We start from the raw sequence: 115182 nt of genomic DNA, 5'->3' as shown, positions 1-115182 counted from the left end.
ACACAGCTCAACTGCTCTGCTGACCGGCTTTGTCAGACAACATCATGTGAGCCATAAAGTACTGTCAGTGGGTGTGGCACAAATTGATAATCGCATCATCTTTGCGAGACAGTAAGGCAGGAATAATCAGCACTTTGCCGTCAGCCTTCTCTTCACTGCCTTCTCTTCACAAAAGGCAAAAGCGATGTTGGACTGTAATGAATATTTGGACCGTTGTTAATAATTGATAAAAATGTTCCACCCACTTAAGATGCTAATAGTTTCCGGCAGAAGCTGCAAAGCACACTCAGAAGCCAGATTCTAGCTTCTTGCACAGATGTTTGCTAAAAAAATACAGTAAACTGAAATAAAAATACGATAAATCTGTACATGTTTTCAGTTCTGAAGCTCCCTTCTTGGCCAGGAGTGACTGAAATATTTTGAAGAATTTTTTACATATAGTGAATTGTCACATCCTCTCAAGATGATTATCTTATATTCATACGTTCATAAGTGCTTTCAATATCCCAGGAGACTCACGAGATCAATATAAGTTGAACCATTAACAGCTTGAGTGCTCGTTACATTTTGCTCATGAAATGGACACTGATAACTTCAACATTTTACAGGTTCTGAAATGACACTAATGCTGATTGTGGTTTGGTAGCTATCAACACTGTAACAGTCATAAATCTTATAACTGTAAAAGCTGATGCTTAATGCCTCTGAATCATCTATGTGATTAGCTCTTCAGATTCATTTTTCAAAATGAAATCTGAAAGTTATCACAAGAGTCTGACGATTACTCATCAACTTCATCCAACTATGATCATGAATCCTTGCCTGCGTGAAATGAATGGCATTAGTCTACCAAACAAAGATAAAGTACAGTAAGGCGTTGGCTCGTAATAATGCAGCTGTAGTATTTGAGAAATTATTATTAATTATAATAATTATTAAGCAATAACAAAAAAATATCAAAATAAGAAAATACTTACTGTTAATTCTATAGTAAAGAAATAAACACTTAGGTGTGCTTTTACTTTCATATAAGACTTCGCAACTCAAAAATGTACTTTATGAAAGAAAAACTCTAAGTGAGAGACAGTTTAATTAATCTGACTTTATGAAACAGTTTTTTCATTTATTCATATCAGGGAGATGGAGGCAGTTTTTGACATTAAATTTTGAACAAGTGTAGATTCATATGTTTCAACTACAGCTAAATCCTGTGAATCACTGCATATTCAAAATGGTCAGACTAGGCTAGGCAAAGTTAGACAGGTGGACTCATGCCTACGTAGAATATGCAAAATAAAATACCCCTTTTTATTGATTCAATAAGAAGCATGTGGGAAAATAAAGTAAATTCATCATGGTGTCAGTTATAGCCTTTTGTTCTCGGTGCAAGTCTAGTTTGCCAGTTTAAGATTTGTGTTACATTCATGCTACAGACATCAGCCTCTATACCTGTGGTGCCCTTTGACCTAGAGACATATAAGACCGGCCGTCTCTAACCCCTCTGTGCCTGGTGCTCTCCTCATTGGTCATTAGAAAAATACTGTGGACTTAGTAGAGCTTATTCAAGATAATGCAGACTAAACTCTGAGCAGAAAAAAATATTAACAATATAAAGAAAAAGAAAATATTATTTCACACAAGTTCTATGATCTCTGCATTGGTTTCCTGTGAATGAAAGAATCTGTGCATATCACAGTATATTATGTATATTATACACATTTAGTGTTTGAACCAGTAAATCACTTCAAACCTCAGGGAACGTAAGCACTTTGCATAAGTAAACAAGACATAAACTGTGCCTGCATATTATGAAGAGACAAATGAAGCACACAACTGGTGACAGGCTCAAGCCCAGAACAATGTGGAAAATAAATGATAAAGCTCAGGGTCATTTTAACTGGAATAAAAACAATAAACAAATGACAAAAAGGTAAAAATCGTAAGCAAAGCCAACTTGTGGGCAGTTAGGCTCACTCCAGGAGAATACCTTTCCCAAAATCTCTGACCCCGCTCTCACATTCAACTAAAAAATAAGAAATAGTGATTAAAACAGGAAATTACATATATAAAATAATATAATGGTTTTTTTTATATAGCATGATAAAATAAATGAATATTTTAGGCAAACTTGAGGTACATGTAATCTTTATTCTTTTGGCTTTTCATTGAAATGGGTTATAGCAGTGTCTTGCATGCAGTTTATTTATACACTACCAGCATTATGCATAATAATGATGGGAGATGTTAAATTTTATGTAATAAAAACATTCTTTCATTATGCATAAAGTATAGTGTAAGTATTGAAAGTTTCAATTACATGCAAAGTATACTACTATGAAAGGAATTATACTCTTATTACATGGAACAGATGTAGTTGTGACAGTTTCGGGTGGATGTCATGGGAAGAACTGACAAAAATAACACAACTAACTGCCACTATAAAATGTAAACAGAAGTAGGAAAAGCCAAGGGTACATGAGATGTGTGATGCCATGTCCTTGAGACTGTCATTCAGAATATTCCGAGCCATTTTTCATCCAATTTATATATTTATCATGATAAAGATTGAGAGGTAAACTGTGTAAAAACAGTTTACAAAGCACACAAAAGCATAAAGGATCACTTACCAGTCACAATTTCAAAATAAAAATATGCAGTTCAATTCAGAATAAAAACAGCTTAGACAGCATAATCATAAAACATCACCAGTAGTCAAACACAGGTTTTTCTTCTAAGAAGAATTACCATCCATATAACAGATTTCATACACATTTACATTTTCACCTCACAGTTCCTGCTGGGTATATATCCCTGTCTGCCTGAATACAGCAGAACACGGTGAATATATTTGGTTTTATATCACAGGTTATAAATAGTAATAATGTTCCATAAATTTCATAATTTCATAATCCTTATAGAATACACACTGAGGTTCATCATCAAAAACAACTAAGAAAGAAAACAGTCAAAATAAAGAAAAGGTAGACACATGGAGGAAACCTGTATTTGGAGAAGTCAGAAGTTTTAAGAGATGCTGCTGTCCTACAAATAGACAATATTGCAGATGATCTCCTCAGAGCAAACTGTAAGAGGTTTGTGGTAAAGCGAGGTAATGTATAACAGGATCAGTAATGTGTGCAAACAACATAGGCTTTTTCTTAAATTTCCAGCTTTGCAAAACAAACCCTCAGTTGAGGATTCTGTCTTTAGCACAGTTTCATGATAAAATTCATACATAATTAGCAATATTATAATGGTACATACATTGCAAATAGCAGGCTGAGATGAAGTGCATGAATGATTTTGATGATTCAGCAAAACTGAATGTGCAAAGTAGTTCTGCCAAGTGTTACCGCTCTGCCACTGATACTAAAACATACTTGACGTACTCAGCTGGATTTGTTTGGACTTTTAGGCAAAGGTATTCTTTCTGTAATGTGTAAAAAACCATGCAAACTATACCAAGCCATGCCATGACTGTATAGTTTGAATCATGAAACATGGTGGACAGGGAGAGAGCCTGATGAAAATAGTACACTCTAGCATGCATAATCATGGAGAAACATTCATGCAGGTCTACCTTTATTGTAACTGCAGCAACTCTTACACTGTCTCTTGGCTTTGTCAAGTATTCTAATTGCTATCAGTTAGCAAGACTAGCCTTAAAACAATGTTGCTCATTGTAAAGATTACCCCTGAAGGAACAACCCCTTTGAAGAGTAAAAAAAAGTGTATAAAAAGTCAATTAACCAAACTACGAATTCTTAAAGTAATAACATTAAAACAGTTTTTTCTGCTTGAAAAATAAGTCAGTAAAGTAATACAATAGACAGTGATATAACAATAATTCAAGACACTGGATAGCAGATCTAGCTGCAATAAAAGTTAAAGCATTAACTAATGTGTCTTTCAGAACACTTTGAGAAATGATGCCCATCATCACAAACAGTCAAAAGTCATCCTTGCTCCTGAACACAGCCACAAATGGTCCCACTACAGTCTGAATGAGCAACCTTTCCACTTAGGCACCAACCTTTAGACTCAAGTAAGCATGGTCAGCTTGGCATAGATATCCATACTAAGGCAGGGAGTCCAGTGGATGACTTAATCACTTTTAAAGGTTGTAAACATTTTGTCATTAATTACAATGTCTTTGATGCATTACCAAGATTCTTTTTATATATTTTGCTCTCTGACATCTTTCCCCACAATCTCCTTTTCGCTTTTGTCTTTTTCATATTTGTTTTTTCCATTTGTGGTCACACTGTTACATGATGGCTGAGAGGCAGTTGAAGGTGCTGTTCCAATGTTATCAGCGCTATAATTTTTTTTGAGTTTGTCTGTGACAACAACCTCCTTGACAATGAGTGTTTCATTATTTTGAATGTTATCATTGGATGTGTCAGAGGGTTTACTGACAGAAATTTTCCTTTTATACTTTCTGAATGCTCTCTGGATGACAATGGCTGATGTGTCCTCCTGTTTGCGGCGGAGAGTGGTAGTGATGGGCTCGTAGGACACTTTGGAAGGATTGGAAGCCATGAAGCGCTCCTCCATCTGCCCCCTTAGGATGTCCATCTCCCCACCCTCGCCTAAAACACGTTTTGTGAATGCAAATAGGATGTCCAGGCAGTGAATGCGTTCACCACTCACCATGGGTAGATCCATGGAGATCAGTTCGAGCCTGTTAGGCTTGCCTATGCGTAACGGTGGATCCAGAGCATCTGCAAATTCTGGCAGCTTATGGTACTCCATGAACTGTGTTGCATGAGGATCAAACCTTTCCCAGACCTCATAAAACATTTCAAAATCATCCTCACTTAGGGGGTCCGCACTCTCCTCAGTGGCCACACTGAAGTTTTCCAGGATGACTGCAATGTACATATTCACTACAATCAGGAAACAGATGATGATGTAGCTCACAAAAAAAGCAATTCCCACAGGAGGATTTCCACAGTCTCCTGTGACAGAACTGCCAGGATGCTCCGTGTTAGCACTACAATCATCTTCATGTCTGTTGAGAATGGGAGCTAGTAGGCCATCCCACCCAGCTGAGGTGGTGATCTGGAACAAACAGATCATGCTGTTGCCAAATGTCTCAAAATTGAAAAGGTCATCAATACCTGCTTCCTTCTTGACATAAGCAAAGTTTGACATGCCAAATATGGCATAGATAAACATCACCAAGAAGAGCAGGAGACCAATGTTGAACAAGGCAGGAAGTGACATCATCAAGGCAAACAAGAGTGTGCGAATTCCTTTGGCACTTTTAATAAGGCGGAGGACACGGCCAATCCGAGCCAATCGGATGACTCTGAACAAGGTTGGCGAAACAAAATACTTCTCTATCAGGTCTGAGAGAAACATACCTAAGGACAGGAAGCAGAACACATTAAACAAACAACATACAAAACATGTATACTGAGAAAATTAATGATTATGTATGTAGATATCTGGCGAGTGAAAAGAGATGAGTCATACCAATGATTGACAGAATGAGTACGATGAAATCAAATACATTCCAACCATTTGTGAAATAGTAATGGCGAAGAGAGATCATCTTCAACAAACACTCTCCAGTGAAGATGACAATGAATACTATATTAATCCGGTTGAGAATTTTGTCCTTTTCCTTTGACTGGTCAGCAGTTTCCACCATCATGGTTACCATATTAAGCCATATTAGAACCATAATTACAATATCGAATGCTTGTTTTGTGGTGAAGTCAAAGATGTATCCTTGGATCTTGTTCTGAAACAGACACAAGGCAGAGAAACAAAACTTAATTTTAGGTGCTATGAAATTACCATGGAGATTAGATGCAGTCATGAATAAAGCTACATACTGATGGTCGAGGAATAGGTTTTTGTGGTTTCTTTGAGCCCAGTTTTTTCATGGCATTGTAGTACTTCTTCTGTTCTTCAGTCATGAAGATGTCTTGACCCCCAAAGTAAAGAGGGAATGTGAGACATGTTAAATTACAGCAAAGGTGATACGGAGTTACTGCAGAAAGAGAAATTGAAAGTAAAGCTTTTGAAAATTGCATTTCCATCAGCGTACCAAGTAAAATATCAAATTTTCTTCAGAAAGCAGATCTGATACTTATCTTTTTCTTTTGCTGATTGAAGTTGTCTATGATGACACCAATAAAGAGATTGAGTGTGAAGAAGGCTCCAAATATGATGAAAACAACAAAATACAGGTACATCTTCAGGTTGATCTCATAATCAGGTTGCTCTTCTAGCTATAATAGAGACAGAAAGTGGAGATAATAGTATCTTAAAGTTAAGATTTAATAGTAAGACAAATTCGTTACTTTGATAAGGAGCTGGAGGTACAATGCAGTCTGTCTCCTGCAACGCTTCATCTAACAACTCACTGTGGCTGCTACTTCTTGTTCAATTACTCCCTCACAAAAATTAAAAATGACCCACTGCAAAAAAAGGCTGAAAATGACAGTTGACTTGTTTTGTGGATGCATTTTGCAGTAGGAAAGGTTTGGTGTGCAATAACTTAATACAGCTTTGATACAGCATTAAAAACAAATAAGATTAAATAAAAAACACAAAACGATGCAAAATGTCTAGTTATATGTTGCTGTTCCGTTATATGTTTTTTAAATTTTGTATGGACATCTCCATCCCGGAAAGGAAAAAGCTCTGTTGGTACTCCTCATGAAGACTAATGACAGTGCTTTGCATTCAGTATTGGCAGGTTTAATTTGCCCTCTGCTGTACAACACTGAAAGACAATACACCTCTTTGTTTTTCTTGTTGTGATTTAACTTTAATGTGGGATGGAAACTTAATGTCACAATTCACTTAAAAGACAAGAAGCTAGGTATCTTGTCATATAACAACATATAAAAACGTCTATTGTATTTAATTTCAAATCTTTGTTTGATTTTTTTTTATATAGGCTTTTTACATCTTCTTTGAACTGTACAGATATTTACAGAATCTAAATACACTGAATGGCCTATACTGAAAAAATTACAAGCATAAATAGTAATAGCAAGTTAGTTGTTTGATTTAATGAAAATTACAACTTGTAACAGAACTTAAGTATTGTGATATTAAGAGGCACAATCTATAAAAGAGATTATAAAATGTAACAAACAGGATGGGCAATACATGAAAATAGGATTACCTTATTTGGAGAGTCCACAGCAGCATACATGATGTCCATCCAGCCCTTGAATGTAGCCTGTATAGACATGCACAATATAAAAAAAATATATTGTACTAGCCCTTTGATCTTTCCATCATTGCCTATATTCCACCCATACAGCAAATAAAACATTACCAAACTTAAAATTGCACACATCATGCAATTATTTAACACTCACAAATGATTCAGTTACGTACCACTTGCAGCAGTGCAAGGTAACCCACACCAACATTGTCAAAGTTTATTTTGACGTTCTTCCAGCGAGCAACCTCCTTGCCAAAGGCCAAACACTCTGTCTTGTTTTTCACCTCCGATGGAAGGAAACGCTTTTCTGTGGTTCTGTTGACACAATGGTAGTACTTCCCTGCAAATAAGTTGACTCCCATGATGCTGAAGATGAGCCAGAATATGAGACATACCAGCAGCACATTGAAGATGGAGGGAATGGCTCCCAGCAGGGCATTGACAACCACCTGCACATCGACACACAAACAAGACCCATTTGTACAGCAGGCAGAGACCTCAGAATGTACAACTGAAGCACAACACTGTATACTCTGCTAATGGTAGGAATAGGAAAACACAAGAGTGAATATTTCAGTGCCAACATACACATCAGCATGAGCTCATCACAGTTATGTTCAAGACCAAAGCACTGATACAATGATAACTGCATGGTAAAGGTGGGAAAAGAATTAGGAGAGGAGGCAGGAGATCAATCAAATAAAGTATACTGTGTATCTTAAAGTGGCTTTAATGGGTTACATCTAAATTTTAGAGAAACATTGAAACAAAACACCTTGTAGAGGCAGGAGGATGCCACAAATTTGCTTACTGTACACAGAAACATAAATAAAACACGACGAAATCATGTTAAAGAACCCAGCAAACAATATCAAAAAACAATGAAATTATAGCCGAAACGAATGTGGCGCTACTGACGCACGTGAGAAACTGTTCATGCAAATGAGGGAATTCACTGGCTACCACGTGAGGAAAGACCAGCATCATAACTGTGCTGTAAATCTAGACCACCACAATTTGAAAGCAACTAATCAATATGTTACATTGATTTCAGCAGCCGACAACCCTCCCCTTTCACTTACATAAGTTATCAACCCCAGTTTAGACCATGCTTGCATTGCACAGCAAAATATTGTAATGTTATGAGACGTAACAAAAATATTATTTTATTTTTGTTACAGCAGACATGGCACCACTTAAAGGACATTCTGGGAAATACGCTTATTTGCGTTCTTCCTGAGAGTAAGAGAGGCAGAGCGATACCACTCTCATGTCTGTCTGTTAAAGATGAAGCTGGAGCCAGGAGATCGTTACTTTGGACACTTGCTAATCCTCATCATTTTGTTTCATCACTGACAGCTGTAGAGAAGCACAATGGTAATTTTTGCATCTATACAATAAGGAGCATTGCATTGTGGGATTTTTAGCCGAAAGGAGTGTACATGTCATAGACACTACTTTCTTTGTTCTATTGTGGAATTCTTGAGGGCACTATATAGTGAGTATAGTTTCATACTCAGAACTTGGAAACTCAAATAAAATGGCGGACAATAAATATAGTGCACTACATAGTAAATAGAGAGTGATTTAGGACATAGCCAACTACTGGGAGTAGTGACTCCCTGGAGTCTTATCTTCACCATGAGGGGTCCAGACAAACAATAGAGGCTAGAGGAATTCCCTGCTTACTGCCATGAAATAGTCAGGCACATAACTCCCCATAAAACCGCAATATGTTATAATATAATAGAGATATAACGTGTTAATTAGCAGACTAGCTGGTTTACCCTTCTACCACTCCTTATGCTAAACTGTCTACTGGCTGTAGCTTCATATTTAATGGACAAATATGAGAGTAGCATCAATCTTCTCAGCTAACTCTTTGCAGGAAAGCGAATAAGCACATTCCCCAAAATGTCAATGTATTCCTTTAATCTAAATCCTGCATCACTGGTGTATAATTAGAGATAATTATAAGTATAATTAAAGTGATGTAATCAACTTTATCATTTAAATAAGTTTTGAGTTGACCCTCAGGACAAATAACAGTTGGAGAATGAGGATTAGGAAAGGAGAGGAATGCTTAATTTACATGCAAAAAAATGATGGGGTATATGCTGCTCCTCAGCAGAGTGAGACTTCAGAGTGCCTGTGCTCTGTAGCAGTGCAGTGAGCTGGCGACAGACAGAGCACCGTGACTCTGAGTGGGTGGGTAAATCCAATGACGCTTACCCTCATGCCCTCAAAACGTGACAAGGCTCTCAGGGGCCTCAAAGCTCGCAGGGTTCTCAGAGACTTGATGGCACCAAGTTCAGAAAATCCCATGGCGTTGGCTACCATACTGACCAGTGAGACCTAGAACAAATACACACACAGATGTCGAAAGTAGAAGAGACACATTACACTCAATTTAAAGGATGAATTGTCAAATACTAAAGCATGGACTCTATTTTATTAAGTAAAAAACACCCAAGAATTAAAAATTGTTTACGAACATGAGAGTATGTGTGTTTCTGTGTGAGTGAAGGCGTTTCAACCTACATCGACAATGAGGAAGTCCAGCCAGCACCAGGCATTTGTGAAGTACTTGGCAAATCCATATGCCACCCACTTCAATAACATCTCCAGAATGAAGATGTAGGTGAAGATTTTGTCCGCAAACTCCAACACTGTCTTAATGGTCTTCCTCTTCTCAATGTAGATGTCTTCAAATGCCTGGATGTGAAGAAAATTACAATGAGTAATTCATTGTGAATCTGAATACAAATTTCAGTGATGCCAAACGTGCATGGAAAGAAATTGTCACTGCTAATGTTTTAGAAAGATTTGAGGAGTACCCTGCAGTGACCTTACGTTGCACAGATTGAGAAAATTTCTAACAAACTTTGTACCAAACCATAGCAGTGAGAAAAGACTATTAAAGGTGAGACTGCACTTCCTCAATAACATTAAATGAAACACAGTTGTCTGAGAATCTGCTGCCTGCCGAGAGATTCCAGATGCAATACGTAAATACACGACAGCAGCCAAGTCAGGTGTTCAAAGAAACTTTATCGACATTTTACTTCCTGCAGAGACTTACCAGTGCTCCACTGCTAAGCAGGATCATGAAGATGATGAAGCTCTCAAACCAGTTGTGCTCCACTATCCGGTAACAGGTCTTTCTCAGCGTCCACCACATCTTCCACCAGCCAACGTCTACATTTACCTGACAGCACTGGAACTTTTGCACACATACTGAGCAGAGACAAAGGGGATTGTGATTTAGTTGTGTAATATGCAATATCAGATCAACACCAAGGCTGTAGTAGCAGGCTCAGTGGTGGCAGTGGTTGTAGCAGTATTCACCATCAGGAAAGCAGGCATCAGGATACATAGATTCTTCTAGTTCAAAGTCAATAGACTCTCCTCCCTCCCCAGCTGGAATACCATCCACTGTGCTGCCTTCAGAGGTGCTGAGCTGCCCATCGTCATCTACAATCTGCAGAGGAAGCAGGGTAAAACTAGTCTTCGATGAGCAAACATAATATTACCATTAAAAATGTAAGCGGCTGACATGCTGGGAACCTTTCTTTCCACACAATTCATGCACCCCGTATCTCACCATAGTGTAGTTAATTTTTACAAAAATAGTCAGAAAATACCAAGACACTTGTACAAGATGTGTGTAATTGGTATCTTTTAACTGAAACAGATGTCTGCTGCCTGTCTGGTTTAAGGTTGTGGGTGAGAAGGACTTCACAAGAATCGTTGACATGCATCTAGTTCAAGATTTAATCAAATGTATGAAGGCTTAATTAAAGAAAATGCACAAATCAGTATTTGCTGTAACTAAGATTTAAAAACTCTCAGGATTAAATGTCAACATGAAAACACGTGCATGTCGTCTTTCTGCAGAACAAACATTGGGGTACCCTCATTGGCTTGACAGCAGGAGAGCAGCTGAGTGCTCTTAATCACAGAAGGCAATAAGAAGTCTACATTACACTTATCGGCTCTATTTTATGTGGGAGAGGAAACCTGACTCTCACAGACATGATATTATAATAAAGGTAAAGGTGACACTAACTCAACACATTTTACATTTTTTAAATTATACAGTTGCTGTTATTTATTTAGATAAACCAGAGTACAAAGATAGAAACGTACTGCATTTATCTTTTTAACTGCCAAATATTTTTTAGTCAGATTGAGACACACAGTATAGACACAGTACTTGTTCGTTGCAGCCAGTCTTATGATATATATCTTGTTGTGCTTTGGCTTTCTGCAGGGTGTGTCTGCTAATAGCTGGCAGATGAGAACAGCCTGAACGCCTTCCTAGAGAATGCTGGAGCACTGGGCTGTCCTGGGACCAGCAAATGGTGCAGGGAATGATGTAAGCATGTTACTGCGATATACTGTGAGCACTAATGTCAATGTGCTTGTATTGCCACTACATCCATTAATTTTCTGTCCTAAGTGCTACGTGTCAAATTTGAGCAAAATGAAGAGTAAACTGTGGAAATTTAATATCTTGTTAAGTTTGAATTGATGAAAATCACAAAAAATAACAAATGTGTTGTCATCATCCCAATGTGAATGTTAGATTTAAATAATATATGTATAATAATAATCTCCTTCGCGGGCAATGCATCATTGTAGTTAGATATATTTGATGTCACAATGCAAAATCCATTAAAAAATTTGACCTAGTTTTAAACTCAAATTAAATCAAATTAAGAAAAACTGCATGCAAACAGATGAGTGATCTGCCAAAACGGTTACTGGATGGTTAATGTAAATGAGGCAGACAATCTTTTACATGAGTCTAACATACTGTATATTGTTAAGTGTTCTCACAAGTCTCTTAAAACTTTGAGGGCATCTGTAAAGCAGCAGCAAGCAAGCCGTACATTGCTTACAGATCTTCATATAAAATATTGGCTGTGGGAAAAATGATTTATAGTTGAGACAACATTAAAAAAAAATCACAAAGTAAATAAAGAAGTTAGCAACAACAACACTGCAACAAAATATACATAGACAGTCAGTGTATTGCTTTTTTTTCTTTCACAATTTGAGATCTTCTCCAATGCAAAGCAAACAGCTCCCTTAAGAGGAGGACTCAACTCACCAGCACTTAGACTTAAATGGTGCATAATATAATCTGCACACTGGTATTTTCCTCTCCTCTCCTTATTACCTCTCCTCATTAAAAGGTCATGATATATGGGATCTTTAAGGGAAATGTGACATCGCATGCTCATACCTTGTTGCCATGGCTAAGTGCTTCAAAGTGACCACTGTGATGGGACATCCTACTTCCCTCAACAATAAATGTGTTTGCGAAGAACCACAATCAAGTCATCCATCACACATTGTAAACATTAGTCTGCTTGTGATGTGGCTGGTGAGACTTCGAGCATTATCTCTAACAGTAAAAGCAACTTGAATAATCAGACCAAGAGGATCCTTACCACATGGCATCCTGCTGGATCAGATGAAGCACTGCTGAAGTCCTCCGTGTTGAGGTTTTCAAAGTCAGACTCTCCCACAGCAATCGGAACAGTGACAGTCAGACTAGGATTGTTGATGAAAGACATTATAGAATCATCACTCTTGCTGCTGACTATGTACTTGTCTCCATTTTTGTCCACTCCAGTCACATCCCCGTTGCCATTCTTAGTAAAGTCTTTGATGGTATGGTTGGGGACACCATTCGGCCCTAAAGGTTTGTGGACCTCATCCATGGATTTGTCATCACCCTTCCCTTTCTTCTTACCCCTGAGACAGACACTGCTGCAGCTACTTCGAAGCAGGGACTTAACAAAGGCAATGCCTTTGTGTATCCTTCCAATGGCAAGTGTCAAATTGTTCATCTCACTGTCATCATCTGTTGCTGCCAGGTTGTCTGCACTGAATGAACTCAGCAGCAGGGCCAGGAACAGGTTCAGCACCTAGTAGATAATGACATTATTTAGCATGAGACTATGTTATCTTTTAGCTATTGTACTTTATGATAAGAACAAAACATGTAGTTATAAAACTGCATCGTGGATGGTTATTCTTTACATCAACCAGCATCATCATCTAAAAAGTGTGATGAGTTGGACTCATGAATTGACAATAAGAGATGATAATGTACCACAAGGTTTCCAATAACCATGACCATCATGTAGACAATGATGCACATGGTCGTCCCAGCCACCTCCATGCAGTCCCACATGGTCTCTATCCACTCTCCACAAAGCACTCGGAAAACAATGAGGAATGAATGGAAGAAGTCACTCATGTGCCAACGGGGTAGAGTGCAGTCAGCAGAGATTTTACACACACAGTCCTTGTAGCTTTTTCCAAACAGTTGCATTCCCACCACAGCAAAGATGAAGACGATAATGGCCAGCACCAGGGTCAGGTTGCCCAAAGCCCCCACTGAATTACCAATTATTTTGATCAATGTATTAAGAGTGGGCCACGATTTAGCCAACTTGAATACCCTCAGCTGTAAAAAGAAAAGAAAAACAAGTCATTCCACATGTTTCTGCACTCAAAATTCCCCTGATCAATGACTTGCTAATGACACATTTATATTTAGACTTACCAATCTGAATGATCTCAGAACAGACATGCCAACCACATTTTCCAAACAAAGCTCCATCAAGCTTAAACTGACAATTATTCCATCAAAAATATTCCACCCCTCCTGAAAGTAATAGTATGGGTCCATTGCAATGATCTTGAGGACCATTTCAGCAGTGAAGATGCCTGTGAATACCTTTATAAAAAACCAAAATACTGACCATTAATAAAGATGACACTTATTTTGGAAAAACATTTTCAATACGCCACACCCTACAGTCCACTCACCTGATTGCCCACAGCCAGCATAGTGGAGAAACTCTTGCTCATTTCATGATGCTCCATGGCCATAAACAATGTGTTGAGTACAATGCAGATGGTGATGGTTAGGTCCACGAATGGGTCCATCACAATTAGTTTAACCACCTTCTTGATCTTCAGCCATGTTGGACAACATTCCCAGATGAGGTAGGTGTGGGCAAAATTGTACCAGCAAGGAGGACACTTCTGCCTTGACTCTTCGAGCTCTGATGCACCAGTTGATGGCAAAATGAAAATAAATATTTTTTACGTACAAGTAAAATTTATCTTTTCAGTATCCGCAGTTTAATCAAGATAGGATACACATGCCATGGTACAGAATACCTACCCTCCATTGTGCTTGTTATGACACTCGCGATACTATGGGCTCTCTGTCTGGCCTCTGGGCCATCAAGGAAGTCCATGAACTCCTGGTTTGCTCCTCCACCGGCCTGTCTGTACTCTGTGTCAGTGGTGTCAGCCTGGAAATAGAAAGATTTGTTACAGATGCAACTGTGTTACAGAAAATAACATAACACATTACCATGGATGTACAGTAGCTACAAACATGAATTAAAGTGTCAGTAGTTTGTGTTAGTAGCACAGTGCGAAGCTGCAAAAATTACACTGCATATTTCTATACAAGGTTGACTCCAATAAGAATATCTTAATGTAAAGCCATGTATGATAACTTGGCACAATAATGGCACCCAGGTCAGATGGTTAGAAGCTGCAGTTATGTTTGCCAATCATAGTGGATCGGGAAACAAAAGTGTAATGGTAAGAATTAATGTTCTAAAATGTAATGGCTAAATTCACGGTACAACTACCAAATCACTGATGTTAGAGCTTCTCTGAATACACCACCACAAAGAGTTTTCAGAATAGCCCCTGCTTGCAATTGCATCAGCACACAACAATAATGTATCTTCGGAACAATTAAACAAGTAAACACAGCTAACTGTTCACTGCATAACCTACTGAAATGAATGGAACCCAACGGCTGCATGGAACACCGAAATCAATTTAAAACATTTTCCAAGGTTTGGGAAATGATCAGCAGTAATGTCAAGTATCACTTATGTGATAATGACCAAGAAATGACCTGAAATATACACAGTGTGAGTCAGACAGGAAAAAGACAAAGAGAAAAAAAGGAATTAGAAAGAGAACCAAGGCTAAAATAGAGTTGTAGGCAAATTAAATAGGACTATCTGGACTCGACAACCCTTTCTTACGTTGTCTCCGGTGGAGGCCATATCTACCATCACTTTAGGCAGAAGGAGCCCCACAGGTGACGATGGGAGAGAGTTCCCACCCACCAGAGACACAACCCCATTGCAGTCTACAGAGCTGTGCTTGACCCCATTGGGTGGAAGCAGGAGATGCGACAAGAAGCTGCAATGGCTCTGACTGCTGCTGCGTCGATCAAACCTCCGGGGAAGAAATAAAGAGCCCCTCCGACTCAGGTTGTCCTCAAAAATACTGTTCTCATCATCAGCAAACTCATTCTCTGAGCCCACGTCCTGTGCTTGGCTTCGGAAACTGAAAAGGCTGGCCCTGCTGTTCCGTCTGGATGAGAACAGGTGTCCACGAAAACTCAGAACGGACTAGGAAAGAAAGATATTCCTCAGTGGATACATGGTACATGCTGATTGTAAAGAAGAAAGAATTGCGATGGCAATGATTGACTGTGCAAATGAAAAAAAGTGATTTCTGCGGTAAGGTGAAGAAAAAAAGATGCAAGATGATGATGATGATGATGATGATGATGATGAGCATTGTAAGGAAACTGCAAAATTAAAAATACATGTTGGTGATGACTGAGAATGGTAAAGATGATGATCATGATGAGGAAAAAGATAATGATGATCATCATCATCATACTGATGATAAGCATCGTAAGAAGGAAAATTGTAAAAATTAAAAATGCATCCTGATGATGATTGACAATGACAAGAATATATTAAGTTGATGAAGACAAAGAAGAAGATGAGAATTACGTTGATGATGATGACAATGATGATACTGATGATAACGATGAAAAGAAAAAATTTGCCATTGTGATAGCAGTCAAAGAAACATTGCATAAGCTTAATTGCATGACATGGGAGTAATCGCAAAATTTGTTAGCAACTCATGAAGGAGGAGGAAAATGAGCAAAAGTGCATAGTGAATAATGGAACACATACTGCACTGAATACTGTTTTCGCAGATAAATCATACTGCAATCGTAACGAACCTGATGTGCGGATGAGCATTTCATGTCATAGTTGAGCAGGTTTGCATCCACAGAGAAGCGGCAGCGAGCCTTCTTTAAACTGTCCTGCGAGTCCGATTTAGGAAACTCCGATTTAGCTCCTTTGCCCCCTTCCTCCTTTCTTTTTCTTCGTCTGTTGCGTCTCTCTTTGGCACTTTTAGAGCTGAACTTGGAGGTATCAGAGGAGCTCTCAGTGCCACTAACTTTGTCACCTACCTCCCCGGTTTCAGCAGCAGCTGCAGTTGCTGCTGCCTAGAAGAGGAAAGAGAAGACAATGGGGGTAAATGGGTGGAATAAATCTGTGTGATTCTTATTTTGTTTAGTTTTTTTCTGACACTGTGTCGGAGGTATGTTCAAGTGCATAGCTGTGTTCATGGAGAGATTGGGGTTCTGTTTCAAGCTTAGGAGCACTTTGGCTTTATGAGAACCAAAGACATTCAAGATCATGCACACAACATAGAACACCCTGAATAAGTTTACATTTTTATACTAATACCTTGTTTATGATTGGTCTCTTGGAAATTCCCATTAGAAAAACTGGGATTCAGTATTCTGATTTCTGTCTGCTATCTGTACAGGTGTGTCTCTGACTGATGTAGCAAGCCAAAATTAGCAGCTAAAGCTTCCATAGTCAGGAAGCAATGGTTTTTGTTCCTTCGGTCTAAAAATAGCTTTAGGGGGTGGTAGCTTGGTTGGGAGTGAGCAACAAAATGCCAAGGTCTCAGGTCTGTAGGGGATGCTGACTCATAACTACAGTATGTACTGCAATGCAAGTCAGGTGGCAAAATTTCAAGAAACATTATTGTACTGCTAAAAAATCAAGACAAAAGAGTTGGCTCCGATTCTAGAACCACAGAAGCTGGTGGTGAAATCCTATTTGTCGAGTATACAAGGACATATATTATATAACCATGTAAAATCATATATAATCAAAGAGTCATTTAAAATATACTCATTATCATACAGGTAGAGGCAACTACCACAGATACAGTACATTTGCTAGGAAAAACATTGGAGCACATCTAACATATCTTTTCTTAGTCTGTAGGCTTTGAATGGGCTGAAAAGAGTATGATATTCATGAAAGGATTTCTTTTCCAATTTCAGCATAAGCCATCTAATTTCTGGTACTGTACAATGAAATGAGTAAATAAGATGTTATTGTGTGAAATGATGACATATACAGTATGAGGATGGATGGCCGTGCACCTGAGCATCCTCTTGCTGCCGTCTCAGCTGCTCCAGCATGGCCTGAAACTCCTCCTCCTTCTCCTTAGCCTCCTTAATGGTGGCCTGGCTTTGCTCTTCATAGGCCATAGCTACTACAGCCAAGATCAGGTTGACCAGGTAGAAGGAACCAAGGAATATCACTAGCACAAAAAACAACATGTAGGGCTTCCCAGCAGCCCGCAATGTCTGGAAGGAACACACACAATATTCTGGTCTAAGAACTCATGCAGACTATTTATAATCACCAGTGCTATCTTGTTTACATTTATACTTATTCGATAGACTTACCTAATATACTCATTATTTTTCCTTTTATTTTACCTTTTTATCCTGTCTTATTTCCATTTTATTTTCTCGCAATTCTGTAAAACATTTGGTAAACTGTCTGCTTTTATAAGAGTGCTGTATGCTGTAAATTAAGTGTATGATTGATTATTATGATGCTGTGGCTGAGGTTACGTAATTGCCCCTGTAACTCCACTTATTTGTCTGTGGCCAATATATTTTGAAAAATAATGGCCAGATTCACATTCACAATAGCTCATTCACATTCTCAAGAGTAACAAACCTACATGAAATTCAATAACATCAAATTAATCAATTTAAATGCTTTGTGATTTGCCTTTTTTCAACCGTGAGGCCAATTTGTCTGCTGAGTTTGCTGTGCAAATTCATACGTCATGCTAGAGTCACCCTCAGGTCAAACTATTGTCTCATTTACCCAGTACAATACTGTCTGTGAATGTTACTAACTCGTGAGATAATTGAATCAGGATGTAGGTATTAATGCATAATGTGAACTGTTTTCCTGTTGTTGCTGCGGTAATCAAACCCACTGTTGATTTCTTTTATACGTAATAGCAATACAAACAGGGTTTACATTTATTTATTCAAGGACTGTCAAATTTGGTTTTGAATATGGCTGTCTATCAAAATTTTAATAAAAGGATCAAAAAATATAAACCATCACCGTTCCACATCATGACCAAAAGATACTGACACAAAAGAGAGCTTGTTGATAGTCCCAAAGAGGTAATGTTACCCAATTACACACGGTGCTGAACAGATTTTCTCATGGGAGCTTTGTTTGCTTTACTTGTTGATATTACAAATTTGAGCACTGGCCTATTCATTGGACATCTATTTGCCTTTTTAGGTCCATTCACATTGTGTTTGCCTGAGTCATAATAGGACTCATCATTATTCCTCCTTTAGAGCTTTATTTGAACAGTATGATCACAATACTCCCTTTAATTCCAATATTGTAATTTGAGAATGTGTTGTCTTTGACAGAGCCCCTCCTTAACACAGCAAGCATGGTCTTTTTATGTATTTTGATAACCACACAGTAAAGGTACAGCACCCTGAACCATGCATGAGGTCAAACATTTCATGACTTTGCCACCAAACACCTTTTTCACTGAGCAACCAAAAAAACACGGAAGAATCTTAATGGCACTTATGGTTAAGTAATTAGCTTCATCCAAAACACAGCTACACAGGAAAATCTAGATTAAATTAATTTGTTGAACAATTTAACAAAGCTGTTAAAATACCAGGGCTTGAAACTTCCATGGGCTCTCAAGTGCTTTTCAGCATTTCAGTGTTAGCCTTTTCACACTGGTTGCTTATTGTGACTCCTTTAAGTTGACTTAAAATGACTGACAAAATACATAACACTAGAAAATTCATTACTCCTGCTCAATATGTATTTTTATCCACTAACAGCCCTGTATGGATACCTTTAAACATTGGGTGGAAATATCTCGACTGGATATAAATTTGTTGTATTTATGTTATTAAAAAAGAGCATTATCTGTTCTTGTTGAGGTAAAATTCAAAGGTTTCTTTGACCTGTGGAGTTCTCCAGATTACACAACTAGGCCATTAACTCTTCTCTCTTCAAGCTGCCACTAGATCCCATTATATGTAGACAGCATTTTCATTTTTATGCAGATGATACCTTCCTCAATCTTGTTAATACCCAGCGACAACATTTTGAGTATCTAATTAAATCAGATTCCATCCTTATCGGTGTGGACACTTCTAGTGGGTCTCTATGAATCCAAATGCTGCAGCCAGATTTCTCAACACATTTTTAGCGATTTTATGAATTTCTTTGACCTGTTGTTATATTTCATGGGATTTGACTGTTAACTGTTAATGAATTATATTTCTTTTTATTTTATGTAAAGCATTTCTTAATTGATATTCGTGTATCAACTGAAAATTGTTAATACGTGTGTTTATATGTATTATATGCCTAGTAAAGTTCTTTTGGTCTTCCTAATTCCACTGCCTACCTGCTGGTAAAGGTTTTCCCAGTAATCCTGTGTCATCAGTCTAAACAGAGAAAGGAAGGCCCAACCAAATGAGTCAAAGCTGGTGTAATCATAGTCTGGGTTCCTTCCCACTCTGAGGCAAGTGAACCCCTCCGGACACTGCCTGCAAAAAAACAGACAGTCCGCGAAGTTCTGAAGGAATCACACTTCTGCCTATTCACACTGTACGATAATGTGTTTCATGCCAAAACAGATGCATCATAAAAGCATTATATTAATTCTATATTATGTCCAGTCTTCTAAAAGTTGGGGAATAAACTTACCCAGCTTCACTGCTGTTTCCACAAAGCAATGGATCCCGTTTGTCTGGAAGGTAATAATAATTACCTGGGGGGAAGAGAAGAAAATCAGAGTTTTGCTTTTTTCTTCCAAGCAGGATCAACTTGTGACCAAATCAAAGCACAACAGAGGAAAATCCTATACTCACTCTTATTGAGTTGGTAGGCAGTCCAGTTGAAGAAGTTCTCCTGGTCTGTCACATTATATGTGTCATTTGTTGGCATCCGTACACACTTTTGCTTTAAATGGCCCATAAACAGCTGTAACCCTATAAGGGCAAATACGCTTAAGCAGAAGACGGTGAGGATCATCACATCGGAAAGCTTCTTCACTGACTGGAACAACGCACCAACGATGGTCTTCAGGCCTGCCAGTTATAGTATCACTTGTTAAACTAAGTAGTCATCTTCAAGACGTTGCTAACTTACAGTAACAATACAAAAAAATCCTATTGAGCTCTACCTATAAAGTAACAAATTCATTCTTTAATTTTCTTTGACTATCATCTACAGAACAAGCCACTAGAGGAAGAAGTTTCAAAATTATGCTGTTTTAATAGCAAACACTAGAAATACTAGGAAAAAAATAAGTCTTTCGCCACCCCCTTTAAATAACATTTTGTTCTCAATTTTCTGACAACATGGGTGCTGTTTGTTAGTCAAAACTCATTGTAGCAATCAGACAGAGGAAAGTAACATAGGAAATTAGGATCATGCATATCTGTGATGATGCACATGCAACAATTAATGGGACGCACCCTCACCACAAATTAAATTACATTATGCCTTCACTAACAACACCCAAAGAAGAGCAAATGGCAGTCAAATTAGTCTGCTCAGAAACATCAGTGCAAAAAAAGAGCAGGTTTTTCAAAAGACAAATGCAAATGGCACAGATCTCGCAGAACGTTAAATCTTCAGTTTTGCTGCTTAAGAATGGAGGAGGAGGGGAGGCTGAGGTGCAGCGTGCAAGAGGCCCACTAACATGCACTCGCTCTGACTGCTTACCTGGGATAACTGAAATAGCTTTGAAAGCTCTCAGCACTCTGAATGTGCGCAGAGCTGAAAAATTGCCTAGGCATAAAAAATCTGTCAGATACCTGCGGGGAAACTTAAAATTAATATGGCATATTGACTATTGACAACAATACGTATAACATGGATTGAAGCCAAACATCCTACAGTAGATAGATAAACTACATGATTACATTTTGGTACATACAGTATCAGGTGAAGCAACAGTATGAACTAAGGCATGTTCATGAAGGTAAAATGATAATGAGGCCAGTGTGATAAGCAGTAAGATATGAACCAGGTCCCATGTGATACAAGCTTAAAGGATAAGATTGGTGATATTCTATATTAATGTTAAGCGCATTACCAACGGTGAATTGATCATAACAAGTACTGCCTGATATAGCTTATTCCTTTGTGCCGTAGACCTCCAATGTTGTCCAAACACTGTTAAAAAAACACCGGTGAGCCAAACTTTTATGCTGAGTGATTCGTTCCTTTATTACCAAGAACATGAGCTCTGTATTTTGAGTCAATCCCACATACAGTACACCTTCCTGCCACCGTAGATACTCACTCCAAATGGTAATCTGTGGCCGAAAATAGTGGCTAACAAACGCACATTTTTTGAAATGTTTGCTAAAGACTTCACTGCTCAGCGGTTTTAGAAAATTATTTTTGCCTTTTTTTTTTTAAAAAAAGAAGAAGCTGTTTTTAAGATTCACATCATCAGTAGAAACCAACGGGCTTTTGGACAGACAGGGTAGGGAAACTGGAAAATACTGAGAGATATTTTTAATGTATCATTAGTTTGGGATTTGTTGACTGTAAGAAAAATAAAGAATAACACCAGCCTCATCCTTTAGGACCTAAAAAATATATTTTGAACTAAATAATAGTTAGTATTGCAGATGTGTAAAACACAAAACTTGTTGGTTGCCAGCTTGTACACCTTGAATACAAGCTCTTTACTTTGGAACCTTCGAAGTAAAGAACAGCTGTTCAAGAATTATTTTTATTGATTTAAAAGTACTTACGCCATAACAATGACAGAGAAATCCAGCCAGTTCCAGGGATCTCTTAGAAATGTGAACTTTCCTATACAGAACCCTCGGGCTAAAATTTTAACAAGGGATTCAAAGGTATAGATTGCAGTAAATGTGTACCTGTTGAAAAAGACACATCTGTTATTCCACATGGCATCTACACTGTGTGTGATATATTTGTGATACAGTATGTATAGGCCATTCAATGTGCAATTCATGGAAAACTTACTCTACATTCTTTGCCCAGTCAGGCTGTCGAGACAGTGTCATAAACACACAGTTGGTGAGGATAGTGCACATGATCACCATGCTGAACAATTTTCAGGCAGTTGTCAAGGATGTCACTTATTTCACTGTGAAATTAACATCTTTTTGTGTATAATTTATTATATCTTAAACAAAGTAGCAATGTAGACAATTCACCCTTGGCTTATGTTGACAAACAGCAATCGAGTATCAGTTAGAAACCACAGATTTAGTGTGGGCTCAACATAAACATCATTAATGCTTATCAGATTAATATCTTGATGAAAGGATATGAGTGTACCAAAATCTTAATTGATATTCTTCTAAGAAGGTTGAAGGGGCTCAAGAGGTACAAGGCAGGAGTGGCATTGAAGCGGAAGATGAACTTTCCTTTGTTTAATACTATGAAAGTCTGAGAGAAGAATAGAGATATGTATAAAATACATATTAGACTTCCTTGCAACATCTCATTATAGTTAACAAAAATAGAAAATGATGGTATCATATGGTTACTTACAACTGCTGATCAAAAAAAAAAACTTTAACCCTGTGGTCTACAGTAAACATTTCAGTGTACAAATCACACATTTTGTATATTGCAGATGTACCTCATATAAATCCATTCTTTTTTACTTGCCTCGTTTTCCTGTCATCTAAGATTCAAAGCCTCTGGCTAGATGACAAAACTGCAATAACAACAGCTGCGTGCAGTGCTAGATGAACATCGGCACAACACTACACCAGCCTTTAGGAGTATTGAACCACATATAATGTATGAATGCAGTTAGGATAAAATCAAAATAGACATATGAAAGTTAATTTTCTGAAACAATAGTCCAATACTTAGGTCTTGTGATGACAACAGAGCAAACTCCATTTGTTGAGGTAGGGTTTTTTTTTTTTTTGTCAAACTCAAACTACTCTTTATCACGGTGAGACAAGATAAAAATTTGAATCCTAAATCTTCTGTGTTCGAGGTTTCCATCCAATCTTTATACTTAATGCTCAAGTTTGAAATCGAGTAAACCTACTTTCTGATTACAGTAGTAGGGATCCAGGTCTTCCAGCGGTGTCGACACCATGCCTTTAGGAATGTCCCCATACAGAAGAGGGAGTGATTTGCCTGCCTCCAGGTCACGACTGGGCTTGAGCTCATTCTCCTCATTGCGCTTTTTCTTCTCACCCTTGGGTTTCTTGGCGTTCTCCTCAGCAATCCGTCCCTCAATAGCTTTGAGGGACTCACGACTGAAGGGTCGGAAGCTGTCTGGACCTGGTTGTACAAGCAGCTGTGCCATCTTTTCATCCTGCACCTTCAAAGTGAACAGCTAATCTCCAACATGAGAAAGGCCTGAGGGGTCAGAATAAACAAGGCGCTGTGATTAAAGGTTGACAACTGTTTAAAAAGTTGAGTTGTATCATCCTTGTTCCGACATGAAAAATTATTCAGCTGAAAAATGTAACTGAAGGATTAATGTGTAATGATTAACCTCTGGATAATCATCTGTATTTCTGGCGACAAATTCCTAATGACAAACTACATGAACTGCTGCTAATGGAAGAGAGGAAGGTGGGTGCGTTACAGTTCTTTGGTCAGAGATCGTCATCTCAGGAAGTAGCAGGCTATAATGAGCCTAGAGATGGCTGTCATACACATAAATTCCTGCCAGCTGTGGTAAAATTAGATCTAATTATCTGCTCTTCTGTAGATAAAATTAAGCTTTGACATGACAATGATCAATTCCAGGTAGGATTCTTGCCCCTCTCCTCCATCCCTCAAAATGAAAAGAGTCCACTTTTCCTTCAGAGCCTGAGACAGAGCGCTGGGAGGAAAAGATCCATCCTACTAATAGGCCTGACTGGTATGATGTGTTAGCCAGACCTATGCAGTATTAAATATGAATGCACTACAGACTGCATGGCATCTCGCTGGGTGCCCTGCCACAAGAGCTTTTGCCTGATCTGAATGTAATAGTGTAATAGAATACTTCCACGCTTTGTGCTGTGATGCAAGAAATCAATCACAAACACACTGATCAATCAACTGCCCTCAGCGGTGAGTTGTACATGCTTGTGATGTAATTGTAGCAACAAAGGGATGTCCAACTACCGGAAAAAAGTTCCGAGTTTTAATATAGGTCTACCCACATGGTTACATATCTACTAGAACATTTGGTTTACACTGAAACAAAGCAAAACCTTATGAAAACAATAGAGATACAGTAGAGTTGAATAGAGACACGGAAGATGAAACATAGCAGGTAGTTGCTGATTTTCAATGGAAGTGAATGTGGTATTGGACAAAATACTATCAAGTTCATGAAGACACGTCTCCAATCGATGGCAGTAACATTGCCTGTGGTTGTATTAGTCATCTTATCTAAACATCTCATCTTCATGTTTGTTGTAGTCAGCGTCACTATGGACAAGTACTTATAGACCTGGTATCAGCCCTTTGTTTAAGACCAGAGTGGCTGGCCTGTTCTTAGTACACACTTTTAATTTAATGTACTGTATCTGTGTCTATCAGAGAATATGCCAACACAGCTCCTGCTCTTACACAAACACTCTGCAGCAATGAGAAATGTGCTTTCTAACATTATTTTCTACACAATGAATGTGAACCATTTATATTTAGACGATTCCATATCCAGTCACATTTCACACAAAAATACTGGCTTTGATTTGGTTTTAGTCAGGGATGGAGTATGTCTCAAGTATGCTCACTTCTCCATGTTGATGTTGTTCAGGGCGCACCTACTCTGCTGTGCTGTGGCCTTTATAAGTGAAACGCAAAAATAAACGTGATACGTGTACATACCATCATAGTTTAGAGTAAAAAGTGTAGCCCTTTGTTACAATGCACCAAATATTGTTTACATAATGTATGGTTCAGTAGGTTCTGAAGCCCATATATTTCTACTGCATGAAATGCATCGATAAAGTGCCCCTGATAAGCAATGATCTTGAGAAAAGTGTAAAAGACAACAGTCACTCCGTATAGCAATAACTGTAGCCTATAACTATTTAGAGGAATACAATATAGTCTTGGTTAAAAGGAAAAAAATAATCAATTGAGGAACAAAATTGGAACAACAGTAAGAAAAACTTCTTAACTGTCTGAAAACTTTATGAAAACATAAAATAAAACAAACCTTAATTTAATGTTCACCCGACAAGGTCAACGTGCAGTGACTAACCTTTAAAGAGGTATGCATCATTGTGTCAATCTGTTTCCCAACTTACACACAACTTGAGATATGAACTGTCACTTTCAAGCTTCAAATAGGCCCACTTCAATTTATCTGCAACCTGTCGGCATCATGACCTTGTGCTGACTAACCTAAAATGGATACATTTGTTTCCACCAACTCTCACTGGAACAGAATGTCATCACATTACTTTGGTATTTGCTCTTCACAACACATTTAACTGTGTCCTGCCGATGCGCTTGAAGCGAAGACTGACCTTGGCATCAGGCCACCCGATTCACCTCCAAGTATATAAAACACTCACGTGTCAAAGAGAAGATCTTCTTGAATATTTACTGTACATCACTCATTTGTGATGACATTTGTGATGGACTTCTCAAAATCATTTTCTGACTTTTTATGGACCAAAAAAACTAACTGATTGCTCAGAAAATAATCAACAGATTGATAATGATAATTGATAATGAAATCCTGAGCTGCAGCCATCATTAGTTACACTTGTTAATTTTGGTTTTCATGTTACAGTTAAGGATAAAAGTTTTTTGAGATCTTGAATATGAGTGCAAGGTAAGGCATGATGTTTCTTCAGAAGCGTCTTGCCTCTGCTGTCAGAAATGTATCCATTTTGAAATGAAACTGATAACGGTGAGCTAGCTACAAACTGTAACCCAGTCTATGAGCAACAAACATGGTAAAATAAAGACGATTAGACATTCACAAAGGTCAACGAAAGAGACAACGAAAGAGACAAGCGATCCTGTATAATGTCACAGAAAAAATAACATCTATGTATTTTCCAATTGATCCGTCACAGGTACTGTTCTTCAGTTGACCAGTGCGACAGGGAGTGTTGGAAAGAGGGTTAACAGATACGTTTACATTTCAAATGTGTCTCAACACAATACACAGATTCCCATATGAATATTGAAAAATTATTGGCAATGTAATCATTTCTCTTCTCTATACAGGCTCGTGAAAAGATCCCCAGTCCTTGCTCTGTGTCCAAAAGCCTTCTAAAGTTCAGCAAGCGCTAATATGAGGATTCATCCTGTCTGAGGTAGTCAAATCAAGTTGGCGTCTTCCACAGCTGTAGCCTCCGCATAAGCAAGGGATCTCTTCAGGACCAGTACGGACAGGAGGACAACAACTGCAGCGACCAATACCTTTTTATCCAAGCCCGTGTGTATGGCCTATGAGTATTTTTCTAAGACAGACTTGAAAAAGCGTGAATCTATCCTTTAATTTGGACTGTTGTACTCATATAAAAGTTTTGAAAATTCTTGTTAGCTTGAGGTTGTTTTCTCTAAGATATACAGTAAGGGTGCAGACTTCTGTACAGTCTACCATAGCTCAGTTCTCTTCGACCCCCAGCCTTTATGTTGACTAGCCCAGCAGGCCAACAACTGAGCCAATACAATAAAACAATAAAAACTAGAATGATAAAAGCCTGATTACTGATTAGCAGAATGACATCCATTAATCATTAGGACTGAAATAACTTGTTCTTTCGACTTAAACATACCTGTACGAAGAGTGATCACACCTCAGTATTTGTCGGGTCCTGAGGGACCTACACAGCAGCACCCCTGAAGTGCTCACAACTAATGCTTGCTGCTGCCTCGTACAGACCACAGGATCAGGATTTGATCTTGCTCATTCAGGGCGTTGGCGAAATAGCTGATGTCTTTTTTTTTTTTTTCTTACAAGCTGCCGGGCTGCAATGTGTGTGTACAGTCTGGATAGAAAGCACACACCAACAGGATGATCTCTAATTGTAAGCAATCTAATAATGATGTTGACAATCATGCAAGCAGGAAGCTGTCTAAGATGGAGTGTGGGCCAATAATTGCTGCCATACCCATTAACTTCTATAATATGTTGTAGCTCATGATTTGCACATTAGTCTTTGCCCATATGAACTAAAAGAGATCAATCACCTTTTTCCGTACAGATCTTCCACAACTGTTACTATCATTAAACATTACATTCAACAAATGCTATATCATATTGTCAACTGTGAAACCCCTCAGGCACAGTTCTTTAAATATAAGGACATTAAACACTTTGATAAAAGATGATAGATAGATAGATAAATTCTTAAGCAAAAGTACTACTGTTTTTTTTTTTCCTCAGCTACAGACTTCCATAAATCTTTTACAGAAATAAACTTTTTAGTAATTTTCAGGCCAATTTCGGTTGAGAAAAAGCACTCGGATACAACTTTAACACATTCTCTTCAACTCACCATCAGTTTTCCATCCTCGACGAGGGAACGATACTCGCCACAATACCGTGGATGAACTTCAGTGTGGATAGAGTGTTGTTAAAAATAAACCCCGCCGTCCGTGTATGATGTTTGACGCCAGTCAAAGCGCAGGACCGGTCATTTCCACGATTTCAATAGCAAAAGCCCTGAGAGCGAAAGAGAGAGGGAGAGAGGGAGAGAGAGAGGGAGAGAGTTTCATCCGCCCCTCCGCTCGGTAGAGTCAGAGAACTGTGCTGGTGCGCTTCCGGATGTTCAAGGGTACCAAGTGAGGGCAGGGATGCCGGAGTGGCTGCTCAGATTCTGTTGTGGTGGACATTATCGTAATTGTCTGAATGTTTGCAGTCTGGCATGTATCATCAACTAAAAGCTAAAGCCACAACGAAGAATCAGACTGAGTTCCGAACCCCCCCTGTGTGTGTGTGTGTGTGTGTGTGTGTGAGTGGATGGGGTAAGTGGCACAGTTTTTTTTTTTTTTTAGGAGCCTATAGTTATTATTAAACGTCGAATTAAGTATTCAGTCATCAACTGCCTGAAGCGCCAACACTCAGTCAGAAGAAAAAACATTTCGAAACACATCAAACTGCAGCGTGAGCAGATCGTGTAGGTATGTTTGCAATACAACCTTTATGTTTTGCATATGGATAATAATACGTTTTGTAAACTTGTGGGGGGTGGGGGGGCACCCTGTGAGCCGGGACATTTGCTGTGACTCTAACGCCACCTGGTGGATACAGACAGCAATGTGAGAGAAATTTACAAAGTGTCACAGAGTCTCCAGAATGCAAAAAACGCGCCTGCCAGAAATGTATAGTTGGAATAGTTTTATTTACAAGTTTCAGTGACTACAAAAATGCATTTCAAATATATATATATATATATATATATATGTATAAAACTATTTTTAAAAAGAGAGATAGATTAGTAATTGTAAATAGGCCATAACAATAATCTAACCTGCGATGAAGACCAAATAATAAAAGATATATCAATAAATAAGTAGAAGGAACAAATTAAAAGCAATATTAACATATTTTACACCTTCTAGGCTACATTATGTGTGTTATAAAGTATTTATTAAATTCTTATATACAACTTTTAAATGATAACCAGAGGAGTTAAAGTAAAGTGTTACCCTCAATAACGCTTTAAACACCCCCATAATAAATGAAGCAGTGTTTCAGAAATGAACAATTCACATCAATACTCAAGACATCGTCATGGAATAACGTGTGTCTAGTGTATTTTTTTTTTACATGTTTATGTGTAGAAAAGTAGTCTTACAAAAGTATTAAAATATCTTTTTGATGACATATTTGTGATTTTACTTTGGTGGCCCCTGTTTTCTCTGCAACGTGAACGTTTACTATTTTAAGAAAAACAAAAGGAAGCTCTGACCCAAATCTATACAATTTCACAAAACATTTCACAGTTCTCAGTGTGAAAAACTGCTCTCTTTTTTTCTCCTTGCTGTGAAAGGTATCTCCAGCTCCTTCCTTATTCTTTAATCGTTTACATGCCTGCACAGAAGGGGTCTTTTCAACAGTTAGCTCTACAGAATAATCCTTTAATAAATCCTTTAATTCCACATTTTCTTGCATGCGTCCGTACATATTTTGGAATCAAGTGTCCAAGTGCGACCGATCTTTCAGAGGTTAGTTGAATCAACGCCTGTGTGATACAGGGTTAAAATTATAGGCTGCACGGTTCAGAAAGTCAGTATTTGTTACACCACTGCTGATTTTCCATGGCATCACAACGTAGAGACGTTTCACCGAACGGGGGCGCTGTTGAGATTTTTCAAATGGCTTTCGTTGCGATAAATTGGCAGACTTCTATTTTGTTTCAGCCACACTGCAGATATGTGAGAGTTAAACACTGAAGAGACAAGGGGGAACCGAGTCACCGACCCGCAAATGCTCAAAATGGCTCAGCAGGTAAAAATCGAAAGCGATGCTGCCGTTGTAGAATTTGCATAACAGAGTGATGGTTGTTTTCTTTGTTATTACTCTGCATCTTTTTTTTTTTTTTTTTATCTTATTTTCCAGCTAAACAGTGAAGAAGGAACCACATTAATTCCTCCACAAAAAGTTGCCGTAGAACCAAGAAATTCAATGATGTCTGCGTCTTTCAATTTTATCAATTCCATCATAGGATCAGGAATCATAGGTAAATGTTCACTTCATAATTCAAAGAGCCGACATTGTATTGCCTAACAAAACATTAATAAATGCAATTATAGGCAGAAGATTGTATGTATGACAAACTGTTGTGAATTTCAAGCTCTTCATTCTGAGATGATTCAGTTAAATAATCAGTTGTAGTTGGTCATTTTTGTGCAACAAGGAGAAGCTTTCATACCATTCGAGCCCTGCAGTGATAAACCCTCCGCATCATATGACTAGCGCCTGTTGCCCCCCCCTTCCCCTTAACTCCTTCATCCTCAAAAATTGTCCAGATGCACACTTTGCTTAACATTTCTCTGCCAGCAGCACGGGATTGCTTCAGGCACTTAATTGAAATTCTTTTGTGTGTGTGTGTGTGTGTGTGTGTGTGTGTGTGTGTGTGTGTGTTTTGCATGACAATTAAAAAAAAAAAATGTGGTAAACGTCTGATTTTGCTGTAAAAATTGTTACAATGCCTTTGGGTTAAAAACTATATCTAGTGTGCAAATTAATGAAAAACAATTATTCCGTACAGTACCTGGCAAACATACCCCTTCAGACTTCTTTAGTTCCATGCAGTTATAATGTAAAGTTATTGTGTCAGTTTGTTCTAAATATGTCTTACAGTGTTACTTTCTACAGTGTAATCTGTGCAGAATGAATCCTAATACTGTGTCTTCAGCTGATTTCTTCATTTACCTCAGCATTGCCCCAGAGCTCACAGATCATTAAACTCAGCTATTTTGTTTACCAAGTCTTACTGGATTTATTGCATTTATTTATTGCATCACGAAGATACTGAGAGTGGTACACATTTACTTTATATTTCATGTGAAACTGAAACATGTAACCACAAAGCTGATGTGCCTATCAGTTTTGGAAAGAATGGAATAATTATTAAAGATGGCGTTTAAGTATGTTTAAAATACGGAGCTCACTATGATAAAATCTTTTTGCACAGTCTACCAAGAATGGAAAGTGAGCATCTTTTTTAATAGCGCGAATTTGTGTTAATTGTGTGTTAATTTTCTGCTGTGTAAATGCTGCTCTCTTAATGTTTTTGATTTCCCCTCTACATTCCTCAGATGTAGCTATACACTTTGTTTACACTATTTTTTAATTTTTTTTTTTTTTAAACCAGGTTTACCATATGCATTGAACCAGGCAGGGCTCCCCTTTGGCCTCCTGCTTTTGATAGTTGTTGCGTTCATCGCAGGTGGGTATATTGAAGGTGTTATTATTAAAATGGAAGCATGAATTTTCCATATAAAAAAATCAATAACATTATGTTTGCATTTCATGGCAGACTACTCAATCATCTTATTAATTAAGGGAGGCAACATGTCAGGGACAAACAGTTACCAATCACTCGTGCGAACCACATTTGGTTTCCCTGGGTTCCTGGTTTTATCTGGACTGCAGTTCCTTTATCCTTTCATTGGTAAGTTGTTTAAAGAATGTAAGTAGCTCAACCCAAAGTTAAATATAATATCATGTTATATAGCAGCATGTTGTGTCTAATTGCCAATGTGACGTGAAAGGTAATTTTTTTCAATTTTCTTTGTTCCATTCTTGCCATTGCTGTTCAATGTCTTTTGACTTTTAATTCAGTCTAAAAATTGCAGCGGATTAATATGAATAATAGAATAATGCTTCACCTCTGTTTTCTTCCTCAGCTATGATCAGCTACAACATCACAATTGGTGACACACTAACCAAAGTATTTCAGAGAATACCAGGAGGTATGCTTCATATTGTTTATTCTACCTAAGATAAGATTAAAATGACACGACGTGATCAATAAAGTGCTTTATATATAACATGGGGTGCAAATCCGAATGTTTCAAATGTTTAATTCATATGTTGTGATGTCTTGTGTTTGCAGTTGGTCCAGATCACATACTTGCAGAGCGTCACTTTGTGATCTTGCTGTCAACCCTTGCACTTACATTGCCTCTCTCACTTTATCGAAACATAGAGAAACTTGGGAAGGTAAGACTGATTATAAGACATTTGTCAGTGTAATTTGGTGATTTCAAAGCTTCATGTAAAACATCCATATGTGTTACCAGGTGTCCTTCGTGTCAATGGTGCTGACACTTACCATCCTCATCACTGTAATCATCAGAGCAGCTACCTTTGGACCCCAAATGTATGATTCTGCAATTTGCTAATCCATAGTGATTTTGATTTAAATTTTCCTGTGTGGGAACCATGGGGTGCCTTTTTTCCAGTGAAAACCCGCTTAAATGCTATTATAGAAACATGCTCATGTTTTTTCTGTGTTCCTTGATGAGTGAATATGAATATCACTCTCTAGCCTCCCTACAGAGGATGCATGGGCGTTTGCAAAGTGGAATGCAGTTCAGGCAGTTGGTGTAATGTCTTTTGGTGAGTTTGTCTGGATGATGCTGATGATTGAGATGCCTAGAATATTTTAAGCTGTATTTTTTGGCAAAAAGAAGCTATGTGTTTCCAAAATGTCGGTACCACAGACAACCATACAAGCCAAGAAGACTGCTATATAAACTTTGGTAATAGAAAACTAATTGTGTAAATCAAGACAGATTGTCCACATGCTCCGGAAAACAGGACAAAAGAAGTATCTACTCAACTGGGAATGGAGGTCAAGTACATCAAGGTCTATCTCCTATAACCCATGCTACAGGCCCAGCACCAAAGGGCTAACAGACAAAGTACCTGGTGATGAAAGTTAAACATCTAGCAAGCTTAATACATTTTTTCGGGAATTGGTGGAGACTGAAACAGAGCTAAGACCTGTGAATACTGGACTTATGTTCGTTAGTAGGCCAAAAACACAATTGAAATAGGATAATAACATTGCTCTATGTCTGCTAGATTTTTAAGTAGGTGATTGTTTGCTAACATGTTAGCCATGGCAACTTTATTTAAGTGGGAAAATGTCAGGACTGTGCATCTATCAGCTTTTTCTTGAGTTTTTCTGCCCGGTGGTGGCCACAAAGCAATGAGTGCAGTTTTAATTTAATGTCATTAAATCGATCCTATCAAAGAGCCAAAGCCCACAGCTTCAGTGTACTGTATTGGTTAGTCAGCATAAGACATGCAATACAGCCTGACTGTAAGGAGATCAAGGCTATTAATTTATTCAGAAGACAGTCTAAATATTGGTATGCCCTTGGTAAATCACTGCACGACATCTCAAACAATGGCTGTTGTGATCACCATCTTATTGAGACTCGGCCCATCAGTGCACCCTGAGAGCAGAGAGCTGCGTCTTCTCCAGTCCACCAGGGCCTTTACACACATTGTGGGGAATACTTTGGCCCTGAATCAAGTGCGTTGATGATAATAACTACTACTGCTACAAAGGAGGCCATTTAGATGGGGATGTGCATGCTCTCAGGAAAAAATACTGTGCTTTTTTGCCTGAAGGAAGACAGGGACAGTTGGCAGCCTCTCAATCCCATATCAAATGGATACAGTATGCTCAATTTACCATCAAATCCAAAGTCGTAAAATGCTTCAAGCTATGGTGTTTTCATCTAAATGGATTAATATTTTTAAATGTTTACTCTATGATAGTTAAACTCTGATGTCCTGGCCCTGTGTGTCCCTTTAGCCTTTATATGCCACCACAACAGCTTTCTTATCTATGGTTCCCTGGAGCAGCCCACACTAGCTAACTGGTCTCGGGTCACCCACGTCTCCGTCTTTTCTGCGCTAATAATCAGTGCTGCATTTGCTGTTGCTGGCTATACCACCTTCACTGGCTACACACAAGGTAACAATACAAAATGTACAGTAGACACCAGTATGACAGATATTGAGCCACATGCTTTTTATTTATTTTTAATACAACAAATGTATTTCAATTTCAAATTTCCTCTTTTCAGGGGACGTATTTGAGAACTACTGCAGAAACGATAACCTGGCAACATTTGGTCGCTTCTGTTTTGGCCTCAGCATAATAACCACATTTCCACTGGAGTGTTTTGTTACGCGAGAGGTATGTTATACTCTCTCAACCTTAGACTTTAACAGTTAAATGTTAACATATGCACGGGAAAGTGGTATTTAGACGGTCTGAACTAGAGATGGGCTTTGTTAACAAACTGAACATAAAGAAAGCGTGGCACTTTTCACCCAGTTGCTCCCGCAGAGCTGCAGCAGTGTCAGCTTAGAGGCTCGTTACTTGGTCCGCCTCAGGAATATGTGTGTCACCCTTTTCTCAGCTTGCAAATACAATGCTAATTAGTTGCAGAAAATGCATAAATTTAAATAGATGCACAACAGGAGCAATTCATTTTCATATGATTGTTTATCCTCTCAGGTGGTAACCAACGTAATTTGCAGTCGGGATCTTTCAAAAGCTGAACATGTGGCCATAACCTCGCTCATAGTGGCAGTTTGCACATCCATATCTTTGGCCTATGACTGCCTCGGAGTTGTTTTGGAGCTAAATGTAAGTGAAAACCTACTCAGCCAGTCTGTGTCTATTTTCATGTGTTCGTTTATCTATGTTAATTGTTTGTTTTATCTTACTGGTATTTCCTTCTATCATCCAGGGTGTTCTGAGTGCTACACCTCTGATCTTCATCATCCCGTCAGCGTGCTTCCTCAAACTCTCCACTGGCCACTGGTTCCACGGTGAAAACTTGATACCCACCATCTTGATAATAATGGGCTTATTTGTCATGATCACTGGGTTGACCATGACCGGCCTTTACCCTCAAGACTGTTCACACGGTACGGAGATGTACTACTGTGCAGATGCCAATGTCTCTGGCACTGTACCACCTGCATGAAACGATCGTCCACCAAATAATCATTTACAACACACCTTCCACTGCATAGCCAAAATTCTGTGGACACCCCTGTCCACACACTTTTAGGTAGATTTGATCTTTTTTATGGTTTGGGCTTGGCTAGTTAGTTACGATGAGGGGAAATCTTAATTCTACAGATTACAGTGATATTTTAGATAATATTGTGCTTCCAACATTGTGGCAGCAGTTTGGGGAAAGTCCTGTGCTTTATCATAAAGAAATGATTTGCCCTGTTTGGTGTGGAAGAACTGGGGACGCCTGCACAGACCCCTGGCGTCCACCCCATCAAACACCTTTGTGATGGACCGAAAATGTCAACCGTGAGCCAGACCCTACTGCCCAACATCAGTTCCCGAACACACCAATAATCTTGCGTCTAAAGCCAACTTCCAAAATGTTGTGGCGAGTCTTCCCAGGAGAACCACATTAATGCCGTAGGGTTTTGGAATGAGATACTCAAAAATCCCATATGGGTGTATTGTTGAGATCCTCACATGCTTTTGGACATATATTGTACGTGGAAATGTTTATATTGGGGTTTTTCTTTTGGGAATTAATCGTCTGTGTTAATTTTTAATATCCTGGATTATTTGTATCACACGGGGGGGCGGGTCGTGTCCATGTCCAGCCACACGATGTCACTGTAAACGCATAAACCATTTATTAAAAGGCGGGTCAAAACAACAACGCTGGTGTTCCGTTGTTACAGTTTATTTCACGAAAAATGAGCGAACCTACTTGTGTTGTTTTTCAAGACATGGTTGTGTTAGGTTGTGGCCCTGTGTGTTCCTGCAACGATGTAAACCTGGACACGATACCGTTATGCCCAATGCCTCATCAGGATCCTGGAGGGAAGGTAAACGAGATGTGAGAGACGCCCCACTTTCACAGCTCGGTGTTGCGATGCAGCGTCCTGGATGTACAGAGAAAAGTTGGCAGAGTTGTGTGCGGTGTCAGGGGGGGGAGAAATGATTTAGATACGTGCGATTGCATCGTTTGAAAAGAGAGATTAGACTGCAACGGGCCACGTTTGGGGCGCAAAAATACGGAATTTGAGCGGAACTGTGGATCATTTATCCAAACAAAAGCTGTGTGTAGTAGTCTACAACTAACGTTACCTTTTTGAAGACTGATGGAAGTTGACAACTGCTTCGGAAACCCGCTGCATTCATGGTAAGATGTGATTATTAAATACTTTTAATCTTAAACCATATTGATAGTGACCAGAAGGGAAAAAAAAACTTGACTGAAAAACCGATGACCTCATGTGGGAATCGCCCATATTTCAGTATTTGCGCGTTTTCATCACTTGGAAGCAGCAGGTTAGACCAGCCTTTACAACACCTAGTATGTAAACTGCTACTAAAATGAATTGTGCTTTTTGTTTGCATTTGACTACTCCGAAGGCTTTTGTTAAACCATTGAGTTTAGTCATGGATGAACACGGATCCCAGCCCCATCCAAGGAGCTCAGGTCTGAGGTATGTAACTGTCATTTGGATTACCAGCTGTCATTACTGTGAATTTTATTTGTCAGTGTTAGAGAGAAATCAGGCAGATTCTAATGGGGCCATGTGTATCCAGGTGCCTTTTTACTGTTAGAAATATTGATCATAGTTTAGCTATAACTGAGCCAAATCTCCATGGCCCTGACAGAATTGTTTGGAAAATGAAATTATAAAACAGATCAAGTATGAAAAATAGAAAGAAAGGCCTGGAAATGTAAGTGTTTGCTTTTATCATTGTGCACAAATATAATGTCACCAAAATCAGGTTCTTCCGCCGGTGAGTGGCTGACAACAACAATTGGAAGCAGGGAACCAGCTGTTTTCTGACCAAACTGGGCATGAGCATAATGCCACCTTTGTAAAAAAAAAATGCATCTTCAACTAACATTCCTTTCGCTCAGTACATCTCAGCGAAGTCACAGTTTTTGCAGACGTTTCGAACTTTGAACTCTCGTCATTTCCTGCTCTCAGAGTCTTACGGAGAAGTTGCCTTGACCATATGTAGAGGTCATGGGAAGTATTTTGCAGGCAAAACATTCTACCTTCTTTGTCTGTTGTGAGCCTGATGATCTTTTTTTCTTGTGAAAATCATGCATTCCCTGGGCTTGAAACTGATATTCTATAAAATAAGTGTTTGTCATGTCCATTAGTCGGGGGAAATCACAATAAAAAAGAGCTGTGAGTATATGACATGATGGAATTTCCCATCAGCTTTGGTTCAGGGACCAAGAGATGACGTCAGCTGCTTGTCTTCCAGTGGTTGGAATCATTAAAAAAGGGGAGCGAGTTTCCACAGCTTTTTTTTTTTTTTTAACAGAGTCACTGCTCACTCCTTTGGCATTCAGAGGAGATCTGCCGAGGTCTTGAGATTTAAATTAGAGGTGAGAATTGGAACATATGATAGTTTCCAATTCAGTATTCCATGAAAGCTAAGTTTCCAGTCCTCGCCTTCATTCTGTAATTTCCCTTTTGTAAAAATAGCATTTAGGCACATCATATACAGTTTACAAAAAAAAAAAAAAAAAAAATTCACCCTCTTGGTGTTACTTGTATTCATATTTCATAAGTATGTAATCTGGGAGCACTGCCACACTCCCTGGCAATGGGGAGCAGCAGACTACCTAAATCTCTCCGTGGTTTGACTGTTTTTTGGAAAAGTAAACCACACTCTTCCATAAGCTGCTCGGGTGTGGGTGAAGGCACATGTGCTGTGTCTTATTTGTGGCTTCTTATATTTGGAGCCAATAGACCAGCTGTCTCTCACTTTTTCAGTTGCAGTCATATGTGAAGATTTCATATGACCCCCCCAAGCTACGCTACATTTGTTATCCAAATACTCTGCCAGAATCACTGGGCTGGCTGTTCTTCAAGCGCTGATGTTGCTAGTATACTAACACACACATATATTATATTATTTAACATAGTCTTAACAACATTACTGAACATTGTTTCTTTCTTGTTTTATTTTTCGGGGTCAGTTCAAAACTCATCTCAAGAAACCTTTTAATGTAATCATTAGAATCACCAACCTTTTAGAAGCTTAACCATCCAGCAAGATACATTTTATTTTCTTTCTTTGTAACTTGTTTATGTTCAAGACGCATAATCATTTGTTCCTATCTACTCTAACAGTGCACTGCTTGGAGCTTGGAGCCCCGCTAATTGGACACACCTTAAACCATGATCTCACATGGCTGGCTTTCCTCAGGGCACAATGTGGAATTAGTTAAGGTATTGTGAATCCCCACAGCTGTTTAACAACGTGCAGGCAGTCCAAGGGCACAGCTGCTCACTTGAGTCTACAGATGAAACTCATGGGAAGATTGACTGGTCAAACTGAGATAGTTGAAGAAGATGGGCATGTGGAGTGGAAACACAGTGACCAAAGACAAGATAGACAAATCAAAGGGCCTTGAGTGGACTTAAGAATATTAGAGTATTTTCTCCTTGACATTATGCTCAGAGGCAAAAAGGCTGTCTTCATTCAGGAAAATATACAATTCGGTCTAAAGCATCCTGCCCTCCGAAAGCCCACACATATCCTCTGTGGTCAAAAAGCAAGATAAAGGATGTCATTCAAAGATATCCACCCACTAGAATTAGTAAAGCAAGAGGAAAATCAGCATTAAGGCCCAGCCAGCTTGCCCTGCTAATGAACTGCTGTGTCTTTGAATACTGGGATGTTTCATCTCATGGACCCTTTCTGCCTCACAGGGCTAAAACAGACAAAATGACCAACCACCAGGGAACAGGGAAGAATGGGTTGTCTTTGTTACCACACAGAAGCCAACGCATTGACCGTAAATACCATTGAATATTTGTCACTGGGCAGTTATGAGCATTATGAAACATAGTTAGTTGGTCATTATATCTAATTTTTCTTGTTATCTCCAAAGTAGACATTATGATTATGTATTTATATAATAGTAATGTTGTCCACAGCAACCTGTTTCAATAGATTTGCTGCACAGATCCTGCCTGTATACTGGCTAAATAGACTGGAAGTCTTGGGCCCTCTTTGTGTCTGTTATGCACTCAGCCAGGGCATAACAGTTGGATGCCTCCCACTCTCAGCCTGTGTAACATGACCTAACATGAATAAGTCCTTTGTGTGCTCTCAATAGGAACTTTTATGTATCTCCAAAAACATTCAAATGTTTTATGTGACAAAGGAACAAATTGCCTTGATTTGCATGACCTTCACTATCAGTGTTTGTCTTGTTTAGATGAGATACTATATGTGCAGAAAAGGCCTAGCCAGCCATGTCTGGCTTCGGTTGAGTTTACTACAAGTCTGTTTAACAAGACCTTGACAAGCTGTCTAACAATTATCCAGCCAATGAAAAATCATGACGCCAAGCTTAAACCAATATTAGGACAATAAATAGTAGATATAAAATGGGAAATTGCACACCTTGAGAAGGTTCTCTCAATGGCACTACATCAGTGCACATGTTCATATTGTTGTATCCACCCAGATGTTTGTGCACATGGGTATTACAGCACTGGTCCCTGTGGTGAATTTAGCATAATGTCAGATGGTAATGAACTGATATAGTGAACTTTCATCATCATCTCCTAACATACAGTGTAGCAAGATTATTAACCACGGCATGACACAAAATCAAACACCGGCCAGCAGTTTCAGTGTGCACATTCACGCTGACCTCAAGCATTAGAAATTGAACGAAGAAGAGCAACTTTGCATTAAAGATCGGGTCACCTTGTTTTTGTTCCAGCTGTATTTCATTATGTATCATGCCTCTAAGGTGCTCCTTTTGGTGGAAACGTAAGAATCTAGTTAATGCCATACAGAGGAAAAGAAATGCATAAAATCGTTTACTGCTAAATATAAGTCATGAATATGCCACTCGTTTTTTTTTCAGAGAGAAAGTTGAAGGAAAGGTGCAAAAGCGCCTCTTCTGACCATGACATTGACAGATCAGGACTGCGCTGTGTTGTTCTTGCCTTGAGATTGCATGTGAGAAATGGGTGTAACCCTAGTGACATTAAGATAAAATGTGGAGTCTTCTTTTTGTACTCCAGATCTCAAGCATTGTGCAACACTCAATATTCTATTTACACTAGTAGTTATGAAAGAAGACACTGAATGCGCCTGTTTTAATGTAGAATCACTGTGTGCACACTCACTTTAGAAACCTCAGTTCATGTGATCTGCATGAAGGGAGAGCATGCTGGTGTGCCTTTGAAAGATGCCCTGCCGTAGACAATGCTGCATTGTTTGAGATGAAAGAACACAGTTTGATAGTTATAATTATGACTCAAGGGGGAGCTTTCTCTCTCAAGTTATGTTATCTAAATTTTGGTCTCACTTAAAAAAGGCACGCATTTGGTCAAATCACCAGGGGTTTTTCTGGACATGTTATTCAAACTATGCAGGAGTATTATGGGTATGTGGAAAAGAGTGCCTGCAAACCGAAACAGCTTCTGCCAAGTTTACTTTCTTGACAGGTTTATTAAATTCAAAGTAGTTTATTTTTGCAAAAACAGAGACTGAAACACACATTGTGTTCTTTCCTTTGTGTCACACTTTTTTCTTTTTTCTTTGCAGAACCAGGGTTTGTTGTGCAGCAATGTTTAGAGAAGAAATATTTGAGCTGCTCTGAGATAAGGTGAGGGTAATGTACCATGGCAGACCCCAGTTCACAGACTAGAATGACATGGGGCATTGTATAGGGAACTAAGAGATCACCTCATATAATCTTAAACCTTACTGGCGGGAAGACATAACTGGCCTGCTAGTTTACTCTGGCTCTGCTGTAAAATTAGGCACTTTATAACATATAGTGCAAGAGTGAGCACCACAGGGAGCAGTGACAGTGATTGAAAATGAGGCAGATGATGAAAAACCGATATTACATCCTGCATTGAAAAGCTAATAATGTCACAAGATTGGTCCTTTAAATATTTAACAGAATTCTACATAATGCTGTTAAGGACGCCCAGAGAGATTGAGTTTAACCAGGCATGTGCTGGAAAATGCTGTGGGAAAAAGTTTTTGTTTTGCCTGCAATAATAAACAATACACATAGGAAGTGGGAAGTTCTCATAGGGTCCCTTTGCTCTTTTTATACTTAATCTCTTTCTATCCCACACTGCTTAAGATAATGATAATGGCCTTTCCAGACCCTCTTTAAAAAGAGTTTACTCTGAGTGACCTCTCACCAAGTTACCAGCTGTGGCTCAGGGGATCCCCTCCCCCCCCTCCACATCCGTGTAACTCCTTAGCTCCACCCCTCCAGCCCCTCCTACACACACTAACATCTCCAGTGACCACTTAACCTCCTTATCATCTGATGGTAGATGGTGCTGGTGTTTGTAGAATGGGACGCACATTCTTAAGTGAAAGTGTAGGGCTGCTGATAAAGGCCCGGTAGTCAGCACTTATTTCGTAATGGAAAGTCAAATTTATTGCATCCGTACCAGACAGTGTACAGTTTGCTAAACAAAGCCATAGCTTTTAAATGGCATCAAACACTTAAGTCAGATCTATAGAAACAATACCCATTATGTAGGTTATAGGGTTCAGGACAATAACTATGAGACTTTATTGATTCAATGTAATGCTTTGTAATATAGGAAGGTCACAAAAGGCTACTAATGTTGGTCGAAGCCAAGGTGACAGCCTCCTGCTTATGGTTGCAAAGTCTGTTGCAGTCATTTTTGTGTAGATCAGAGAAGGGAATCAGCGATAAAGCAGTTTATGCAGTGAATAATCAAAGTTTAAAATAAACTTATATATATATATATATATATATATGCATTTAAAATAAGTCTGTCATTCCACAGCCCATCACAGAATGATACATGTCCCCATTTTAGACTGAATGCTTTTTTGAATTTAATCTGATGATGATGAAAACATCAGAAAAACCTCCAAAGGCAGTGCTTTCCCTGGCTGTACCTTTTAAGTACAAGGTGCTGAAAACCTCTTTTGACAGCTTTTATTAATAATTGTACTTGTCTGCTTTCATGAATATCTGTGTTGACTTTAGTATTTTATTATTCACCTTGAGAGTTTTACGTCTGCATTCTTGAGGTTAAGAAAATTAGGAAAAATAATGAGAACATCGTAATCCAAACGTGAGGCTCGTCGGTGTTCACGCGGAGGAACTGCATTCTGTTAGGAAATGATGTGTTTCATGCCTTTGCTTGTCAGAAACACTTTCATTGTTGTAATGCTCAAACGACAAGATTTCTAACATGATTTTGGAGTGAGTCAGTTCTGCAGAAGTAAGGTGTGGTTTCGAAAAGCTGGCGGTGTTTTTCATAATGAAAAGCAAACACAGGAGAAGAACCTGATTAAATTAGGGAGTGGAGAGGATTCCAAGACTCTGAGAAGACGATAATGGAGATAAGAGTAAGTCTAACTCTCCTTTTACTCTAATAATCACATCATCACAAGCATGAACAGAATTAAGCCTCATTCATGATTAAAACTCATGATAATTCCGGCTGTTTACTCTAGTCTTTATCCGAGGTACCATTGTGAGTCCACATGCTGCAGTGTGTGCCAGTGCACTGTTGCTCCACTGGCCCCACCCACAGGTTCTTGTCCGCACAGGGAGGCAAAGCTGCTTACCTTTCTGCTCATGACCGCGGGGGGAGTGCTACTGACACACTGTGCGCCGGAGCTTTCAGAGACGCGGTGAGGGGGGCCGACGGGATTTGGTTAGAGGAGACAGATTTCTGATGTCACAGCTTGGGCGTGGCATTAAGGTGGGCCTTATCGAGCTATACTGATAAAGTTTAGTCTGTCTAAATACTCATGGGAGATGCACAGCAGAATGGAAATAATTTGAGCGGAGACAACCTTAGACAAAGTGGTAAGAGTATGGAATGAAATGTTGGCAAAGTGAGAGGAAAAGCAGGTCTGTCACACCTGCTCTCCAAATTTCTGGTTCTCATTGTTATGTCTATAGTATTATCTTTACAGCACAGCTGTGCTGTCACTGACTTCCTCTGAGAGTGCTGTACAGGACCTTGAATTATGTTGTTCTATTTTTTTTTGTCATTCAGACTGTCAACTGTCTTTGTGTTTTGACTTTAAGAGGAGGGTGTGTTGGACTTGTTGCAGTCTGGCATGTTTGAGCCTGTACATTTGACTGTACAGCTTGCTAGTAAACTACTGCTGGTAGAGTTCTGGGAGTGTTTTGGTCATTGGAGGATTGAATTGTTGTTCTTGTTTCTTAAAATAATTGGGGTTTGAAAGTGTGACTGAGCAAAAGGACCCTTTTTGAAAACTTGTTTGTTTCTTTGTACATGAACCCAACATGTACACGAATTCCCCAAGGGGCTATCCTGCTACTCATTTTTGCTAATCCTTGACCTTCTCAGAACCTCAAAGGAAAGTTACATTTCTCCCAGGGCTTTGGTATAGTTTCTTCTCTGGGCTGCTCCCACTTGATCATTGTTACATTTGATCCAGGATTTGCCTGAAGGGAATTTAATTTATTGGTTGGAAAAAAACAAATAGAAGTGACTGAAATGTTTCTGGTAAAACTCATGCCAGCTGGAAAAGTGTAATGAGTAATGGAATCTTGAATATTCCTTTGTTCAGCTGGTTGATTCCTGCTGATATTACAATTTTTTCATTTTTGATTACTTATTAGAAATGGCTGACATGTATTTCCTTCATTCTCCAAGCTTTCTCTCTCTCTCTCTCTCTCCCCCCTCTCTTTCTTTGTCATTCTGTCTTTTTTCACACATACGCGCAGAAATATTTGAAGTGTTTTTACACATAAGCAGCATCTGGCAGCATCTGGACTTGCTGGCCTTTTGTTTTCCTTCATCATTTTGAGGTTTGTCAGTAGGGATTTAGCTAAAGCCTAATCAAGCATATTGAACTTTTGAAGGCTTATGGCCTTTTCCTGCCCGTCTCAAGTTATGTAGCACATTGTTGTCAGGTGTGAGGCACAACGGCAGACATCTGTTTTAACTGTTGCACATATTCAAATCACAAATCGAAGGCTGGCTGCAGTTAAACCAATCATAGCAGACCATCATAGCACGCATGATATATTAATTATAAGGGATATTTGAGTCCATTTGTTTGCACTACTGAAGTTCACAAGAGTATTGTATGATGAAACAGCACCAAATAGCACAATGACAACAGGCCTGTTATTTCCTGGTACACTGTGATCAGGTCTGTCAGGCATGTCCTCTGGTATTGAATGGGCTTGTTTGTGAGTGTCAGACCTCCCAGGGAAACCCTGTGAATGAAGCATCAGCACAGTCAAGCTTCAACACGTCTCCTCTCATTCAGCAACACATCCTGGGCTTCTGAAAAAAACACAGGCCTGGACGGCAAAAACAAACCAGCCTGTGTGTCCGTGTCTGTCACCAGCTCGAGGTGTCTTGATAAAATCACTGATGACACAGCTGTATAAACTGGACTGACCCTGAACCTGAGGCATGGGTATTGTGTATTTTTTTCCAAGCTAATTTATTGATTGTTTTTAATCGGGGCATTCACAGTCAAAATTCACATGGTACGTTTTTTTTTCCATTGAAAATCACATAAGAACCGTATTAATTAAGTAAATCTACTTACAAGTCCCAGTTTTAGACCATTTTTAAATTGTGTGCTAAAAGAAAGTTTAGACACAGTGCTAAAGGATTATAATCCCATTGCCAAATAAACAGCCAGAGCCATGAAATCAGGACTTTGTACCCAATAGAGACCACAGTGTAAATGTCTGTTTTAGCTAGTCTGTGTATTGACATTTGTGCAGGGAATTCATGGCATTCATGGTCATATTGCGGGTTCCACACTATCAGTGTCTGGTCTGTATATTATTATTTATCTAACACTCCCTTCCTTACTTTTCTGCACCCTTCTAAACTGTCCAGTTTGGGTTGAGAAGGGTTACTTTTCAACACATCAATTTTCTCCACAAGACATAAACATCTAAAGTACCGCAGCTGGCCCTTAGAGGTGGCAGTGTTACAATTACAGTGGTACAGTTACATCCCATACTACTGTATGATAGTGCTGGATAAAATTAGCAACATACTGACAGTTTAGCGTTTTTTAGAATGTTCAAACTCAGGGTGGAACTACAACCCTTCTCTGCATCTGTACACTCTGCAGATGTCACGTAAAATCAGCCTGCTTCATTATGCAGTTCCATATGGAGTGGAAATGTTGTGTGGCAGTCTCTTATGTTGAATCATTTGGGGACGTATTTACACAGCAGATATCATGGCAATACTGCCATGGGTGAGTTTGGGGCCATTGAGATTAAAAACAGAGCCAATAATTAGAGATTGCAAGATTACATACAGAGAAAAAACACAAACAGATGCAGATTTGAGGCTCAGCTTGTCCAAGCTGTGACACGCATTTGAATATCAGTTTGGAAACATGGATGGTGGCCAATTTGAATTTCAGATTTGTGCAAATATAGAGAAAATTTATTTGCAAAAAATGTCAGTCTGAATACACCTCTGGGGAGCATGAGCATGTTAAGTAAGTTTTATGGTGATTTATAGATTTTTGACTACACCTGCAAGACACTGGACTGCATTGATTTTTCAGGCCAAAATCCAAACAATTAGAGATCAAAATGGTTTAAAGACATTTTTTAATCTAATCTATTCAGTCGATTGGTGATCCTTGGCGAATCCCTTTGTTGCATGTTAGCTATTCTTTTCTCTAACTGAGGAACTACAGTCTTTAATAAATGAAAATGGATGGCTAAATAAAAAAACTGGCCAAAACGTTGAATAGAGATACATCAATACTACATCAGTATTGATATATACTACCTTCAGCAGTCCAGCACCTAACTGGGACAGGTTTTGCTAGGTTTATTCAGCCAGATAGAGGTATTTACTCATAGCTTCAGTCATCCAGATGTCACATCTTCGTTGATCGATTTTCAGCCTTTGGAAGACGGATGAATTCCAAATCAAGCTGACAGAACACACAGAGCCCTGAAAATGGATATATCAAGAAAACCTGACCTATAACGTAGTTATGGCTAACGTGTCAGCTGACTTCTTGGAGTTTTATGCCACATGATGTTCAGTCCATTACTCAATTCTAACATGAGTTTGTTTGAACTCTAAATTCACTTTTTCTCCAGCAACTCTTGTTTGTCTTCAGCAGCTGGTTGCTAACCTTATCTGCTATCTCATTGGCAGTAGGTTTATTTTATCTTGTGCAGTAATACACTCTGTGATGTCCTAATATACACAATAATGGGTGACACCTCTTCGTGTATTCTAATTTACTTAAAGGATTCCTTTGTGATAGGTCAGTCAGTCTAACTTCTTGTTTTGCAGCAAACATCTCGAAAATTGTACTGATCTGACCCACCACACCTTATTGCTGTTCACAGTCTCTCAGGCATCATGAAGCTAGGACTATTATTATCTCCACCAAGGAGGTTATTTTTTCCACGGTGTCTGTTAGTTGGTTTTTTTGTCAGCAGGATTACGCAAAACGTATAGAACCGATTTACACCGAACTTGGTGGAGGGATGGGGCATTGGCCAGGGAAGAACCCATTACATTTTGGGGCAGATCCTGATAATTTACTATGAATTTGAATTTTTTTCCATAAAGTCTGGTCTATGTTGTTTGACATCACACTTATACATTACAAAAGTCTTTGTTGCATTTCTTAAGTTTTATTGGTACAATCCGATTTAGTAAATCTCTAGTTTGAAACTAGCTGGTCACTAAGAAGTTAGGAAGGACTTTGCACACAATCTAATTTAATTGGATTTAGGAATAGCTGGTGATACCCTATCCTGGGATTCCCAAGTGTAATGAGGTCTGTAGTTGGAACCTCTTGTGTGGTTCTCTTAGCATCTGTTCCTTTCAGTTTATTTTTCAAGAAAGATTGAAGCTTGTTACTGTCACACACACCCCAGACCTGAATCAACAAAAATAGACAGTTCACAACTCATGGCAGTATTTCGGTTTGCTGGTTACTGTCTGCACTAGATCATGTGGTTTCATTTATCCCAGCTACTGGTAGCTCAAGCATGAACAGATAAACAAGTGTATTTCTGCTGTGTCCCTCTGCTTACTGCTTGTTTGTTTTGCTGTTGCTGCCTCAGCTCTTCTTGCAATTTCTCAAATTATTGAGTATCCTCCTCTGTACTGCCTGTAGTCTGGCTGACCTCTGATCAGCTAAAACAGTAGTTGTTTGAGAAATAGCAGACAATAATGCAAGAAAAAAAAAAATCTGAAATTTATAGATATGACTGATGTTGTGTTTGACATTGTTAAACAGTGAACTGAGTGATGGAAGTTTTGTTAGTGACTATCACTTGTTCCCTTTTTTTGTTCATTTTAAAAGAGAAGTAATGAGTCTTACTGGAGAATTTTAGTAACAAATACAAGATGGCAGACAAATTCAGTCTGTTGTTAATAGTGAATAATTTCAGACAGATCCTGAGCCTTGGAGGTCGAAGCTAGCTGTAGTTACCTTAGGAATAACATGCTATAGCTACCAGATTCTGTGGGTACAGCTGGTTTGCTAAACACTCACTTCTTTCAAACCCCACAGAATTAGAAGATGTATGTGTGAGCTTTTCCTTTCAAACTTGTAGGCCTCAATGTCATCCCTTTGATTTTTCACAGCACACCCTGATGCAGAATGATTTATGAACATGGTATGTAGCAACTAGTCCACATGACAGGGACATGAATAATGTCTAGACTGGCAAAGTTCCCCTTCAAGACCAGAAAAAGTCACCATTAAAGTTGTATCAGGATACTTTGATAATGAGTTTCCTTTCCTGGTAGTATACAGTAGCCTATCACAATCATATTGGTAGTATAGTATATTTCCCAGCTCCAATTAATTAATTATTGGCATAAGGTGGTTCCAGTTTAGACATTTGTGTTAAAATGTGTAACTGATCTGATCTAGGCAGAATGCCTCCTCTTTGAAAATACCATTTCAACAACCATGACTCAGACAACAATGTACATTGTACATTGTGGCTTGTGGGATTGTGCTGACGTAATTTTTCCTTTTATAACGTATGATATACAGTATTGAAAATACTCTATACTGACCTCATGATGAGAATACAGTCTCTACAGACTATGGTACCTTTGAATGAAAATTATGTGTGTGTGTGTGTGTGTGTGTGTGTGTGTGTGTGTGTGTTGTCATAGTCATTGTGTTTAAGGACAGCCGCCCCCATAGCAAGACTAATAATCCTTCGCTAGACGTGCCTCATTGGAGCTTGCGACCTTGCATTGCTCGGATTCCTCTGTTTGAATAAGCAGTGCCCCCACGTGAGACTTTGCAGGCTATAATTCAGGGGAATGGGTCTGCAAAACCTTTTTTTTTTTTTTTTCTCTTCTCTATGTATACGCTGAATAAATGGAGGGACACTTGAATGTTTCTAAAGTTATGGATACCTTGGCTCACTGAACCACTTGATTGGAATTACAGTACAATAATGTGACGTTGACTGAGTTGATGTGATCTTGTGTTTACTTTGTTTTGTTTTTTTTAACATCTACAGCTTTTCATATCAAGTGAGTGGTAACACAAAACAATATGGGTTACAGCTAATCTTTAAACATTATAATGATGACCCCATTCAAATCAATGACAATCATGACAGCAGGTTTTATTATTACGTGAAATAGAATTATTGGAAATAGAATGCATAACACATTTATCACGTATTACTGTCTAACAGGTGACCGCTGATAGAAAATCTTGGGACATCACTGGCAGAGTACATAAAAAGTATTGGCCTACGATCTTTTTTTTTTTTGTTGCATACCTGGTCAGTCTGTAACTCTCACATGACTGCTACTGCTCTCCCACACTTTATTGACACAGTTTCCAGGAATGTCAAGCCTAGACAAACACTCAAAAGTGCACAAGTACAAAACTGAAATGTGTTATTCATAGAAAAAACAAAAAATCCTAGCTGGACGAAGTAATGTTCAGTAATGCATGGGGTTTTGTCGCTACATAAAAAGGAATATATATACACTTCACTGTAAAACCATTTTCACCACAACTTACACTTACAGTGTCTACACTTACTGAAACTGAAGTCTCTATCTTGCGTCTTATTATCCGTCTTTCTCACGTCTGTCAATTCACAGCCTTCCGGCTCAATGAGTATATCTGTCCTCTTGGTTGTCTTGTGACTTGTTTGCAAAGTGGACTTGAGCTCTTTCATGTAATAGCTTCACTGCTTCCTAAAACCTGAGGGGGGAAAAAAAGGATTCCTCTTCATGCTGTCTGGTGTACTTTGATTTTCAATGAGGTTATTATTGTCTGAGACAGCAGAAACCATTTTAATGTTTTTCTTGTTGAAAATAAACACACATACATAAAGTGTTCATTTGTTGCATTAAAGCAATGGTAGGACTTTTTACAAATGCTGAAGCAACTGATTATAATTTACACTTTGTTGTCCAAATACAGGGTGTCGACCAAAAGCAAGGCACCATCCCCGCCAGCACTAAAGAAGCTGGATTCCCCAGGTTTCTCTCAGTGGTACCCAGGAAACCCTCATTTAACCATGGACCACAAAGAGAACCTTATGGATAAAGACCTCTCTCTCGTCGTGGTTTTGCCTGGTGGAATAGAAAAGATGACCACAGTCCATGGCAGGTACAGTTAGATCACTGAATCTAAATCAGTATTTCACAATCACGATGTGTGCAGTTTAAATGCATATAGTTGCAACACTACATCATGTGACTGATTTCAGAATAAGTCATCACATTAAATTCAGTTCCAGTCAGATTGAGTTAGATAGGTGGAGTCTCTGAATATGTGGTTTTAGTTAATATGTATACATAGAGCAAAATGGATTGCATGACTTTATTTTTGTTCTTTCATCAAATGATGAGTAAGATTTAATCAAATTTTGTATTCTCAAACTCAAACTCTAACGGATTTTCTCATGTCTGGATGCTACATTGCAATAAAGACACATTCGAATCCTTCTTTTAAAGACTTGAATTGGGACTGCAGCAAAAAGTTGTGTAGAACAAAGTCTGCATGTCCTTCTGCGAGTTTACTTACTCACACAGCTCGGTCTTTCCATCAACAGAGTTTACTTAAGATATCATTATCTTTCTCACAATGCACACAGTTTACAAACATGCTTTCATAGGTATCTTTTGCAACTTGGCTTCTTGGGAAATGACTGAGACCAGTCCAATATAAAAGGATTAAGCACTGAATTCTTCACCTTCTTTTCTCCCTCTAAACCTGTTCTAAGTGCCTGCACAATGGAATAATGCTTTATTTTGAGGATTAAGTTTAAGGCATTACGTTTTTAAGTGTATTATCAGTGTCAGGAAAGATTCATGCTGCTACTGCTGGTACTGTATCTTACTGTAAATTTGCTTTGTAATGTCTCCACACATTCTGCACAGTTTCTTTACATTTAAAAATTTTTTTAAGATGAATGAATATACCAGACTATGAAATCAGCAGTCTTTTCTTCAAAGCAACCTTCAGACTATTCTCAAATCAAAGGACAGAGTGAAGTGACAAGCCAGAAAATTTTCATGCCAATTTTCAAATCATATGTCAAATCATTTGTATATTTTTTTGATTTCAAAATTGCTTTGATCGGAGTTCTATAATATGCATTGTGTAACTGGCACTTAACCAAATTTCACTCTACGTCTTCCCTCTTACGTCCAACAAATACATTTTTTTCCTCCATATCTTTCAGCAAACCCCTAATGGATCTATTAGTGACACTTTGTGCAAAGTATCACCTGAACCCATCGAGCCACACCTTAGAACTGGTCACCGCCAACAGGAACAACATCAAGCTCAAGCCCAACGCTCTCATAGGAACTTTAGATGCAGAGAAGATTATACTTAAACCTAAAGGGGAAGATAAAAATAAGAAGACAAGTCCTCAGATGCCTGAGGTATGTTAAACACATTAGACACCCTGCTGGCAACTTACAGTAAACACCACTTTTTTGCTGTTTATGTTGAGTAAAAAGATTTTTTATCAATGTTACATCTTGTATTCTCCAGGCAACTGTTCGGATGGTGATAAACTACAAAAAGACCCAGAAAACTATACTACGAGTCAGTCCCCGAGTTCCATTGGCTGAACTCTTACCAGCAATATGTGAGAAATGTGAATTTGACATTGAGACTACAGTTCTATTGAGAGATGTTCAATCACTGTCCCCTTTGGACTTGTCAGGTTCTCTTAATGATTATGCAATAAGGGAGGTTTATGCAAGAGACACAAAAGGTAAATACCAATGTATTACTACATTACATACTGTACTGCATCAGCTCACTTGTCGTGTGTTATTGTTGTATATACCACTTGTTCTGTGCTAAATCTCATGCCTGTCGGTTCTGCAGGACAACCTGCTTCTCCAGCGTGTCCAGCCTCACCAACTCCTGCTGGTAGTTCTGCTTGTAAACTGTACCATTGATATTAATAGACCTGTGATATTTCTATAATGATGACTAATGATATCTTAAAATGTTTTTTTTTTTTTTTTTCCAGGGACAGTCACGCCGGGCAAAGATAAAAATCAGAAGGAGAAGGAAAACAAAGGCCTCTTCAGCATGTTCAGAAAAAGCAAGAAAAACTCTGAGCAGGTAATGCAGTATTTTTTGATGCACTGCCTATGCAAAGATACAGCTTTATTAGAAAGTAACTTTAAACAGTCAGAGGGAGGTTTGTTTACTTTGGTTTGTCATTGGTTGACGTGCACTGTGTTGTTTGGGAACAGTCCTCTTATCATTTTCTGATTGGATGTTTGTTCTTTTAAAGGCAACGACAGCCAGCGCCCCAGCTTCTCCAGTGCTTGTGAGCAAGCCTAGACCACTCAGCATGGCCCTACCTAGCACAAATTTTCCTCCGCTCGGCTCCCCCACGATCCCCACCGATGCACCAAAGAAGAGACGTGCACCCCAACCCCCAATCCTTGTGTCTCAGAGCTGCTCCTTGGACCTCAGCACTCACAGGAGACTCAACTCTGAACCTAACCCCCAATTGGAAAGTGACCAGGTGAGTGGACTTAATATTACGACAGAAGCTCTTACATATCAGCATAGCTTTGAACACTTGGCTGTAATGGTAGAATGACAGTCGTAAGATTTCAATGTTTAGGTGCATTGAGTATGTAACCTCATTAAATCTTGTTATGCAGATGGCTGGTTTAAGTCGTGGGTCCTCGGCAGAGTCTTCATTGAAAAGAACCAAACGCAAGGCTCCCCCACCTCCAACATCCCCTAGTGCTGTTGTCCAAGAAATGGTTCCTCTAGATGAAAATTTGCAAGGTATGTCTTTGTTTACATTTGTGTCTGTTTATCAGTGTTTTCATGTAAGAGCTTTCATTATCACTCACGCAGCGGGTTGTTTGGTCATTTTTTTTAATCTAACAAATCTAAATTATTTCACTGCTGAGTTGAATATAAAATATTGCCTGAAGTGTGATGTTTTGTCATGTGTTCTTTGGCCTCAAAGACAAAGACAGGGCTTTTTAAACTTTGCAGCCTGAGTCTAGACTTTTTTATGTGATTTGACTCTTGTGCCTCCTAGTGGTCGTTATGGAACAGTGCTTCATTTTAAAGCACTTACTATAGCCCTGTAAGGAGACATGGTCATTGTGGTGGTGAGAGCGTGGAAATTGTCAATCTAAATAGGTTTTATGTTTAACTCTATAGGTTCTTCTTCACCTGTGAATAAGAATTTGTGCTACACTGGTCCTGCCAGCATGTTCTCTTTTCATTCATTTAGTGCTCTAGCACTTAAGCTTTGGTCAAAAACCAGGAAAAACTTTAGTTTTTCTGGTCTCTGATTACTCTCTACTTTTTTTATCTACATGCGTTGACATACTTGAGACAGGCTTTATGGTGTATTGTCTCTTCTTTTTTCAATATATAGACTGACTTTATCTAATTAAAATCAAGTCTTGCTTATTCAGATATCTGTGAAATGTCTAAAACTCCAAAACCACAATCAATTATAAAGTTGTCTCAGACGTTTGGACCCCACTGTATGTTCAAAACATACAGTTTCTGAGAGGCTTGTTTTTGCTGTATCCCAAAATACTGTGGGTCTGAATTCTGTTTAGTTTTCTTTGGTTGAGTATAATTAACTTGCTTTGAAAAACTTTCCTGTGATTGTGTAGACACATCTGACCCTCACTGTATTGCCCTGTGACGGAAACTCCACCCATCCTGTATACAGAGCAATTTAAGCAAAAACTATGAATATTTAGGAATATTTTTAACTCAGGTTTGATAAACATCTTATTCAATTGATTTTATTTTTTGTATTGCTAAAGTGATAAATATGATCTAGTGCACTTACACCCTTAAACTGAGTTGTATCTGGGTTTTTTTTTAATGGGTCAGTACAAAATAATGGAAAAAAAAAAGTTCTGGTGATGTTGTCTAGCCATTGTAGCCATTCAAATAGTTTTGGTTTTATTTTCTGAGGTTGTGAGATCTCTACCGCCAACCTAAAACAACAGAGGTGACTGGAAGGTTGTTTGTGGTGCTCACAGCATTACATTCCATAGCGCCTGTTTTTCCATAGCGCCTGTTTTTTTTTTCTGTTTTTTTTCTCATTAATACAAAATACAACAGCAAGATCTGGATTGTTTTCTTTACCCGTTTATACTTGTACTATGTTGTTTCATCAGAAACTAGAGAAGTATCTACCCGACCTCATTAGTAGAAAGTGTAGTCATAGACATTTTACAACTCCTGTCTCCGTGCATACTCCACCGTTTCTGTCCTCCCATTGATTTTTCAAACACTGAGTTCACAGAGAAAGATTACTTCCTCCGCTGTTTCCCTAACAGCCCCGTGCAGCTCAGTAGATATAGAGATCAGAGGCTGAGAGCAGTGAGTTTTGTTTAAGTAGCCTTGAAATTCCTTTTGCTCTCTGCTCCTCTGTGATGCATTTCCTTGAAGTACTAAATTAAGAACCAGACAAGAGGGAATGAGATGCAAAGGATTATGAAGGTGAATTCATTCATCAGAAGAACCTTTTTTAGTTGGAATAGGTGTATGTGTAAAACCATGAGATAAATATGCTGGATGCTTAGTTTTTCATACTTAAGGTTGGAAAATATCACAATAAAACAAAACAAATATAATAACTTAAAACAGTTTTTCAATTTTTGCCAATTGAGAAAAAGATTTCATAACATTTTCAAAAATCACATTAACAATTGTTTATACATGACAGTCAATACATGCCCTTGCCAAAAGAGATTAATGTGATGTGGGATACTCCACTGATCATTTAGCAACACTTCCCTCATAATGCAACTTTCGTTACAGTAAATTAGAGTAATTTTTGACTGACTGCCTCTATGATGATGTTTTTAAAGGGGGTGCAGCTGCTAACACACTGGAGGAGATTATGGAGCAGGAGGAGACAACTCCTTCTGTAATGTCTGCAGCTACTAGTGACACCCAGGGAGAGGACAGCAGCCTCAGCATGTCAGCCGATGTTTCATTACATTCCCCGTCCCCAGATACTGAGATACTGAGCGCAATGTCAATGGAGGGCAGTGGGGAAGATCGGTCTTGTGATCTGTCCTCAGATGGCAAGTACGAACTCTAGTGAGACTAATCAAGGCTGAGCCATGTTTTTCCTTTAGCAGTAGCAATACTTTTAATTCTTTATGTTTGCATGATTTTTACAGTCAACTGCAGAGCACAGTGAATGATTCTGCAACTCTCAGTGATGAGAGGACAACTGTTGGCACAGACTCATCTGAACTGGCAGATACAGGTGGGTTTGCTTTTGGATTAAAGTGGTATCTTCATACCCATTCTGCAGATATGTTGCAAAGATGCCTACTAGTATATGCTTTAAACTTAGCCTTAGCGTGCTAAGTCAGTGTCTTTTAGCTTCTCAAATAAAGTCAATGCACTTGTCTCACATGAAAAATGCTTTTGGTCCTGTATAGATGGTGGTCGGCGTCAAGTTGAAAATGTAAGCCAACAGCCAATCTGTGAAGGGTCTACAACTGAAGGTGTTGAAGGTGATTGCATTACTGTACCCAGCAGCCTCCCTCAGCCTGTAATAGAGGATGCAGAAGCACAGGCCTCTGTTCAGGCAAACACTGAAACCCTTTCGGAGAGGATTGACAGATTGGAGAGCCCAGTGGCCCTCAGCACATCACATCCCACTGGAGAGGATGCACAAGTGCAAACAGATTTCACACAACTCCCTGTGCCTCCACAACAAGACATGGACAAAGTTCTCTCTGCAGCTAATGCATCTGCCTTTGAATCAGCAGGGAAGAAAGATATCGCCATCTTGATGGACGAGCTGGACCCACCTGACCTCGAAAAACAAGCCTTATCCCACACCTCAGACACCTCATCATGCCAAGACTCAACACCAAGTGCCCCTACCACAACAAAGGCTCCATGTATTTATGCTACAGACTCTGAGCCAAAGGCCAAGCCTTCCAATGAGCTGACAAGGGACTATATCCCCAAGGTGGGGATGACAACGTACACTATTGTGCCTCAGAAATCTCTAGAGAAACTAAGATATTTTGAAGTTGCTCTGACACTGGAGACGCCTCCTGTAGCTCCAGAAGAGGGACTTAATATTGGTTCTCTTCAGCTGGAGGAGAGCACAGCATCAAGGGGACAGATGGAGGTCTCAAAGGAAAACAGAGAGCTGCACTCTACCATATCCAGGGAAGACTTACTGACTAGCACTGCTACTACCCAAGACACTGTTAATGGAAGTATACCTGAATCTACTTATTCCTCATCACCAACATGTTTATTTAAAGCAGATGACAAGATGTCATCCTCTGCTAATAGGGCATCTCAAGCAGGTTCAAAAGCAGAGGTCAAGGAGACGAAAATTCCACCCGCAACTAAACCTAAGCCTGGTTCTTTCCGCTTGGCACAGCACAAAAAAACACCTGGGTATTATGTAACTTCGGCAGCAGAGAAGAGTCTTGGTGCCAGTTCTGGCTCTGGCCAGAGGGAGGCTCACGGAAGTGCAGAGAGAGCAATGTTACCACCCCCTCCTCTTCCGACTCCTGTGCAGTGTCAAGAGGAGACGACAGAGGCCACTAATGTCCAGCTGAGCCCCAAAGGGGGTGACAAGAATGTAGCCATCATGCAAATGACTAGGCAAAGCAGTTTGCCATGTAAAGAGCCGAGTGTGGGGTTAAGCTTGGAAAAATTAAGAAGCTTTGCAGCCCCTAGGCCCTATTCTCCTGCAACCCCATCCCTCTTTGCCCAGGCAGTGTCCTCTGCTGTGAAAAGGACCCAGTCCTTATCCTGTGGTCCAAAGTCACCTCACTCGCCTGTTTCACCACCGTTCCCTCCAAAAACAAGTCGCCTACCAGTCTTAGAGTCAAAAGGATTGTCTAAGCTCAAGGTGAGTGCTGATTAGAATAGAGTACTTTAAGCATTCAATTTTCTAAATAAAGAGGAAAGCAGCTAAGGACTGTTTTCTACTAATGAGACCACTGTATCTGGTCATAGCTTTTTTAATACTTTAAACAATGATAATACACTGATATATTAATGCTTGAGTAGAAGAGCATTCTACTCTGCTGATTAAAAGCAATTTTTTGGTTAAAAAAAAAAAAAAAGAGCTAAATAGAAGTGGACACGAGGGTCTATTATCTCACTACTGCCTAGTTTGTTTGAAACTAAAACCACTTTTGCAACTGCTCTGGTGCTGCTTTTTGGTGCTGTCTCAGCCACTTACACTGTGACCACTGGTGAGTTATTGACTATCATGAACATTATTCAGTCTCTGAAGTAGCAAAATACTTTGTAATAGTTCCTGTGACTTAATGAATTTGAATCATCCCAGGATTAAATATAAACAGACTTCTCCCGAGGTCAGCCTATTCCCAAGTAATTTGAAAGGTAATAGCATTGGGCTTTCAGTGGTTTTACCTTTTTGAATTTTTATTTTGTTAAGTTCATTTGAAATTAAGGATGAAGAAGGTTATGGTGCATCAATTTGTCTTTTAGTAATTTATAGAGTATTTCAGAGAATAATAAAAGAGAAACAGGGTGAGAGGTGGCAGTTCCTCCAGACGAAGAGGAGATGAGGAGCACCGTCCGCTGACAACAAATAACTGAAAAATAATTCAACCACTTTTCTTATTTTTAATTATTTCTGCACAGTATTCCACACAGAATAGACTGAGTGGTTAAGGCTGTATACCTCATAGCCGATTGCTATCTGAGCTTTAGGGACAGTCAGAAGAACCGTCACAGTTGTGACTGTAGACGACATTATAATCCACAATTCTGTGTAGGAAAAAAATACAGAATTCAATTTTCTAGTATGTCTTCTTAAATTGTGGTAAACATATGACGTTGCCTGTCACACCTAGTATTCATTGTATATTTTTAGGTCATGAAAAAAGAGAACAAAATTAGTTAACTATTTTGTTAGGCTTTCAAGATTTTGGGGTTTTTTATCAATTACCATGCTCATATATTATTAATGACTTTACATTTGACATTGTTCATGTTCAAAGTAGATTTTGTATCCTGAGTGCCCGGACTGATTGATGATCTACAATCCTTTATTGTTTGCTTAGGAATCTTTGAATTTCAGGACTAACTCTAGTGCATGCCATGCAGATCAATGTAAAACCGAGGTCATTTCTGAATTTATACACTGATGGTATCTCCGTGTGCTTTTTGTACGAAATATCCTGGATAAAAAGTTTTCACTCTGTCAAAAAAACACAACATTCCCGAGTGCAATGCTGATGATATGGTTTGTCCAAGAATTTTCCATAATGTGTGCAGGTCAGGAAATAGTTCACATAGTCTAAACAAAAGAAGAGAATTGTTGAGTCATGATATAATGCAGCTGTGCCTGTAGGTCACATCTTGACCTGTAGAAATACTGCATTTACCTTTGTTAGACCTGACATAGTTTTTTTTATTGGCTCTTAGAATACATGGAAAAAGACACTGCAGCCTAGTTTCTTTTTGCCTCTTTATGTTGTCTGGCACAGTAAGTCTTCAGTGACTGCATACATTGTGTCTCTTTTTTAACATCACAGGACGGTGAAAACAGAGAGTGGGATAGTGACAAAGACTCCATTCTGCAGGGAGTTGAGGGAGAGCCACCATCTTTTAGTGGAATTGCTCAAATGGAAGGAGAGAGCAGTCCATAGCAATTCTCCTGTCAATCTATCATCTACTGTAAGAAAAATCCAATGCATTTCATTTTGATATTATATAAATGCATACACAACACATGCATTAAATATTATGTTCTTTTTTTCTTCCAGGAGGAGCTTATCCTGTCTACTTTGAGTTCTCTAGAACCATTTATCTCACAACACAGAAGTAGAAACCGTCTTTTGTTTTACCTCTTTTTGGTAATCTCCAACAGTGTACATAAAATGATGTATTTTGATCATTAATAATTGCTGTACTTTCATTTACTTCTCACAAGTCATTAAGTAATATCCCCGCATATTTTATTGCTTTGCTTTCATTTTGTGTGATAAGTATCTTGCATTTAATGCCTTACTGTTGTGAGTGAACGAGATCATTAAATGAGAACACATCTATAAATTATTCGACTGATTTCCAGAGTTGTAATATTATTGGGTTTATTGGGAAAATGGATTATCTAAATAATACTGGATGTATAGGACAGGCCAGTTCGGACCTATGGTACTTAAATGCTCATTAGATTATATATCAAATCTATATTTAAGCATAACAGAATTTAGATTCATTTTTATGCAGAAATACACTGACGCGTACAGCACACCTGTTGCCCTTGTCAAACAGTGTAGTTATGAATAAAGCTTTTATCATTTCTGTTGTCTTTATTATTGCCATTGCCCCTCAGAAAGTGCATAAACGAGGGCCCCCCCCCCCCCCCCCCCCCCTGCATAAACGGCTGAAATCGGACCCCGTTGAATACCTGCCATTCTCAACAGGTGAAAAAAAAAAAAAAAGTTTGTGACGCCAGGCACGTTACGGTAGAGCCACCTGTGCTACACGTGTGAGCGGTGAGTTTCTTTCCCCCCTGGAGCAGCGATATGAAGAGGTCGAATTGGAAAGTCCAGTTAAAGAGGCATAAGGTAAGAACAGCTGGGAAAATCGTCCCATGTCGGGTCTTTCATCTCGAACAGCATCGAGCCGGTTCAAGCTGGTGTGGAGGGAGCAGGAAGGCGTGTGCGACGGATTCACTTTCCACCGTGACTTTTCAGTGTTGGTTCTTTTTTTTTTTTTTCTTCGCGATACTGAACATTTGCCTACGTGTTTACGTTTGCCGAGCTGTAAGTCGTGCAGATTGGAAATGAAAAGAAGCCACCGACTTTGAAGAATTCTCGCTAAATGTCACGTCACAGCCGGAAGGTCGTCAATTTCTGTGAAATAGTTTGACACCGGGACGGTGACTGGGCTTATCCTCGACTTTGCTCTCTCGCAATGATAGTTAGAAAAAAAAACATCAAGGTCGTGATTTCTCCCACACATTTCTAAATAAGGGATACGAGGCGGGCCCTCCAAACATGCAGAGGCTGTGATCAAGCATTTGGCTTTCAAAATTAAAGCTTATTTGATATCAACATAGTACATGTACTCCATTCTATCAAGTACCATCAAATTTCCCTGCTGGTAAAATATAGCCTGATGAATTCGACACCGTCGCTGTTTCTGCAATTCAACTCGTTGACGTTTATGTGTGGTTTAACGTTTAACCTCCTTAAAAGATACGAACAAAATATATTACACTTTTCATATTACAAGATAGGTATATACCACTTCTTAGAATTAACATGTTTTGCATTCACTTAAAAAAAATCCTTGCTTTTTCTCATTTTATACAATTCATTGACCACATGTAGTTATAAAAGTTCCTAATTACTCAGTTGGACATGGGCGAAACTTTCCCATGCAAACCAATGGGACTGACTGAACACCCAATAAAATCCAACACTTCTTTTCAACAGCATGTTCTTTGTTCCTTCAGTAATTCAGTGAGAAGAGGACATAATGACATTAGGCAGTCACTGACTGTCACTGACAAGAGACTTGTTTGATGTTCAAATTAGATTCAATGTAGCCCAGAGTCCTGCATCAAAACTAGGCAGTTCTCAAAACACAGCCAGAAGCAAAAACACATTGGTACTGTATCACATTAGCTTATCTTTGGGCATTTTCAGCATTTCAAAATAGGACAGCTCACTGAAACACAATATAATTTTGTCCTTGCCTCTCCACAGATTTTTATAACATACCAGAAATGACACACTGAATTCCAGTGAGAAATGGTGGCTCGTAGCAGCAATGGGGCTCACTCAGAATACACAAATAGTTATTCTTGCAAGTGGTGACAAATGGCATGATCCCTAGTGTCTCACATCATGAATGGGGTAACGTGGATTTTGTAAAGACACTGCTCCAGCACAAGTGTTTACTATCCGTCCTCTCCTTGTAGTTTTCAACAGCTGCTAAGCCTCACTCTGTGTGGGTTGGCATGAGCCGTCCCAGTACACAAATGTAGTAATCTTTTCATTTCAATAGATAGCTAGAGTGCATCAAGCTGAACTGGACAGCTGTACTTAGACTTAAACTCCAGGTGTTCTTAAGCATGAAAGACAGATTTTTGACAGTTATTCAGATCGGTTGGAGGAACAACAATTACATTATTTACCATCTTAGCTGACACCAAAGCAAATAACTAGTTCTAAAATGATGAGTCATTTCATTGATTAGTCGATCAACCAAAAACTAATCTACAACCATGTTGGTAATCAAACACGCCTCAGTTCCAGCTTCTAAACTATGAATATTTGCTGCTTTTCTTTGTCTTATATGACAGTAAACTTAATATATTTGGGTTTTGGACTGTTGGTTGGACAAAACAAAACAAATCTATAATGAAAACTAGAGTGGCACTCAGTAGAATGCATACCTCTGCCAAGGCCAGTGTTAAAAAACATACACCAGACTTAAGAGAAAGAAATTCAAATACATACTTAATTATCCGGATCCGCCCCAAAATGTGATGGCTTCTTCCCTGGCCCATGCCCGATCCCTCCACCAAGTTCGCTGCAAATCATTTGAGTACCTTTTGCGTAATCCTGCTGACAAAGAAACCAACAAACAGACACGGGTGAAAACATAACCTCCTTGGCGGACGTAATAATCATTAGTTGCTGCTCAACAAGTAACAATACAACAACAAAAAGCAACAGCAGTTACCCCAAACTAACTTAAGAGTAGACATTTCATCCTGACCTCCTACACAGAATACTTTATAGGTAAGAGTTTGCCCTAGAAGTCGAGTCTATCACCTGACAGGCCTGTGACAGTACTTCCTTGTACTGAGGAGCTGTCCAGGGTGGTTCTACCTGCAGCCGAGACACTTCTGTTATAGTTATGCTGTCCAGAAGGACCAGAACAATAAAAGAAGGCTGTGGGATGTCCCTGCCAGCCATGCAACCTTCCTCAAAAGTCAGGCTCATCAAGCCAAAGGAAGGGGAGCTACACATGCTTGGTTGACCCCTCCTGCAATAACTCTGTCCTTCATTGTGGGTTTAGAACATCCTCACAAAGAGAGCAACTGGTAACAGAATACTCTAGACTTTGGTGGACAGGCAGGATTATTATCAGGCACAGGGTACCCTGGTGGAGCAGGTTGGAGGCCAAAAGCGGACCCACAGACTAGCAAGTCCCTATGCTGCTCTCTGAGATGAAGTTGAGCATTGTACTTTTCTCCTCAAAGATGGTAGAAGGCTGGTAAGAGGAGTATAAGAGTACATGCTGTTTTCGTAGTACTTTCTTCCTTATAATGCTGAAGATGCTGGTCCTAATAGTAACAGTGGAGCACCCAGGAGCTCTTCAATATCCTTGTGTTGGAGGGCAGTTATGCAACATGGGCCATAACACAGCCTATCGAAGGCAAAGTTGTTCCTTTTTGTGAGATCTAACTTCTTAGCTGATACAAAAGTCTTAACTGTTGTTATAGCATTGAAAGGGACACATCAAACAGCCCCAGGTTATTGGCCACCATTGCCAACTGGCTAACAGTGGAATATCCTTTTTCTACCATCTTCCTGTCCATGTGTTGCTGAGGGATTGCCTTGCAGGATGGCCATAGCAAAACTACGGAGGTGATTCCTAGACTGGAGTAGAGCGATTAAACATAAATGAGGTGCTTCCTCTGTTTGCTTCACTGGTTTAATCCAAACTGTATATCAGAGAAACAGTGCAAGTACTTTCTTTACCACTAACAGGCCAGCAAATGAGGTGAAAACACTCTTGGTGCTGTGGCAGAGCTGGTAAGGGTCAATGGCAACAACCAGTGACTCATTAGACCAATTAATCTGTGCCCATGATGTCATATTTGGCACTTAGCAAAAGTACAATGGGAGCAAAACTGCTCTTGTCATTTAATACAGAACAGTATGAAATAATGGCAAAAGAGGCATTTAAAAACCCTCTGAAAAAGAAATGTATTACATTTATATTCAAAATCTAAATGACACATCAGATAAAAAGGAAGTGACTGAACATGGAACTTACATTTTGCTACAATTGCTAAAAAAACTGACAAATTTCAACAGCTTTCTGGTGTATATGGTGAAAAACCCAATAGATTTTTACACACAAAGGGAATCAAGCCTAAGCCATTTGTTTTCTCCAAAGTTTACGGTGCAGTTTTTTTTTTTTAGATTGCTTAGTGAATTGAATCCTACTAAAGGCACAGGTTTAGATCAATTACTAGCAAGATTTCTTAGAGAGGCTGCAGAAGTGATCACTCCTTTTATTTCTTATAAAATCAATATGTCCATTCAGTCAGGTAAAGTTCCAGATGAGCAAAAATGACAAGAGTAATTTCACTACGTAAAAAGGAAGCAAATGCGATCCAAGCAACTACAGACCAGTATCCATTGTGAGTGCTCTTATAAAGGTAATCGAAAGAATTATACAGGTACAGATAAATGAATATATTTCATTCTGTAACCTTTTTATATGAGCTGCAATTAGGTTTAGGAAAAACCAATTCTACTGAAACATGCTAACTGTATCTAATAGACTTTATTAGAAGAGAATTCGATAGAAGGAAGATTTGTGGTATGGTCATGCTTGATTTGCAGAGAGCATTTGTTACAGTAGATCACAGACTTTTATTAAAGAAATTAAGAGCCATGAGTTTCAGTGGGCTGACCCTGAATTGGGTCCATTCATACCAATCAAATCGTACTCAAATGGTTGACTTAAAAGGGACCCATTCAAAGTCAAGAATCATGGGATGTGGGGTGCCACAGGGTAGTATACTAGGCCTTTTTTTTTTTTTCTATTATACATAAATGACTTAAAAGCCGCCTCATACCGTCTTTTTTTTATATGCTGACGATACTGTTTTAATTTAACACACATACAAAACAATGGTTGAGAACACTATTAGTGAGGAATTTCAAAATGTAAGTCAATGGCTTTCAGATAATTGATTATGCCTACACTTGGGAAAGGCTGAAGCAATTCTTTTTGGTTCTAAAATTACCAAGGTCACCAGATTTTATAGTCAATGTTGGAGAATTCCATATAAGGGTTATATTAAAGGTCCATTCCCGAACATATCTTGATCCCGCACATTTTAAGCTGTTTAACTGGTTGATGGTGGAAAAAGAGATGTTGCTCACTAACAAAATTGTTAAAAATATGGTACCAAAATACTTAAAATCATAACTACTTTACAAGAGGTAAATTTCAAATCTTTTCCATTCAATAGCCTAATGGGCAAGAATACACTTCTCTACAATGCAGTAGTACAGTGGAATAATCTTCCCAAAAATTTGAAATTGAGTGTTTTACATATCATGTTTAAAGTGGACTTAAATAAATGGTTTCAAAGTACCATGCAGTATATTCAATTTATAATTTTTGTGATCAAGACACATGAGAATGTTGACATAGCTACCTCACCGCCTTCTATTTATCTGCTATTTATTTGCTATTTATAGGTTGATTATATGGTCTTTGCTGGCTGTCTTGCTGTTTAGTTCTTTATCTTGTGGTGTTAAGTGTTATTCTAGAGGCCCACAATGGAAATAAGCCTTCGGGTTTTATTATTTTTTCATCCTCAGTGATTTTTAATGTATGCAATGACTTAAGCGCAATGTGTGTATTTTAATCATCGAATAAATGAATTCATTAATTCATCCAAAACATAATCTGTGTATCATTTAAAGATAAAATAATGGAAATTAATAATCAATTGGCACAATGATAATTGTTACTTTTGTACTAAAACTAAAGTGATCTAAATAAATTCATGTAAATCTTAAACCAAAATCCATTACAGTACAAAATAATCAAAGTAAAACTGTATCTTTCAGTAATGTGAGACACTGTTATTAACTCCCTAAAATATATTTGGCATTCATCCTACACCAATGTAATTAGCATTTGCATTGACTGATACCAAAAGAATGTGTTCCAGGGTATGAGTTATTTCTGGCCCTCTCGTGCTGCCTGGGGTTTCTTGTCATAGCCCCATCTTCTACTGCTCTCTCCTCTCCAAAATCAACCTCAAGAAACTAATGCCACTTCCCTATAGCAGCACTGGGACATCGAAATTCAGATTTGTCTGGTGACCAGCTGTTATTCCCATATTCATGGTATGCAAGTGCATATGATAGAGCTTAGGTAAAAAAGGAATCCCAAACCATGTGGAGCTGTCCTATTGTGAGAGATGCTTTGGAAGGTACATGTCAGGGAGTGTGGATTAATGGAGACAGACAGACACAGGTCATACAGATCATCCTGAAGTTTTTACTTGCACTATTTCCTTATTTTGTATTTCCTTCTTTTGAAAGTAAAAATAACTGGGATTTGACCACTGCCCCAGCTTGTCATATTTACCAAGGTAATCAAATTATCCTTGTCTTCTGTTAATGTAGTGAGATATTGCTTTAACCCTATGCTGCCTGTTAGTCTGTATCTCCAGTAGCCTGTCAGACTCTGTTACACATTACCTTTCAGAAAGATGTTATCATCCCAACCATCCCCCACATGGAGCCTGTCACTGAATGACACAGCCCACAACACAACCAATCTGCTGGGCTGGCTACTATGTACAACACATGCCTTCTACAGTCTACTAAGTTTAAAGTGCAATTTGGATCCCTGTGCGAAGTCCATGACAAAAGAACAGTTGGTTTTATAGTACTGGTTGTGCTCCCGGACTCATTACTGAGCTTAAGACACCACCTTTTGTCTAAGTGTGCTTTGTGTGTACAATTCCTGCCTTTCAGGTTGTAAAGGGAAGTATATCAAAAACAAAAACAAAAAAGGGAAATTTAAAGCAACAACATTAACAAAACACTTGATAAGGCTGAACTAATTAGTTGATTATTAACAAACTACTGTGTCAGAGCAAGGATGACTGTTTTGGGAGTCATTGCGTTAAAAATATCTTTATTGTGGTGGATCGTGTTTGGGTAGGAGGGATCATTTTGCCCCACTGGGCCACCCTTGAGGGCAGCAGATGAGCCAGAGAGACGTGTGTGTGTGTGTGTGTGTGTGTGTGTGTGTGTGTGTGTGTGTGTGTGTGTCTGTCTGTCTGTCTGTGTGTGTGTGTGTGTGTGTGTGTGTGTGTGTGTGTGTGTGTGTGTGTGTGTGTGTGTCTGTCTGTGTGTATTCGTGTGCTCTGCTGAGCTGTGAGCAGAGGAGCCCCGCCAGCCAGCTTGCTCTAACTGTGCTCTGCACACACTCCAGTCCAACAGCTTGTCTCTTCTCTCTGCTCCAGATGATGCCTTGGATTTAGCTGGCCCACATGAGTGATATGAATAACACACTGGACGAAATACACACTTCTGGAAGCCTGGGAGGGAAAGCAGAGATTTTTCAGAGTGGCAAGGGTAATGTGAGTGGCTTTCCCAGTCCAGCCCTCATCCCTTTGAGAGCTCCTTTACTAACACCAAATGCCCAGAAGTCCAGGACTACGCTCTGCAAGGGGAACAGGTAGGACTCACTTTTCTTTATACTTGCCATGAATGATGCCAGACTGTCTATAAGATTTAAAAAACTCAGTTGCACTAACACTGAAAGAAATATTTTCTACCCTACATTTTACAATGTGAGATGCCTTGCAGAAGAATAGTGCACTCTTTGTATTTGCAGGAGCGAGACACAGAGGTCTATTTGAAAGCTGTAGTGTAGACTTTGTACCTGTAAACACTATTGGCTGGAACCAAATGCAGCTGTCAATGAAGTGTAATGTATTACTTCCACAGTGCAGTTTAAGACCTGGGATCAAATCAAACACCTGTTAGTTTGTGGGAGATAATTAGTAACTCAGTAACTGCTGTTTTTACTGAGCAGTAAAGAAAGCGTCGGTCAGAGAACGGCACCTTTCAGAAACAGAGGCCCTCTCTTCTGTAGATGTGCTGAAATCTCACTTTCTTACCTTATCATCATAGTAATGGAATATTGTGTCGTGGATAATCTGTTCATGCAGTTTTTTTCTGACTGATTTAAAAGTAAGCAGATTACAATGACATACTCAATGTGTTTTAGAAGTAAAGTACAGTCCAAAACTCAAAGCTTGTAATGATTCATCCCTAAGTGGTTGTAGCAGGTGACAGAGAATTATAATATTTTGTGATTATGATAAAAATAATTCCTTTACATAATCATTATTAGATTTCTTGATTGTAATATAGCTTACTTCCCTCCAGCTAGCAGTTTAAGCGCTGTCTTTACAATTTAGCAGCTGCTGAATTTTATAGTGGTGAAATCAGGGGTGGCTCATGTGTGCATTATCAGCCATCTTATCAAAAGTCTGTTGGTGATTGGGGTGTGTCGTCTGGTATTTGAGAGCACAAGGGGTCCAAGCAGAGACAGCCTTGTGTTTCTGTCAGATCTGTCAGTTTGTTTATCACCTGCTCCATTTATACTGCTCATTCCTGTGCATGGGGCACAAGCAACAGAGAACCAGCCATATGTTGTAGATGTGCTCTCTAAGATGCAAGTTGTGAAGTCAGTGTAACATAAAGTCTAATACATCATTGCAAAGTCACAGTCTCGACTTTGACTCTGCAAATTCAGCCTCACATACTTGGTACTTTTGAAAACTATGGGATCTCATATTTTGAATTATAAATCAAATCTGAACAAAGCTTTAGTCATTTTATGCAGCCACTCTTTCTTTCTCTCACTGTGTCTGTTTTCTTGTCCTTCAGGAGCAATAAAGAGGAAGAGGAGTCATTCTCTACTCCTGTTCCAAACCCTTTTCCTGAGCTTATCCCTTCAACCCTCTCCCCCTTTGTGTCTGAATGTTTATTACCATGGACCAAAAGTAGTGCAACTCAGGTGAGTGTTCCATTTACAGTACTTGAGGGTTTTTGTGACACAAAGAGTCATATTATTTGAAAAAATAAGGCCTTGGTTGTAACCTGCTCCACATACTACCCCAGGTAGCAAAGTCATGCAAGCTTTAATTGAAACAAGTGCCAGTAGAACGACCACAGAGGTATTTAAATTTAAATAAATGCATTGTTACATGATGTTTGGCTCGTGATTTGTCTGATGTTTCAGGGCATATGAATGATTGAACCAGTTATGTGAGTATGGAAATTAGTTGCAGTGAAGAGATAAAAATGCTGTGTCAGCACACTCAGTCTATAGATACAATATTATTACTTTTGAGTTTTTAGATTTTTACCTGCATACGGTACAGTGGCCACTAAACAACATAAAAATAGGCAATACACGGGAAGTGTGATACCGCCTGCAGATGTTGCATTGGAAATGTGATTATAACTTCATGGCTTACCCTGGAAATACCTGGCCTAGTGCCCAACAGCTACTCTTGTACGTTTGCTTTAGCACAGGGTGTGTGATTTGTCATGCGCTGAATGTTGGGAATTACCTGCTGGTGCTGGAAAAGCTTTCACTCCAATCTAGATGTTGAGCCAATTTTTGCTTACAGGGCATTTAGTAAAAAAAAAAAAAAAAAAATCCTTAGGTCAGCGATTGAGTTTTCACTAAGTCCTCCCCCTCTTAGTTACTGTTGCTAGGCTTGTCAAGCTTTCCAATCTAGTACAGCACATATGCAGTTGACAATAACAGTAACAGATTTACTACTTAGTATTTATAGAAACATTGGAAACAGTGGATCTTTGATTTCACGAAGAAGTTTAAACAACAGTTGATTTTGTCAGCTGAAATTAAAACTGTTGCTCGCAGACTTTATCAGAGTTGGCTTAAAAATATGTTTCCAGCTGAGTACTGCTCTTACTACAGCCACACCCACACAGCTTCACTACACGGCTAACTTATGAAAAGATAAATTTGCTAATTAGAGCATTTTTGTCAATGCCGTACCGCCATAGTGTTTTACAGCTATTGTTGCTTGCCCCATGTCATAATTTTGGCAGACATAATGTAGGTCATACACAACTCATGATGAGTAATCGTTCAATTTATTTCCTGCTGTTTTTTCAGCAGTGAGTGCAAGTCAGGAGAACATTGATTATTGTGCAAAGCAAAAAAATATTTACCATGTGACCCCGTGATCTGTATCTAAATTTGTACGTTTATGCAGAACTCACTGTCAAATTCTAAAAAGAGAACACATTTATTATGTGGGAAAGCTAACAATTATGGGTCTGCTTCAAAAGTGCATGGGTTTCAAAATGTATTTGTCTATACATTTTCCAGGGCTGTTAAATTAGTCTGGTTTGTCGACCACTAGATATTTCCTGGATGTGGATCCCTATAATGTATGCTGGAGTTGATTTCAGGTTTTTCAGTATCTTTGTGGTCTATGTGTATGTGTATTCCTGTGTGCATGTGTAGCAGCAGGGGGCAGCTCAAAGCAGTGACTCATAGGAAAGATAGAAATTACAGAGCCCAGCAGTTACCAGTGACTGTCAGCAGTATTAGACCTCTCTCTGCTAATGTGTTGCTTTCGGGTTGAGAAAAATACGTACAGAGAGTGGATTTTTTTCTATTTATTTATTCATTTTTTAAGCTTCCATTGTACTCAGTAGAGCATTTGTGATTAGCGCAAGAATGTAATCAAATTGGCATTTGTTCCTCTGCATGCATTGTGGTAAGATTGCTTGATCATCTAACACTGGAATTTCTCCACCTGATATACAAAGTCTCAAATGAGCCCTTTTATTCTATTCCCTCCTCACTCAACTCAAGGTTTCACATCAGAAAATTACAGAGGGATTGCCACTTCTCCTGTGCTCTCACCAGCCCATTGTGAAGACAGGGCAGAGATTTTCACGGATTTGGCATTTTCTTTGATAGTCACGAGAATGATCCTTAGGTTTCTCAGCGAAGGGGCAAAATGACACCCAGTTGACCCACACTCTGTACCAATGCGGTTCCCTTGTTAGCAAATCTCAAAGTGATCCTTATGTATCTTGTTGATGAGGCCAGTGTTTGCATCTCATGGGCATGACAGCCTCTTACTTAGCCTTTTCAGCAGCAGTATTGGGAAGACAAAGGGAGTATGTCAGACTGAACAGTTGTTTTTGTGTGACAATCCTCATTTCACAGTGTTATGACCTCATTTCAGCAGCACTCAAGAAACCAGTGACATCATTGTTCCAACTGTGCAGCACTCATCCCACACCCACCCTTCCAGCTCTGCCATAAAGGAAAATTGTCCATTGAGCTTCCCAGTGTGTCTTTTTGGGTAGTAATTTCCCCATCAGTTACAATTATCTGAAAATAATGATCTTTTACTAGGGCCAAGCTTAGATTATGAAATGAGTGGGCTAAAAAAACAGCAGTGACGTCTGCTTTCGTGGTATCTCAAGCAACTCGGTGTCTAGCTGAGACCCTTTGCCTGACATTGCTTTGTTTTACTCAGGCTTTAAAGCTACTTCACCCGTGAGAAACCGTTTTTTCTGAGCCCCCTGTTAGCCTTGTGTTTGCAGTGTCATGGTCCATTTCCATAACAAAACCACCAAGTCACGATGGCCACATTATGTCAGGAGACACTTAGATTTGGTGTCAGCACAACTGCCTCCAGAAAAATATATGACTAAATGCATTTAAAGTCAGTGGGTAGTCAGGTGAACTTTGCACGAAAATGCATTGTTATACAGTAGGTTAAGACAACTGGATTGTTAGGACAGATCCGTTTCCATGGTGAATGAATTAGTGTGAGTCCTATACTACCTCAGCTGTTTCAGACATACAACTGTGACATGAGAGATTACTTTGTGAAATAAAACCCTCCTGCACTTTTGAGTTTGACCTCAGGAAAAGTGCCCACTGGCAACGCCGAGGGTTCAGTTTCTCAGGCTGTCGGCTCAGCCACAGCACAACATCGCTGCAGACACAAGGACAGACTTTAGCATGACATAATGATGCCGTAAATATTTGCAGGATTGTGAGACCTTTTGTACTACCAGTTTGTCATGACGCAGACAATTCCATGTTGATATTGTTGATAAGGGCAGTGTGACCTGGCTTTGAGTGCAACATCTTGGAAGAACTGGTATATCTTCACAATACAATGGGATAATAAACACTTTTTGGGGAAGTCCAAGTAGCTGGCACCGCCTCCACTCTCCAGGAATATAGTGGGCAGTCATGCTTGGACTCTTACCAGAAACCAGAAGCAAACAGACAGTCTGTGTCCAGATGGTGTTGAGTGCTCAGTTCAGCCATATGAGTCAGAGGAAATGCCTGCCCCTTTAGAGATGTTATTTCAGATGCAACATGCATCATGTCCATGTTCTTCACTCTGAGTTTCAGCCACTCCTCTACAACAGATGTTACACGGTCCTCAGGGTCACACTTAACAGATATAAACCATCTATACATGTTCTCTCAACTACTTAATAATTTGTTAGAAAGCTGCTTACTGGCAAAACAGAGGTAAGCTGAGATATTTGTATTTTATAAACTTTATAAACAACATTTGGTCGATGAGTGAGCGCTGGTCTCAGGAACATTGCAAGTCACAACCACAGTCCGCAGACATCTTTTTTTATTTTAAGTTTCGAAATAATTAAATTGTTTTTTTGGTTTTTTGTTTTTTCTGGTTTTTCATATCACGCAGAACACACTGATTTGAGTGGTTAAATAATTCAGTAAATCATTACAATGCAGTACTTAAAGTGAGAATTGGAGCGTAAGAATTAGAGGAGTCACATAGCTTTCATTCCTTGTGCCTAACAGAGAGTATGTGTTATATATAGGAAGTCATTTGGTGTGGATGCACATGCTGCCCCTTTATTTTTCTCCATGTCTCTCTCTTACCCCCTTCAGACTGACAGTCAAGTGGGATAAAATTGTTTCTTTTTGGTTTGAATGATTCAACACAACATTGTCTGGCTTCAGAAACCTTTTCTCCACCAGGTTTTGATGCAGATCTTAACATTGCTTGGGTTTTTATAGAGGAATGAAGGGTCCTTCATAGTAACTATAGCATTACAATATAGTTTTTTTAAAATTATTCAAGGATTACAGTAACCCAGTAGACACTGGAAGTGACTTTTAGTCCAAGTCAAACATGAAATTCTGTCCTTCTCAATTGTAACATTTACTAATGAGCCCAAATAAAGAAATTAAATTCTATAATGCTAACCCACGTCTTCTGCTTTGTCTTGATGAATGTCGATGTTAACATTGCCAGTTAAAGTTCAACTATGTTTACCAAATGAACAAGGTGTGGTATTTTTTTTATGGCTTAACTGTGGTCTGTGGAATGACAGCTGCAGATGCAGGTCTTGTGTAAAAAGCAACAACCAGGGATTAAACTGTGAGACTAGTGTGATATGAATAGGTCAATCACAGAATGTGATTTATACCATGTCAAACACAAGTGGCACCTCCCTCTCTCTCTGAAACACAAACAATAAAACACAGACAAGTACGCTGTGTTCACCCTCTTTTATGATCTTATCTGGACCAGACAGCTTTAAATACTAAATGAATGCATCTGAAAATGCAGACTCACTTGGATTTTGTCAAACATTTAAATGAAAATCCATTTCTCACTGACGGTTGACACAGTTAACTGTGTACGACACAGCACACCTCTTAAGCACAGTTACTGTGCCTGTGCAAAACAACTTGGACAAGGTCTTTAAGTCCAGAGTCAGCGAGGTAGTGCATTAAACTGCATTTCCTCTAATGACCACTGGATACTGGTTGCAACTACCTCATTCCTAGCTCTACCCTTTGACCATATTTAAAGTTTTTTGTGGCACGAGTAATGGCCAAAATGGCAGCAAGTAGCAATGGTGGAAAGCAACAATTACAATGATTGAAATACAGTACTTAAGTACAATTTTGTGGTACTTTACTTGAGTATTTATATTTTATGCTATTTTATACTCTGCCAGACTTTCAGGACTTCAAGTCTGAATTTCGGCACCTGTTGAGGTAACAGTGGTCTGAATGGCACTGATTAACAGTGCAGTGACCACCCTTGTAACACCGTCAACTAACATTAAATCTATCTCATCATCTCCTTTTTTGCAGATGACTCTCCCTTTACAGTAAATTAGGTTGTAGTTGTTGTCAGTTTCATGGTTTCCACAGTTTTCCTTTGTAATGTAGTTTTATTACGCTTTGACGTGTTTGTTTTCTGTTGGTTGGTATGCATGTGCCACAATAGCTGCTATTGATTTATTTATACACAGTAGCAACTGGTGTCTGAATGGTGCTATATAAATAAACCTGTCTTGCCTTTACTTACTGTTTTACTGTTTTATCTATAATCATTCACTTTCCACCCTTTCCACCCAGCTAATGGGTTATGGAATGACAAAGAAATGGAGGAGGCTTCTGTTCCCTCAATATCGAAAGACATCTCTCATTCCAGTTCCCTGGGCAGAGGCGCTGCCTAAAGGCCAAAATTCGGGGAACAAAAAATCTCCCACAGATAGGATTGTAACATGACTAGCTATGTCTTAGTGCAAGAGGGAACCTGATATGTGTCTCTGGTTGTTTTTAAGTGAGTATACTGTAAAGCCCCATCTAGAGTAGGGTATACACTGTATACCTGCATATGCGCACTATTGCATCTCTGGTTGCTGTCTAGTTACTCTGACAGAGCCTACAAGGGGGTCTTGATTGAATCAGCTGTGGTCAAGGACAATGTGTCTGGAGCTGGCTTTGTTATGAGAGTTGTGGAGACTCTGTTATCATTCTGGCTCCATTAATTCAAATTCATTTTAGCCGTGTGATAACTAGCAGCGTCTGTTTGTCTGTGCTCACACAAATCAGTGTGCTGTGTTTCCAGATAAACATGAACCCTGTTGTGGGAGGTTCTTCTTTTCCTGTCTGTTCTCATGAGTTGAAAGAGAGGACAATGATTGGTGCCAAACTTCCACATTCAGTGCTGTGGAGTTAGATATAATAACATATACTGCATATGTCCAAAGGGAGAGGAGATGAAAGAAATGTAGACCCATGCATATTCATAATCAGACAGCTTTCACACCACAATTGATATATAATCTAGATAGAACTGTATCTGTACACACGATCTTAAAATGAAAGTTTGTATGTGTTTGGTCTTCATCAATGAATTTCAGGCTCCTTGTGGTCTGCAACTGTTTCCTCCTTATTAATAGATTTATTGAAATGGAATCTGCCCTCTACAGCATCTGGTATATTTTGTGTACTGTAACTTGTGAAATGGCTCCTCTAGTATAGTTCTGTACAGTACCAGTGGGAATGTTAGATTCATTGTAGCATGGTAAACTGGAGGCAAACTATTTAAATGTACATCTGACCTAAAAATATACCTGTCAACTTCAAAAACTTCGACATTGATCTATAATTTTTAATACTGAGGCTTGAAAATGGGCGTGTCCTAGAAGGATGGCACACTCATTTTCACAAGGCCTCTTTGTCTAGTCTTACAGTAAAACAGATGTGGGTTGTGAATTGTGGCTATGGGGTTGAGGCTATTTTGAATGCCTGTTCGCTCTCTCTCTTTCTCTCTTTCTCAAAGAGCTTTAAGGATATGACCATACAGTCGTGCTAAAGCATTGTATGAATATTTACACAAATTTAAAGTATATTAAGAACACTGTTAAGACTAAAATGCATAATTAGTGTGTTAACTCGTTTTTTTTGTCTAGCCAAACATTTGGACCATCCATTACAAGAAACCACTATATATAAAAATCTTCTGTTAACACATACAGTATACAAATGCAAAAGAAAAACATGAATTATAATATTATATGTACTTGTAGCGGATATATTTTCAAGTAGCACGTACTTATGTGCAAAATTTAAAATTAATTGTACACTGAATAGCAGAAGAAAGAAATTAAGCGCTATAGTACAAGCCTAAAGATTAGTATATCTTGATAATGAGATTTTTCCCTCCTATCCCAGGCTTTTTCCAAGTAACTCTCTAATTTACGTATTTCGTGAATTGGCAGATCGGTTTGTGCATTGTCTGTAAAGATAATAAAAAATAAAATAAAGGCCGATGTAGCTCTAACAGGTCAGTCAGTATCCCATCATGTGGTTGCAAGAATATGAGAATGCCACTTTATTTGATTTGCCTCAATACACTCTTTAGTTATTAAACTGCAGATTGCTTAATGGTCATCTTTTTGCCGAGATTCTTGTCTAATATCAGCACTCAAAGTATACAACATTAATGCAGAATTTTCATGAATATGCATACAAATCCTTGTTTAGTGAAATGTATTATGTCAGAAACTAAAAATAGTCATGTAGCGTCTGTCTTCAAAGTCAGCAAAAACAATCTGGTACAAGTACTTTCTGGGAAATCTTCAGCTCCTTTGCTGTTTTTATCACTTGGCAGAATTTGTTACTTTGATTCCAAGTATTTTAGCTTTCTCTGCCCTTGGACTGTATATTTTACCTCTGTTCACCATGAGAAAATATTTTTTTCTCACTTTCAGTTTTGTTTTTTGGAACTGCTTTTCTAAAAGGAGAGAAAAGGATAAAGCTTTTACATTCCCAAGGACAAAGGAGGAGTTTGTGTTGCAGGGAGGCGACATGAGTTAGTTTCTCACACTTTCACTGTGAAGGATCTCACTGGTTTTCCGTCGCATCTAATAGGGTTACCATATATAAAAAAATTATTTTGTATTAAATACCATAGTATTAATTTTATAATTAGAACCACAATTTTTACATTATCCCTATTGTCAATCACTATGTACGGATATTTTTCATGCAGCTAATTGTGCACCTAAGGCAGAAGCATGAATTTCCATGCGAGAAGAGTGACTTTGCCTGCCATCACACCACTTTGTCTGCAGAAGCGGGTAGGAATCTTGGATGGATTTCCTCTGTAGAATCTCTTTAACATTAAAGCTTTTCCCTCTATATTAGTAAAGCCCTGCATTCTTTTCCTGATCGCAGATTTTTCTAAATTTAAACTGTTTCTCAGATGTTGCTAGCTGAGCATTATATGTAAACTTTCCAAAGTTTTTATCTTCATAAATATGTTCATATTCTGTTCACAACAATTTGCCTGTGCCATTACTTGTTGAAACTGACTTTCCTAATCTTGAAAAATGTTAGCTTTCTATGTTATGATGGCTTGCTCTTACTTTTACTTTGTCAATGGGCTCTCAACCTGTATATCATACTAACAATGAAATCAACTGCTGCTTCAACGTCCTAATAATGTATACATTTTTGATATTTATCAACCCCCCTCAAAACATGGTGGACTAATCCAATCCCAACAAACTTCGCAGAATGACAATGAGCCGAAATATTTATTTACTGTATGTTCACAATAGTAACCCCTCCAGCAGGTCAAGTATCATCATCATTTTTACTGCATTAAGTAGCATTTAGCTTTCCAGCACGCTTATCAGTGTTGCTTGATAACATTTGTCTGCTGTTGTAATTCATCACCTCATTGGTGCAAATGGTATTCTGGCTATTACTTTATATTTCTAAGTGGTCCAATTCTGTTTCAGCACTCAGTGCCCTAGTAACTTAGTTAATGTTTAAAGGCAACAAGTGTAACCCACCAATAATGCAGTGGACAAAGCAACTGTTAAGGTGTAAATAGCACCTGGTCTGTCCATTAAAGAGAAGGTCCTACATGAAGCTGAGTCTTTCTGTTTTTCCAGTGTTATAACGGTAGGGAGCTGAGAGGACATTTTTCAGTGGTTTTCTTAGATAGACAAGTTTGGAGGCCACCTCCTCACCACCACTCGGTGATAGAGCTGCAGCTGTGAGAGTGCAGTTCAAGGTTAAACCATAGTAGTCTAATTGGCAAAATGGCTCAAACTGTCCTGTCCTTGAGATAAGAAGGTCTAATAGAGGAGTTTATATTCAACAAAGCTATATATAGTCCTGCATACATTATGTCTGGATTTACTTTTTTTTTTTTTTTTTGCTTTTCATTGGGAGCCCTTTGTAACACAGCACATTATGTTCTGTTTCTTATCCCGCCACTTTAACCCTCACCTCTGTGACACAGTGCTACAAAAGTTAGCATCGTAGTGTGTTGAATGTAGCTTACAGTTGCATACTGTAGCGTTAGAGCCTGACTGATAAATTGGCGGGCAGACATTATTGACCAGTATTAGCTCATCATATACAGTATACATCAGTGCAAGTATACACCGTTGAGCAAAATCATTATGACCTCTCACAGATGAAGTGAATAATGTTGATTATCTCGCAACAATGGTGCACTTCAAGGTCAGCGATATATTAGGCAGTAAGTGAACAACGGGGGAAATGGGCAGGTACAAAGAGCTCAGGGAGTAAAAAAAAAAAAAAAAAAAAAAAAAGGGCCAAATCAATATGGCCAGACAACTGGGTCAATGCATCTTTGAAACAGCAAGGCTTGTGGGGTACTCCCAGTCAGTGGTGAGTACTTACCAACAATGGTTTGAGGAGGGACAAACCACGAACCAGGGCATCATCAATGCACGAGGGCAATGCTAGCTAGCACAAAGTCTTTGAGTTTGAGGAGGCTAAAATTTTTGTTTGGTTCTGCCATTTTTACTAAGCTAACAATACTGTGTCCTGTGGGAAGTGTGAAAACAAGGAAAGGTTAACAGTGTCACTGCTGAAAGTTGCCTAGATCTATGCTTGGCACTCCTGGGCTATGCAGCAGGTCAGATTTTAATGAATTCAGCCCAAGTACCAGATTTTATCTGGATGGAGAGATTTAAACTACCTCAAAATAAAGTTCAAGATCAATGTCATGCACAACCAACCCAGCTAGTACCAAACTAACCAAATTGGGTACTACTATAACTATGACATCTTACATGCATATACTGTATAATTACTACAAATATGGTGATACTACTACAGCAACTACTACTATTACTGCTAATACTAGTACTAGATTTGCAGATGTTTAGATTCACTTCATTCATTCATGCACAACCAAATGAGATCAAAATGAAACTATCACACATTGCAGATGCACTTAAAATCGTTGCCCAGTATCTGTCAGATGAGGTTGACCCAACAATTTACTAAAGAAACTCTTATTTTTAGTAGAACAGCTGAAGCCAACTTTCTGTTTTTTCTTTAAAGTGAGAAACAATAATCTATCAGAGAAGTAACTCTCCAGGTAACATTCTTTATTTGTGCATGTTGCAACACAATAGGTGTATATGATTGACATGATGTAGGTGGACATGAATGCTTTTCAGGTGAAAGCATGTGTAAATTTGGATCAGGGCTACTTGCTAATGAATGCAGGTCTGTGTTCACTGATAAATACATCAGCGGTTTACGCAGAATGCTACCTTGCCTGGCCAGTTATTAGAAACTCTCAAACAATGATTAACAGTGATATTTACTCAGTTGTCAATTACCTGGTGGGTTACAGTGATGCATAATGATACAATAATTAGATTGTAGAGCTCAGAGTAATTACATTGAGTGCAGTGGTTGTAATTATTTGACCTATCTATTGATATTATAAACTGTGTGTTTTTATGTATTTCTCAATTGAATGCTGAAAGTTGTAATTTAATTTGGAGTGCAACATCAGTAGAAAACTACACGTCTGCAGATCCGAAAAAAAACAGGGAGCCAGTCGAGCGATGGGTCAATTTTGATTTGTTGATATTTTCATATCACTGAATAATAGAGGTCAAAAAGATGTTGACATTTACTATACTTAACTGTATACCTAGTTAAAAATTCAAACGCAAGATGCCATTTTCAAATTGAAAATCCTGAATGTGTAACACATAATTTTATACATCCTTCTTTGTGATACAGAATGTAATATTTTTTATGTTTGGAAACAACATCTGCTACTTTTCTGCATGACAAAGACATCAACTAAGTTAATTAATAAATCTAAAACAACTTGCAAAGCAAAATTCATTTCTCCTTGGTGCTGTGCCTTGCTTTTCAATAGCTTTTGATAGCGAACCATGTGAAAACCGTTTTGGTGCCTTTGGCCAAACACCCACTATTTGACATCAAATAATTGGTGATAATTATGCAAATGTAACAAAAAATAATGCTTTCATGGTAACCATGGAGACAGCACTCACAGGAAACTGGTCTGCTTGTGTGGCTCCGATGTCCACCCTCTACAGCAGCACTAACATGGTGCTAAAGCACTTTCCGAAACAAGAAGAGGAGTCTACAGCCTTCCTAGTGGCTCTGTGAGGCTGTGTATTGCAACAGCCGGTGCTTTACGCTAAATGCTACTGTCAGCATGTCAACATGCTCACAGTGACAATGCTAACATGCTGATGATTAGCAGGTATAATGTTTACCATGTTCACCATCTTAGTGTAGCGTGTTAGCATGGTAATATTTGCTAACTAGCACAAAACGAACGTCAGAGGCTGTTGGTAATGTCATTAATTTTGCAGATATTTTCTCATATACCAATATAATAGACAAAATTTGAAATTTTGACCTGGCGGTGGTGCTAAATGGAAAATTAGAGGATCACCAAAGCTATTACAATTCATCCAGAAGCAAACATGAGTGTCTGTACCAAATTTCATGGCAATCCATCAACCATTTGTTGAGATATTTCTACCAAAACCAATCTCGTGGTGGCGCTAGAGGAGAAGACAGGAGACCACCAAAATCAGACCACCCATGCCCCTCCCTTACTCTATCTCACGGTCCCTATCCATTTCTCAATTTTCAAGAAAACAAGGAATCTCTCTGAAAATTAAAAAATTGCTTTATGATTGGGAAAGCTCTCAGCAGGCCATAGAATATACACGCCTTCGTGTGAATTTTGAAACTGACTGATAAAGCACCTGGGCAACAGTTTTTATGTAAAGTAACTTTATCGCAGGCGTGGAACACATAGCTGCCTCAGAGTTGCCTTAGGTCTTTACAATTTATAACATAAAACCCCTTAACAACATATAATCTCCAAGACTCTTCAACTTGTACTCAACCAAAGGTTATTGTATACAGGTTATAGTCGTAGTATAGTAGTATAGAGTGTTTGATCAGATAAATGTTATTGTTAAGATAAAATTTTATCCTCATGGGGGCATTCACTGTCTGTGCGTCTTCTCGACATCCAAAGTAAACTTTGCATGAAACTAACTCTAATATTTTCAGTTGGTCTGTGCGAAGTAATGCAAACATAAAGGTACATCTGCAATGCTAGTGCCCTAAAAAAGGCTTTCCTCCCCCTCTGACAAACCCTACCCTGTCCCTGTTGAAATGTGATGCCTGAATGATTTGATTTGGCCAATTCTCAGGAAGTCACTTTCTTAAAGTAACTCAACTGAAGCCCAGGCTAAATGCAGTCGTGACCAGCGATGCAGCAAATAAATATTTTTATTTTTTTTTTTAATCTGTTGTTTGTGTATTTTAAATGAATATGATTTTGCACTACGACTCAGCTGTTGTTGTCTTTGTCTGTGTTTTGGTTTAAAAAAGATTTTTAGAAAATTAACCTGCAGTGTTATGATGCAGTGTTAAATATATTACACACCGGTTGCTGGAGTAATCCATTTAATGTAGGGCTTCGTCTTTGTTGGGCATCTATAAACAAAGATATTTGTCTTGTAAGGCTCCACAAGGGCTGATTAAACACTAAATGGTTTACGCTGAGAGGTGAGGTCATAGCTGAAGGCTCCCATTTGCTGATGACTCCTTGAGGGCTCAAACGTCAGCCCTGTTGGAGAGCTCTGACCTCCTTTTATCTCCACAAAAGGAGTCAGGCTCGTCCTGCCCAGCTTTAAACTACCAATAGTACTCACTGAGAGAAAAGAGAGCCATTTGGTCTTCACTGCCCCCCCACCCCCGCCCCCACCCCCACCCCCCTTTTTCTCTGTACTCGCCTCTGTCAACTTTGGGCCGAGTTGACCCAACCACCATTACATTTAACCAGCACCTTTTATAATTGCTCTCTTGGCCCTTGTAAGGCATTATGCTGGGATCTCTGCTTGCTATGGATGTGTGAATGTGAATAGAGAGGGGGTTGGAGCCTTGTGATTCTCTCTGCCGCTCTCTCTCTCTCTCTCTCCACGCACTAGTGAAAGAGCAGATTGATCTCTGGCTTCTTGACTCTGCATGGTGAGGAAAGGTAGCAGGTGATTTGGTATTGAGCCCCAGCAGCACAGATATGTGGAGTCAGAAAAGCACAGTGCTAAGAGGCAGTTTTGTCTAATTACCTCCTTTCAGCTCCACTGCAGCACAGAGCAAGGGAGGGAGGGAGGGAGAGGGAGAGAGGGAGGGAGAGAGAGAGAGAAAGGGAGAGAGAAAGAGAGGGAGGGAGAGACTCATTGCCTCCCGCTGACACTCACTGTGCTGTCTGATGCGTGTTTTTATGTTTCTTACAAAAGCTCTCCTTTGCAATGCTGTGTACTCAGCCATGTATAGGCTACAGAGCTTGCCCAACCTCAGAACACTGCTTGGCTTCAAACAGGGGGGGGGTAAGTTATACTTTGAGATGGATTCATTTGTGTTACATTAAGTGTTTGATGTCCCAGTGTGGTATTTCAAGATTACTGCATGCTTTTCTTCATAAGCTCAAGTCTTTACATCCTGGAACATGCTTTGAACATTATTCTCTACTCTGTAGGTTTTTCACTAACTCTGATGTTCTGATTTTTTTAATTGTTGCTGTAATAGAAAACAGGAGCTACCTAACTGCTGTATGTGGGTCAAACTGATTAATTTGTCCAATACTTTGCCTCACTTTTAATGCTGGTCATTGCAGTACTTCAAGCCAAAAAAACAGCAGTCTGCTTGTATTCCTTGAAGGTAAAAAAGGTATCCCATCCCAGTGAATAGTTTGCTAATTTAATGCTTCTGTTGCAGGTAATCAAAGTTTATAATGAAGATAACACCAGCAGAGCAGTAGAAGTTCCCAGTGACATTACTGCCCGAGACGTATGCCAGCTTTTTGTCTTGAAAAACCACTGCATCGATGACCACAGCTGGACTCTTTTTGAACACCTTTCCCATCTGGGAATAGGTAAGATTTTGTTTTTTCTGCAAAATTATCTTTTTGTGAGAATGTAAAAATCCCAACAAAAACATGGTCATTACCCTAAGCAAATCTCGAAATGCTCAAGTTGTTTGATCAATAGGTTCCACTGCAACCGGCAATCAGACGCTCAGAAACTCACGGTTTCCTGTACTGTACATTGTACCAAATAAAGTTTTTTCTTTAAAGGTGTCATTTCAATCTATTAACCAAATTGCTATATTAAAATTTCTTCCTAGTCTGATTCCACACCTCTGAAACATTGAACACATTTCAGATATTTCCCAGCAATTCAAATAATGTTCATTGAACTAAATGATGAAGTGAAAACTAAATTTCTTTCTGGCTCAAGGACAAAGTTTCATGCAATGTTCATGAGAGTCCAAGTCAGTTCAGGTTATAGGTTTGGTCTAAATATACATGAAACCAGCACCTCTCAGATTTTTTTTTACATATTTACAATATGAGTTTCATGTGATGTTAATGTTGTTAGTCCTATGGGCGAGGTTTGCTTGATTTGATGGGAGGGGTGGCGGTAGGTAGTGGCGTGGTGAAATGTTTAGATGTATGAGAGTGGAACAAAGTGATGTCCACTGTGTGTTCTGTTGAATCCCAAACCACATGGTGTAAAATGTGAGTGGAGCTGATGTTGGAATTTTGTCTTTATCACTGTGAGACATTAATAATAGATTTTCCTTGTGTAGAATGTTATAACTCATCCTCTATTGGAATTGCATTAGTAGAGAGGTAGTGTAGTGCAATTATGAAGACATCACTGTCTACACTGAGACATGGATTTTCTCTCAATGTATCATTTTTCAACCCTACTAGTACTGTCTGTATGGCTTTTGTCGTTGAATGCATGAGGTTGATGTAAAGCAGCATTACCTGCTGGTGCCGATTTACAATTTGAATTGATGCATATTCTCAAATGATTTGCCATTAGCTCTAAATATTTACGTAACATGTACTGTGATTACAGTATTTATAAATTAAAGGGAAATCACCTCCACTTGCATTCAATATTGTAAAATATAGTTCTTAGTAAGCCAACAGTGAAAGACACACATATTTGTCAATGATATATTAACACTGATCTGCAGGGGGACAGTATGACTGCATAAATTATTTCTCGGCTGCATTTTCACACTGTTGCACACATTACATAATTCATCCATCTGTTCTGTTCCAGTCATCAATTTTTTTGTATTTAGTCATTGTACATATCATTGCTATCCAGAGAAAACACTGTATCTAGATATTTGTTATTAAACGTATTCAGATATACTACTGGATTAAATTCTACTCTGTGGATTGACATAGTAACCCTGGGCTAATATAACCCTGTAAGAACCCCTTTTGAATTGTGTCAAAATGCAGCATCTCAATGCTCAATTATCCTTTTCAATTCAGAGAAAGTTTAGTGGCTTCGGATACATGGTTTTTATGGTATTTAGGCTGTACAATGTGGTTTGCTTTTTTGCACAACATTCACAGTTCATATGTAAAGGGCATATCTATAAATGCTTATTCAGTTAAATAATTTATAAAGAGCGCATATGTCATTTTTCAGATTTATTTTAATAGCCATGTAAATCATGACTACTTACTTGTTGCTTGATGACTTCCTTGACCTGATAATGTTCGTTTTTCATTGTTCAACACTGATTCACATGGCTGTCTGAACCAAAAAAGTTTTTTCCATTAATTCAAAAAACATTTTTAGTTCTAGGAAATAATTAATGTTTATGTTGTACTTCTTTACTCGAGAGTCACACACTAATCCAGAGGTTACACATTGATACAAGGTTAATAATCAAACCCCAAGCCTCACTGTTAAGCAATATACAGTAACTTTTGCAGCAAGATCTTTTGCCGGTATAATTTCTCTGTGATATTTAAAGTTGTATCCTTAACTTTGGTTTGGCATTGTAGCTGATTCTATTCGGATTCCAGCTTTTATCCACAGAGCAGTGAAAAACAAGTTAACCTGTTGGTCATTTTCTTTTCTCCTTGTCTCACTAGAAAGAACCATTGAAGACCATGAGTCCGTTATGGAGGTGCTATCAGGCTGGGGGATGGACACAGACAGCCGGCTGTATTTTAGGAAGAATTATGCAAAATATGAATTCTTCAGGAAACCTCTGGTGAGTTTGTGACGAAATTATGTGCATGGTGATGCGTTCATTCACATAATTTTGCATTTGGTATATCCTCTTTGAACTAACCCACCTCTATTCTATTTCATATTGGTAGGACTTTTTCCCGGATCACATGGTCTCCATATCCAGTGAAACTAATGGGATGGTGGATCACTCTCAGCTTATACAGGTATAAGGGTCATTCTGTTTACAGCGGACCCTATTTGCCCTTGAGTGCCAGCTGTGAGTTTCTCAACCTCTTTCTAAAGGGGTTGTGCTACCTTGAAAATCTACTGTACACATCCATCTATTGACAAATATTTCTCTATCCAACACAGACCTTTCTCAACTCCAGCACTTGTCCCGAGATACACGGACACCTCCATGCCAAAGAGCAAAGCAGGAAGTCTTGGAAGAAATTTTATTTTGTCCTCCGGAGGTCGGGGCTTTACTTTTCCAATAAAGGAACTTCCAAGGTCAGTTATACTAAATCATCCACAGATTGCTGTGTGCATTTTAGGAAAATAAAAAGCAATACAAAAAAATCAGTGGGTTATTTGTTGCATACAACTAAAACCATTCTTCTGCAATGTAATTGCGTTACATAGGTCTGTCATGTATTTTCCTTGCTTGAGTTAAATGCATACAGTCCTTACCCTACACAGTAAACATTCAGGCTAAAAGAAATGCATGGCACCAATTGCAAATTTAAAATGCTTGACTTGATCTATGGAGATTCAGCCTAGTACTCTGTTTTTACACTGTGGGTTCAGGAGTTCGTCCTCTGTATATACAGAATCTCACTCATGTTGTGTGAGGGCAGTGGAACAGGTTGAGCTTGATTTTCCTTAGGTAAGCTGGCACAGCAGCCAGGCAGACACAGTGCTCTCAATGCTGCTGACAAGTGAACCTTATACCTAGGCACCAGCCATGCCAACATAACCATTTCTCAACTGCTTTCATTTCTTACAACAGTAGACCTTTTGTTGTCAAGCACAGAAAGGCTTGGTATGGTGCTCACTTTTACTCTAGCAGGTTTACCATTCATCTGTGGTCTTGGTCAGGCCCATTGCTAGTCAGTCAGCACAGACACTAACAGCTGTGGCTTTACTTTAAATAAGGAAGTGGGAACAGTGTGTCACATGAAAGCAGAACAATGTAGTCCTTGTGCTTTATTTTTTTCCTTGGAAATTTATCTCTGGCACAATGTGGCTGTTGATACTGTCTCAGTACAGCCCCTATCAATATTTCTAAATTTATCCTTATCTCTTTCGTTACACTTATAAGATAACCACACCCTGAATTACTGATAATACAATTTTTATTTATTTATAGATAAATATGCAATGTTTAAATGTAAGTGTGCTAGCCTCCACCTCTGTCATAAATCAGCTATTATGTTCCTTCTGCCTAAAAGATTAGACTGTAAGCATGGTTTAATTCAAATACAATATGGTATTTATCCACTGTTTGCAGTTTTAGTTTTCTAATAGAAGCATGTCTTATTCATTTCTAAAAATAAGTTACTTTCTTGAGCGATACAGACAGACATGTTGCAGAAAATAATATTAGACCTAACTCTATTTGATGTTGCATGAAAGTTCATTCCTATCCTGTCCTTTTTTAAATTTTTTATTAGGAACCGAGGCATCTCCAATTCATTGCCGACTTTACTGACAGTGATGTCTACACCATCTTGTCAGCCAAAAAACTACATGGAGCACCTACAGATTACGGCTTCTGTGTCAAGGTATCATCACTTTCTAGACATGCCAAAACCTTACCAAAAGGAGCACAAGTATTGATTTCTGGCGTGTTGAACTCCTTTTGTCTTAATGTGACTTCTCTCTCCAGTCCACAAAGTGTAGTTCAGCCCGGGACTTGAAACTGCTTTGTGCGGATGATGAGCCGACCAGAACCTGCTGGATCACAGCCATGCGCTTGTTAAAGGTTGGCTTGCTGATCACAAACTCTGGGTCTATGTCTAAGAAGAGGAATGCTGAGTCAATACTAGAATCAGATTTAGCTTTGGGAGGAGGTCAAGAGAAAACTATTGAGTGATGCTGGATTAGCTCCCTCTCTTGATAGAAGCAGCATGTGTTCATTGTCTGGATGTCTGCTGGATACACTTTAAAGCATTAGTCACTCTCCTGCTTGTCTATAAATAATATACAGTAAAGCACAACAGACTGTGATTGATTTGTATCTGTCCATTTTCATCACTATGTCATAGGTCTAGGGAAAGTATTTTAAAGTTAATATGTAAGAGGTTAGAAGTTAAAATACTGACATCCCTCTGTTTCAGTATGGGATGCAGCTATACCAAAACTTCATTCAGCCACACCAGAAACAAAAAGCCTCACCAATGGTAAGCTGAAGCTCTTATTATTTCATTTTATTGTGACACACTTCAAAAATAAGTGGTTTTAAAAATGTATTTTTTTAAAAACTGCTTTAATCAATCATTTGTATGTTAACAATTAATCAAATGACTATGTGAAACCAGTTAATCATAGCGACAAACCCACATTACCACACAACTTTGCCTTTCACCTCAGCTGATGGAGCCTTTTAGCCCCTTTTAACATTAGCTCATGTTTTGGTTTTTAGCCCGCAAACTCTGCAATCATCAACCTCATTTCTAGCTATAATAATCACCTTCCTTTTCCAGCCGAAAAGCTGTGATAAACCCACTTTATAATACATACTGAGCACCAAAATACTGACATATTGATAATGTTAGCAACTAGCTAACTATCTCCTCTAAGCCCGGGTCACCATGAGAAAATCAATTAATGCCACTTTGAATACAAATTTTCATGGGTTAAAAATCTGTTGGAGCTAACACATGCCAAAACATAGCAGTGTAGTAATATAATTGCATAGGACAAATGAGGCACCTTCAGTGTGTTAATGTAGGTTTCTTGTCCCAGAATAGCGTCAGACTCTACTGGGAGTATTTTTATGGCAGTGAACACAATCTATTTATGGCTTTTGGACATGTTCATGAACCCTCTGCTTTCTAAAAATACACAGTGATCAGCTGCTCTCATATTTATCAACTCATCACCTCTTCTCTGCTGTCAGAGGGTCATATGTGACCAACAGCCTCGCCAAGAGGATTAGCTAGAAAGATAGAGGAGTACATGAGTCTGCCAAAAGCAGGTTCAGGCTGTGAATCTTCTGTAGTCTACATGACAGATTTAGTTGTACATGCTACCCTGAGAATACAGCTTCATAGGTTTACACAGAAAAGTAAATAAAAGCCATATTTAAACACAAGGATACTGTAAGTAACAACTTTGTGAAGTGATGATAGGTATCTTTACATCATTCAAATTGGGGCAGAGTAGATAAGAGGAACTGGAATGTCTCTATCCTCAAAGTAAACACCGCTCTCTTTGTTTTAACCACTTGTTTAAATTGCAAGCTTAGTAGGTGGTAGAGGAACGAATGTGGTAATTAAAAAGCTTCTTGTTAATCCTGATACGAAGAATTTTCTTCAGTGTGCACAGTTATTTAGAGCCACTCAATAGATGGCAGCTTAAAGGACTAAAATGTGCCCATGTGTCATTCCTCTCAAAGCCCTCTAATCTTTTTTTCAATGGCGTTTTCTATCTGGAATCATTTAGAAATGATGAAGATGGAGTCATGTTACTCAGACACTAGATGGCAATGCAATACCACAAGACAGCAAAAGTCAATCTACGTCCTATCCATAGCATAAAAAGGAAGCCAAAAATAAGAAAAGCCTTGGTTCTTTTGTAGAGTATAAGACATATTTTTTGTTCTTCCGTCTTTTCCATAAATGTGATGAGTGTCATGGGAAAATAAAGCAAAAAGTAAGGAAGGATTTAAACATACATAAGCTCATATAGTCCATCCAAAATAACAACATGATAACTGTATCATTTTAGAGAAGCATCTCAGAGAACTCACTGGTTGCCATGGACTTTTCTGGCCAAAAGAGCCGGGTGATTGAGAACCCGTCTGAGGCGTTGTCTGTGGCTGTAGAGGAAGGCCTGTCATGGAGGGTGAGTCAGTCGGATCAAGAGTTAGAGAATATTCCCAATATTGTAAACAAGAAAAAAGGGTACACTGCTTTATCGTGCAATAACCAAATCGTTGTTATTTCACCCACAGGAAACGTGTTTTCTAAAAATCTTGGATAACTTAATGAAAATATCTAAAATAAAGGGTTTGAGAGAATCTTGGAACAAATTCTTCAAATGGAGTCATCTTTTGTTACAATTTACAACCTAATCTTACCTATTAATGTCCAGTGTAACAAGAATTATTAAGAATTTACCTAATGTTTTTGAACAACTTGGAGTATATTCATACACACAGCTGGATACCACAACAAAATAAGCTTTTAAGGTCAGCAGCTGTAAGCAAATGAACTTTGAATAATAAGAGAAGAGAAACAGAATAAATTAACTTATTCTGAAATTAATTTGACTAATGATGTGGTTACAACTCATTTCTGCCTCAGAGGAAAAGCTGCCACCGTCTGAGCGGTCATGGAAGTCCCTCCACATCACAGAGTTTAGTGTCAAACATAGGTTCGTAGCACACATTTTTATTATTCCGATTTTCTGTATGTACACAATTGACATAAATAATTTTAACATATTGTCTCTCTGTGTACTTAAGCTCTCCACTTGTCTCAGCCGTGGTTCCACAGCAAACTGTCTCGGGATGAAGCTCAGCGTCTAATCACTCAACAGGGTCTTATTGATGGGTAAGCAGCTACAGTATACACTTCATTCTTTACAGTGTGTCATTAAAGAAATCTGCAAGCATGGTAGTACTATTATTATAAGGTCCTTGCCCTGTCAAATGCATTTAATGTGAATCACATTTGAATTCTTTGCGCAACAGAAATCCCATGTATTTAACAAATACATTTTCAGTTGACCGTGCAGTAGTACAGTTGAATGGTGAGTAGGTACAAAATATAATCACTGAGAGTGTGACATACAGTAAATCTTTTAGGAGAACATAAACATTAGAACTGTGTTACATTACTGCATTATCACAGCTTCTGAACATATCTTCATATTTAAGTCTGTCAACATAACGTAAGCAAACCTCCAATAAGCAAAAACAAGGGGGCTGAAGCAAGATTCTCTATTGGTCTGTAATAGATTGAACTTTAAGAGACAGTTTGTCCTATGTTCTCTAAGTACCAGCAAATGACACATTATGTGTTCAAAAATGTTTTTTTTTCATATGTTATAGATTTATTGCAATTTTTATTTTTTTTTTTTAAAAATAGGGCAAAAGTAAGGTTTTCTTTTTTTTCTCAGAGTATTTCTTCTGAGGGACAGCCAAAGCAACCCTAAGACATTCGTACTGTCCCTGTGCCACATGCAAAAAGTCAAACACTTTCAGATCTTACCTGTGAGTATAATCAACTGTTTGGATATACAGTTCCAAGATGCTTTTAATTAATCTTCCAAAAATTACCTCCAAAATTTTAGCCTCATTTTCAGTAACTCATCCCTTGTGTGTGTGTGTGTGTGTGTGTGTGTGTGTTTGGCTGTACATGCATGCTCATGTAGGTGGATGATGAAGGGGAGTTATTCTACAGTCTGGATGATGGTCACACACAATTCACTGACTTGATCCAGTTGGTGGAGTTTTACCAGCTAAACCGTGGGGTGCTTCCCTGCAAGCTTAAGCACCACTGTGCCCGGATCACCCTGTGAACAAGGGAGCCAAGAGATCCCTCAGGGCCCACGTGCACCTTAACTCCAGGGCCTTTCTGGAAAAACACTCCCAGTGTTCTTGTGCCTTGAAGAAGAAAGATCTACAAAATAATTGAACAGCCATGCTAACTGAAACCACTGTTATCTTCATCTAGACTCCACATTCATAATGTGGTACATGGTTTGTTCTTTTTTTTTTTTTTCTTTTTCAGAAAAAGCTGAATTTGACAACAGACTGTAATAACTGACCACGGGTGCTGAAGATGGTGTGCGGTTTTGTGTGGTGAAAATTATTCTTCGGATGTGTAATGTGCCCATATGTGGTGGTGAATCCTTTGTGCAAAGTTCAAACATGACTTCTTGTCCTGTATATTGTAAAGCTGAATGTGTACTGCAAACAGCTTGTGATTGTAATGACATCATGGCGCCAGTGAAAGAAAGTAGTTTTTCTCAGTAAGTGACAAAAAGTAGCTTGGATTTGGTTTTCACTGAAAGCATTTCAATAGAATGTCTACTGCAGTATGTATACAGTAATTATATATATACCTGTCAGTTACGGTTTTTCAAAGATAATGAAGGTTGAATCCCACCAAGGGCTGTCCCGTTGAATTTGAGTAAAACTAAGCTATCGTACTTTTCATTGTCATTGCATCTCTATTCAGGTATTTTTTTAAGAAAATGATTGTTGTTCTCTATTTGAGAGATAAAATGACCTCTCAGGAAGTGTCATAGTTCATGCTCTGTATGCTGGACTGAGACTGCTGCAGAAAGAAAAAAGAGAGGTAATGTACAGGTGGAGAGGTGGCACACAACCTCACTAGCCTGCGCTGTACATTAATTTTAAATGTATGTGATTGAATGAAATGTTTATATTACATGAAACTAGTTGTGAGCTTGCTCTAGCGTAAGGGCAGTGAAATATTTCACCAATTTTAGATATAAGCCATTAAGATGGAAATCAGAAATACTGTATGACTGATTTTGATCATATTTGAATTCATTGTATATTCAAATTTAGCTTTTATATTTTCCAAAGATTTAGATGCAGTTTGCAAAACCTAGGTTGGTTGTATTTTGATGTTATGGCCATTTCTCTGGGTATACACAATTGAAATGACCATCCTGGTTTGTTGTTTCATTTATTTTTCAGCTGGACAACGGTGCATTGAACAATGAATGTCATGGACTGCATAGTTTTATATATATATATATATATATATAAAAAAAAGTCTGTTTGTAATGTATGATTTTTGTATGATTTATTGTCAGATTTAGTGTTTTCTGCCTCCCAAAGACAAACAAAACTGTGGAATAGTTATTAGAAAATCATTGTCACATTTTAACCCATTTTAGTGGGAACTGCCAGCAATGTGTTATTCATGTTCACTGTAGTTCAGGAAGCAACACCATGAGCTCTTAACTCTAAAGCCTAAATAAGATCTGGTACAGAATAAGGCAATAGATCACTAGGCTAATAAACTCTGCCCTTATTTAGAATATAAAACAGTATATATTTTACTCTTTGTATTAGATAGTTCTCAGTAAGTAGGGCATTCATGATTATCATATAAAAACAATGATAAAGATGAAATATAACAGCAAAATGAAATGTCTTCCCGAGCCACCTCATCAGCACACAGTGGGGTGCTTCTCTGCTCAGAATGATTTCTACAGTGAATACATAGGTCATGATTTTCTAATGGGATCCAGCACAAAGTTCAATGTAGTCACACTTTATGGCCTGTGTATGGGACACATTAGCCTAACATTGTCAAGTATAATTTAAAGTAAATGTCAAGTAAATTATACTAGTCAAGTATAATTTACTGAATTCAGTTGGCATTACTCTGTGTATATATATATAATATATATATATGTATATATAATATACTTAATGTGTCCTCTATGGCATCATCACATAAATATTTTTTATAACCACTAGATGGTACTAGAAGCATTTTGCTTTTGCTTGTCCAGGTTTATGCTTGAAATCATATGTGTCTAGTGCAATTTAAATTACATAACTCATGAAATTTGTCAAAGATGCAAGTTGGATTAATGTTAACTTAAAAAAAGCTAAGTTTCTTAAGAGTTTTGCAACTAACACCTCATTGGTATTGATCATCTGACATTTTATGGGCAAAAAATTATCTTATAATATACCAAGAAACATGCATAGAGGAATGGGAATGAGAAAGTGTATACTAACAGTCCCTGCATGCCTGTTCTTGCTCAGATGAGTATATTAATCTTAAAGATGCAAGTAACAAACTTGGGGTTTTTCACTGACTTTCAGTGCCGGATGGTATTTAAACAGAAATATTGTTCATTCAATATGAATAACTGTAACATATACAATTATGGTTCCCTACACAGCAGCAAACAGCAGAATGCCTCATCTCGAAGCATCTGTGTTAAACAATCTTCTCTGTTGTGATACAAACACATTGCCCCTATACCTCCCCTGCTCTACTTCAATAGCACATTTTGAAACAGTGCTCACATCCAGGGGAGATGTGCACAAACAGAAAAGTCTTAAATGCACCCCTGCTTCCGAGGTCTTGTGCTAAATGTTGTTTTGGATGTATTCCTGCCATTGATCGGCGTCTGGCTGCAGGGGGAGAGATGGCAGCTGGGAGAGACTGCGCTTCCTTTAATGAATTCACCCAGCTCTATCCAGCCCAAACGGCCTGTGGATACAGCATCTCTCCCAGTAAAGAAAGCCTCTCTCCGTTCTGTCTTGGCCCTCATGGACAACCACCACTGTTCATAAAATTTCACACCACTACACTGCATTTACTCCTGCATGCACTCATAGCACTGTCAGCTCCACTCTGTTCTTAAATGCCCCTCTTGTTGTGTTCCCCTAGTCTGTTTTCAGTTATCTGGGTTCGATGTCTTTGGCCAATTACTGATTATCTTCAATGAAGTGAAGACCTTGCTGTTTGCTCTCCTCTTTACTCGCAAAAGGGCATTATCTGGGCTTGGTTATGGGTCTATGAGGAAATGAGGCCAGGTTTCTTACGGGGATGCACTTTAGTGAAGGTTAGAGGCTTTAACTATTCCTTTGCAAAGGGCTCTCCCATCAGGAGTATCTAAAGCCAGAAGCAAATCCAACAGCTCTTTACTGTAACTGCAGTGGCCACAGTGGAGTTGAGCAGACATAATCATAGGTCGATTTGAAAAAAATTATTAAATACGTGAAAGATTTCCATCTGTTCTCAGTTTTTCCTAATGAACAATTCAAACATAATACAATAAAATTGTATAATAAAATTAAACCATGTTAAATCATATTTAGTCTGTGGACTGTGGTTTACTTTAGGCTACGTTGCTCATTTCTAATGGTGTTTTTTGCTTCTTCTTTTTTCTTTCATTTTCTTCAGTCACTTCTCATAAACACTGGTCAAACTCACTGTTAAACGGTCATCTTAATAGATTATAGATCAGAAGCACCAGGCACAAGAGGTCATGTATGTGCATAGTATACCTGTATTATATAAAATCTGTATTATATATCTAATAATTTGTTTAGTGAAAAAGAGTAGATGACAAATTACTTGGAGCCCAGAGGTTTACCTAATGGATCGAAGAAATGTTTTATTTCTACATTTGTACTTTCTGTTTGTAACGAGCGCATTATGGGTATTGGTTGCAAGTTATTTGACATGTCCAGTTTATCCAAAATTCTCCGATATACTTTAAATGCCATCTCTTTTTTGTTTAAAATGATGAACTGATAAAAAGAAAGATGGGTAAAGATCTGGGCTTTTATGATGAATAAAATAATCTATGCAGTCCCACACAGCTTGACATTCAAGATATTTCCTCAGATTTTCAATATGTACTCTTGCGGCAAGATTTTCAGGGTTAAAAGGTCAAAAATTCTTCTATGTTTAAAACAGAGTGTTAATTTTATAGAGATAACACTTTTGAGTTGAAAAATTTATAAAACTATGTACAAATGCAGCAACAATAATGATACATTTATTGCAAACCAAATCTACAGCTACCATACAATTAATGTCTTTCATATCTTTTACACAATGAATGAGGTTCTCTGAAAACGAGGTCGTGCCATGGTGTGAAGGGGATTTTCTTGGTGTATTGAGCATTTTTGGTAATGAATTGTGTCTCAGATAATTGCCCAGACAGTGCTCGCTCTATAAGTAGCCTTTTTTTATCTCTAATATATTTTCTGGAGGTCTTGGAACTGGCAAACAGTAAGTGCCAAGCTTTGTTAATAACAAGGATAACACATGCACTCGTCAAACAATGGATGTGGTTTGCAATTTCGAGTTTTAATAATCAATTACTGGCTGTAATTCACTGTTGAGTCACAGGATAGTCATTAAATCTCAAAAGGCAAGCGATGTAGCTTTTTCCAAAAGCCCTATTTTTAAATACATAAGGGAACAAGGTCTGCTTTCGTCTGGTGCATTTTGTTGGTTTATTGCAATGTAAAGTAGCTCAATTATACCTAGACAGTGCAGCCTGTAAAATAACATTTTAAGACAGTGAGTGATGAATGGCCATATCAACGCTTATTCCTACAGCAACTGAGCCAGCAAGGTCAAGAGCAGAAAGTTGATCTGTTACATTATTTATTTATTTTTTTTCTAAATACGAGTTAGTGCTTTTATCATGTTGAAGCTAAGTTCTGTATGAACTCACATTAAGCAGACATATCTGTCTTTTGATGTTCAGCCTGGAACACCTCTGTGACTGGCCTCTTTGATCTTAGCAAACAGGTAGTTGTAGCGGTATCGAATTAGTGTGTTCTTTTTTTCCTATTCAGCAGGGTTCCTGTTATTGTATTTTCAGTCCACCTTCAAAGCTGAAACATTGCAGAGATTCTTCTTGACCTTGAGAAATTAACATGGGAGGACTGGCTTTGCTCTGAGGGAGCCCTACAGAGGCCACGTCCCTCCTTAATCCCCAGCTGAAAGGCATACCTCTACCGCTCAGACGATACACCCCAGCAGGCCAAGTGTTTACATGATATCAGACGATTTCCTGACATAAAACAAGACATAAAATTTTTCATTCAGTTCATTTAATTTGGAAACGTTCTCTCTGTGACAGATATGGGTTGTGGTGGTGTGTAGAGTTTGTGTGTATAATGTGTGCACGTGATGGAGTGAGACAGAGAAAAGAGAGAGGGAGAGAGAGAGAGGAATGAGTTTGGCCCAGCACAGATGAACAAACAGTGCATCCGAAGTGAAGCGCCCTGTGTGGCTGCCCACCAACTGAACAACATTAAGGCAGTCCTCCATGTAAAACCTGCTCACTTCTCCCACTAACACTTGAGTTTGGCAAACGGGCAGCGCCTCAGCGGGGAGAAGCTCTCACTGGAAGGCAGACAGTGAGCTACGGACAGCGGGGAGACATAAACCAAAGCTTCTGGTTGTGATGGACTGATGTTTTAGGTGATCAAAAAGATGGAGAAGAAAAGGAAAACGACAGGGGTGAAACCAGGAGGGGGTCTTAGAGAGGAAAACATTTTGGACTTTAAAGGTAGAAAAACATGAATAGCAAAGTAAAGCTGAGATGTTTGACAGTGCAGCACTTGGGGTGAATATTATTGTACACTGTAAAAGTAGATCCGAACTCTCAGATTCCCTCTCCTGTGTTCACCATCATTCATACCTTAACATGTAGTTGTGCAAAGAAACTTCAAAACAACATGATATATATCATGGGGCAATTTACCTCAGATCTTAGAATAATATACTCTCCTTGCTTTTTTCTGCAAAATAGGTAGAAATGTTCACAGTGGCACACACAGATACACATGTGCGCATGAGCACAAGCAGAAGCACATTTGCACACGTATTGGATCAATTTACATTCCTGCCTACTTTTTTCTCTCATTACCATGGTGTGCGACTGACTCCTGAACAGAGAAGGAAGCCTTGTGGAAGAATTAGGAAATGGTCCATTTCTGAGAACACAGTGGAATAGAAGCAGAGCAGCATATGTTGGGATTTGAATGGTCAATCGATGAATAACCTAGAGCGGTGTTTTTCTGTGCAGATTGGCAGCCAATGTGTAGTGGTATCTGTGTGTGTGCGTGTGTGTGTCTGTTTATGTGTGCATGTGTTTGTAAGAGAGAGGGGGAGAGTGAGAGAAGGGGGCATGGAGTAGTGGGGATTCATCCTTCCCCAAAGTATTACGCAGTGGTCAAAAATATTTGCAATGCCAGGAGGTATTTTGAAAAATATTTGAAAAAATTCAATACTGTGCTGACCTTTTGCTGGGCATTTGTGAACATATTCACTCTCCGTCTAATCTGGCTCAGAGTCAGGGAGGATCTGTGTTACTGTATCGTGTTCTTGATTCTAAATCATGATTAATCTATTCTGTGCGTAAATCCTATGTCCTTATTAAAAACCTTTTGTTATAATTTTACAACTCAAGGTGGCATACTACAAATTTAGCAAAACAAGATCTTAAACATTTAATTGATGTACACTGGTCAGAAATTTGCATACTATGAAACTGTCAGTTGCCTTTATAAATTATAAGGGAAATACATTATATGTGTACCAAAAGTATTTATTTCTCTTTTGTGTAGATTTTTACAAAAGTGTATTATATTCGTCAAAATTATTTTTATTTTTCTCATACATACATCTACATGCTATATGTCTTTATATTTATCAATTTAATTATTGCAGTTATTTTCACTTGGATCTTCTTACTGAAGAACTGATGTGGAATGTTGCTCATTCTACAAAGTACCACCACAAGAGGGCAGAAACTATCTAAACACACACACAAGGTAATGCATTTAAAATTCATTAGATTATATGCTTACAGCTTTTATACTAAAGATCTACTTATTTTAAGATAGTGTCTTTGTAGTACTTTGGAGAAAACATCCCTGATTCTTTATCAGAACAGACAGACAGCGGGCAGAGGCTATTTGTGTTTTATATGACGGTGAAGAGGATGCAATTACACAATCTGCTCTCAAATACACATATGTATACATCTCAAATATTACAAATTATTAAAAGATTAACAAAAGAATTTAAGAAAGAAAAGGAAATTTATTATATAATTATTGGATGTTTTTAGTATTTTTGGAAATTAAGCAAAAATACTAAAATGTCAGTGTTGCTACACCAACAGTGAAAACAAATTGCAAATAAGAAAGTCTAAAATGTAAATTTAACTTTAAATTAAGTAAGAGTGAGAAGATGGTCTCATGACTGATTTATCTAGGAGTAATTACAAAATGCTTTCACATTCGGTAATTTCCAAACAAAGCTTAATTCAATTCTCTTGTTTGTCATATGCACAAAGAATGAGTTACACAACACAATAAAATTCTTAGTTTTCAATCCTCTCTGATAACCACCTGTGGAACACAATGCTGAAATAAAAGGTTTTACAAAAGGTACAACATACAAACAGAAAAAAGGGTCAATTAGACAAGTATAAAAATGAAATATAAAATGAAACAAGTATAACAATTATAAAACTTCAAAATAAGAGTCATGCTGTCAGTTGTACCACATAGCATGTTGTATATACTCTGCAGCACTGAGACTTTGCTGACTAATCAGCCCTCTAGAGCTGATTGATGCATGTTGGGGTGGACAATGACCCCCACAAGTTCTACAGCAACATGGCTCGACGAAAGTAAAACAAACATCAATTACACGACCCCAATAAATAGTTATTACTTTACCCACAGTGATATACTAATGACACAGCAACCACCGTGACAGACTCACTGTCTGACTGACTGACTGTGGAAGCTAAGGGCAATGGGCTATACAGTACAGATACATTTTAAATGCTTAGTTTGAAAATGATTTTTGATCTTTTAGTGGTTCCATTGCATGCTGCTTCTGGTACAGAAATATTGTTATGACAATAGTAATTTTAATTTAAATCAAATTACATTAAACAGGAGTTGCCCTATCAGAAAAGTTTGCATTATGCTATGTGAAAGTGTTGCAGTGATCTTGGCATGCCTCCTAACATCAGTAGTTGCCTCTTTAATTAGGTGTGTGTGTTCAGTTTACATTACATCCACTTCTCTTTCTCGTGACCAAGCACAAGAACAACAAGCCTAATATATTCTGTGGCTGTTGTAAGGAAAGAGAAAGACTGTGAAATGTGCAGCGAAGTGAAACATAAAAGGTTTGAGACAGGATCTGACACTGTCATTCATTCAGCACATATTAAATCTCACTTGTCAATGGAACGTATTATCTGCACCATGAAAACACAAGTACAGTGCAATGACACTAAGCAAACCCACCCAGATCAATCAGTAGTTGTCGGCATTTTTGATATAAATAATAAACAAGTTAAACAAAGAAGGAAAGATAACAAGCACAATGTTTTTATTCTTGTAAAAAAAAATATATATATGTAAAATAAGATACTATTGAAATTACCAATTGTCCCTCCACTGTCCTCTCTACCCCTCTTTCATTGCCCAGAGGCTCTTTCTCCCTCAGATAGAAGCCAGTACAGCTCGTCCTTCAGCTCAGAGATTTACAGCACGGCTCACAAACTCAATTCGTCCACAAGGCACAGTGCATATACACTCCAACACTGATCCAGTGGACAGTGCCAGAGTACTTCATAATTGTGTGCAAACACCATTTCATGTTACCAAAAATATGAGGGTTTTTGGACAATTTAATACACAGAGAATGTTTTGAGAGTTTGCTATTTGTTTACTTAGCGCTTCCTTTCGTGCTGAGGTTGAATGGAGGCTAACGTCAATCATACCTCTGGACCTGAGTTGTGTACTGCTAACGCCCAGTCTCTGCCCCTTATTATAACACAAGTTAATTGAATCTCACTCCAGTACTGCCTTCCAGATGCTTCTCTGTGTATAAAGGTGCAAAAGTGATTGAGCAGGTGTAGCAATATTTGCACTTAGAGTATTTCTACTGAATATCAGTTTGCTCTGGTCAGACATTAAAGAGAATAGTTCTAGCTTTGTAAACCCCTTTCATTTAGTGCTGGGCAGTATTCCTATCTTCCTGTTTTCAAAAGATTCCTCTTTGACCCACATATACCAACAACAGAGAAAGACTTCAGTGTGAGCTACAGCACACAGTTTGCTTGGCTTGCTAAAGATACACCAAGAAATGGGATATGGACAAAATGGCCCTGACCTCAGACATGACTGCACACTAAAAGGAAAGGAATGTATCTTTGTCCAGACTGTTGAACACTGGGATCACAACATATTTATGTGTAATGGTTTGCAGAGGTGGTCAACTCACATGTTGGTGGAGTAATTGCTGTCATATTTCTCCAACGACTGAAACATGGCAATAGGAATTTACTCGCTATAGTCTCTGCCTGTACATGTTTGTGTGTCCCTCCGTGTGAACGATGGAGATGGATGGCAGTTTACTTTTGGTGCTCAAAGCATCATTGGCAAATGGGAGTGCACATACACATGCAAACGCCTGCACTTTCACCATTACCCTGTCAGAAAAATTGATCAGATGACCTTTTGTTCTAAATTATCACTTATCACCACACAAAATCTGATTGTCATAGTTAAGGACTAGCAGATGAACATGGTGGATCATTTAGCAGGTAGAGTGCCAGTTATAGTGCTTTGGTAGAGACTAAACGAAAGCTAAAAGAAGAGTGAATAGTGGACACCTGATCATTGTTAGGTAGCCAGAAACACAACTCCAAATGAAGTTGCTTTGTGTGTTCCGGATGTGTAAAAGGCAACTGTTTGCTAACACTTTAGCCATATCAACTTTATCATGTGAAATCAATGTGGCATTTACAGCTTGTTCCAATACAGTTTAAATGGCTAAAAAAATCAGTTAATACTGCTATAAGGTCTAGGGTTAGGGTTTAAGGGGTTAGGTTTAGGGTAGGATGAGGGTTAGAGTTAGGGCTGTCATCACTGAAATAGTTCTGTTGTCAACATGTGATGTTAGCATGGAAATTGTGACATATGACCACCTATTCCCACCTGAACAACATTCCATGTTTAGGACATGTGATGATACCTCCATGACAACTGTGCACACTCCAATGAGGAAGTCCTGTAGACCAAAAGCAAGCCATATCGATACTGCTGACCTTTGAGGGAATAGAAAGCCAAAGAATCCCAAATCAAGGAAGATATTGTAGTTTATAAGCTGTGTTGCAGCATCCACTTTTATTTAAAAAACCGAAATATGCTTATTTGCATTCTTGTTGAAAGTTGGATTATAAGATTGATACCACTCTTAAATATGTCTTTTAAATATGAAGCTACCACCAGCAGTCAGGTATCTTAGCTTAGCACAAAGACTGGAGACAGGGGGGAAAAGCTAGCCTGGCTCTGTACAAAGGGGACAACATCCTACCAGCATCTCAAAAGTTCACTTATTAACCTTGTTTGGTTTTAAAATGCAAAAGCTCTGAACCAGAGAGGGGTCCTGAGGAGGACCTCTGCCTTTCCCCTGCTAAACCAAATCTACCAAAGACAGACATGCCAAGATAAGCCAACACATTGCCTGTGGTGGCCATGCAGATGCCAAAGATTTTAGCTGACCATGCATAAGGTCAGCTAATTTAATTATGTAATCTAATACATAACCTGCTGTGTCTGAGTTTAGCTTTGACTCCGTTGTCTGTAAGTCAGCCCTTCCCCCTATAAATTACATGACATTTTGACCAGTGTACAGCATAGCTGTAAAAACTATAGCAATATGTAGTCTTATTTGTATCACAACTTGCACCTTGGACATCAATATCCACCTTACACCTTTGTCACAAAACAGCGTGCTGAATTTATATTTGTTATTATTATTTCTCCATGTTGATCAGTAAAAGCAAAGAAAAAGCATGGAAAATTAAATATATGATTAGCTGAAATTTATTGTAAATATTAACTTTGATAATACTATGAGACATTTGGGGAGGCATTTCTGCTTTTGAAATCAACTCAAAATTTGTTGTCCTTCTTACTGCCAACTGCTGTGATTGCATAGTTGTGGAATGAAATACTCAACAGTCACCTACAGTAAATAATTTTTGGTTGTATACATACTTTTGGCCATAAATACTGTGTACTCAATCAGTAGTGTGTACTCAATGTAAAAACATGGAAATAACAAAACACGTAGACAGCAACATGTTGCTGCCACTGTACTGCTAATACAGATTGCCCCCCTTTTCCCATGGATTGGAGAGCATTGTCATAGGAAATTGAAAATGCAAAGAATGAATCAGTACTTGAGATAAGGACAGCACAATTTCAGCAGAATTTGCAGAGGACTATATCCCCAAAGTAAAAGTGTGTATTTCACTTACAGTGCTGAGCACAGATTTCCATCCGTTCTGATTATTTTGACCATTGACAGGGTGTGTACTGTCTTCAGTGAGCCTTACTTGACTCATTCAAGATATAAACAGTTATGTACTGGCCACTGAAATCCAAGCGTTGCATGAACCTCTGAATGGTGGCTTAAATGAAAAGAAACGCATTGATAACTTAACGCGCATTGAAATCTGTTTTGCATGTATAATTGAATTTCAGTCAGAAATACGAGCTGTTTTTCTTTTACAAAATTAAATTAATGGGTAGATCTTACATTAGCTGTAAGATCTACAGCTCCCATAATCCAAAATAGGCAGACACAAAACCTTAAAATGATGAGGTACACATGGGAATTTGATGAAAACATTATTTGTTCCCTTTCAAGAAGACATATTGGATCAGGCTATAGTCAGCATTTAGATAATGTGGCCTAGGACATTATATTTCGTATGTAAGTCAAAAACATTTATGGCTTAGAGAGAACATTTGTGGAATTGCCACCTCCAACATTAGCAGTACGGAAGTTCAGAAGTGTCAGTGTAATAAGTTGCATGGGTTCACAAATTAGCATGACTAATATTTTCAAATAATTGAGTGTGGAGAGCTCGTCGAATGGGGCATCTTAACGAGCCATCAGACGGTTTTGGTCTTTGACCAATGTAGAGCTACTGTATGTTGTAGTGTATTCCTAATTTTTACCAGACCAGAGCCTACAAACCTCTCACGTCTGATCTGATCTGTTTTGATCTGATTTGACTCCTGATGTATTTGATCTTGTCCATTTGTCAACCGCCAAGTCTGAACATGAAAGTGCCTTACGATGCAAGCCCTATTATGAGACAATGCAAGTCCTCTTATGACCTCTTATCACTGAGGTTCTGAGTGATCACCTTTATCCTATGATGAAACATTTTTATCCTGGTGGTCTCTTCCAGGATGACAATGCCCCCATCCGTAGAACACGAGGGATCACTGAATGGTCTGATGAGTATGAAAATGATATGAATGATATGCTATGGCCTTCGCAGTCACAGATCTCAACCCAGTTGAACAGCTATGGGAGTTTTTGGACCGACGTGTTAGTGCTCTCCACCATCATCATCAAAACACCAAATGAGGGAATATCATTTGGAGGGATGGTGTTCTATCCCTTCAGTAGAGTTCTAAAGACTTGTAGAGTCAATGCCAAGGAGCACTGAAGTTGTTCCGGTTACACCTGGGCGCCCAACACCTTACTAAGAGACTTTATGTTGGTTTTTTCTTTAATTTGTCACCCGTCTGTATATTGGTATTGGTGTGTGTTGTGCAATAAGTAACAAAAAATTGCAGTACAAAAATGCCAAACTAGGTTTTTAGGTAATTTAGAAACAGTTTCACCATGACATAATATGTTCATCAGAGGGGATTAATAAGTTGATTTTTTTAAACTGTAACAACTGTCCAGCTCAGTATGTACCTTGGTCACATTTAAGTGATCCAAATATCGATATCAGTATCGGCCTCAAAAATCCAGCATCAGTCAGGCTACAGTCTAAATAAAGTGTATATTTTCAGTTCTTTCAGTTCTAATCTGTGTCACCTAAGTCAAAATGATGTTGCTACTGTCGAAAGATGGGGAACCTGCCGATTCACAGATCACAGGAATGAAAACTAATGCAAAGTTAGCTGTTTTCTGTAACACGAGTATATAGAAATTATATGATCCAGAGCTTGATACATGAAATATGTATTACACAGAAAAAAAAGTCTAGCTAAACTTTTTCATACAAATAAACCAGTCTTTAAGGGACATGTTTTATTATATATTAAACAAATAAAAAACTAATTTACTGTACATACACCTGACATAAATAAATATATATTTTATTTTTATCTTGCACAAATAAACACCTGAAACCACTAGTCAAGATACTTCTATTCTGCATTTGTTTTGAATGTAATACAATTTTTTTTTAAATTACAAATGATAATATCAGCTTAACAGAGTGAAAAGTCAAATATTTCGAAAAATGTAGATGAATTTCAGAAAATCTTGATATTTGGTATGTCCCTATTTTGCTTTAATGACAGCATGCACTCGAGCTAGCATGGACTCCATAAGTTTGTGCAAAACCTAATGACCCATGTTAGCCCAGGATGATTTGACCATGTTCCAGTGAGCTTCTTGTGATGTCACAGGAAGCTTGCCTTTTTTAAATATTTAAGCGCTCCCATAAATGTTTGGCTGGGTTGTGGTCACGTGACTGCGGAGGAAAGTCCATGACAGTCAGGGTTGCTTTGTCTTCGTTGGTCTTCAAGTAGTTCTTGCAAAGCTTTGAGGTGTGTTTGCTGTCATTATCCTGCTGCAGTATGAATCCTTCTCCACAAAAATGCAAACCAGAAGGGTGTAACATGTCACTGAAGAATGAAGTGGTACTTCTCCTTGATCAGGGTGTACTCAGTTCAGTGCAGGTGTCCAGCTCCAGAGTTAGCAAAACACCCCCAGACTCAAATATTCCCACCACCATGTTTCACTGTTGGTTTGATACAGTGCGGTATCATTCTCTCTCCTGTTTGTCTCTTTACATACACCCCTCTGTTACTGCCATAAATCTCAAATTTGGATTCATCAGTTAGTACAACTTTTTTCCAGTCATCCACTGCCCCAGGCCCACCCCAAGCTTTTGGCCTTGTTTCCCCCTCCTGAGAAGTGGTTTAGAAACTGCTACTTGTCCTCTGAGACTATGACAAAAGAGTTTTCTTTTGATAGTACTTCTGCTGATTGGAGTCTTGCGTTCTTTATTTAGCAAATTCTGTATCTGTGATGAAGTTGCTTTTCTATCTCTCAGGGAACTAAGCTTGATGTATTGATCTTCTGATGGTGTGGTCACTTTTGGTCTGCCTGATCGTGCTTTGGATACAGCAGATCTAGTTTCTGCAAAATGTTTTAGAGTTCTATGCACTGCCCCCTTAGAAACCTTTAGTCTAGCCATGATTTGATGCCGAGAAAGCCCCACTTTACTTAGAATAACAATTTGACTTCTGACACTTTCACTTAGTTCTGATGCCATTTTTCCCACTATCACAATGCTACTTAGTAAGCAATGATCTGCTGGAAACTTGAGGCACAGCTTTATTTATAACTGGCGAACACTGGCTGAAAGTTGAGTTAGGTAACTAGGCGGTGTTTGTACCAATGCATTGGAATAACATACCAAATGTCATTATGATGAGTAATATGCCAATAGTCTGATTCTTTTCAGTTATCACAAGCACACGTGTGTTGCCATGAATTTGCCCTAAAATCATTTTTCTTTTTTAACTTTATAACAAATTGTAATCTTTAATGTGATATAAGAGAAATTCAATGGAAATGCAAATCTGTCCCTCTAAAGATATGTATTTTAAAAACTACTTTAAAATGAACTTGTAAATCCCAAACTGGACTAAGAAATGTCTGCTAACTATGCTTAAATACTTCTTGCCTACCTGATACTTCAAGATCGTCTATTATTACACAAAGAAAAGATATACAGTGCTCAGTTACATTAATGTCGCTCATGCCTTTCTCATACCAAGAATTCAAGGTGCCCCCCCCCTCAGCTCTCAGGGTCCCCTGATGTTGAAGAAATGGAAATATATGCAATCAGGATTCAACACATGAGGTCTCTATGATATAAATTCAGGACCACAGAGGTGACTGATGAATAATATTAATGAAATTTTTACATTGACTAAAAGTCAGAGTTCCCCTTCATTAATTTTGCACTCAGTCTTTAGAACTTGGAAACACACCGCAAAATTTCTGCTCCTCAGCCTGTATTTTCAACACCGCTAGTTCTGTCCACATGGGTTATTTCCAATAAATTACATAAACCTAACTACTAGCTGGGATAATGTTAACATTGTGTGAATGAAGTCACATCATCAGGTAGATGAGAGCTCATAAGTGCAATCAATGCCTTTGAAATAAAGATGACAAAGCTGCAGAAACGTGCAGAATACCGATTATCTCCTAAAATTGCCACTGGCTGTCTAGCCAACTGTCGTTTCGCTAATCTTTTTACATCTGATGGCTTTGTATTTTTTATCCAGTAAAACATATAGTCAAATAAATAATATCCTTATCTTCTGCTCCTTCTTTGTGCTTAAATTGAAGATGTGGGTTGTTGTTTTTTTTATTTCAAGGCAGCTTTGGCTTGATTAGGGTTTTGGATAAAGCCACATGGTATGCCTTTAAGAGAAAAAGAGAAAAGACTTCACTGGATTTCCTCATTGCCTGTCAGAGTACATACATGTAATTTGCAATATATGATATACACACTAGATCTTTATCATCCAACTATATCACCTCAGTAGATTTACACAAATCTGGAACTGCAGCATGTAATGCCACTGATGCATTGAGTGAATAATTCAGATATCACTTCTTTTTCTTTTTCTGCTAGAAGCAAATGTCTTCATTCTATAAGCGATGCAGGGTTTCCATCCAAACCTGAGACCTTCTTATTTGACCATGAATAGTGCTTTCCTCTGGAGCCTTAGATTGTTATTGTACAGGATGGCCTTATTCCTGTTAAAGGCCTGGAACCCAAGCTGGGACATCTCTCCTTTAAATCAGCTTTGGGATCTCATAGACTGCACTGATTTCCTTGTAGGCCTTTGTGCTCTTATGAAGTGATCACCCTCCTTCAATGCCCCGTGGATTAAACAGGGCAGGCTGGTTCACTCCTCTCTCACTCGGCTTCAAAACGACTCTACCTTTGTAGCCAATAAAAGACTAACTAGAAAAGAATGAAGCGATGGGAGAATCAATCTACTGGAAGCCTCCCCACAGTTTTCTCATCATTTCTCGTGTCGTATGTCATCTTGGATTGTAACACAAAAAGCAAAACTCAGTGTGAGGGATGGTTTCTCAGCTATTCGATGTTCAGAGAAGCCAGAGCGTGAAAGAGTTTCAGGAGAAGTGTGAGATATAGTAAGTTGTGGTTAGGAGATAAGTGGAGTGTGTAGTTGTTTGTGTATCAGAAATGAGTATCAGTTACAGTATCTCTATTCAACCTACACAGCTACTATAAACCACAGATTTTACTAATTATCTTAAGGTTTGTTTTATCTTTTGTCTACAGTAATTTTCCTTTCATTTCTGTACTGTAATGAAACTGTACTGTACATATGGCTTTTTAATCTATATTCTTTACTGACAAGTTACCAAAGCCCAATCAATGTTATAATTGTTTACTGATTAGGCTATTGGGACAAACAAAACAAAACAAAACAAACAAACAAACAAACAAGCAAACAAGCGAACAAACACAACCCAAAAAAAGAAAGAAATAAAAAACTGTGTAAAAAAGGTATAATATGCATTTCACTATAAGTAATTCTTTTAGATTCATACACAAGCAGGTCAAAATGCTTATTACTCGCAAATATTTGCTAGTAGTGTTTGAGACAAAAAACATGTTGATGATGATGTTACGATGACAATTTGATATGTTCATTTAGATAGATGCTGCGACATTTTATAATTAATACAGCTTACAAATGAAAAAGTACATATCCATTTTATCCACATATTCATTACACATCCATATATATGCGCATGCTTTTATTTGGCAGTAAACCTGCCCTCCCCTGCCAACATATTGCTGTATATTTTTCTATATGAAAAATAGGGTATGGGATAAAACTTGCTTTTAAATTAAAGATAATTAATTTACAAGAGTGTAATTAGTGAAAGCAGATTTTGGATTACAAAAGTCTTTTGTAATTAAACACTGGATTTGTCACTGTAATATTAATTTATATATTTTTTACTTTCAAAGCTAATAATAATAATCCCTTTTGGCATTAAAGCACCTTCTTTATTATTTTCCATATGACTGCTACTGTACAGCACTATTGTATTTCCTTTGGTCTGCTTGGCTCTACTATGTGACTACTCCATATCAGGGGATGAAGCTGTCTGTTCAGGTGATTGACACAAGCCCACATTAAGAGGTGGTTTTGGAAATTAGTCCGTGGAGACCCTTTGGAGCTGAGCTGGAGAAGGAGGACTGTCTCTGAGAGGAGCCGTGCCTTTTTAACCCCACTCATTGGTATGCCGATGCGCGAGTCGCAAGCTGCTCTCTAAATGGCTGAGGCATCCTGGCTGGTACCCCCTCGACACGTTCCTGCACAGACAGACTCCGTGGAGAGCTTCCAACAATATGCAGCACAGAATCCTCAAATTACAATGGGCCCAATTAATAATCACATAGTTAGTTCATATTTTATATCTTATAGAGAGCTCAGCAGAACAAGGTAGCCTATCCATCAGAAATGTATATCCCCTTTTTTCCTAAGCATGACCAAGCTTTACCGTAACACTGTGAACTTTGTGTTTTCTTTTCCTCCGAATGCTAGAATTTGGGTTTTTTTTTAATGATGTGGTAGCTTGACCATTCTTTCACCCTCCTTTTAATTCAATATTATGGGCATATGTGTGAAAAATACATAATAATGGGACCACTACGGGATGGTCATGAAATTTGAATGAGTCTGTCTTGGTGGAATGCACCATGAAATAAGACATATACCTAAATCAAACATGGAATAGCTTAGTAACAGGTTTAAATTTGTGGCTTAGAAAATGTGACCAGAGGATGCAATATATTAATCTTCCCTTCATACTCCATTCTGCTCATTTGAACACCACATTTTCCAAAATACACATTTTCCCCTGAAATATATATAATTAACAAGATGCTTTAATTCACAGGTCTCCTATGAAGCATTTAAATGTGGTAGCCAACATCATATCATCTTAATCACTGTTTGTGTTCAGCATTTTGTTACATTACATCAATCTTACGGTACAGAATCAATATGCTTCTCTCTATATCAGTGATGGACAATTTCCCGATTTTGACATGTTCATTTAAAGTTGTTAATCAGATGTAAATATGCAAAGTGGCTTCTCGGGGCTCCCTTTGAAATGCAAATACAGGGTGCAAACAAAGGTGGGCTGGATATAGGTTCTGATGCAGTGAAATCATGGCAGTGTTAATACTGTTCATGTCTCATTAAAATATGAAAGACATCATTCCCTCAGCCTTTTATTGATGGACTTGCTGTGATTTTGGGGTTTTGTGATGAGATTTGACATTTTTGAGTTTCATTTCCATCACTCAAATACTGGAAGGTTCTGTCAAAGTTTGTTATATTTTACGGTTAAAGCCAGTATTTCTATCAGAGACCTCACTCTGACACTTTGATCTATCTATCTATCTATCTATCTATCTATCTATCTATCTATCTATCTATCTATCTATCTATCTATCTATGTTGAAATGATACAATTACATTTGTGATACAGAATGTTGAATACAGCCACGCTGTATTTTAAATAGCAGATCTTATAAATGTGCCACTGAGAAGCATTTGAAATCTGGTGGGAGGTTGGTGGGAGTTTTTAAGTGATTGTATGAAGGCAATTTATGACAAGTGCCCCATTATGTGTTATGCATTATATTATTACTTGTATAATCTCTATACATGTGTTCATAAGTTATGTTAGGGGTGATAAATACTCTCTTAGAAATGCTTTCTTCTCACATACAGTGAACTCTACTGTGGGGAGTTGGTTTGCAGTGTGGTCTTGATGGAATCTGTGTAATTCTTGGTAGAGCCTTTTTTTTTCTTTTGCAGTGATCCTCTTCCAATTTTACAGTTTTTTTTTTTTTACAGTTTCTAACACACATTTCAAAACTCTTCACACAGGCAGTGCATCAAAAAATCGCTGTGGACGGAGTGTTGATGTGGATCACTTTTCATTGCTCTGAGACAAATTGCATTCAATTACCGCAACTTTCAAAATTCATGAACTGTGTTCTCACTCAAACTCAGCAACCACCAAAACTCTTTGTACTACTTTATATAATTTATGCAATTTTTACAGTCTACATTTCTACATCTACATCTAAAAAAGAAAAAAGATCTGCCCCCGGCAGGTGAGCACATAAGGAATTACAACATGCAACTGTGACATATACTGTAAGATAGCACAGTACATACAATAATGAAGTTCCCTTTTGTCATAATGGGATATTGGCTTATGCTATAAATAAAAGCTACTTCAAAGACAACAGTGATACATACTGTAATGTTGCCTGCTGTTAGTGTGTTCTCAGTGACAAAATGTTACTGTTGGGAGGCAAATGTTGTCACTTTTGTAGTACAAGAGCTGATCCTTAGATGTGTATGAAGTGTTTTGGTTGCATTCATGCATTTTAGATGTGAGATTAACTGTTGTGCTGAGCTGCAAGTCGGTAAAGAGAGCCGTGTGAAGAATTTTGAAAAAGTGAACATAAATAGACCTGCTGCATATCAATACTGCAACTAGCACAACACTGCCGAATCTCAGAGTGAACTTTCGGCGGTTGAGTTCAAGGTTTTGACAAAGAAGCTGAATGTGCGGAATAAAAAAGACGATATCTCGGGTTCTGCTGCATCACTTTTTTTAAGGTCCATCTTCAGTCCCACAGTGTAATTGGAATGCAATGCTAAAACGGTAGAGTACTCTTTTGAACAACGAAAGCTGCACTGGCATTTTCATTTTATACAGCATATAGAAAACTACTGTATGTGCCATAATTTGCAGCAAAGTAATAGCCAGACAGAGATTATGTGGACAGTTGAATCTGCACCCTGCCACTGGTCAGCCAAAACTTTGTTGATGATTTGCACCTCACACTCATGTCTACACATTTCCAATTTCAGGAGGAAAATTGGGATTCCTGAGTGTCTGAAGTACCATTTTCTGACTCTATGGAGTGGAAAATAGGATTCAATTCCTGTTCAACACCTCTTCATTAACTAACCACCAAATGCCAACCACAAAAAGTGCTTGTATCAAAGAACTTTGATAGCTGCTTTTCCATGCTTCTTAAAAACATTTTGGGGCGTATTTCACAGATGTTTTAATGCTTTGTAAAAAGTGCACTGAAACACTAGAAAAGTCAAGTTTTGTGTAATTATTCATTGTGCCTTTGCAGAGACTGGTGAATGCAATTTTGTTTAAACAGAGTAACCCTGACCAATCCCTCTAGAGAGGTGTTTCAGCTCCTGGTGTGTAAAGCCACTTAACCAGACTCACAGACATTAGCCACCCATGACTCTATTGCCAATCCAGATTCGACATCCACTGCATTCCCCATTAAAATTTTACAGGTCAAAAATTTAAAAGGCAGTTAAAGAAATGTTCTTTTTCATTACATGTGACAAAAAAAATGAGTAGGTCAGCCTGTGGCATAATGGCACGGTAATTAGAGCCTTACGCTTTGATAAAGTGTGACTGTAAATCAATGTAAGACTAATTAATCAATATTTTAATTATTAGACCTTTTAATGAGCATTTTGTTAAAGTCCCCTGGATCTTGCTGACATATTGGCCTCCTCTGTCATCATTAGCAAGAACACTGAGATTTTATTGTGTTGAATGTGCTATCATCTCACAATGCATAGTGACATCAGAGAGCTTTACTTGTTGGCTTTTTTTTTACTCTTGATTCGCTAGATCAGAGTTTGTTTATTTTATGTGACATTTCATCATATATTTCCAGAAAACATTTTCTTTAATGCAGATAATATGGTTGTTTTACTGTATAAACTGTATATATCAAATATTTCTATATTAAGTTAGTAGACACCATCTTAACCTGTCTTTGCCTTTCAGCCATTTAAGATCTAAACAGCTTTTAGTCAAAAGCAGATTGCCAGTTGCGGGCTCTACTATGCACTAACTATTGCTTATCCAGCAGTTTTTTGTTTTTTTTTACCTGCATTTGACCAGATTACTGAGCAGTATCTGGGGTGAGATAATACCCTGGCTTCTATAACCAACAAGGTGCAATTAGGACTAAGTGATACAGAGCGTCTTGTTATAACAGATAGTCCTCTCCCAATTTTTGCAACTATTTTGTTGATGTGACTGCTGCAGGACATTTGTCCATTGACACTGACCCCAAAAATTTAGCCTCGCTGGCATGTTCTATAAAGGTACCTTTGATAAAGAGGTATATTTGATTCTCCATCCAATGTTCTTGGCTTCATGGCCAAAACTATATTTATAAAAACATATTTAGTCTTGGAAACAGTTAATGGTGCTATATGTAACTATCTTAGTTTTAAAACATTCAAAAATTAACTAAAATTTTCAACAGAATGTGAAGAAACATTTGACGTCAGAGACGTCTACGTACTGTACTGTAACTAGCCAGCCCCGGTCTTTCCTGTCTTGTAATACCACTTTGTAGCTCAAGGGGTGATAGTGAGTCATCAGTATACAAATTTTCCTCTTTAAATGTCTGCCCTCAGTCCAACATTAGAAGATGAAGAAGTGGTGCCGCCCAGAGGGTGATTTCCAACCTCTTGTCAATTATCTTGAAGGTACTGAACAGTAAACGCAACGATGGCTAAAGCTCTTGGCAAACAACCATTATCACCACCATCTGCTCCCAGCAAGAAAAACAATGTTTAGTGGCAAAGAAAAGAAGTGATAAAAATAGAAGCAAAACAAGAGTTAACATGTTGCTTTCCACCGCTGGAGACAGCTCTTGGCGACTAATGAGCAAGGAATTAATTTTGATGCTGAATTTGCAATATTTCCTCTCGACTGGTAAGTAAACAGCTGTTAATGCTAACACCAGCTATGTAGTGGTAGCAAAAACTTACACAGAGCACCTTTAAAGCTAAATTGTTTTTGGTTGCATAATTTGATATCAAATTCTGTTCATTACTCAATGTTCTATTTTTATTAAAATCATTGTAAGGTGTTTGAATGCTTAAGATTGTTCAGTCTTTCCAAATCATAAATGACAACACAGTTACAAAAATACAACACAATAATGAGATGCTCTGGAAAAGTGCTGGGGGAAGAAAAGTCTCGGTGAACAGTGTGAGAAGTAAAATAATTTTTTTTGAAAACCTGAGCTCTGCTTTTATATAAGACTATACACCGATCAGCCACAACACTAAAACTAGTTACTAGTTTTAATATCGTGGGTCAATGTTGTATATACACAGTTGTATATACAGTGTATGTACACCAATCAGCCACAACATTAAAACATGTAAATAGTTGAATGTAAATTCAGTTTGGGTTCCAGTGTAAATGGTAATGGTTAAATAGTTGGTGTCAATTTTTTATTTCTGTTTTAAAAAAAAAAATGAACTCTGCATTCCACTCATAATCAGTTTTAAGTCAGATGACAGATTGGCTGAGAATGATAGAAAAGTTCGGATAACCAGGTGAGAAAGGGTATGACTATATAAGGTTTCGATTTTGTTCCAGCAGTGGCTCCAGGGTTGCAAGGTGTTATGGAAATTAATTTTAATAATAATAGATATGCCTAATTTACATACCATTGGCTATTTTGCTGTTCCTTGTATATTCAAACCTGTACGATAAATATGTTTGTCATTGTACTTTAATTCACACTAAGCAAATGCAGATCATTTTAAGTTGCAGTATCTAAACTGTTTTGGTTATGTTTACAGTCAAGAGAAGTCTATAATTTAAAGTGCCTGATCTCTCAAGAGCAACAGTGAGTACATACATCTACTAAACCAAAGACCCAAAGACAAAAAAACAGGACAAGATGATAAATTGAAATAGGCGCTAGGTTAAAGGTTTCTGTCTGATTACACAACCATATATAGTTTAAATGCACAAAAAGGAAAGGGGTTAATTGTAATGAGTACCCAAGTCTAGCTTGTGCAGTTGCTATGGTAACCAGCACGTACGCAATAGTGATTTTGCACCTGGCAATCAATGTGGGGCCAGTACAGAGAACTATTTGACTCTCTGTAGGTATCGCTCTTTTCTTTGTCTGTTCATCCATGTTGGAAACTCTAGTTTGTGCAACAAACATCTGTTGCTTCTGCTGGTTCTCAAAACATGTCAATACATTTCAGTATAAGATACTAAGAGTTTAAAGATTGCGCACTGTTGCAAATGCAGTAAATGCAATGATCAAAACTTCAAATGCATTCACTTAACTTTGAATGATGCCTGGTTTTACTTCACACAGTTCTCTTTACCTTTCACGCAACTGGTTTGAAGAACACTTAACAGCAGACACTTGGTGCCGATTTCACCTGAGAGTTTTCTTGCTCACAGTATTCTCAGTCTTCCCCCATCTCCTCTTTCTCATCTTTCCTCAATAAAAGTAAGCAACAAACACAAATCTCGTATTGGTCACACTTGGTCATGGACTGATGACATCACTGCAGACAGATGTCCAGGTTGAATTTATCACAAAAAGCTTATTCATCAAAAGAGTTTGGCCAAGCTGAATGTTACATTAGATGCAATGTGGATGAAAATCTTCTGATGTAAATGACAGGACAGACATGGACCAACAACCAGAACTAGTTTTTTAATTTTCTTTCTTTCTTTCTTTCTTTCTTTCTTTACCATATAATAATTGCAGGTATGATTTCATGCACAATGTTGAAGAAGAGGGATGTGGTCATTTTGCTCGCTGAGTGAGAAATTTTTAGCTACATTATTTTCTTATTTGATAAACCAGCATTGGATTTTTTTTTATTGCATGAAGAGTTTTAACAGCACAACAGAATTTGCAAGCTGGAAAACAGTTTTGGTGTTTACAGTATGGCTCCTATTCTCTGAGTGGGGCCTTTTGCTTCAAACAATGAATCCAAACTTCTATTAGAGAATAGAGAACAACAGGAGATACACACTACACAAAAAGCAAGTAAAGAAATGCTGCAGGATATTTTTTTTTAACAGAATTCATATCAGTGCTCGAATTTAACAAAATTACATAGTCAGGTACAGTCAGGACATGGTTTCACATTTTTCTGCCGATTGGGCCAAAACAAGTAGCCAAGTGCAGCTAGAAAACAAATGTGGATGTAAACAATGCACCATTTTAAAAAAAAAATTATTTTAAAAATTGGCTTATAACAAGCAAGATTAATGAGCAAGAGTAGAGAAAGCAGCACTAACAGTGGTGAAAGAAAAAGGCAAAGAAAGGTTAAAGGGGAGTGCCATTGTTTTATATAGTGTAAACAAACATAATACACAGTCGAAAGCAAAGGCACTACGTTACATATTGCATGATAAATTAAATGTAATGTTGTATTTAAACATGTTGAAAAACATTAATATCAGTTTGGGGAATTATGATTTGCCTGTAGGATGTGCTATCTAAATGAGATTATACAATACTCATCTGACTGTGGCCAGTGAGTGTCAAGCTACATCTTAACCACGACTGGCAAAACTGTGTAGAGCTCATCTCCGCTGAGGCAGAACTAAAATCTGGAAATAATCAGCTAGTGGGGAACATAAGAAATTCTCTAGAAAACACTTTAACGCCACTGGAGCCCACTGCTCCTCAAGATTGGATTCAGGTACCTAATCCCAGGCGGCAGCTGCCCCCCACCCCCTTGCTTTTCTTTCATACGGTGGAGCGGAGCAGCCATGGGGTGTCAAAGGGGGCAGAGAGACTGCTGTGGCTGACACCTGCTGGGCGCTATAAATATAAAAAAACTGGAGCTGCCACTGTTAGTTTGTACTGTAGTTCTCTCTCCCAGGCCACTCTCTCTTGTAGGCTGATGTCTACTTTAATGCAGACTGAAGGCTTCTGCCATCACCAAACCATTAGATAAGCAAGGCATCCAAATGACTCAACTGATTCGACCTAACAGCAAAGATCTTGGCCTACATCACAGAGGAAAGCTGTCACTGTTGCTGGTGTTCCACAAAACAAAGGGGAATAAGACCACAGAAGAGTCTTCCCATGAACTAAACATTTCATACCACATTGGAAAACATGTAATGTTTTCTTAATCAGTTTTCAATTGAAAATGGTAATTGTGATTGCACATTAATGGTTAAGCTTCCTTCTTATGGTTAAAATTTCATGATTACCATGAGAAATTTGGCACATAGAGATTGTCACCTCTGAACTTGATTGTAGTTGCTGCGCTTTTTTAGGTTACTTTGCTTGCATCATAGCAATCACAAATCAAAGTTGTAACCAGTGATTAAAACCATGATATTATTTAGTGCATAACTAAACTGAATAATGAACACGCACTGCTTTTGATCCTCTTATTCACCCAACATGCTGTATAGTATTAACAGAATAAAGCAATGCCTCAGAAATCCCAAGATATTGGCTAGTGATTGAATGAACTCATAACGAGGTATTCCTGCCAAGAAGCCAATATGTTCCTTAAGAAAAGAATTACTTTAATACATGTAGTTAATCTTTGTATATGACCTGGTCAAATTCCTTTAGGTAATGCAATTTGCCCCACATGTTCTAATAAATGCCCAGGGATCCTGGTAAAACTCAACATCGCAGCAGATGTCAGATAGATGGAGGGTTTTTGTTTGAAGATCATTAAGATGTGAACCATACACTCCTGACAAACAGCTGAATGGCCACATATGACACAATATATCGTCTGTTATATGTTACATGCTTTTGGTTATATCACATGGGAAAATTGTAAACAGAATTCCTTGCTGTTTGGAATTTTAGCTCTGGAAATTTCTCTGTCATATTCTGTTAGAACGGCTGGAATGCTTTTATTCATTTGATGCCAGGCTGTTTGCTTTCTGGCTTTTTCTCCTCTCCCCTCTCTGGCTCGATTGCATCCTACACCACCGGTGGACGTGTTCTTTACA

The 115182-nt window shown here is 38.4% G+C and overlaps 4 protein-coding genes across 9 annotated transcripts; 3 read left to right on the top strand and 1 right to left on the bottom strand.

Moving 5' to 3' along the window:
* Nucleotides 1–2128: 2128 nt before the first annotated feature.
* On the bottom strand, nt 2129–28098 carry scn1laa (sodium channel, voltage-gated, type I-like, alpha). The gene is made up of 27 exons (XM_040148984.1): nt 27927–28098; nt 23504–23820; nt 22768–22884; nt 22456–22547; nt 22218–22346; nt 21175–21266; nt 20316–20534; nt 20152–20215; nt 19850–19991; nt 17526–17732; nt 16299–16568; nt 15295–15666; nt 14406–14538; nt 14045–14283; nt 13779–13952; nt 13323–13679; nt 12655–13134; nt 10544–10676; nt 10278–10432; nt 9737–9910; nt 9428–9550; nt 7369–7644; nt 7151–7207; nt 6108–6245; nt 5847–5951; nt 5482–5752; nt 2129–5369 (listed from the first exon to the last, which is right to left on the bottom strand). Exons 2-27 carry the CDS (start codon nt 23765–23767, stop codon nt 4177–4179), a joined length of 5976 nt encoding a protein of 1991 aa, XP_040004918.1. The 5' UTR covers nt 23768–23820; nt 27927–28098; the 3' UTR covers nt 2129–4176.
* Nucleotides 28099–29869: 1771 nt separating this feature from the next.
* Nucleotides 29870–35064, top strand: slc38a11 (solute carrier family 38 member 11). Its single transcript, XM_040149005.1, has 12 exons — nt 29870–29881; nt 29993–30113; nt 31251–31325; nt 31416–31550; nt 31786–31851; nt 31995–32101; nt 32182–32261; nt 32430–32500; nt 33711–33872; nt 33985–34097; nt 34422–34553; nt 34657–35064. Exons 1-12 carry the CDS (start codon nt 29870–29872, stop codon nt 34894–34896), a joined length of 1314 nt encoding a protein of 437 aa, XP_040004939.1. The 3' UTR covers nt 34897–35064.
* A 567-nt stretch (nt 35065–35631) lies between these two features.
* Nucleotides 35632–58496, top strand: cobll1b (cordon-bleu WH2 repeat protein-like 1b). Of its 5 annotated transcripts, XM_040148688.1 has the most exons (14): nt 35632–36090; nt 36324–36397; nt 49368–49556; nt 50635–50839; nt 50952–51177; nt 51294–51338; nt 51442–51536; nt 51712–51948; nt 52091–52220; nt 54287–54509; nt 54605–54693; nt 54872–56313; nt 57974–58115; nt 58205–58496. In XM_040148688.1, exons 1-13 carry the CDS (start codon nt 36088–36090, stop codon nt 58085–58087), a joined length of 3072 nt encoding a protein of 1023 aa, XP_040004622.1. In that variant the 5' UTR covers nt 35632–36087; the 3' UTR covers nt 58088–58115; nt 58205–58496. The 5 variants fall into 5 exon arrangements, with proteins under 5 accessions (XP_040004622.1, XP_040004623.1, XP_040004626.1 ...); XM_040148689.1 differs by lacking the exon at nt 36324–36397; XM_040148692.1 differs by lacking the exons at nt 35632–36090; nt 36324–36397 and adding an exon at nt 42286–42305.
* A 342-nt stretch (nt 58497–58838) lies between these two features.
* Nucleotides 58839–89818, top strand: grb14 (growth factor receptor-bound protein 14). Of its 2 annotated transcripts, XM_040148330.1 has the most exons (15): nt 58839–59011; nt 65692–65906; nt 67127–67256; nt 81162–81318; nt 83356–83477; nt 83587–83661; nt 83810–83947; nt 85111–85221; nt 85326–85421; nt 85777–85839; nt 87389–87505; nt 87967–88036; nt 88128–88215; nt 88784–88877; nt 89039–89818. In XM_040148330.1, exons 2-15 carry the CDS (start codon nt 65719–65721, stop codon nt 89183–89185), a joined length of 1596 nt encoding a protein of 531 aa, XP_040004264.1. In that variant the 5' UTR covers nt 58839–59011; nt 65692–65718; the 3' UTR covers nt 89186–89818. The 2 variants fall into 2 exon arrangements, with proteins under 2 accessions (XP_040004264.1, XP_040004265.1); XM_040148331.1 differs by lacking the exons at nt 58839–59011; nt 65692–65906; nt 67127–67256 and adding an exon at nt 74889–75181.
* The last annotated feature ends 25364 nt before the right edge of the window (nt 89819–115182 follow it).

This window comes from Xiphias gladius, chromosome 16 (genome assembly GCF_016859285.1).
Source record: "Xiphias gladius isolate SHS-SW01 ecotype Sanya breed wild chromosome 16, ASM1685928v1, whole genome shotgun sequence".
Lineage (NCBI taxonomy): Eukaryota > Metazoa > Chordata > Actinopteri > Istiophoriformes > Xiphiidae > Xiphias > Xiphias gladius.
The sequence above is the reverse complement of the archived record's forward strand: the minus strand, read 5'-3'. Positions and strand labels throughout refer to the sequence as shown.

Excerpts from the sequence above, each read along its gene's own strand:
- scn1laa (XM_040148984.1), bottom strand. The coding sequence starts at position 23,767 with ATGGCACAGCTGCTTGTACAACCAGGTCCAGACAGCTTCCGACCCTTC. Across the intron at positions 22,548-22,767 it reads CAATTAAGATTTTGGTACAC|AAATTGTTCAGCATGGTGAT; the intron begins TCATATCCTTTC and ends ACAACTGCCTGA. Across the intron at positions 20,216-20,315 it reads TGCCTACCAACTCAATAAGA|GTAATTATTATTACCTTCCA; the intron begins GTGAGTATAGGA and ends TCTTCCCCCCAG.
- slc38a11 (XM_040149005.1), top strand. Across the intron at positions 30,114-31,250 it reads CATAGGATCAGGAATCATAG|GTTTACCATATGCATTGAAC; the intron begins GTAAATGTTCAC and ends TTTTTAAACCAG. Across the intron at positions 31,326-31,415 it reads AGTTGTTGCGTTCATCGCAG|ACTACTCAATCATCTTATTA; the intron begins GTGGGTATATTG and ends ATTTCATGGCAG.
- grb14 (XM_040148330.1), top strand. The coding sequence starts at position 65,719 with ATGAGTGATATGAATAACACACTGGACGAAATACACACTTCTGGAAGC. Across the intron at positions 83,662-83,809 it reads ATCACTCTCAGCTTATACAG|ACCTTTCTCAACTCCAGCAC; the intron begins GTATAAGGGTCA and ends TATCCAACACAG. Across the intron at positions 87,506-87,966 it reads AGGAAGGCCTGTCATGGAGG|AGGAAAAGCTGCCACCGTCT; the intron begins GTGAGTCAGTCG and ends TTTCTGCCTCAG.
- cobll1b (XM_040148688.1), top strand. Across the intron at positions 51,537-51,711 it reads GCAAGAAAAACTCTGAGCAG|GCAACGACAGCCAGCGCCCC; the intron begins GTAATGCAGTAT and ends GTTCTTTTAAAG. Across the intron at positions 54,510-54,604 it reads GATCTGTCCTCAGATGGCAA|TCAACTGCAGAGCACAGTGA; the intron begins GTACGAACTCTA and ends TGATTTTTACAG.